Raw genomic sequence first — 144,179 nt, 5'->3', positions numbered from 1 at the left:
TTGAAGCTAACGTCGTTAGTTATATTTAAAGCAAATCCCTCAAATACCATCAAAATCTATACCGATCCCTTCAATGTCACTAGAAATTGGTTCAATCTATTTAGGTTTTAAAATTTTTAGAATAAAAAAATTTTTGAACCCAAAAATTTCATTGACTCAGCCATTAATGGTTTGGACCCACGCTCCGGGACCGGATAATGGCTGAGTCAATGACCAAATCTCACTTTATTGGAAGGAGGAGCACTGCCAAAACAAAACCCGGCTTGAGTTCCGTTCCGCTCCTCCCAAACACGCCATTTATCCCCTTGTTGCATTCCGTTCAAACTTCACCGACCTGTTGCATTCCGATAAACTGAGATTTGGACCGGGCAAATGGTTTGGACCCACTCCGGGTCATGTCACGCTTACGGATGGCATTAGGTAACCGAAATCCAATAACCGATGGATAAAAACCCAATTAGAGCACGCGTATATACAGCGAATTTTAATATTCATGGGTATATATTTTGCTGGGTCATTTCTTATACCCATCAGATAATTATAGTGGATGTGGGTATGTTCTCTCTCGTCATATAACCGCTACCCGATGAGAAACACGCTAACATATGACCTTTGGATCCAGATTAAAGGACTTATTCTCTCTCATGCATGTGCTCGTATGATATTGCCATTTAATATTGAATGTTGCTGACCTTACGATAAAAATATGTTGGGTTCGATGGATTTCTCATCATCTCATGCTGGCACAAAAGACAATATCTTATTTTACCATCTCTCAACATTGATGAGGTATGGTGTTTCAATCTATATTTGGTGCTTACTTTTACAATTCAAATGATTATGTCTGACGTAATGTTTGTGGGTATGGGTACCCGTTAACCGTGATGAGTATGGGTATGACGTAACAACGCATGGGTAATTGTATGGAGCATTTTTCACTCTAACGGCTATGGGTATGTCTTTGTGTGTACCCACTGTCATCCCTGGTCACCCTATTCACGAAAGGATGGGAAGATCATCTAGGCATGATTCTACATTTATAAATGATCAAAAGAGAAACGTCTTGTAAAATAGTATAGTTTAGATTCCAATGACATGCATGTGATCTTCTATATATAGACGTGATTAATTGTACTTTCTAAAGATAATATATGTAGGAGTACCTGATTTAGGGTCCGACTCGATCGAGGGGACTAAATTTTAGCGAGGATATAAAGAGATCGACAGGCTCCGAGTTCCGACAAATGGGCTAGGTTGCTTTTACTTATGATCAGCGACAAGCCTTTAATCTAGGAACCGGGTCCCCTGAATTTCCTTTCTCAACTACAGGGAAGTATCTCCTGAATTTCAGCTAATCTCAAGCGTTCATTCAAATAGACTCAATCTCAGCCACACATGTTGCTCCCAGGCCCAAAAAGAATCCATCGAGAGACTTCCCCATCGGAACACCAACACAGAACATCGCTCATACCCGACCTCCCAGCTCCGGCGACGCCCGACCTTCGAACCCGGCGGCGCCCTGGCTTGGATCCCGACGGCGGCACCCTCCCTCGCGTCCCGGCGGCCCTCCCACGCGTCCCGACGGTGGCGTCCTCCCACGTGTCCCGACGGCAGCGTCCTCCCTCGTGTCCCGACGATGGCGACCTTCCACGCGTCCTGACGGCGGCGCCCTCCCCCGACCCCAAACAGCAGCGCCCTGCCTCCGACACCGACGACGCTCTCCATTGGCAACCTGGTAATGCTTCCTAAATAACTAGTTTTATTTAGACTAATAAGTGCATTACATGTCTGATTCAAAATGAATTACATGTCTGATTCAAGTCTTAACAAAAGATCTCAGAAGCTAATTAGATTGACAAATCAACTAGTTCCTCCATTATGGCTTGATTCTTGTGAGTTCAGACCACCCTACACCATAAGATAAACCAAATGATAAGTAATAATAAAGTGTGTTCAATCTTATTAATCATAGGTGGATATTTACCAGTAATAGCTCAGTAAAGCTAGTAAAAGATCCAAAGCCCTCAAACATGCTAGGATTGTCTTCGGGCATGTTTTGGCTTCTTTGTCTTTGTCTTTGTGATGCTCTATGCAACTTGTCATACCATGTTCTTTGCCGCCTTGAAGTCCTCTTCTTAACAACCTTTTTCTTTAAACCAGTTATGTGATAGTACTCTTCAGGTATTGCAATTGTTGTTTGTTCCTTAGGCTGGTTAGCCAACTCATTTGGAGTGTTTTTTATCTTTTCATCAACATCTCTATGTAGAGTATCGAGTACATTATCAATATATGAATAGATTTCTTCATAGTCAGCTGCACGAGAAGCAAGTGATAGGAACTTGCGGGCAAGATTTTGGTAGCGTCTTGTTGCATCAATTTTTGGGTTTTCTATAACATTGTCTCCACGAATATCTTGTATAGAACCACATCTTGTTTCACGAGTCCATCTCTTTAGAATGTAGTTCAACTTTGTATTCCCTTTCCATTATGGTTTTTCCATCCACAACCTTAACAATCCCCACAGTGAACTCATTAGGTTTTTCCATTGGTCTAGCATATGCTGCCAATGATCTTTCATACTCAACTTGAAAGGCTTCAAAAATACATGGAGTGTACATGTTGCTTGCTTGTATCAACATAGGTGTTCTCACATGTATTCTTGGCAATTTCTTTCTTGAGTTGTATTCAGCATCCAACTCTTTATCTCGCTTGCTTGCAACCACCCTTTCAAAATGAGTGAAAAACCTAACAATGTCCAAATCACATTTTAAAACATCTTTCATATCTTTGTTTAGGCTTTCACTTAATTGTGTGCTTCTGAAAGGGAATTAGGCTTACACCTAGTTCCTATATAATTTTGGTGGTTGAATTGCCCAACACAAATCTTTGGACTAACTAGTTTGCCCAAGTTTATAGATTATACAGGTGTAAAAGGTTCACACTCAGCCAATAAAATGACCAAGTTTTGGATTCTACAAAGGAGCAAAGTGGCAACCGAAGGCCCTCTGGTCTGGGAGCACCGGACTGTCCGGTGTACACCGGACAGTGTCCGGTGCACCAGAGGACTCCAACGCGAACTCGCCACCTTCGGGAATTTTCCAGGCCGGCGCGCTATAATTCACCGGACTGTCCGGTGTACACCGGACAGTGTCCGGTGCTCCAAGGAAGCCGACCTCAGGAACTCGCCAGCCTCGGGATTTCACTTCAGCCGCTCCGCTATAATTCACCGGACTGTCCGGTGTACCAGCGGAGCAACGACTATCTCCGCGCCAACGGCTACCTGCAGCGCATTTAATGCGCGCTCTGCGCGCGCAGATGGCAGGCGCGCCCATACTGGCGCACCGGACAAGGAACAGTAGATGTCCGGTGTGCACCGGACACCCAGGCGGGCCCACAAGTCAGAAGCTCCAACGGCTAGAATCCAACGGCAGTGATGACGTGGCAGGGGGCACCGGACTGTCCGGTGTGCACCGGACTGTCCGGTGCGCCATCGAACAGACAGCCTCCCAACGACCACATTTGGTGGTTGGGGCTATAAATACCCCAAGCACCCCACCATTCATTGTATCCAAGTTTTCCACTTCCCAACTACTACAAGAGCTATAGCATTCAATTCTAGACACACCAAAGAGATCAAATCCTCTCCAAATTCCACACAACGCCATAGTGATTAGTGAGAGAGATTTGCTTGTGTTCTTTCGAGCTCTTGCGCTTGGATTGCTTTCTTCTTTCTTGATCCTTCTTTGCAATCAAACTCACTTGTAATTGAGGCAAGAGACACCAAACTTGTGGTGGTCCTTGTGGGAACTTTGTGTTCCAAGTGATTGAGAAGAGAAAGCTCACTCGATCCGTGGATCGTTTGAGAGAGGGAAGGGTTGAAAGAGACCCGGCCTTTGTGGCCTCCTCAACGGGGAGTAGGTTTGCAAGAACCGAACCTCGGTAAAACAAATCTCCGTGTCTTACTTGCTCATTCGCTTGGGATTTGTTTTGCGCCCTCTCTCGCGGACTCGTTTCTTTATTACTAACGCTAACCCCGGCTTGTAGTTGTGTTTATATTTGTAAATTTCAGTTTCGCCCTATTCACCCCCCCCCTCTAGGCGACTTTCAATTGGTATCAGAGCCCGGTGCTTCATTAGAGCCTAACCGCTCGAAGTGATGTCGGGAGATCACGCCAAAAAGGAGATAGAGACCGGCGAAAAGCCCACTACAAGCCACGGGAGCACTTCATCGGAAGAGTCCCGCACCAAGAGGAGGGAGAAGAAGAAGAGCTCCTCCAACAAAGGGAAGGAGAAGAAATCGTCTTCTCACCACAAAGAGAAGAAAGAAAAATCTTCTTCCCACAAGCCGCATCGAAGCGGAGATAAGCAAAAGAGGATGAGGAAAGTGCCCTACTACGAGACCGACACTTCATCGACATCAACCTCCGGCTCCGATGCGCCCTCCGTAACTTCTAAACGCCAAGAGCGTAAGAAGTTTAGTAAGATTCCTCTACACTACTCTCGCATTTCTAAACATGCACCTCTACTTTCTGTCCCATTAGGCAAACCACCAACCTTTGATGGTGAAGATTATGCTAGGTGGAGTGATTTAATGCGTTTTCATCTAACCTCACTCCACAAAAGTATATGGGATGTTGTTGAGTTTGGTGCACAGGTACCATCCATAGGGGATAAGGATTATGATGAGGATGAGGTGACCCAAATCGAGCACTTCAACTCTCAAGCGACAACGATACTCCTCGCCTCTTTAAGTAGAGAGGAGTATAACAAAGTGCAAGGGTTGAAGAGCGCCAAGGAGGTTTGGGATGTGCTCAAAACCGCGCACGAGGGTGACGAGCTCACCAAAATCACCAAGCGGGAAACGATCGAGGGGGAGCTCGGTCGGTTCCGGCTTCGCAAAGGGGAGGAGCCACAACACATGTACAACCGGCTCAAGACCTTGGTGAACCAAGTGCGCAACCTCGGGAGCGTTAAGTGGGATGACCATGAGGTGGTTAAGGTTATTCTAAGATCTCTTATTTTCCTTAATCCCACTCAAGTTCAATTAATTCGTGGTAATCCTAGATATACTAAAATGACCCCCGAGGAAGTGATCGGGCATTTTGTAAGTTTTGAGTGCATGATCGAAGGCTCGAGGAAAATCAACGAGCTTGATGAACCCACCACATCCAAAGCTCAACCCGTCGCATTCAAGGCGACGGAAGAAAAGAAGGAGGAGTCTACACCAAGTAGACAACCAATAGACGCCTCCAAGCTCGACAATGAGGAAATGGCGCTCGTCATCAAGAGCTTCCGCCAAATCCTCAAGCAAAGGAGGGGAAAAGACTACAAGTCCCGCTCCAAGAAGGTTTGCTACAAATGTGGTAAGCCCGGTCATTTTATTGCTAAATGTCCTATATCAAGTGACAGTGACCGAGGCGACGACAAGAAGGGGAAAAGAAAGGAGAAGAAGAGGTACTACAAGAAGAAGGGCGGCGATGCCCATGTTTGTCGGGAATGGGATTCCGACGAAAGCTCAAGCGACTCCTCCGACGACGAGGACGCCGCCAACATCGCCGTCACCAAGGGACTTCTCTTCCCCAACGTCGGCCACAAGTGCCTCATGGCAAAGGACGGCAAAAGGAAGAAGGTAAAATCAAGATCCTCCACTAAATATGAAACCTCTAGTGATGAGGAGGATAACTTACATACTCTTTTTGCCAATCTTAACATGGAACAAAAGGAAAAATTAAATGAATTAATTAGTGCTATTCATGAAAAGGATGACCTTTTGGATTCCCAAGAGGATTGTCTTATTAAGGAAAACAAGAAACATGTTAAGGTTAAAAATGCTTACGCTCTAGAAGTAGAAAAATGTCAAAAACTATCTAGTGAGCTAAGCACTTGCCATGAGATGATTGACAACCTTAGACATGAAAATGCTAGTTTAAATGCTAAGGTTGATTCACATGTTTGTAATGTTTCAATTCCCAATCCTAGTGATAATAATAATGATTTGCTTGCTAGGATTGAAGAATTAAACATTTCTCTTGCTAGCCTTAGAAATGAAAATGAAAACTTGCTTGCTAAGGCTAAAGATTTTGATGTTTGCAAAGTTACAATTTCCGACCTTAGAAGTAAAAATGAAATATTGCATGCTAAGGTTGTAGAACTAAAATCCTGCAAACCCTCTACATCTACCATTGAGCACACTTCTATTTGCACTAGATGTAGAAATGTTAACATTGATGCTATAAATGATCACATGGCTTTAATTAAACAACAAAATGATCATATAGCAAAACTAGATGCTAAAATTGCCGAGCATAACTTAGAAAATGAGAAATTTAAATTTGCTCGTAGCATGCTTTATAATGGGAGACGCCCGGGCATCAAGGATGACATTGGCTTCCAAAGGGGAGACAATGTCAAAATTAGTGCCCCTCCTAAAAGATTGTCCAACTTTGTTAAGGGCAAGGCTCCCATGCCTCAGGATAACGAGGGTTACATTTTATACCCTGCCGGTTATCCTGAGAGCAAAATTAGGAGAATTCATTCTAGGAAGTCTCACTCTGGCCCTAATCATGCATTTATGTATAAGGGTGAGACATCTAGCTCTAGGCAACCAACCCATGCTAAGTTGCCTAGAAAGAAAACTCCTAGTGCATCAAATGATCATAACATTTCATTTAAAACTTTTGATGCATCTTATGTTTTGACTAACAAATCCGGCAAGATAGTTGCCAAATATTTTGGGGGCAAGCACAAGGGCTCCAAGACTTGTGTTTGGGTACCCAAAGTTCTTGTGTCTAATGCCAAAGGACCCAAAACCATTTGGGTACCTAAAGTCAAGAACTAAACTTGTTTTGTAGGTTTATGCATCCGGGGGCTCAAGTTGGATACTCGACAGCGGGTGCACAAACCACATGACTGGGGAGAAAAAGATGTTCTCCTCATATGAGAAAAACCAAGATCCCCAAAGAGCGATCACATTCGGGGATGGAAATCAAGGTTTGGTCAAAGGTCTTGGTAAAATTGCTATATCTCCTGACCATTCTATTTCCAATGTTTTTCTTGTTGATTCCTTAGATTACAACTTGCTTTCTGTTTCCCAATTATGTCAAATGGGCTACAACTGTCTATTCACTGATATAGGTGTCACTGTCTTTAGAAGAAGTGATGATTCAATAGCATTTAAGGGAGTGTTAAAGGGTCAGCTATACTTGGTAGATTTTGATAGAGCTGAACTCGACACTTGCTTAATTGCTAAGACTAATATGGGTTGGCTCTGGCACCGTCGACTAGCCCATGTTGGGATGAAGAATCTTCACAAGCTTCTAAAGGGAGAACACATTTTAGGATTAACAAATGTTCATTTTGAGAAAGACAGGATTTGTAGTGCATGCCAAGCAGGGAAGCAAGTTGGCACTCATCATCCGCATAAGAACATAATGACGACTGACAGGCCACTGGAGCTCCTGCACATGGATCTATTCGGCCCGATTGCTTATATAAGCATCGGCGGGAGTAAGTACTGTCTAGTTATTGTGGATGATCATTCTCGCTTCACTTGGGTATTCTTTTTACAGGAAAAATCTCAAACCCAAGAGACCTTAAAGGGATTCTTGAGACGGGCTCAAAATGAGTTTGGCTTAAGGATCAAGAAAATAAGAAGCGACAACGGGACGGAGTTCAAGAACTCTCAAATTGAAGGCTTTCTTGAGGAGGAGGGCATCAAGCATGAGTTCTCTTCTCCCTACACACCTCAACAAAATGGTGTAGTGGAGAGGAAGAACAGAACTCTATTGGACATGGCAAGAACCATGCTTGATGAGTACAAGACTTCGGATCGGTTTTGGGCCGAGGCGGTCAACACCGCTTGCTACGCCATCAACCGGTTGTATCTACACCGAATCCTCAAGAAGACATCATATGAACTCCTAACCGGTAAAAAGCCCAACATTTCATATTTTAGAGTCTTTGGTAGTAAATGCTTTATCCTTGTTAAAAGAGGTAGAAAATCTAAATTTGCTCCTAAGACTGTAGAAGGCTTTTTACTTGGTTATGACTCAAACACAAGGGCATATAGGGTCTTTAACAAGTCCTCTGGACTAGTTGAAGTCTCATGTGACGTTGTGTTTGATGAGACTAACGGCTCTCAAGTAGAGCAAGTTGATCTTGATGAGATAGGTGAAGAAGAGACTCCATGCATCGCGCTAAGGAACATGTCCATTGGGGATGTGTGTCCTAAGGAATCCGAAGAGCCTCCAAATGCACAAGATCAACCATCCTCCTCAATACAAGCATCTCCACCAACCCAAAATGAGGATGAAGCTCAAGTTGATGAAGTAGAAGATCATGCAAATGAGCCACCTCAAGATGATGGCATTGATCAAGGGGGAGATGCAAATGAGGAAGACAAGGAGGATGAGGAACAAAGGCCGCCACACCCAAGAGTCCACCAAGCAATCCAACGAGATCACCCCGTCGACACCATCCTCGGCGACATTCATAAGGGGGTAACTACTCGATCTCGTGTTGCACATTTTTGTGAACATTACTCGTTTGTCTCCTCTATTGAGCCACACAGGGTAGAGGAAGCACTCCTAGATTCGGATTGGGTGGTGGCGATGCAAGAGGAGCTCAACAACTTCACTAGAAATGAGGTATGGCATTTAGTTCCACGTCCTAACCAAAATGTTGTAGGAACCAAATGGGTCTTCCGCAACAAGCAAGATGAGCATGGTGTGGTGACAAGGAACAAAGCTCGACTTGTGGCCAAGGGATACTCCCAAGTCGAAGGTTTGGATTTCGGTGAAACCTATGCACCTGTAGCTAGGCTTGAGTCAATTCGCATATTATTAGCCTATGCTACTTACCATGGCTTTAAGCTTTATCAAATGGACGTGAAAAGTGCCTTCCTCAATGGACCAATCAAGGAAGAGGTCTATGTTGAGCAACCTCCCGGCTTTGAAGACAGTGAGTACCCTAACCATGTCTATAAGCTCTCTAAGGCGCTTTATGGGCTCAAGCAAGCCCCAAGAGCATGGTATGAATGCCTTAGAGATTTCCTTATTGCTAATGGCCTCAAAGTCGGTAAAGCCGATCCTACTCTATTCACTAAAACTCTTGAAAATGATTTGTTTGTATGCCAAATTTATGTTGATGATATCATATTTGGGTCTACTAACGAATCTACTTGTGAGGAATTTAGTAGGATCATGACACAGAAATTCGAGATGTCTATGATGGGGGAGTTAAAGTACTTCTTAGGATTTCAAGTGAAGCAACTCCAAGAGGGCACCTTCATTAGCCAAACGAAGTATACTCAAGACATTCTAACCAAGTTTGGGATGAAGGATGCCAAGCCCATCAAGACACCCATGGGAACCAATGGGCATCTCGACCTCGACACGGGAGGTAAATCCGTAGATCAAAAGGTATACCGATCGATGATAGGTTCATTACTTTATCTTTGTGCATCTCGACCAGATATTATGCTTTCCGTATGCATGTGTGCAAGATTCCAAGCCGACCCTAAGGAAGCTCACCTTACGGCCGTGAAACGAATCTTGAGATATTTGGCTTATACTCCTAAGTTTGGGCTTTGGTATCCTAGGGGATCCACATTTGATTTAATTGGTTATTCGGATGCCGATTGGGCGGGGTGTAAAATCAATAGGAAGAGCACATCAGGGACTTGCCAGTTCTTGGGAAGATCCTTGGTGTCTTGGGCCTCAAAGAAGCAAAATTCGGTCGCTCTTTCTACCGCCGAGGCCGAGTACATTGCCGCAGGCCATTGTTGCGCGCAATTGCTTTGGATGAGGCAAACCCTGCGGGACTACGGTTACAAACTAACCAAAGTCCCTTTGCTATGTGACAATGAGAGTGCAATCAAAATGGCCGACAATCCCGTCGAGCATAGCCGCACTAAGCACATAGCCATTCGGTATCATTTTCTTAGGGATCACCAACAAAAGGGAGATATCGAGATTTCATACATTAATACTAAAGATCAATTAGCCGATATCTTTACCAAGCCTCTTGATGAACAATCTTTTAACAAACTTAGGCATGAGCTCAATATTCTTGATTCGCGCAATTTCTTTTGCTAGATTGCACACATAGCTCATTTATATACCTTTGATCATGTCTCTTTCATATGCTATGACTCATGTGTTTTCAAGTCTATTTTAAACCAAGTCATAGGTATATTGAAAGGGAATTGGAGTCTTCGGCGAAGACAAAGGCTTCCACTACGTAACTCATCCTTCGCCGTCGCTCCAAGCAACTCTCCGTTCTAGGGGGAGAAAGCATGAGCATCAAAGAAAAGGACTTTGGGGAGAAAGTAAGAGCCCAAAGCTAAAAGATCGGACTTCGTCTTTGGTATAATCTCAACTCATTTATTTTTGACCAAAGGGAAAGATAGCACTTCGAGGGCTCTAATGATTCCGTTTTTGGCGATTCATGCCAAAAAGGGGGAGAAATGAGCCCAAAGCAAAAGGACCGCACCACCACCTATTTCAAAAACTTAGTGTTGAATATTTTCAATTAGTATCCTATTGTGTTCAAAAGGGGGAGAAAGTAGTATTTCAAAAATGGTATATCAAAACCCTCGTGAACACTAAGAGGAGGATCTCTTTTAGGGGGAGTTTTGTTTAGTCAAAGGAAAAGCATTTGAAACAGGGGGAGAAAATTTCAAAAAAAAAATTGAAAATGCTTTGCAAATCTTATTCATTTACCTTTGACTATTTGCAAAAGAGCTTTAAAAAGGATTTACAAAAGAGTTTGCAAAAACAAAACTCGTGGTGCAAGCGTGGTCCAAAATGTTATAAGTAAGAAACAATCCATGCATATCTTGTAAGTATTTATATTGGCTTAATTCCAAGCAACCTTTACACTTACATTATGCAAACTAGTTCAATTATGCACTTCTATATTTGCTTTGGTTTGTGTTGGCATCAATCACCAAAAAGGGGGAGATTGAAAGGGAATTAGGCTTACACCTAGTTCCTATATAATTTTGGTGGTTGAATTGCCCAACACAAATCTTTGGACTAACTAGTTTGCCCAAGTTTATAGATTATACAGGTGTAAAAGGTTCACACTCAGCCAATAAAATGACCAAGTTTTGGATTCAACAAAGGAGCAAAGTGGCAACCGAAGGCCCTCTGGTCTGGGAGCACCGGACTGTCCGGTGCACCAGAGGACTCCAACGCGAACTCGCCACCTTCGGGAATTTTCCAGGCCGGCGCGCTATAATTCACCGGACTGTCCGGTGTACACCGGACAGTGTCCGGTGCTCCAAGGAAGTGCGACCTCAGGAACTCGCCAGCCTCGGGATTTCACTTCAGCCGCTCCGCTATAATTCACCGGACTGTCCGGTGTGCACCGGACTGTCCGGTGTACCAGCGGAGCAACGGCTATCTCCGCGCCAACGGCTACCTGCAGCGCATTTAATGCGCGCTCTGCGCGCGCAGATGGCAGGCGCGCCCATACTGGCGCACCGGACAAGGAACAGTAGATGTCCGGTGTGCACCGGACACCCAGGCGGGCCCACAAGTTAGAAGCTCCAACGGCTAGAATCCAACGGCAGTGATGACGTGGCAGGGGGCACCGGACTGTCCGGTGTGCACCGGACTGTCGGTGCGCCATCGAACAGACAACCTCCCAACGACCATATTTGGTGGTTGGGGCTATAAATACCCCAACCACCCCACCATTCATTGTATCCAAGTTTTCCACTTCCCAACTACTACAAGAGCTATAGCATTCAATTCTAGACACACCAAAGAGATCAAATCCTCTCCAAATTCCACACAACGCCATAGTGATTAGTGAGAGAGATTTGCTTGTGTTCTTTCGAGCTCTTGCGCTTGGATTGCTTTCTTCTTTCTTGATCCTTCTTTGCAATCAAACTCACTTGTAATTGAGGCAAGAGACACCAAACTTGTGGTGGTCCTTGTGGGAACTTTGTGTTCCAAGTGATTGAGAAGAGAAAGCTCACTCGATCCGTGGTTCGTTTGAGAGAGGGAAGGGTTGAAAGAGACCCGGCCTTTGTGGCCTCCTCAACGGGGAGTAGGTTTGCAAGAACCGAACCTCGGTAAAACAAATCTTCGTGTCTTACTTGCTCATTCGCTTGGGATTTGTTTTGCGCCCTCTCTCGCGGACTCGTTTCTTTATTACTAACGCTAACCCCGGCTTGTAGTTGTGTTTATATTTGTAAATTTCAGTTTCGCCCTATTCACCCCCCCTCTAGGCGACTTTCAGCTTCGCATTCCAAGAGTGAATATGTTCTTCATGTAACATTCAGCCCATTTCTCCTTTTGTTGGTAGAGACCACCAACCAAGTATCATTTTTCACTTTACTTCTCAAGGTGCTGAAACTTTTCTCAAATGTGTTCACATCCTCATATTCATACATACATGCACTTAACTCAGCCAAGGCACTAGATTCATCTCGTCCTGTGCGAGCTAGGTGTTTTACAGCATTTGTTAGATGATCTCTTGGATCTTTTTCTCTAAAACCAATCTTTGCACACACAAATCTGCTTGAAGTGGATACTCCATCCGTTTTTCTTTTGTTGTTATATTGTTTTCTTGCATCAAATCCTACCATACCACCATAGGAAACCCAGAAATTCCATGCCTGTTCTACACTATTAAATTTCATACCAATACTTGGCACCCAAGAAGGTTGATTCTCCATTCTACAAGAAAAACACAATGCAGTTCTAAGTTTGGTGTTTACTTGCTCATAAAAGAACTTGCACCAAAATTTAGTTGCCAAATAAAACCAGATGATTTGATGGAAAAAGATTGATTTTGACTTACTTTTGTGGTTCCATTCAGGTGGCAGTAGCTGTTTGCCTTTCACAAAAGCAAAAACAAGAGAGTGGGGACCAACAAGAGAATAAGATGGAGGGGACCAAGAGAAGAAAAGGAGGATAGGAACCAGGGACCTTGGAGTGTTGCGAGTAAGAAGAAAAGGAACAAGAAATAGAGGGGACCGAGAGAACAAAAGGAGAGGGGGGACCAGGAGTTGCCTGAAGTGTTGGCGCCTTTTTTAGTTGCCTGGAGTGTTGGCGTCTTTTTTAGTTGCCTGGATTGTTGACGCCTTTTTTAAGTTCTCTGTAGTGTTGGCATCTTTTTTTTATTGGCTAGAGTGTTGGCGCCACTTTATACTGTACTTTATTGAGTCCAACGGCTGAGATGAAGCTAAATTCAGTGAAGTTGTGTTTGTCAAATCGAGAGGACCCGGTTCCTTTAATCCAAGCTTACTGCCACCTCGAAACGTCGGCCTTGCAGTTCTTTGTGTTGGATGGCTGGTTATGTCGCAGTCGCAGTCAGATTGGTCCTGTTTATTCTTAGACTTTGTTTTCTGTGTGTGCGTGTTTTTTTTTTTGGTCGCTTGGCTCGTTTAAAGACCTCGATGCTACTCTACTTTCTGTACGTGTGAGTTTAAACTCTGTAATAATTAGCCTAATTATTCTACTTTGTGTAGATGAAGCCGGATATTTGTTACGTACCCATCATCTAAAGAGGATCTGCTACTGCCTGGGTTCATCGCGGACGTGGGTTTTCTTGCCAAATTCTCCGACCCTTTCGTAGTCTGCCGATCTTACCTGCACCTCCGATCCCCGGTCCCGGTGAGGTGGGGGTCCAGATAGCCGGTGTGGTTTTTTTTGTCAAAAAGGGTGGTTGTTAATTGCGTAGGCTTGGCACAGGATCTATTGTGGCTTTGTTTGGCAAGATAACCACATGTATTCGGATGTAAAATTTAGCATTCACCCCAGCTAGCTATCTTATATCGAGAGACTGGACCCAGCCAAAATATTCGATAAATTATACTCCTTTCGATCCAATTTATAATTTGTTTCACTTTTAAATCCTAAGTTTGATCGACTTGTCTTATTCAAAAAAATTCAAATTATTATTAAATTTTGCTGTGATATTGTTTAGCATATAATATATTTTAAATGTGGCTACAAAATTTTCAAATTTTTTTGCAAACATATTTAATAGGATCAGCCAGTCAAACGTAGCACAAAAAGTCAAACGAATTACAATTTAGGACGGAAGGGGTACATGTTAAGAAAATATGGCATACACATTATTGTAGTAGGCAAATTGTGTGTCTTAGACAATCTAATAGCAACAGGAGTCCCTTCAACAGAGGCAGGTGAGACTAGTGGATGGTCTATATGGGCCATGGCTCATCCTAAAGGACATAAAAAGTAGTTAGCTTATTGATCTAAGTGTTATGTTTAAAACTAGTTAGTCACAGTTTAAATCCTATTATTTCTAATTTTTTTGCCTGGCACATCCTAAACATAAGGGCTAGTTTTGCTGCTGCGCTTTACATATCTTTTTAATCGATAGTAATATATTTTTTTGCAAAAAAACTCTATTTTAATAGCTTCTTTTAACTCCAAATACAATCATCATCTATTTTAGACCTAACTCTCTAGAGTACACAGAGAATATGGAGAGGTTGTTGGAGAGTGAAAAGATATATAAATTGATTTTAAAATGGCTCAATAAACAATGATTTAAACGATAAGCCTAAGAAAAACTCTTAGAGCTAATAAGGGCGAGAATTCCATTTTGTTATTTTCAAGCGTGTGTCGTGCCATATAGGTTTTTCCAAAAGTGCATTGAGCTGTTGAATAATGAGATAACACCGTCAGATGCATACCATCGTCTTCTTTCTTTCGTATGCTGGTCGATCGAAAGACAAGGTTGGAGCAACTTAACCTCAATGTTGGTGTGCTCATCATGTGCAACCCCAGCTTCATTCATCTGTACATGTCACCTTGCTCCTAGCTAGCTAACCGTTCGATGATGAGAATATATAAAGAGTAGTAGGTTGGTGAGAAGAACGCAGCTCATTTGGGCTACCGAGAAATGGTCACATTGGATGGACTAGCCACGTGCCACTCTTTCTCCATTGCACTGTTGCCCTCCTTCTATTTTTCCTCACGGTTGACCAGAGAGCCACACAGTGCCAAGAGCTCCAGGACGCCGTCCTTCGCTACATATATTCCCCATGCATCCCCGTACAAAGCCTTGCCTGCCTCTTTGCTGTCCGTCAGCCTGTCCCCCTCACATCTTCCGTGTCCACTTCTACTTGCTTCCGTAATCCAGTATTTTACTACGTACCGATCCGTCCATCGTTCGCCGCCGTCTCCTTTGCACCGATCGATCCCATGGCCGCCGCGAGCTTCGACGCTGCCGCCGATGTCACGCGGCGCGGCGGGACCGGCCGGGCCCTCGGCGTGCACGCCGCGTCGCACAAGATCGGCAAGCCGCCGCCGGGCGCCGGGCACGGGCAACAGGAGCGGAAGCCGGTCATCATCTACATGGTGTCCCCCAAGGTCATCCACGTCGACGCCCACGAGTTCATGCCGCTCGTGCAGCGGCTCACTGGCCCCGAAGCCGGCCGCGGCGACAGGAAGAGCAGGCCGTCGACCTCCGGAGTAGGAGGCGCTGGCGAGGCGGAGCCTTCGGAAGGCGCGCGCAACAAGACCAGGGCGGCGCCGCCGGTGCGCGTGAAGGCGCGCGCCCTGAACCGGCCGGCCGTGTCCGTGACGACCACGCGGCGGCAGCAGGCGGCGGCCGACGCGTCGCCGCCGTCGGGGCTGATGTTGTTCCAGGACCTCAGCCCGCTCCGCGGCGCCGCGCTCAAGGGCGAGCACCTCCCTCTGGTCTCCCCCGCCTGGCTGCACCACGTTGGCGACCATTTCCTCAGCCCTGCTGGCGCTGCGGCCGCGCTCGGCTCGCCGTCCCCCAGCTTCGTCGACGACATCTTCGGGACGCTGTCCTCGCAGCAGCAGTGATCAGATCAAACCGGTGAGCGGTGCCATGGCATGGCATATGCATGCTGCTCACACTTGGCCACTCAGCATGCGCTAAGGTTTCTTGCACGCATGCAGCGCCGTACGTGTTTGCGGCATGCTAGCTTGATGCATGGCATTGACAGGAGGACAGATCATCTTGCTTGAGTTTGGTTAGGCCGCAGTTCAGGAGCTGTATATAGTAGTGTAGGTTTTTCACCAGTTTCCCCAAGCTGGCTTTCATCAGATGCAATCACTTCACAGCATCGATCAGGTGAAACAATGATTCAACACGCCTTGCACACTCACCTAGAGATGAAGAGATGGGATTGGAAACGAGGGGACGGACGAAGGGGATAAGGTCATGGAGTTCTCTGATCTCTTGCACAGTTCGTGTTTATTTTCAGATCAACTCCATTAGTAGTTGGTGTGATGTGTGTTTCTTATGCAAAGGATTTGTTTTGATTTTTGTGCAGTGATAGTTGTACAATAATAATGTATATCTAGATACAATACCATTTGGTACACCACTCATTGTATTGATCTATTTATTGATTCGTTTTTAGTGGCGTGCAAGTTAATCAACTCATCCTACTACACTGCAGCTGGTGTGTCTACCGTGATATATACAACATTTGTTTACTTTATATTCTACCTGCATCTGTGTCATGGACGCCACTTCTGAGTTCCGATCAAAGCATAGAGCACATTGACATGGGATTGTATTGCAGATTTGCAGGAGCCTTCATATCCTAACTCTCTCCATCACTATCTTTGAGCTGGATTGATATAAATTGTTGATTGTGTCCTCTAAAAAGAACTAGTAGGATCGTGCCGCGCACGCATATATTTTGTATGAGTTCATGAGCAGCAAACTGTGTTATGGGTATATGTTGGGTCCTAAATCCTAATTGCCTAAGGATGGAGTCACCAGATAATTATATTTCAAAGAGAAGCGTTAATATAAACCGAGAGCGTTAAATCGCCCGTACGTGCAATGGAAATTAACTAGGCAGATACACCCTTTAATGTTACAGGCCTTATTGCATGTTGGAGGCCAATGGCATTTGATTTTGTTAGCTCTTGTTTTCCCTGCTTTGAATAATCATAAAATTTTACTAATTGGAAAACGAATTGAAAGCAATGGTCTAGTGACTCTATCAATTACGTAACGTAGATTATGCTCCATTGATTAGTTAAGCTCAAAAGGAAGAGGGGACTATTAGCCGATCCACCATCACCCTCACCACGCCTTGCCCCCTGCACACGTACTAATTAACCCCGTCTACCACCAAAGCCAACCTTTCTTGTGAACGCATAGGTGATATGTGTCCACAGTTTTTCAAGTATGTGAAGTATTCTCAAAGATTCGATCGGTTTTGGTTTAGTATTGATTAACTTTAGCATAGATTGTGGTACGTGCAACATGTCTCTTCACTTATGGTGCACATGTATGGAGCACAAAGACAGTGGTAAACCACGAAGGTACAAATCAAGCCATTTTGTGCTGATGAACTAACTGTGAAAGACGAATGCCGAGACTTAGACTGAGGGACTTAAGAATAGAGGACTGATTGTACTGCTTGACATCTAGAGACATCACCAAGTGCAAGAGTGCGTGAAGGAGTAGATCGCGTTGACCAAGTCGAGTCAAGGTTGAACAAGTCAAGCCAAGACACTAGAGGGCTTGGTGATTGAGTAGTTGAAGACTAGTGGTGACATGCATTGAGATCATGGAGCGAGCGTAACAGATACACTACTCACGATGGATTTGGTGATCTAGGCCTCAAAACAACCAGTGTCGGTCCTGATATTTTAGAGGCCCGGAACAAGGCTTATATCGGAGGCCCTTTATAATAATAATTATTACACTTAGATATAGTGTGTGTATATTGTCAATAAATATTTATGTATATCTGAAAAATGTATTCATATTAAATAAAAAGTAATTAAAATATAGCCTAACATCTTGCAGAAAAATGCTGCATAATGTCCAGATAACTCAAAAGAAGCTTACCTAGAACAATGATTAAATGGATGCACGTTGTTAGATTAGTCGATCAGGTCATGTTAGTTTCGTTTTCACTGTGTAGGGCAGGACGAAAGCGCCGCCATACCCGATGCTCGTGCACTGGCTACCAAGAGGATAGGGCACGACCGTCTGTCTGCGACTGTGCGAGAGATAGAGATGAAACGGCAAACATCGCTGTCTTGCTACACATTGATAGCCTAGGTGGCTAGGCCTGAAACTACGAAGTCAAAATTAATAGGCTACAATTAATTCTCCTTGCTTGTTGTTGTTGTATTGTTGACTTATGATTAGGTCTTTAAAAATTCTATAGAGCCAACATATAGATCTATACAAAATATGCTATATACTTATATATATGTATATATATGTATGTACTGGTTTTTAGTACCTAGGGTGAGGCCCTGTTAATATGGGGGCCCTGGTAGGGGGGCACTGCTCGACCCCACCAGGGCCGGCGCTGAAAACATCTAGGAGATGGTTTCTCTGGTTTGGGTCTCAAAATATTGGTGGATTTCTAGCGGGGACAGGAGGCACCATATGGCATTATCGTAAAGTTTGCTTCGATGCGAGTTGGACGATAACACCACTAGGTTTATGTGGTTTGGTTCTAATTACCTAGGGGCAAGTTGAAAATGTGTAATAGGCCTATAAATAAGGAGAGGTTGATCCATCTAGCCTTGTCTCTCTAGTATTTAATTTTCCTTTTTTTCTTTTAAGTTTTCTCTTCTACTGAATGAAATCTATAGATGGAATCTTAATCTAGTGTAATCATATCATTTGTGTAACTCTGGCAAAGTGACTGGCCTCTATGGAAGTTGAATCAAAGAAATCTTTCCTCTAAAGCATGTCGCTCATATGCTTGCCATGATTTTGGATTTGGTTTTTCACTTCCCTCTTCCCCTTCTCTTTTCCATTTTGATAGATTTTATGATACAAGTTTGAGGTGGTTTTCACTAGATGGATATATGCTAGGACCTCTAAGGATCATCCCTGCTAAATAGTTTTATTAGATTCCTCATGAGCGCACACATTCATATTTTGTAGCAAAATTAAGAAAATATCATTTTGTTTGGTGGATTCTTAGATCTGTGAAGTTGTGTGTTGTTTCTAGGTGTTGGTGTGAAAGCATCTAGGTCCTTAGTTCGGTGATTAATGGTGACACAATATAATTGGCATATGGTTTACACTTTACAGAAGCAATTTGAGTTAGGTTACAGTAATGGTGATTGTTTGGGTAATCCATAGTTTCATGCCCCTAAGTATGAAATTTATTTTGTTTTTATAGAATGGATGGCAAGGTTAAGAATAGACAAGTTCTAAGTGTCGATTGAAGTTGAGATATACTTAGAGTAGTTTAGGATTTTGTTTCCTTTAGCCATAATATAAAGGTGATATGAACTACTAGCTTGATCTATGTAAGTCTAAGAGTTAAATGTGATGCACACTAGTTGTCTTCAACACTAGGTAGCTTAGATGAGGCACAAACGTTATTTGGAACAAACCCCATTCATAAAGTTTGAGTTGGAAGTGGTTTGGGAGAGTTTGGAGGTGCCATGTCCTAAGAATTACAGTCAGTGAACCATTGAGTATGCTTAGGGGTGGTAATGGATCACGATCCAAATGCTTCTTCACAATTTGCTAGGGCCCTAAATTATTTCTAGTTCAAAAATGAATAGAAATAAAGTCTGATCCTAATTTGATCTGATCCTTAAATTTTATAGTGTAAAATTTAGTGCCCATTGTCACCCCTAAGTATGCTATAACACCTACACATGGAATACCAGAGAAAGCATGATCGTCGGACCCTAGTAACATGATCATGGAACCATAGCATCTGAGTCTGATGGTGCTAAGAAACAGACCAGTGAGGTTCTGCTTGCGTCGGACTGGACATTGCAATTATAGCAGCTAGGGTTCTTCCTACATGGGTGTCAGACCCTATGAACAGGGTGACCATCAACTATTCGGTCCTAGTTCGACGTTTTTTGATGAGTGAGACCCATATATGGGAATCCTTACCTAGTGTAATCCTATCATCTATGTAACTATGGCAAAGTACCCTGACCACTATGAGGGTTGAATCAAAGCAACCTTTCCTATGAAATTCATGGCCTATGTGCTTGCTTTGATTTTTGGATTTGGTGTTTTCCTTTCCCTTCTCTTCTCCATTCTGATAATTTTTGTGTTCCAGCGATTTTATGTGGTTTTGATTGGATGGATATGTGTTAGGACCTCTGAGGATCATATCTGTTAAACAGTTTGAAAGGATTCCTCGTGATGACACAAATTCATCGTTTGGAGCAAAAGTGAGAAATCCCATTTCGTTTGATGCATTCTTAGATATTCGGAGTTGCGAGTTATCCTAGCTAGGTGTTTGTATTTTGAGGGTACTAGGCCCCAGCCGGCGAAATCTAAGGCCCTACACAAAACACTAAAATAGGTATATAACAATACTTCTCAGAACATATAATCTTTACTTGAATCCTTGACATGTTACATGATCTACTTGAATAACATCATTCTTTTAGTATTTTTGAAAGTAAAACATTCTATTATATGCTCATAGTCAATCTTCTCTAGAACTTTACTTGTGATATAGTGGCCAAATCAGATCTACTTGAATAACATCATTCTTTTAGTATTTTTTGAAAGTAAAACATTCTATTATATGCTCATAGTCAATCTTCTCTAGAACTTTACTAAAAGTAAAACATTATTTTAGTATTTGTGTTTTAAGATGAATCTAATTTGATTTGAGTCAGTTTTAATCTTTTGATCAATTCTTCCAATGTACAATTTTAATCCAGCCACTACTTGATGTGTATGTATTCTCCTTCACAGGATTTTTGGTGTATGTGATCGCTCTTTTGGTCAAATCAGGAAGTAAATCCATATCATTTTGAGTGGAATTTTATTAGCTCATATTCACCCGCTTTTAGTCATGTGCTCCTTCATTTGTATCCTGATTTCCCCTACGAAGTCTAAAATACAGACTCCTACCCAAAATCCTGATCTAACACAAAAAAATTCCAAATCTCTATCCCTGGAAGATAAATTCGGGTTTAGAAGAGGAGAGAAATGGCCGAGTAAAACACCTCTCGTTTCGAATTGACAAAAAGCTTCAATGTTATTTGGCTCCTGGAAGCGTCAATATACGCCTATTTTCTGTACAAGCTACTAAACGAGGGGCAGGACGGTACAACTACATACACGTTAACAACGGTAATAATACTGTTATATAATTATTTATCAACATAGGGCATTTGGTCTAGTGGTATGATTCTCGCTTAGGGTGCGAGAGGTCCCGAGTTCAATTCTCGGAATGCCCCATTTTTTTTGTTTTCTACGTTTTATTTTATTTTTCCTGCCCTGTGCCTTCTCTCAGCCTTTCCTTGACAGCTAACAGCGCCACTGCTCCTTTTTTTATATACAGGCGTACAGCAACCACCCATTTCCTATATATAAATAATTTCGGTGCTTATTGACAACTAACAGAACCACTGCTCTTTTCTTTAAGTACAGCAACCACTCATTCCGCAGATATAAATTATTCCGGTTCGAGAACACACGGATTATATTTGCGCTGACCCGCTGATCATTTACGTGAGACGGCACAGATCGGATATATAGAATATGCACTTGAAGCTCTCAATTTTTGGCAGGTCAACTGCCTTTTGCTCAGGCGGACAGAAGAGCTCGTATCGGTTTTATGCTCAACTTTTGGCAGGTTAGCTGCCTTTTGCTTATGCTTTCAAATTTTTGGAAGGTCAGCTGCCGTTTCCTTAAGCGGAAAAGAGCTCGTATTGGAAAAACGGACATAATAAAAAGTTTAAACATACACGATTGACGATCCAGTATTTATGCACGTCAATAATTCAACATACTCTCTGGTGTCCTATTAGTTGTCGTTTAAGATAAGATTCAAGTCAAAGTTATAAAATTTTGATTACAAACTATTTTGTTATTTAGTTTTGAAACCTAATATTTATATGCACCGATTTATATTAAAAAATACTTTTATAAAAATATAAATATATTAAAAGATTATTTGTATTTTAAGAAAAAATAATAATCACCAATGTTATATTTTTTAGACCGTGTTGTTGTCGATAACTAATAGGACACTGGATGGAGTACATTGTAAAACTTTATTGTCAAACCTACTGCTGTAATAACCTTATCCGTATCGGTTTCTAACTTTCTGTCATTTTGCCATTCCAACCGGCAACATGCGAAAGATAAAAAATACAAATTTTGCTAGTTCATGCCGACTTACTGCAGTGTTGATACCACAACATACTCTCTACCGGCACTAGTTATGTACAATCCATGACACAATCTACAGTGCGTTTAAAAGCGTGTATGAATTTATGAGGTAGTAGAATGCAATCACAATGTAATTGTAGAACACAAACTGATATTGCGATTCTAAAACTTTTCTAATCGTGTAACCATTAGTTTTGAAGATAAATAATCAACAAAGTCAAGACGCACTTGCCTAGGCAAGCTCCTAGTGAGCCTCAAGCTAGGTGACTGGCATATAGGTTATTTGCTCGTGATCGTGTCCAAGGTTGTACCTCACATCCCCACAGTAACCCAGCTGATGGGTGGCCATTGGCCCCTCTTTGGTCGGCCAAGGGCTGATACATTGTCGAATAAGGAAGGAATTAATGAGATGTCCCCAGCGGGTCGAGCCCCCAGCGGGACCACTCACTAGGACCAGACCGTACCATAAGGTGGTCGGATCTCACTTGGATAACCCTATAGCAACTCAATGGCCTCCTTCGCTGCACCGACTAGGTCGGTGGAGATGGCACTCCCCTCAAAAGGACCCAAAATTCCTTCCGAGGGGGATGCGCACAAAACGAAACTCGCGACCAACGCGACCTAATCAGGATTTCGGTCCAGGCCTACAGTAAGCTCCGGCAAGAACTGAGCATATACTCGGCACAAGCAAGGAACTATGCCAACCATCGCAAAAAGGGTTCGTCCCAAAACTGCGAATAGACTAGATGAACCCTAAGCAATCCTCGCGAATTACTTAGGGGCTCGGGGGCTACATTGAGTAGATGCGCTTGCACGCACCCAAGACTCTAGTTCCCAACAAAGAATCCTTCGAACAACTCCAAGGAGTTGCACGAAGGCTCGGAGGCTGCTGACGGGTACCCGAGAATGGGGTACCCAAAGGAAGCCCATAACTCGTGGTAGCCTATCTTGGCCGATCAGGTCCCGCCGAGCAACTCTGCAAGGCGAACGAACCGACTAAGTCCCGTCGAGCAACTCTGCGAGGCGAACGAGCCAGCTAGGTCCTATCGAGCTACTATGTGAGGCAGACAAGATGACCAAGTCCTACCAAGCAACTCTGCGAGGCAGGCGTGTCGTCCAGGTCCTGCCAAGCAACTCTACGAGGTGGACCAGCCGACCAGGTCCTACAGAGAAACTCTACGAGGTGGAGAGGCAAAAGGCCCGTGACGGGAGCTAGTACACCTATGGGCTCTAGCGCCATGCCCTCTTATCACGAGCATGATAGGAGCATATTTATACCCCGGTTGACATGAGGGTGAAAGTCGCCTAGAGGGGGGGTGAATAGGCAAATCTAAAATTTATAACTTAAAAGACAAGCTACAAGCCGGGGTTAGCTTTAGAGTTAAAACCGAGTCCAAAAGAGAGGGGAAAATAAATCAACCAAGAAATAAAGTGGATGACACGGTGATTTGTTTTACCGAGGTTGGGTTCCAATGAACCTAGTCCCCGTTGAGGTGGTCACAAAGACCGGGTCTCTTTCAACTCTTTCCCTTTCTCAAACGGTCACCTAGACCGAGTGAGCTTTCTCCTTTAATCAAACCGGGTCACTTAGACCTCTACAAGGACCACCACAACTTGGTGTCTCTTGCTTTGATTACAAGTGTCTTGAGAACAAGAAAGAGGAAGAAGAAAGCGATCCAAGAACAAGAGCTCAAAGAATACTAGCAAAACACTCTCTCTAGTCACTATTTGTTTGGAGTGGACTTGGGACTTGGAGAGGCTTTGATTCTATTGAATTGTGTCTTGTATTGATTGCACTAGCTCTTGTATTGAACGAGATGTCTGAAAAACTTGGATGCTTGAAGTGGTGGTGGTTGGGGGTATTTATAGCCCAAACCACCAAACCAACCGTTGGGGAGGGCTACTGTCGATGGGCGCACCGGACAGTCCGGTGCGCCAGCCATGTCACCCAACCGTTAGGGTTCTGTCAGTTTTAACCTTTGGAGCTCTGATAGCTTGGGGCACTAGACACTGTCCGGTGCGCCAACCACGTCACTGTCTGGTGCGCCTTCTGGCGCTGCTCTGACTCTGCGCGAGCTGTCCGCGCACTGTAGCGTTTTTGCAGGTCTCCGTTGGAGTCGACCGTTGCGCTGGAGCCGTTGCTCCATTGGCATACCGGACAGTCCGGTGAATTATAGCGGAGCGGCTCTCCAGAAACCCGAAGGTGAAGAGTTCAGCCTGTACGGTCCCTGGGGCACCAGACACTGTCCGGTGGCACACCGAACAGTCCGGTGTGCCAAACCAGGGTTCTCTTAGGTTTCTTTTGCTCCTTTCTTTTGAACCCTAACTTTGATCTTTTTATTGGTTTGTGTTGAACCTTTAGCACCTGTAGAATATATAATCTAGAGCAAACCAATTAGTCCAATTATTTGTGTTGGGCATTTCAACCACCAAAATCATTTAGGAAAAGGTTTGACCCTATTTCCCTTTCAATCTCCCCATTTTTGGTGATTGATGCCAACACAAACCAAAGCAAATATATAAGTGCAGAATTTGAACTAGTTTGCATAAGGCAAGGGCAAAGGTTGCTTGGAATTAAACCAATTTATACTTTCACTAGATATGCATGGATTGCTTTCTTTCTTTTAACATTTGGACCACATTTGCACCACTTGTTTTGTTTTTGCAAATTCTTTTGGAAAATATTTTCAAAGTCTTTTTGCAAATAGTCAAAGGTATATGAATTGAATTGCAAGAAGCATTTGCAAGTTTTGAATTTTATCCCCCTTTTTGAAATGCTTTTTCCTTTGACTTAAACAAAACTCTCCCTCAATGAAATTATCCTCTTAGTGTTCAAGAGGGTTTTAGATACTAGTTTTGAAAGTGGTCATACCAATTTGAAATATATCAAAAGTAAGATACCAATTGAAAACTTCTTTTTAAAAACTTTGAAATTGGTGGTGGTGCGGTCCTTTTGCTTTGGGCTAGTACTTTCTCCCCCTTTAGCATGAATCGCCAAAAACGGATACTTTGTGAGTGAAATATGAGCCCTTCTACTTTTCTCCCCTAATGGTACACATAAATATGAGTGAAGATTATACCATAGTGGAGAGCGGTGCGGAGTGACGGCGAAGGGTAAATAATACCGATAGAGTGGAGTGGAAGCCTTGTCTTCGCCGAAGACTCCATTTCCCTTTCAATCTGTGACTTAGTAGAGGAATACACTTGAAAACAAATTAGTTGTAGACATCAAAGGGATATGATCAAAGGTATATAAATGATCTATGTGTGCAAAGTGTCAATCAAAATTCCGAGAATCAAGAATGTTTAGCTCATTCCTAAGTTTGGTAAAGGTTTTCTCATCTAATGGTTTGGTAAAGATATCGGCTAGTTGTTCTTTGGTGCTAACATAAGCAATCTCGATATCCCCCTTTGTTGGTGATCCCTCAAAAAGTGATACTGAATGGCTATGTGCTTAGTGCGGCTGTGTTCAACGGGATTATCCACCATGCAGATTGCAATCTCATTGTCACATAGGAGAGGGACTTTGCTCAATTTGTAGCCATAGTCCCTAAGGGTTTGCCTCATCCAAAGTAATTGCGCACAACAATAGCCTGCGGCAATATACTCGGCTTCGGCGGTAGAAAGAGCTAATGAGTTTTGTTTCTTTGAAGCCCAAGACACCAGTGATCTTCCCAGAAACTGACAAGTCCCTGATGTGCTCTTCCTATCAATTTTACACCCTGCTTAATCAGCATTGGAATATTCTATCAAATCAAAAGTGGATCCCTTGGGGTACCAAAGACCAAACTTAGGTGTATAAACTCAATATCTCTTGATTCTTTTCACGACCCTAAGGTGAACTTCCTTATGATCGGCTTGGAATCTTGCACACATGCATACTGAAAGCATAATATCCGGTCGAGATGCACATAAATAGAGTAGAGATCCTATCATCGACCGGTATACCTTTTGATCTACGGATTTACCTCCCATATCAAGGTCGAGATGCCCATTTGTTCCCATGGGTGTCTTGATGGGCTTGGCATCCTTCATTCCAAACTTGGTAAGTGTGTCTTGAATGTACTTGGTTTGGCTGATGAAGGTGCCCTCTTGGAGTTGCTTCACTTGAAATCTTAGGAAATACTTCAACTCCCCCATCATAGACATCTCGAATTTTTGAATCATTATCCTACTAAACTCTTCACAAGTAGATTTGTTAGTAGACCCAAATATGATATCATCAACGTAAATTTGGCATACAAATAAATCATTTGCAATGGTTTTAGTAAAGAGTGTAGGATCGGCTTTGCCGACTTTGAAGCCATTAGTGATAAGAAAATCTCTTAGGCATTCATACCATGCTCTTGGGGCTTGCTTGAGCCCATAAAGCGCCTTTGAGAGTTTATACACATGGTTAGGGTACTCACTATCTTCAAAGCTGGGAGGTTGCTCAACATAGACCTCTTCCTTGATTGGTCCATTGAGGAAGGCACTCTTCACGTCCATTTGATAAAGCTTGAAGCCATGGTAAGTAGCATAGGCAAGTAATATGTGAATTGATTCAAGCCTAGCTACAGGTGCATAGGTTTCACCGAAATCCAAACCTTCGACTTGTGAATATCCTTTGGCTACAAGTCGGGCTTTGTTCCTTGTCACCACACCATGCTCATCTTGCTTGTTGCGGAATACCCACTTGGTTCCTACAACATTTTGATTAGGACGTGGAACTAAATGCCATACCTCATTTCTTGTGAAGTTGTTGAGTTCCTCTTGCATTGCCAACACCTAATTCGAATCTCTTAATGCATCTTCCACCATGTATGGCTCAATAGAAGACACAAAAGAGTAATGTTCACAAAAATGGGCGACACGAGATCGAGTGGTTACCCCCTTATGAATATCGTCGAGGATGGAGTTCATGGGGTGATCTCTTTGAATCGTTTGGTAGACTCTTGGGTGAGGCGGTCTTTGACCCTGTACTTCTTGATCATCTTCCTTGTCTTGATCATTGTCATCTCCCCCTTGATCATTGTCCTCCTCTTGAGGTGGCTCATCCTCTTGATCTTCTTCTTCATTGTCTTGAGCCTGATCCTCATTTTGAGTTGGTGGAGATGCTTGATTTGAAGATGATGGTTGATCTTGTGCTTGTGGAGGCTCTTCGGATTCCTTAGGGCACACATCCCCAATGGACATGTTCCTTAGCGCGACGCACGGTGCCTCTTCATCATCTAGCTCATCAAGATCAACTTGCTCTACTTGAGAGCCATTAGTCTCATCAAACACAATGTAACAAGAAACCTCAACTAATCCAGTGGATTTGTTGAACACTCTATATGCCCTTGTGTTTGAGCCATAACCAAGTAAAAAGCCTTCTACAGCCTTAGGTGCAAATTTAGATTTTCTACCTCTTTTAACAAGAATAAAACATTTGCTACCAAAGACTCTAAAATATGAAACATTGGGCTTTTTACCGGTTAGGAGTTCATATGATGTCTTCTTGAGGATTCGATGAAGGTATAACCGGTTGATAGAGTAGCAGGTGGTGTTAATTGCCTCAGCCCAAAACCGGTCCGGAGTCTTGTACTCATCAAGCATGGTCCTCGCCATGTCAAGTAGAGTTCTATTCTTCCTCTCCACTACACCATTTTGTTGTGGTGTGTAGGGAGAAGAGAACTCATGCTTGATGCCCTCATCCTCAAGAAAGCCTTCTATTTGAGAATTCTTGAACTCCATCCTGTTGTCGCTTCTTATCTTCTTGATCCTTAATCCGAACTCGTTTTGAGCCCGTCTCAAGAATCCCTTTAAAGTTTCTTGGGTTTGAGATTTTTCCTGCAAAAAGAATACCCAAGTGAAGCGAGAATAATCATCCACAATTACAAGACAATACTTACTTCTGCCGATGCTTATGTAAGCGATCGGGCCAAATAAATCCATGTGGAGCAGCTCAAGCGGCCTGTCGGTCATCATGATGTTCTTGTGTGGATGATGTGTACCAACTTGCTTCCGTGCTTGACATGCGCTACAAATCCTGTCTTTCTCAAAATGAACATTGGTTAGTCCCAAAATGTGTTCTCCCTTTAAAAGTTTGTGAAGATTCTTCATCCCAACATGGCTAGTCGGCGATGCCAGAGCCAACCCATATTAGTCTTAGCAATTAAGCAAGTATCAAGTTTAGCTCTATTAAAATCAACTAAGTATAGTTGACCCTCTAATACTCCCTTAAATGCTACTGAATCATCACTTCTTCTAAAGACAGTAACACCTAGATCCGTAAAAAGACAGTTGTAACCCATTTTGCATAATTGAGAAACTGAAAGCAAGTTATAATCTAAAGAATCTACAAGAAGAACATTGAAAATGGAATGGCCAGGTGATATAGCAATTTTACCAAGTCCTTTGACCAAACCTTGATTTCCATCCCCGAATGTGATAGCTCTTTGGGGATCTTCATTTTTCTCGTAGGAGGAGAACATCCTTTTCTCCCCGGTCATGTAGTTTGTGCATCCGCTATCAATAATCCAACTTGAGCCCTCGGATGCATAAACCTACAAAATAGTTTTAGGCCTTGTTCTTAGGTACCCAAACGGTCTTGGGTCCTTTCACATTATAAACAAGCACCTTGGGTACCCAAACACAAGTCTTGGAGCCCTTGTGTTTGCCCCCAACATATTTGACAACTACTTTGCCTGATTTGTTAGTAAGCATATATGAAGCATCAAAACTCTTAAATGAAATACTAGTTATATGCCCGTGCGTTGCAACGGAATCAATATATTAAAATACATTGATATGCAAATATACTAAATGTTATCCTATACTTTTTAGCATCATAAAAGTGGATGTTTATATATCTTAAAAGATGTAGGACTACTCTAAAGTTCTAGAGACAACTTAATTTTGATTGACAGCACAACATATGGTCATACATATGTTATTGTTGCATTATTTTTTCTCGTTGCAACATACAGGTATTTACCTAGCATGAATATAAAATGACATTGCTCTATAACTATAAGTGCTAATGTAAATTTCATCCCAAAAATGAAAAAAGCAAATAAGCAGCAAGCTAGCAACAAAGTTGTATAAGAAAAGAGTTACCTCATTAGAAAGTTTATATGCAAGTTGTGCTCTCCTTATATCAAAGGGTGTGTCTATATCAAGACCTAAACCGAGAGCATTTTGTGACTTCAGAGTGTTCTTGAGATTCAATAAGAGATATATGGAACAATAAATATAACAAAAAAATAATATTGATGGTATGCCTTCAGAATTGAACTAACACCTAAACAAAACTGAGAAGGTATGCAGAAAATTAACGAGTATTTTTATAATCAATTACCTGGGAATGAGTTGCCTGCAAAGAATTTGACATGGTTATAACATGGGCCAATTGAAAGCTCCAAGTATCTCATTCATATATCAAAGCATAGACACTTGCCCACCTTTGTTCCATGTCAACATCACGATCACTTGTTTCCAACCTCTCTCCGTATATGCGTCTACCAATCTAGTAAAACAAGTAAAGAGGAAAAAGGTATCTTATTGGCATAAAACATAGCGAATGTGGGATATAGAGACGAAAACAATAAGAACATAGGAGATAGATCGGGAGCTAATACCTCCATGTGCATGTTAGCAGCATCTACATCATCAAACCTAGGGTTTTCAGCATCACTTGAGTCCACACTCCTAAATAAATTATACGAATATCAAATACTCAGATTACAAGCAACATAGATGTTTCATGTCTTGAATTTAAATATACGACATTGGCAGAAACACGTTAACTGGCCCAAGGATAAAGAGCATACCAAGAGCGACTTTTGTACCTTGTGCTTGAGTAAGGAGAGCGAGATCCATACCTTTCACTTCAAAATGTGCTTTTTTAGAATCAAAGCATCTGGCTTCAAAAACATAGATAAATGTGCTAAAGGTAAATGGTTGCTTTGGATTTGACATGGCACTAAAAAGGAAATGTTTTAGGTGTACCCAACACCAAATAATATATATGAGATAACCACAACTGAAACTATAAGAAAGAAAAATGCCACTAATTAAATCATTCTATGTTGTATCATTTTAGACATTAAGGCTAGTACAACATTACAGAAAACAGTGGAATTTAGCACAAAGTTTATACACGGGGAGAAAAGATATTTTACATAATATGGTTCTGTCATGAAAAAACTTACTTGATTGTCTGTCCCAGCAAACCCAGAAAATTGAGATATGTTTCCCTTTAGAAAATAATTCTGCAGAGAATCAACATAAATCTTTACTCTGAATTATCATAGCTGCAAAGGCGTTGTGGGCGACCGCGGGGAGGGGCACGACCTGTCTTGGGTGAAAATACAACTTTCATCATCAGCCAAAGCAAGGTCCCCGGTGCAAAAACTATTTACAAAAATGTCTGTCGTCCTCTGTCGGACAAGAGCGTCTCTCAGTGTAGTACTGAATTTTCCTCTACCGGGAAAAAGGCGAAGAAAGTATCTAACAGACAGTCATTAAAAGCTCTGGCGACTATGCTCTCGCCTCCATCGGCGGTGAGCAGTTCAGGTCGAGATCGAACACGGTGGGCTTCCTCGCCGACACAGCGGCCGGTGGCGACGGCGATAGATCCACTACTGACGAACAGTCCGAGTCGCTCTGCGCCACGATGACCGCCGACGCCAGCTTGAGCACATGGCACCCTGCTTCCGCGGCGGCTGTGGCTACGGCCTGTCCGAAGAAATAGTACGGGTGCGTAACGGGGATGCTGCCGAAAGGGAAGTGTACAGCGGCAGCGCCCGTGCCCGCGGCCGCCGCGCGGTGGAACAGGTCTAGCTCGAGCGACGGCGGGAGCAGCATGAGTGCCTACGCGTCGCCGTCGCCGCTGACGGGGAGGGGCAGAGATGCCGTCCGGTAGTGGCATGCATCGTCCCATCGGTGCCTGGCCCTGGCTTGCGCCCGCCTCGGCTTCGGTGCCACGGTTTGCCACTGCGACCCTCCTCCATGCAAAGTGGAGGCATTGCCCCCGTCGCCGAGGTCGGTATCGTCGTCCTCCATGGTGAGGGGAGCGGTGGCGGCGGTCGATTCGGCCATTGTCTTGTGAGCGAGAGAGGAGGCGAAGGAAATGGGGAGGAGGGAGAACATGCTGTAAATGAATAGTGGGAGAGGAGGCAAAGGAAACTGGGAGGGGGTGCAGACTGCCAACATGCGGCCCACTCGTCGGAGACTGTATGGATGGGAGAGGTAGAACCATGGTGCACATGGTCTACACTAAGGTCTTATAGAGTAGTAGAAATTGGGTTCATTTGATGCAATAGGAGATTTCTTTTTAGGCATTTTAACATGGGTAGAATGCCTAGAACTAGATGTCTCATTCTTATACATAAAAGCATGATGAGAACCAGAATGAGACTTCCTAGAATGAATTATCCTAATTTTATGCTCAGGATAACTAGCAGGATATAAAATGTAACCCTCGTTATCCTGTGCCATGGGAGCCTTGCCCTTAACAAAATTAGACAATTTCTTGGGGCATTAAGCTTGACATTGTCTCCCCTGTTGGAAGCCAATGACATCCTTAATGCCAGGGCGTCTCCCATTATAGAGCATAGTCCTAGCAAATTTAAATTTTTTATTTTCTATCTCATGCTCATTAATTTTAGCAGTTAGTTGAGCTATGTGATCATTTTGTTCTTTAATTAAAGCTAGGTGATCATGGATAGCATCAACATTAATGTCTCTACATCTTATGCAAATAGAAACATGATCAACAGTGGATGTAGAGGATTTGCAAGATTTTAATTCATCTATCTTAGATTTTAGCATGGCATTTTCATCTCTAAGACAGGAAATAGAAATATTGCAAACATTTAAATCCTTAGCCTTAGAAATTAATTTATCATTTTTAATTTTAAGGCTAGAAAGTGATTCATTCAATTTATCAATCTTAGCAATTAAACTAGCATTATCATTTTTAAGATTGACAAAAGAATCATCAGAACCATTTAACTTCTCAATCTTAGCAATTAATTTGGCATTTTCAATTCTAAGGTTGGAGATAGTGTCATGACAAATGCTAAGCTCACTAGTCACTTTTCACATTTCTCTATTTCCTGAGCATAAGCATTTTTCACCTTAACATGCTTTTTGTTTTCCTTAATAAGGAATTCCTCTTGTCTATCCAAGAGTTCATCCTTCTCATGAATGGCACATATCAATTCATTTAATTTTTCTTTTTGTTGCATGTTTAGGTTGGCAAAAAGAGCAAGCAAATCATCTTCATCATCACTAGAGCTACCCTCATCACTAGATCTAGTATATTTAGTGGAAGCTCTAGATTTTACCTTCTTCTTTTTGCCGTCCTTTGCCATGAGGCACTTGTGGCCGACGTTGGGGAAGAGAAGTCCCTTGTTGACAGCGATGTTGGCGGCATCCTCGTCGGAGGAGAAGTCGGTGGAGCTCTCGTCTGAGTCCCATTCCTGACACACGTGGGCATCGCCACCCTTCTTCTTATAGTACTTGTTTTCCTTCTTCTTCCCTTTCTTATCGTCTCCCCTATCACTGTCACTAGAAACAGGACATTTTGCTATAAAGTGACCGGGCTTACCACACTTGTAGCACACCTTCTTGGAACGGGGTTTGTAGTCTCTCCCCTTCCTTTGCTTGAGGATTTGGTGAAAGCTCTTGATGATGAGTGCCATTTCCTCGTTGTCGAGCTTGGAGGCGTCGATGGTGAGCCTACTTGATGTAGACTCTTCTTTCTTTTCTTCCGTCGCCTTGAATGCGACGGGTTGCACCTCGGGTGTGGAGGCGCCGCCTTGCTCGATGATTTGTTTAGAGCCTTTGATCATCAATTCAAAGCTCACAAACTTTCCTATAACCTCCTCAGGAGACATTAGCTTATATCTAGGATCACCACGAATTAATTGAACTTGTGTAGGATTACGAAAAACAAGTGATCTTAGAATAACCTTGACCATTTCATGGTCATCCCATTTGGTGCTCCCGAGGTTGCGCACTTGGTTGACCAAGGTCTTGAGCTGGTTGTACATTGCTTGTGGCTCCTCTCCTTAGTTGAGGATGAATCGACCGAGCTCCCCCTCGATCGTCTCCCACTTGGTGATCTTGGTCACCTCATCCCCTTCATGCGTGGTCTTTAGCACGTCCCAAATCTCCTTGGCACTTTTTAGCCCTTGCACCTTATTATACTCCTCTCGACATAGAGAGGCGAGGAGTATAGTGGTGGCTTGGGAGTCAAAGTGTCGGATTTGGGCGACTTCGTCCGAATCATATCCTTCATCCCCCACGAATGGTACCTGCGCTCCAAACTCAACAATGTACCAAATGCTAGCGTGGAGTGAGGTTAGATGATGCCTCATTTTATCACTCCACATACAATAATCTTCACCGTCAAAAACTGGTGGTTTGCCTAATGGGACAGAAAGTAAAGGAGTGCGTTTAGAAATGTGGGGATAGCGTAGGGGGATCTTACTAAACTTCTTGCGCTCATGGCGCTAAGAAGTGACAGATGGAGCGTCGGAGCTGGAGGTGGAGGGCGACGAAGAGTCGGTCTCGTAGTAGACCACTTTCTTCATCTTTTTCTTCTTGTCGCCACTCCGATGCGACTTGACACGAGGAGGTGATTCCTCCCTTCCTTTAGTGCCAGACTCTCTTGATGGAGCCTTCCCGTGGCTTGTGGCCGTTTCCATCTCCCTCTTGGCGGATCCTCCCGACATCACTTCGAGTTGTTAGACTCTAATGAAGTACCGAGCTCCGATACCAATTGAAAGTCGCCTAGAGGGGGGTGAATAGGCAAATCTGAAATTTATAACTTAAAATACAAGCTACAAGCCGGGGTTAGCTTTAGAGTTAAAACCGAGTCCGAAAGAGAGGGGAAAATAAATGAACCAAAAATTAAAGTGGATGACACAGTGATTTGTTTTACCGAGGTTCGGTTCCAATGAACCTAGTCCCCATTGAGGTGGTCACAAAGACCGGGTCTCTTTCAACCCTTTCCCTCTCTCAAAAGGTCACCTAGACCGAGTGATCTTTCTCCTTTAATCAAATCGGGTCACTTAGTCCCCTACAAGGACCACCATAACTTGGTGTCTCTTGCTTTGATTACAAGTGTCTTGAGAACAAGAAAGAGGAAGAAGAAAACGATCCAAGAACAAGAGCTCAAAGAACACTAGCAAAACACTCTCTTTAGTCACTATTTGTTTGGAGTGGACGTGTGAAAGGGAAATGTGCCTTTGGGCCATTTCTAAGTATTTTGGTGATTTAGTGTCCAACACAAGTGCCTAAGTGTAAAGTGGTGGACAAAGTACAAATCAAGGATAAAGGTATGTTTCTCAGACTTAGTACATTGTTTTAGAGACTAATGTATTGTGTCTAAGTGCTGGAAACGGGAAAAATCGAATTGGAAATGAGATGGCTTTGCTCAGCCAAAGTCTGCTCAGTCTGGGAGCACCGGACTGTCCGGTGGTGCACCGGACAGTGTCCGGTGCGCCAGGCTGGTTCGAGCGAAGTGGTCGCTCTCGGGAATTCACCGGCGACGTACGGCTATAATTCACCGGACTGTCTGGTGTGCACCGGACTGTCCGGTGAGCCAACGGTCGGCCGGGCCAACGGTCGGCCGCGCAATCTGCGCGGGACACGTGGCCGAGCCAACGGTTAGAAGGGGGCACCGGACTGTCCGGTGTGCACCGGACATGTCCAATGCGCCAACGGCTCTCTGGCTTCCAACGGTCGACTGCGCCATTTTTGGAAGGAAATCGGGCACCGGACAGTGTCCGGTGTGCACCGGACTGTCCGGTGCGCCAGTCGACAGAAGGCAAGATCAGCCTTCCTAGATTGCTCTCAACGGCTCCTAGCTGCCTTGGGGCTATAAAAGGGACCCCTAGGCGCATGGAGGAGAACACAAGCATTCCTACAACATTCCTAAGCACCAAGACATCGATTCCGCGCATTTGATTCTTTGTGATAGCAATTAGAGCTCTAGTTGAGTAGTGAACTCTTTGAGTTGTGTTGTGAGCTCTCGTTGCGACTTGTGTGCGTGGTGTTGCTGTGATTTCTTGTCTTGAGTGCGTTGCTAATCCCTCCCTTGCTCTGTGCTTCTTTGTGAATTTTAAGTGTAAGGGCGAGAGGCTCCAAGTTGTGGAGATTCCTCGCAAACGGGATTGAGAAAAAGCAAGCAAAACACCGTGGTATTCAAGTGGGTCTTTGGACCGCTTGAGAGGGGTTGATTGCAACCCTCGTCCGTTGGGACGCCACAACGTGGAGTAGGCAAGCGTTGGTCTTGGCCGAACCACGGGATAACCACCGTGCCATCTCTGTGATTGATTTATTGTGGTTATTGTGTTTTGACTTCTCTCTGGCCACTTGGCAATTATTGTGCTAACGATTAACCAAGTTTTGTGGCTTAAGTTTTCAAGTTTCACAGGATCACCTATTCACCCCCCCCTCTAGGTGCTCTCAATTGGTATCGGAGTCGTTCTCTTCATAAAGGGACTAACCGCCCGAAGAGATGGATCCTAAGGGGAAGGGTATCGTGATCAACGATAAAGAGAAGGAATCCTTCGTCAACGAGCCGAAGGACGACAAGCCTACCGACTCTGGCTCGGGCCATAGACGGAAAGAAGGGAAGAAGAAGAAGACGATGCGCATCAAGGAGATCGTCTACTACGACGACAGCGATGAGTCTACTTCCTCCCAAAAGGACGACGACCACAACGACTACGAGAGAAGGAAACCGGTCAATTCGAACTTTTCTTTTGACTACTCTCGTATTCCTCAAAGTGCAAATGCTCATTTATTATCTATTCCACTTGGTAAACCTCCTCATTTTGATGGAGAGGACTACGGATTTTGGAGTCACAAAATGCGTAGTCACTTGTTCTCTCTCCATCCTAGTATATGGGAAATTGTAGAGAGTGGAATGCACTTTGATAGTAGTGATAGTCCCATGTTCATTAATGAGCAAATTCATAAAAATGCACAAGCTACTACTGTTCTTCTAGCTTCATTGTGTAGGGATGAATACCACAAAGTGAGCGGCTTGGATAACGCCAAGCAAATCTGGGACACCCTCAAGATCTCTCATGAGGGGAATGACGTCACAATGCTCACCAAGATGGAGTTGGTGGAGGGCGAACTCGGGAGGTTCGCTATGATAAGGGGAGAAGAGCCAACCCAAACGTACAACCGGCTCAAGACCCTTGTCAACAAGATAAGAAGCTATGGAAGCACGCGATGGACGGACCACGACGTCGTCCGCCTAATGCTAAGGTATTTTACTGTCCTTGATCCTCATCTTGTAAACAATATTCGTGAGAATCCTAGGTACACCAAGATGACGCCCGAGGAGATACTTGGAAAGTTCGTAAGCGGGCGAATGATGATCAAGGAAGCAAGATACGTGGACGACGCATTGAATGGTCCAATCAATGAGCCTCAACCCATTGCTCTCAAGGCAACAAGGAGCAAGGAGGCGTTACCCAGCAAGGTAGCACAAATTGAGGCCGCCGGACTTAATGATGAAGAAATGGCCCTCATCATCAAGAGATTCAAGACAGCGCTTAAGGGTCGCAAGGGACAGCCAAGCAAGACCAAAGCCAAGGGGAAGCGCTCATGCTTCAAATGCGGTAAGATTGGTCATTTTATTGCTAACTGTCCCGATAATGAGAGTGACCAGGAACACGGGAGCAAGAGGGAAAAGAAGAAAAATTACAAGAAGGCCAAGGGCGAGGCACATCTAGGAAAGGAGTGGGACTCGGATTGCTCCTCCTCCGACTCCGACAATGAAGGACTCGCCGCCACCGCCTTCAACAAGTCATCCCTCTTCCCCAACGAACGTCACACATGCCTTATGGCAAGGGAGAAGAAGGTATGTAGTCGAAACTCTACTTATGCTTCTTCAAGTGAGGACGAATCTAGTGATGAGGATGAAATAGATTTTATTCATGTTTATTTAAGGGCCTAGATAGAACCAAGGTAGATAAAATTAATGAGTTAATTGATGCCTTGAATGATAAGAATAGGCTTTTAGAAAAACAAGAAGATTTGTTGTATGAAGAACATGACAAATTTGTAGAAGCACAAAAATCTCATGCTTTAGAAGTTAAAAGAAATGAAATGCTTTCTTGTGAATTATCTTCTTGCCATGAGACAATTTCTAACTTAAAGAGCATTAATGATGATTTGAATGCTAAGTTAGAAATAGCTAGTAAATCAACAACTTGTGTAGAAAATGTTGTTGTTTGCAATAGATGTAAAGACTTTGATATTGATGCTTGTAGTGAACACATAGCTTCTATTGCAAAGTTAAATGATGAAATGGCTAGTCTTAATGCCCAACTTAAGGCTAGCAAAAGTGATTTTGATAAACTAAAATTTGCTAGGGATGCCTACACGATTGGTAGACACCCCTCAATTAAGGATGGGCTTGGCTTCAAGAGGGAAGCCAAGAACTTAACAAGCCATAAGGCTCCCATCTTCGCCAAGGAGAAAGGGAAGGCCCCTATGGCAAGTAGTACAAAAAAGAACCATGCTTTTATGTACAATGATAGAAGACAATCTCATAGGAGTTGTAATACTTTTGATTCACATGCCTATGACTCTTATGCTATGTATGCTTCCAGTTCTTCCTATATGCATGGTAGAGATATGCCTAGGAAAAATATTCATCATGTGCCTAGGAAGAATATTGTTCATGTTCCTAGAAAAGTTATGAATGGTCCCTCTACAATTTATCATGCTCTAAATGCTTCCTTTGCTATTTGTAGAAAGGATAGGAAGATAGTTGCTAGGAAATTAGGGGCAAAATGCAAGGGTGATAAAACTTGCATTTGGGTCCCTAAGGAAATTGTGACTAACCTTGTAGGACCCAACAAGAGTTGGGTACCTAAGACCCAAGCCTAAATTTGCCTTGCAGGTTTATGCATCCGGGGGCTCAAGCTGGATTATCGACAGCGGATGCACAAACCATATGACGGGGGAGAAGAAGATGTTCACCTCCTACGTCAAGAATAAGGATTCCCAAGATTCAATCATATTCGGTGATGGGAACCAAGGCAAGGTGAAAGGTTTAGGCAAGATTGCAATATCCAATGAGCACTCTATCTCTAATGTGTTTTTAGTTGAGTCTCTTGGATATAACTTACTATCTGTCAGTCAATTATGTAATATGGGATATAATTGTCTATTTACAAATGTAGATGTGTCTATCTTTAGAAGAAGTGATGGTTCACTAGCATTTAAGGGTGTACTAGACGACAAACTTTATTTAGTTGATTTTGCAAAAGAGGAGGCCGGTCTAGATGCATGCTTAATCGCTAAGACTAGCATGGGCTGGCTGTGGCATCGCCGCTTAGCACATGTGGGGATGAAGAACCTTCACAAGCTTCTAAAGGGAGAACACGTGATAGGTTTAACTAACGTGCAATTCGAAAAAGATAGACCTTGTGCAGCTTGTCAAGCAGGTAAACAAGTGGGAGGAGCACATCACAGCAAGAATGTGATGACCACTTCAAGACCTCTGGAGCTGCTGCATATGGATCTCTTCGGACCCGTCGCCTATCTGAGCATAGGAGGAAGTAAGTATGGTCTAGTTATTGTTGATGACTTTTCCCGCTTCACTTGGGTGTTCTTTTTACAGGATAAGTCTGAAACCCAAGGGACCCTCAAGCGCTTCCTCAGGAGAGCTCAAAATGAGTTTGAGCTCAAGGTGAAGAAGATAAGGAGCGACAACGGGTCCGAATTCAAGAATCTTCAAGTGGAGGAGTTTCTTGAGGAGGAAGGGATCAAGCACGAGTTCTCCGCTCCCTACACACCTCAGCAAAATGGTGTGGTAGAGAGGAAGAACAGGACGCTCATTGATATGGCAAGGACTATGCTTGGAGAGTTCAAGACCCCCGAGTGTTTTTGGTCGGAAGCCGTAAACACGGCTTGCCACGCCATCAACAGGGTCTATCTTCACCGCCTCCTCAAGAAGACCTCATACGAGCTGCTAACTGGTAACAAACCCAATGTATCGTACTTTCGTGTATTTGGGAGTAAATGCTACATTCTAGTGAAGAAGGGTAGGAATTCCAAATTTGCTCCCAAAGCTGTAGAAGGGTTGTTGTTAGGTTATGACTCAAATACAAAGGTGTATAGGGTCTTCAACAAATCATCGGGTTTGGTTGAAGTATCTAGCGACGTTGTATTTGATGAGACTAATGGCTCTCCAAGAGAGCAAGTTGTTGATCTTGATGATGTAGATGAAGAAGATGTTCCGACGGCCGCTATACGAACCATTGCGATTGGTGATGTACGACCACAGGAACAAAAGGAGCAAGATCAACTTTCTTCCTCAACTATGGTGCATCCCCCAACTCAAGATGATGAACAGGTTCATCAACAGGAGGCGTGTGATCAAGGGGGAGCACAAGATGATCATGTGATAGAGGAAGAAGCGCAACCGGCACCTCCAACCCAAGTTCGAGCGATGATCCAAAGGGATCATCCCGTCGACCAAATTCTGGGTGATATTAGCAAGGGAGTAACTACTCGATCTCGGTTAGTTAATTTTTGTGAGCATTACTCCTTTGTCTCTTCTATTGAGCCTTTCAGGGTAGAAGAGGCCTTGCTAGATCCGGACTGGGTGTTAGCCATGCAAGAGGAGCTCAACAACTTCAAGAGGAATGAAGTTTGGACGCTGGTGCCTCGTCCTAAGCAAAATGTTGTGGGAACCAAGTGGGTGTTCCGCAACAAACAGGACGAGCACGGGGTGGTGACAAGGAACAAGGCTCGACTTGTGGCAAAAGGTTATGCCCAAGTCGCAGGTTTGGACTTTGAGGAGACTTTTGCTCCTGTGGCAAGGCTAGAGTCCATTCGTATTTTGCTAGCATATGCCGCTCACCATTCTTTCAGGTTGTTCCAAATGGATGTGAAGAGCGCTTTTCTCAACGGGCCAATCAAGGAGGAGGTGTACGTGGAGCAACCCCCTGGTTTCGAGGATGAACGGTACCCCGACCACGTGTGTAAGCTCTCTAAGGCGCTCTATGGACTTAAGCAAGCCCCAAGAGCATGGTATGAATGCCTTAGAGATTTCTTAATTGCTAATGCTTTCAAGGTTGGGAAAGCCGATCCAACTCTTTTCACTAAGACTTGTGACGGTGATCTATTTGTGTGCCAAATTTATGTCGATGACATAATATTTGGTTCTACTAATAAAAAGTCTTGTGAAGAGTTTAGCAGGGTGATGACGCAGAAATTCGAGATGTCGATGATGGGCGAGTTGAACTACTTCCTTGGGTTCCAAGTGAAGCAACTCAAGGACGGCACCTTCATCTCTCAAACGAAGTACACGCAAGACTTGCTGAAGCGGTTTGGGATGAAGGATGCCAAGCCCGCAAAGACTCCGATGGGGACCGACGGACACACCGACCTCAACAAAAGAGGTAAGTCCATTGATCAAAAAGCATACCGGTCAATGATAGGATCGTTACTTTACTTATGTGCTAGTAGACCGGATATTATGCTTAGCGTGTGCATGTGTGCTAGATTTCAATCCGATCCTAAGGAGTGTCACTTAGTGGCTGTGAAGCGAATTCTTAGATATTTAGTTGCTACGCCTTGCTTCGGGATCTGGTATCCAAAGGGGTCTACCTTTGACTTAATCGGATATTCAGATTCCGACTATGCTGGATGTAAGGTCGATAGGAAGAGTACATCGAGGACGTGCCAATTCTTAGGAAGGTCCCTGGTGTCATGGAACTCTAAGAAACAAACTTCCGTTGCCCTATCCACCGCTGAGGCCGAGTATGTTGCCGCAGGACAGTGTTGCACGCAACTACTTTGGATGAGGCAAACCCTCAGGGACTTTGGCTACAATCTGAGCAAAGTCCCACTCCTATGTGACAATGAGAGTGCTATCCGCATGGCGGAAAATCCTGTTGAGCACAGCCGCACAAAGCACATAGACATCCGGCATCACTTTTTGAGAGACCACCAGCAAAAGGGAGATATCGAAGTGTTTCATGTTAGCACCGAGAACCAGCTAGCCGATATCTTTACCAAACCTCTAGATGAGAAGACCTTTTGCAGGTTGCGTAGTGAGCTAAATGTCTTAGATTCGCGGAACTTGGATTGATTTATAGCATACATGTGTTTATGCCCTTGATCATGTTCCTTATGCATTTTGTTGCTTAATAATGGTGCTCAAGTTGTACAAACACTCCCTGGACCTCACAAGTCTGTTGCAAAGTGATGCACATGTTTAGGGGGAGATGTGTTACAACTTGACCCTTTGAGACTAACCATGTGCTTGAGTTTGTTTGTTTTAGTCTCAAAGGAGGGTTGAAAGGGAAAAGGTGGACTTGGACCATGAAAGACTTCCACTGCACTCCGATGAGAGGGTAACTTATTCCAAGTTCATCTCATGTACTCTTATTGCCTTTATATTCTTATTGAAGATTTTGGTGAGGCAATGGGGTTCTGGGGCCAAAATTGATCTCGTTTTGGTGCTTGATGCCAAAGGGGGAGAAAATAAAGGCCAAAGCAATAAAGGGATCAGCTACCACTTGAGAATTTTGAAAATAGTAGAATAGAGTTTTTGGTTTGTCAAAACTCTTTTATTGTCTCTTTTCCCAAAAGTTGGCTTCTTGTGGGGAGAAATGTTGATTATTGGTAAAAGGGGAGTTTTTGAAATCTTGAATCAATTTCTCTTGGAATGACTCTCTTTATGTCTAAACATGTGTGTTTGACTTAGAGATAGAAATTTGAGTTTGATTTGCAAAAACAAACCAAGTGGTGGCAAAGAGTGATCCATATATGTCAAATTTGAATCAAAACAATTTGAGTTCTTATTTGGATTGATTTTGTAGTTGTTCTACTTGCTTTATATTGTGTTGGCATAAATCACCAAAAAGGGGGAGATTGAAAGGGAAATGTGCCTTTGGGCCATTTCTAAGTATTTTGGTGATTTAGTGTCCAACACAAGTGCCTAAGTGTAAAGTGGTGGACAAAGTACAAATCAAGGATAAAGGTATGTTTCTCAGACTTAGTACATTGTTTTAGAGACTAATGTATTGTGTCTAAGTGCTGGAAACAGGAAAAATCGAATTGGAAATGAGATGGCTTTGCTCAGCCAAAGTCTGCTCAGTCTGGGAGCACCGGACTGTCCGGTGGTGCACCGGACAGTGTCCGGTGCGCCAGGCTGGTTCGAGCGAAGTGGCCGCTCTCGGGAATTCACCGGCGACGTACGGCTATAATTCACCGGACTGTCCGGTGTGCACCGGACTGTCCGGTGAACCAACGGTCGGCCGGGCCAACGGTCGGTCGCGCAATCTGCGCGGGACACGTGGCCGAGCCAATGGTTAGAAGGGGGCACCGGACTGTCCGGTGTGCACCGGACATGTCCGGTGCGCCAACGGCTCTCTGGCTGCCAACGGTCGACTGCGCCATTTTTGGAAGGAAATCGGGCACCGGACAGTGTCCGGTGTGCACCGGACTGTCCGGTGCGCCAGTCGACAGAAGGCAAGATCAGCCTTCCTAGATTGCTCTCAACGGCTCCTAGCTGCCTTGGGGCTATAAAAGGGACCCATAGGCGCATGGAGGAGAACACCAAGCATTCCTACAACATTCCTAAGCACCAAGACATCGATTCCGCGCCTTTGATTCTTTGTGATAGCAATTAGAGCTCTAGTTGAGTAGTGAACTCTTTGAGTTGTGTTGTGAGCTCTCGTTGCGACTTGTGTGCGTGGTGTTGCTGTGATTTCTTGTCTTGAGTGCGTTGCTAATCCCTCCCTTGCTCCGTGCTTCTTTGTGAATTTTAAGTGTAAGGGCGAGAGGCTCCAAGTTGTGGAGATTCCTCGCAAACGGGATTGAGAAAAAGCAAGCAAAACACCGTGATATTCAAGTGGGTCTTTGGACCGCTTGAGAGGGGTTGATTGCAACCCTCGTCTGTTGGGACGCCACAACGTGGAGTAGGCAAGCATTGGTCTTGGCCGAACCACGGGATAACCACCGTGCCATCTCTGTGATTGATTTATTGTGGTTATTGTGTTTTGACTTCTCTCTGGCCACTTGGCAATTATTGTGCTAACGATTAACCAAGTTTTGTGGCTTAAGTTTTCAAGTTTCATAGGATCACCTATTCACCCCCCCTCTAGGTGCTCTCAACGTGGGACTTGGAGAGGCTTTGATTCTATTGAATTGTGTCTTGTATTGATTGCACTAGCTCTTGTATTGCATGAGATGTCTGAAAAACTTGGATGCTTGAAGTGGCGGTGGTTGGGGGTATTTATAGCCCCAACCACCAAACCAACCGTTGGGGAGGGCCGCTGTCGATGGGCGCACCGGACAGTCCGGTGCCGCACTGGACAGGCACTGTTCACTGTCCGGTGCGCCTTCTGGCGCTGCTCTGACTCTGCGCGAGCTATCCGCGCACTGTAGCGCTTTTGCAGGTGTCCATTGGAGTTGACCGTTGCGCAGGAACCGTTGCTCCGCTGGCACACCGGACAGTCTAGTGGCCCACCGGACAGTAGTGAATTATAGCAGAGTGGCTCTCCAAAACCCCGAAGGTGAAGAGTTCAGCCTGTACGGTCCCTGGGGCACCAGACACTGTCTGGTGGCACACCGGACAGTCCGGTGCGCCAAACCAGGGTTCTCTTAGGTTTCTTTTGCTCCTTTCTTTTGAACCCTAACTTTGATCTTTTTATTGGTTTGTGTTGAACCTTTAGCACCTGTAGAATATATAATCTAGAGCAAACCAGTTAGTCCAATTATTTGTGTTGGGCATTTCAACCACCAAAATCATTTAGGAAAAGGTTTGACCCTATTTCCCTTTTAGAGGGCAAGGAAGGCAATGTTACCCCACGGCAGCCATGGTAAGGCACATCGTCACACACACACACTGTCTCAGATGATGCCACAATACGACAGTGGGATGACGTGGAGTCTCTAACAACGAGATGTCGCCACGTATGACCCTCAGTTTCCTCCGACTTCGACCCATGGGTCCCACCAGGCGTCACTACAGGGAAACATAGCACCAAAATCGCTACAGTGACCTGCATACCGGGTAGATGGAGCGATCCTCCATACCAGACATAGGACCACGCACGAACCAGAAGACAACGTCAGGAGAGCTACGTCAGCAAGACCACCGTAGACAAATAGGTCGCGCCCTCCTTCGGACGACAAATCCCTATGTAAGAACCCCATTTTGAACTATAAGAGAGGAGGGTCAAACAACTAATGGGAGGGGCTTTCAGCCTGAGTTCTCCACTTCCTCATACTCACACTTGCACCCATTGTATCATGTTCCTAGAGAATACTAAGTTCAACACTACACTGGACTAAAGCGAAAGCCTGAACCTGTATAAACCCCTTGTCCAAATCGCCTCAAACACAAAATCTATTACGTCTCCTATTTCCGAAACCACAACAATATGGGAAGACCAAACCTAGAAGACATACTAGATTCAAATGATTTACCTAGATTGAAATGTAGATTATGCTGGATCGACAGAAAAAGAATCTTCCCGAGCATCTCCTAGACATGGATCACGAATCACCAAGGAGAAAAGACAAAAGCACAATCGACTGGAAGAGGGATCACCACAAGGAGCCCTAGCACCAACCACGGGCACCTCTCGCATTCTCCTCGTGTATGTCCCTTGAGTTAGATTGTTGACATGACTTGTTACAAGAGAAGTGCCACTTTTTATTTATATAGTCTAGAGGGCAGTTGTACGATTCTAGTCATAGCCCGACTAGGTTGGCTTGCTCGCCATGGAAGCCACGCCACCTTGTTTCGTGTCTAGTTGGTTTGATCGTCGTGGAAGCCATGCCATCTTATTTCATGTCTTCCTAACAATCTGTGTATTGTCCCATCTTTTTGTTGGGTACTTGATTATATTGGAACCTCTTAGAACCCAACTTTGTATCAACCATTGCTAACACGAGTTGTGTTAGGCGACAGAAAGATAAAAATGTAGAAAAAATATGTGCTTTCATGTTTTAAACTTGAGACCTCAACTTTCATGTTCTTGCGAGTGCACATACCAACTGAGCTACACCACATGTCCACGCATGTGACTATGTAACTGATGTTGTTCTTTTAACTACATACTTTTAAATATTATATTATCTATTTTACTCTCAAAACAATCTTAAATGAAATAGTTGTTAACCACAAAGTTTTACATCTCATCGAGTACTACAGCTTTAGTATTGACTTTATCTCCGTTCAGCATTATTGCTAACCATGTCAAATCTGATCCGAAAACTTATATTAGATATTTGAACTTGTAAACCATCTTAATTTTAAGTTTGCTGACTACAAAGTTTTAGATCTCTTTAAACTCTACATTTTTGTATGAAGTCTGTCTTAATCCGATCTCATATGGAAAGATATGTTTTTTTTTAAAAAAACAACTATCGTTCCCGGTTGAAGCCATGATCCGATAGTAGTAGGTTATGCTTCAACGAACATTGATACTGCATAGTTTATCACTATCGATTGAATCCAAAATCAATAATTGTAGTCCAGCTATTACTGCAGGCTTGTCCTATCACTTGCTTAAAAAACCTGAAAACTCTGTGACCACAACATGAAGAAGGATGATTGATGGAGACCTGTCTGTGTCTCACATCTCCCATGGTCCCACTCCTACCCGAGGCCTGATCGTCGACTCGTCGTTGAGAGACAACCTGTCAGAGAAAGCACTCCCGTCCCCTGCATGCGAATCCTCCTGTGATCCTGTGATCACTCGATTCCCGCCTCGATTCCCATGCTACGCGTCTTCTCGTTTCCGCGTCTTCGGTCCCTCCTCCCTCCCGCGCACGCCGCACGCCACTCCGCACTGTCGGCGCTCAAACACAGCGCTCCAATGGCTGCCACCGATGCCTTTCCCCCGCTGGCTATAAGAGCGGGCCACAGCTCTCACCGCCACATGCCACCCGCATTGCTCTCAACCTCGGTCAACGATCGTGCCTCGTGAATTTGCTCTCCGATCTGAAGCAGTAGTACACTACTAACCTGGCCTGTCCCTGCCCGTGTGGTGTTGTTGATCGTGTTCCATCCATCCAGCACTTTGGCACCATGGCGCCCGCATGGCTCTCCGTTCCCAGCGCCGCCCTCTCCCTCCTCGACGGCCAGCGTCCCCGCGAGTGGGAGTGGCTTCCGCTCCGAACCGCCTGCCCGAGCGGTGGCCGTCGTGTGCGTGTGCCGTGCCGCCGGCCCAGGACGACCGGGTTTTCTGTCGCGGCGCAGAGGAGGCTGGTCGTGGCGGCGGCGGCGATGGAGATGACCCCTGCCGCGGGAGAAAAGGAGGCGGACGCCCCGTTCACCGAGGAGATGCGGGCGGCGGCCATGCGGCTGCACTCCAGGGACCAGGCCAGGGACGGCAAGAAGGAGGCGCCCCTGGAGCCGCCCGTCGCCAAGTGGCAGACCACCGTCGAGGGGTACCTCCGCTTCCTCGTCGACAGCAAGCTCGTCTTCCAGACGCTCGAGGCCATCGTCGACCGCGCCGTCGTTCCCTGGTGTGAGTGCAGTGCGGTGCTACTCTTTTCGTCGGTGTCTTTTCGTACAGTACAACGATGCTGCGTGCGTGCTTGCTGATACCTACATTTGATACGTGTTTCCAGATGCCGAGTTCAGGGATACTGGTTTAGTGGTTTGGAGAGATCGGAGCCGCTCGGCAGGGATCTGGAATGGTTCAGGCAGCAAGGTCACGCAGTTCCGGAACCATCTGCTCCTGGCATTGCGTACGCTTCCTTTCTGGTAGAGCTGTCTGAGAAGAACCCCCCGGCGTTTGTTTGCCATTTCTACAACGTGTACTTCGCTCATGCTGCCGGAGGCCGAATCATCGGCAAAAAGGTGATGAACTGACGATGAGTGTAATGTCTGAAAACCATATGAAACGAAGAACCATCATTGTGCTTTCATCTTTTCTAATAATCAGTACTGCAGATTGTAAGTACTATGTTCTTTGGTCGTCAAACAAAACAGGTTGCTGAGAAGCTCAGTCTGCAGAAAGAGCTAGAGTTCTACGAATGGGAGGGCGATCTGTCGCAGCTGCAGCGGAATGTCCGGTCGAGGCTTAACCGAGTCGCTTCCGTAAGGCCTCCCCTGACTGAAGCTACGATTTGCCTTTTCGTTCTTGTGATTTGCGCCTTTCTCCTTCCGTTCGCCGGTTTGCTGAAACGAATATATGCATGCACCTGCTCTGTTCTGTTGCCAGGGTTGGTCTCGAGTAGAGAAGGACCGCTGCCTGGGCGAGATGGAGAAGGCGTTTACCTGTTCAGTTGACCTCCGCCGCCATATGTTTCCCTGCTGATCTAAAGTTCGTTCGTTGCCTGATGCGATGCGACCATAAACGTTGTCTGTCAGTTTCTGTTTACGTGTCCACTAGATCCACTGGATCCATGTTTAGTTACTATTGTCCAAGATATTTACTCCCTCCGTTTCGTTTTAGTTGTCGCTGGATAGTGCAAAATTGCACTGTCCAGCGACAACTAAAACGAAACGGAGGGAATAGTATTCAGCCACCCAAATCACCACCATTCGGCTTATTTAGAGCTAGTTTGGAAATCACATTTTTTGTGAGAGATTTTCATTTCCCAAGGGAAAATAAACTAATTTTCTTTCGAAAAATGGAAATCTCTTAGAAAAATGGATTTTCCAAACTAGTCTTAAGTAGTAGTACAAAAATTTACAACGTCTTCTTTTATCTAGGTCAAGGAACGGATTGACATGATTACATGTACGGTTAAAAGTGCAGACTGCAGAGGACTCACTACAGTAAAATAACAAACATCCGACGGTCAATTTATCTCCGACGGCTGCCTAAGAGGCCGTCGGACGTAAGCTTATGTCCGACGGCCACCTCTGGCTCTCGGAAATAGTGCCTTATGTCCGACGGCTGTCAGCGTAGCCGTCGGATATAAGCTTACGTCTGACGGCCGAGTCAATATCCGTCGGAGATAAGGTGTTTTAACGCGGACCCGGTCCCGCGCGCCGTTTCATTTTCACGCGCGCTCCATTTTCTCTCTGCCCGTCGCCGCCGTCGCCGCCCCGCCGCCCACTGCCCCGCCGCCCACAGCCCCGTCGCCGCCCCGCCCGCCGTCGACGCCCGCTGCCGGCCGCGGCCCCGCTCGTGCCGGTCGCCCCATCGCCCACACCGCCGGTGCTGCCCCGTCGCCGCCGGCCACATCTCCGCCCGCGCTGGAATTGCCCCGCCCCGCATTCTCTAAGTAAGTATTTTTAGTTTTATTTTGTATATATTAATATTGTTTTGTAGTTTCTATTTTTGTTATTAAATAATTAGTATGTTAAATAATGTTTATCTTATTATGTCTGATGGCCGAAATTTGATTATATGGCGAAATTTGATTTTGTAATTAATTTAGTTTGTTTTCGTTTAGTTAGTGGTGCTTAGATAATTTAAATTTTTAATTTCCGAGGGTAATTATTATGCCCTAGGAAATAAGGTCATTTTATATGATTTGTCACCCGTGATAATGTTATGTAGTGGTGTCTATATAATTTAAACTATTAATTTCCGAGGGTAATTATTATGCCCTCGGAAATAAGGTTATTTTATATGATTTAGGGTCCCGTGAAATTATTTTCCTTGTATTAGTGTGGTTTATTAGATTAGAGGCGTGATTAACTTAACTAATCAAGTTAACATCTCGTATCTAGTATGGAGGAGGATCGTCGATGGATGTATGAAGGTTGGAAGAAAAGAGGTGCTCTATCAAGTGAGTGGGTTGCCAAGACTGACGCGTTTCTCGACCGTGCTTTTGCTCGGTCAGAGACTAGAACCGATGTTAGGTGCCCTTGTAGCAAGTGTTGGAACATTTATTTTCTTGACAGGAGGACTATGTCGATAGATCTTTGCAAGAACGGTTATATGCTAGGCTATGAGGTGTGGGTGCACCACGGTGAGGACCCACCTCCTCGTATTGTATCAGAAGTTCAGTCACATGAAGAGGGGGACTACGATAGGATGGAAGAGATTCTTGACGATGTACGCCATGAGCTTCTAACCGTCGATTCGGAGAACCCCGATCAACCCACCGAGTATGAGGATCCAGCTACACCTGAGGTTCAGAAGTTCTTCGAGCTCCTTAAAGCTGCCGAAGAGCCATTGCATGAGCACACAAAAGTGACCGTCCTTGTATTTGTGACTTGACTTATGGCTATTAAGTCTAAGTTTGCATTCTCAAACAATTGTTACAAGGAGCTTTTGAACTTGATCAGTGATGTACTTCCGGAGAATCACAAGATACCAAAGGACATGTATCAGTCCAAAAAGTTGTTATCTGGGCTCGGTATGGACTACGAAAAAATCGATGTTTGTGACAATAATTGTATGCTTTTCTGGAAGGAGACCGCGGGTGAGAAGAAGTGTACTGTATGTGGTGAGCGTAGATTCGTTGAGGTTGAAAACGACGATGGTTTGACCGTGACTACGAAGATTGCACGTAAGCAGCTTCGTTACATGCCTCTTATACCTCGGTTGAAACATTTGTTCATCTCCAAAAATACAACCAGACACATGAGGTGGCACAAAGAAGGGGTACGTGAGAATCCAAATGTCATGGTGCACCCAGCTGATACAGATGCATGGAAGGCACTAGATGCTTTTGATTCTAGCTTTGCTGATGAAGTGCGGAATGTCCGCTTCGGTTTGGCAACAGATGGTTTCTCGCCATTCAATCTAACTGCAACGTCCTACTCATGTTGGCCTATCTTTGCTGTTCCATACAACCTTCCACCAGCTCTTTGCATGAAATATGAATTTATTTTCTTGTGTCTTGTAATACCTGGTCCGGATCATCCTGGAACAAAGATCGATGTGATGATGAGACCCCTGATTGAAGAATTGAAAATTTTGTGGGAAGGAGTTGAGGCGTACGATTGTTACAAGAAACATAAGTTCAACCTGAGAGCCGCGTTTTTGTGGTCTATTCATGATTTTATGGCTTATGGTATCTTTGCTGGATAGAGTTGTCATGGGATTTTGATATGTCCGATATGCGTTGAAGACACTTTATGCTTTCGACTAAAGTTTGGTGGAAAGATATGTTGCTTCGATTGCCATAAATGTTTTTTGCCAGAGGATCACCCGTTCAGGTTCGATAGGAACGCTTTTAAAAAGGACACGATTGTGACGAGGGGACCACCCAAGCGTCTAAGTGGTCCAGAGATTCTCGCGATACTTAATGATTTGAAACTAAACGAACATGGAAATCGTTTTGAAGGTTATGGAACCGAGCATAATTGGACTTACAAATGTGGTCTATGGGAACTCCCTTATATGAAAGCCTTGATTCTAATGCATAACATTGATGTCATGCACCAGGAACGAAATATGGGTGAAAGCATTATCACCACTTGCATGAATATCACTGACAAAACAAAAGACAACCCTAAGGCTAGAAAAGACTTGGCCTTAATCTGTAGAAGACCAACTATGGAGATAGGAGAGAATCAGAAGAAGCCACGTGCTCCTTTCAGTATTAAACCTAAAAGGAAGAAACAATTGATGAAATGGTTGAAAAACTTAAAGTTCCCAGATGGTTACGCCGCGGGCTTTAGAAGGTCTGTGAATTTGAAGACGGGCAAGTTTTCTGGGTTGAAGAGTCATGACTACCACATAATAATGGAAAGACTCCTTCCTGTTATGTTTCGTGGTTTTGTAAAAAATGATGTCTGGAAAGCATTAGCGGAGCTAAGCTACTTTTATAGACATCTTTGTGCTAAAGAAATAAAGAAAGAGACGATGGAGAAGCTTGAGCAACAAATACTGATTTTGGTATGCAAACATGAAAAAATATTTCCACCAGGTTTCTTCAATCCGATGCAACATCTACTTGTTCACCTACCATACGAAGCTAAGGTAGGAGGTCCTATGCAATATAGATGATGTATCACATCGAAAGGACACTAAAGAAGCTACGTGCAATGGTTGGTAATAAGAGACGAGTTGAAGGGTGCATCGCTGAAGAATTCAAATACAAAGAGATAGCATCGTTCATGGGCCTGTACTTTGCAGAGGAACATAATGTCAGTGCCCCTACGTTGCGGTATCATGTCGACGAGCCCCCTATCAGTGATATTGAAATTTTTCAATGGAGAGGCAAAACTGTAGGACCCAGCACAACATATTGTTTCACCAACGACGAATGGAAGACTGCTTTACTCTATATGTATAACAACATGGAAGAGATGAGTCAGTTTCTCCTGTAAGTGTAAACTTTATTTTAGTCATTGCCGCTAGAATTTTTGTTGTGATACTAAAAGGTTTGTTTCCTTGTACTAACAGGGAATTTGATTCTCAAAATTGCATCTCTGGCTGTGAACGTGACCAGATTCGTCGAGAGGGAAAATATGGGGGACTTAATTTCTTGTGTTGGTTTCGAGATTATGTAGATAAAAATGACAATATTGAGAGCACGTAGAGGGGGGGTGAATAGGTGATCCTGTAACACTTAAAAACTTAAGCCACAAAACTTGGTTAAGTGTTAGCACAATAACCGCCAAGTGGCTAGAGAGGAATCTTCAACAAAACACAATAACCAACAAGATCAATCACAGAGATGGCACGGTGGTTATCCCGTGGTTCGGCCAAGACCAACGCTTGCCTACTCCATGTTGTGGCGTCCCAACGGACGAGGGTTGCACTCAACCCCTCTCAAGCGGTCCAAAGACCCACTTGAATACCACGGTGTTTTGCTTGCTTTACTCAATCCCGTTTGCGAGGAATCTCTACAACTTGGAGCCTCTCGCCCTTACACTTGAAGTTCACAAAGAAGCACAGAGCAAGGGGGGATTAGCAACGCACACAAGACACAAGAATCAAAGTGTCAACACGCACACAAGTCGCAACAAGAGCTCGCAACACAACTCAATGAGTTCACAACTCCACTAGAGCTCTATATGCTGTCACAATGAAACAAATGCGCGGAATCGAGGTCTTGGTGCTTAGGAATGTTGTAGGAATGCTTGGTGTTCTCCTCCATGCGTTTAGGGGTCCCTTTTATAGCCCCAAGGCAGCTAGGAGCCGTTGAGAGCAATCTAGGAAGGCTGATCTTGCCTTCTGTCGACTGGCTCACCGGACAGTCCGGTGCACACCGGACACTGTCCGGTGCCCGATTTCCTTCCAAAAATGGCGCAGTCGACCGTTGGCAGCCTGAGAGCCGTTGGCGCACCGGACATGTCCGGTGCACACCGGACAGTCCGGTGCCCCCTTCTAGCCGTTGGCTCGGCCACGTGTCCCGCGCAGATTGCGCGGCCGACCGTTGGCCCGGCCGACCGTTGGCTCATCGGACAGTCCGGTGCACACCGGACAGGCCGGTGAATTATAGCCGTACGTCGCCGGTGAATTCCCGAGAGCGGCCACTTCGCTCGAGCCAGCCTGACGCACCGGACACTGTCCGGTGCACCACCAGACAGTCCGGTGCTCCCAGACTCAGCAAAGTCTTGGCTGCTCGAGCCAAGACATTTCCAATTGGATTTTTCCTGTTTCCAGCACTTAGACACAATACATTAGTCCATAAAACAATGTACTAAGTCTGAGAAACATACCTTTATTCTTGATTTGTACTTTGTCCACCTTTTTACACTTAGGAACTTATGTTGGACACTAAATCACCAAAATACTTAGAAATGGCCCAAGGGCACATTTCCCTTTCAAATATACACCCGGACCTTCGATAGTTATCCCTAGGAGCAGTAACTGGCAGACGTTATGGTCGGTATGATGTCAATGGTTTTAGATTCCGTTCCACAAGGTTCGAAGATGATCATCCTCTAGCAGCCACGACAAATTCCGGAGTTGTAACTAGAGCTGTCGATGATGAAGGGAAGGTGACTAATTATTATGGAGTCATTAATGATATAATCGAGTACAAGTTTTTTGGAGATAAACAACTCAAAGTGGTGTTCTTCTATTGTGATTGGTTTTCTCCAAATACAACGCGAGAAAATCAATATGGCATGGTGGAAGTCAAACACAACAATAGATTAAAAGGCCACGACACTATAATCCTTGCCCACCAATGCGAGCAGGTGTATTATATGACATATCCATCTAAGAAAAAGGGTTTGGTTGATTGGAGGGTAGTGTACAAAGTTAATCCTCGTGAACGACTATATGCTCCTGGTGATGCTGATTATGTTGAAAGTCAAATCGAGCAGGAAGTGGGGGCTGCTGAGATTTTCCAAGACAAAGAACTTACCAGCACGTTTAATGTACAAACTGAAATGTTGGAAGAATCTTTATTAGGCGATCAAAATGATGTAGAGGTTCCTCCAAAAAGAAAACGAGTGACGAGAAAGAAGAAAGCTACTTGGCGTCCATTAAATCGACGAAAGCAACTAGATACTAATTTTGATTACGATTACGATTGACGAGTATGGATCATGATTTTATTGCATATTTTATTATTTTATTGTCGATTTATGTACTAACTTGTTTTTGTTAAAATAGGATGTCAAAGGAAATGAAGTCTTTTGCTCGTAGTTTGCTTGGGACGAGGAGTAGCTCGAGGAGCAGCTCGAGGGGTGAGGATTCAGTTTTTCAGGGCACAGGTTCTACCATGAGCAGACGGAGAGCGCTGGCAGAACATTTGCCTCCACAAGATGTAAGTTAGTTGTTAAATTACATTATTTGAGTTACTTAATATTGTATGATGTAAGTTATTTGTTTCATAGGATGCTGAAATTGAGGAACCAGTGGTAGAGGATCATGCAAGAGATGATGTTGAAGATGATGGTGGAGATAATGTGGGAGATGATGCTGGAGACGATGCTGGTGGGGATTTTGGGGCTGGGGATTTTGGGGCTGGTGGAGATTCCGCAGCTGGGTCTGGAACTTTTCGAGTTAGGAGAACGAGAAAGCTGCATTTTGTTGGACCACCTCCAGAGCTTCCACCCGAATCTCGGGTTTTGATAAAGCCTAGTGGAAAGTGAGTGACATATCTTTGCTTAAATGTTATTGAAAGTTATTTTTTAATTTCTACATTGTTTTCTGTTTGCAGGACTTGGATCGACGACTCGTTCACAGGCACAGGACACTACAGGCAGGTGAACATGGTCCTTGGTAATCTTGTTCGTCTGCACTGGCCTGGTCTTGTGACTTTGCCTACTGGCGAGTCTGTCCTCGCCACCACTTGGGAGCATTATTGCTATGGTGTCTGTAGAACGTTTGGCAACACACAGGCACTAGTTTGGGATGCATTCTGGGTATGAATTGTTTATACTAATTTAGTTATTCCATATATGGTTGCTTTTATGATAACACTAATTTTTTTGCAGAAACGGTACAAGTTGTCGGACGATGGATCATATGATATGAACGCTCGTTACGTGTTTGAGTATAACGCGAACGATGTCGTTGCAGATGAAATATACTATGCACGAATTCAGGCTATAAAGGCATGGTACAGAGCAAATGCTGATGATCGACCGATGCCAAATACCAAGGCCGAGTGGTCATCAATTTACTTGACGGAGGAGCAATACCTAGAGGTAAACAGGTTGTCGCATCTCATATCGCACGAAGCCATGTATTTGCTTGCTTTATTTAAAAAATTTCATGTAGGTGTCGGTGCCATGGATGGCCACCTGATCAGACGGTTATCGGGCCTTGTGCAGATGGTGGGCTTCTGTAACACCCCTGGTGTTACATGAACTAAAACTCTGACATGTCATCATAAGCATTTGCATTAACTTGCTTGTTACACCTAGAATGCATTCACTAGATCAATAATTTTACAATAAGGTGATGCTATGTGCAGAGCAGAGGACCTAGTTAAGGACCTAAGCTAAACAGGAGTAGGTCATCCCTTGAGCAAGTAACAAATTGACTTGGAGTCTTGAAGTGCTAAAGGAAATTCCTAGAGTCTATAGAAAATTTGTTTTCAAAGATAGATCAAGTGGAAGAAATACTTGGACCGAAGGATTAACTTCAAAATCCTAAGGCTTGAAAACCTTGATTGGAATTGAGTGTATGCAAACAACTCCTAAATCAAGGATACTTTGGACCTGAGTTCTATAAGCCAAAGTTGGATTTGAGATTAAGGAGCAACTTTGCTTTAGGAGGATGGATAAGTTTGCTTTTGATATGTGGATTAGGAGTATCTCTAACCCCTAAACTGGAGCCCAAAAGTGGATTTGGAGATCTAGCCACATTTTGCAAGAGGTAAAAATACCAAGTTGGTAGGATTTCCAAAGCTACACAATTTTATTATTTGGAGATTCCCATGTTTTGTGAAGAAAATTGGAGTAAATCACAGAAGTTCAGTTTTGAGCTCAAATTGGAATTGCTGAAAATAGTAGCAACTAGGCAATTTTGGTCCTTTATAACTTCTGATCTATAAACATTTGGAAGGTGGTCATTGTAACAAAGTTATACAGCTATGTGAGGAGTGTGACTTTGATGAAGTAACCTATCCTTAAATCTATATGGAATTTGGAGAAGAACTGGTTTAAAGAAGAGCTGTTAGAAAATATGGATTTCAGACTTAGTGAAATTCAGATTCTGAATTTCAGCAATTGGAGCAAACTTTGGGCTATTGTAGTTTGAAATCCAAGAGGTTTTGGTTAATGGTCACTGTAACAAACGTGTTGAGTAATTGTAGGAGAACAACTTGTATTAAGTGTACTAGCCCTAAATCCGCATGGAACTAGGAGAAAAAGTGGTTCAAAGTGGAACTGACAGGTTTTATTTCAGACTTAGTCTATGGCTGATTGAGACCTGAATTTCAGATAAAAGTGTCAAGTTTGGAGCTCCTTGGTGGTCAATCCCTTTGTTTTTAGGCTGTAGTTTCTGTAGCAAACTTGGAGACCAATGTTGGGGGAGTAATCTCTAGTAAGGGACATACCCTTGAAACTCCTTAGAAATGAGAGAAAACACTGCACAAAGTTGTGCTGTCAGATAAAAGAGTATTGACTGTTGTGCAGTAGCCTAAGTCTGAAATATGTGTCTGATTAAACTTTTGGAGCTTTGTGGTGCTTGATTTATATGGTTTTGGACTGAAGTTATTGTGGAAAGTTTGAAGACCATATGTTAGTGAATAAATTCCTTAAAGTGTGTTGGGCGTGACCTGTCGGGGACCATAATTAGGGGTACCCTCAAGGCTCCTAATTCTGAGCTGGTAACCCCCATCAGCATAAAGCTGCAAAGGCCTGATGGGTGCGATTAGGTCAGGGATCAGTCCATTCGAGGGACTCGATCACGCCTCGCCCGAGCCTAGCCTCGGACAAGGGCAGCCGACCCCGGAGGATTTCCGTCTCGCCCGAGGCCCCCCTCCAGCGGCGAACATATTTCCGGCTCGCCCGAGGCCCTGTCTTCGCCAAGAAGCAACCCTGACCAAATCGCCGCACCGACCGACCAAATCGCAGAAGCATTTAATGCAAAGGCGGCCTGACACCTTTATCCTGACGCGCGCCCCCCAGCCGACAGAGCCGAAGTGACCGCCGTCACTTCGCCGCTCCACTGACCGGCCTGACAGAAAGACAGCGCCATCTGCGCCGCTCCGACTGCAATGCCACTTGACAGAGTGAGGCTGACAGGCAGTCAGGCCCGGCCGCAGGCACCATAGGAAGCTCCGCTCCGCCCGACCCAGGGCTCGGACTCGGGCTAAGCCCCGGAAGACGGCGAACTCTGCTCCGCCCGACCCACGGCTCGGACTCGGGCTAAGCCCCGGAAGACGGCGAACTCTGCTCCGCCCGACCCAGGGCTCGGACTCGGGCTAAGCCCCGGAAGACGACGAACTCCGCTCCGCCCGACCCAGGGCTCGGACTCGGGCTAAGCCCCGGAAGACGACGAACTTCGCTCCGCCCGACCCAGGGCTCGGACTCGGGCTAAGCCCCGGAAGACGACGAACTCCGCTCCGCTCGACCCAGGGCTCGGACTCGGGCTAAGCCCCGGAAGACGACGAACTCCGCTCCGCCCGACCCAGGGCTCGGACTCGGGCTAAGTCCCGGAAGACGACGAACTCCGCTCCGACCGACCCAGGGCTCAGACTCGGGCTCAGCCCCAGAAGACGACGAACTCCGCTTCGCCCGACCCTAGGGCTCGGACTCCGCCCTGGCCTCAGCCGACGGTCTCCGCCTCGCCCGAACCAGGGGCTCGGACTCGACCTTGGCCACGGAAGACAGACTCGACCTCGGCTTCGGAGGAGCTTCCACATCGCCCAACCTAGGGCGCAGACCAGCCACATCAACAGGAGGCGCCATCATCACCCTACCCCGAGCTGACTCGGGCCATGGGGAACAAGACCGGCGTCCCATCTGGCTCGCTCCGCCAGATAGGCAATGATGGCGCCTCGCATACTCTGTGACGACGGCTGCTCTCAGCCTCCTTACGGAAGCAAGAGGACGTCAACAAGGACTCAACAACTCCGACAGTTGTCCCTCCGCCAGGCTCCAGCACTCCTCCGACGGCCACGACATCACACCAGCTGGGTGCCAAAATCTCTTTGGCTGCCACGACGGCATGTACTTAGGGCGCTAGCTCTCCTCCGCTAGACACGTAGCACTCTGCTATACCCCCCATTGTACACCTGGATCCTCTCCTTACGCCTATAAAAGGAAGGACCAGGGCCCTCTTAGAGGGAGTTGGCCGCGCGGGGACGAGGACGAGACAGGCGCTCGCTTGAAGCCGCTCGCTCCCTCTCCCGCGTGGACGCTTGTAACCCCCTACTGCAAGCGCACCCGACCTGGGCGCGGGACGAACATGAAGGCCGCAGGATTTCCACCTCTCTCACACCCATCTCCGGCCACCTCGCTTCCCCCCTTCGCGCTCGGCCTCGCGTCGACCCATCTAGGCTGGGGCACGCGGCGACATTCACTCGTCAGCTTAGGGACCCCCCCGGTCTCGAAACGCCGACAGTTGGCGCGCCAGGTAGGGGCCTGCTGCGTGTTGACGAATAGCTTCCCGTCAAGCTCCAGATGGGCAGTCTCCAGCAACCTCTCCAACCCGGGACGGTGCTCCGTTTCGGGAGTCTTGAGTTCATGTCCCTCGACGGCAGCTATGACATGATACTCATTCCACCGCCGAGCGACAGCGGCAATGGCGGCCGACAGCCCGCCCGCCGGCGGCGGAATCGACGACGTCTTCCCCGCGTGGTGGAAGAACAACCTTCGAGCTCATCCCGCCCTCTTCCCCGTCGATGGAGGGGAAGGCGGGGCAACCAAGGCCAAGCAGGAGGCAGCGCCTCGTCGGCTGTCGAGCGAGCCGATAGTGCCAGCACCCCAACGGGGGGCGCACCGGGCATCGACCTCGCGCTTGAGACGAAGACGAGCGCCATCTCCCCGCAACACGCCAATCTCGAGCAAGCGGACGACGCCAGCACGCTCGCGAAAAGCTTGCTGGACGTCACCCTCGTACCTAAGACGACGGTGCAGTCAGTCCCCGACGTGACTTCATCACCGCCCGTCGACCAAGAGGTACCGACCGATTCCCATCCCACGTCATTTGGATTCAGCCTCAACCCGCCTAGCGGCTTCGCTTTGGCGGGCGCTCTCGTAGAGGCGAGCCCAAACCCTCTGGGGTTTCGTATGCGGTCACCTTGGGACCGGCTGACGGACGTCTCGACCTACGGGCCCTCTGGGTCCGAGGAAGACGACGAGCCCAGCTTCTGTTGGGATTTCTCTGGACTTGGCAACCCCAGTGCCATGCGGGACTTCATGACCGCATGTGACTACTGCCTTTCCGACTGTTCCGATGGTAGCCGTAGCCTCGGCGACGAGGGCTGCGACCCAAGCCGCGAATGTTTCCACGTCGATCTAGGGGGTCACTCCGAAGGCAACCATCTCGGCATGCCGGAGGACGGTGATCTCCCTAGGCCGGTGCCTCGCGTTGACATCCCATGGGAGCTAGCTGTGGTCCCCGTTTAGGCAGGGGACCATGACCCACAGCTCGAGCAAATCCGCGGGGTGCAGGTCAGGCTCGACGAGGGAGCAGGAGCGCTTGAGCCGGTCCGCCGGGACGTCGGGCAGGCATGGGCGGGCCAACCTCCGGCCGGAGAAATACGTCATCTACCCCAGGGCTTCTAGCACCGCATCGCCGACGACGTCAGGTTCAGGCCACCACCCGCATCCAGTGGGGTCGGCCAGAACCTGGCTGCAGCAGCAATGTTCCTCCGCGCGATGCCGGAGCCATCAACCACCGAGGGGCGGCGAATCCAGGGAGAGCTCAAGGATCTCCTAGAAGGCACCACGGTCCGACGGGCCAAGAGCTCCGCCTCCCGAAGGCAGGGGTACCCCTTGGAACCTCATGTCGCGACTTCCCGATTCATGCGGGAAGCCTCGATCTACACCGGGCGCACGCGCAACACAGCGCCTGTGGCCCCGGGTCGCCTCGGCAACGAGCACCATCACCACGACCGTCAAGCCCACCTCGACGAGAGGGTGCGCCGAGGCTACCACCCCAGGCGTGGGGGATGCTACGACAGCGGGGAGGATCGGAGTCCTTCGCCCGAACCACCCGGTCCGCAGGCCTTCAGCCGGGCCATACGACGGGCGCCGTTCCCGACCCGGTTTCGACCCCCGACTACTATCACAAAGTACTCGGGGGAGACGAGACCGGAACTGTGGCTCGCGGACTACAGTCTGGCCTGCCAACTAGGTGGAACGGACGATGACAACCTCATCATCCGTAACCTCCCCCTGTTTCTCTCCGACACCGCCCGCGCCTGGTTGGAGCACCTGCCTCCGGGGCAGATCTCCAACTAGGACGACCTAGTCCAAGCTTTCGCCGGCAATTTCCAGGGCACGTACGTGCGCCCCGGGAATTCCTGGGACCTCCGAAGCTGCCGACAGCAGCCGCGAGAGTCTCTCTGGGACTACATCCGGCGATTCTCGAAGCAGCGCACCGAGCTGCCCAACATCACCGACTCGGATGTCATCGGCGCGTTCCTCGCTAGCACCACCTGCCGCGACCTGGTGAGCAAGCTGGGTCGCAAGACCCCCACCAGGGCGAGCGAGCTGATGGACATCGCCACCAAGTTCGCCTCCGGCCAGGAGGCGGTCGAGGCTATCTTCCGGAAGGACAAGCAGCCCCAGGGTCGCCCATCGGAAGATGCCCCCGAGGCGTCAACTCAGCGCGGCGCCAAGAAGAAGGGCAAGAAGAAGTCGCAAGCGAAACGCGACGCCGCCGACGCGGACCTTGTCGCCGCCGCCGAGTACAAGAACCCTCAGAAACCCCCCGGAGGTGCCAACCTCTTCGACAAGATGCTCAAGGAGCCGTGCCCCTATCACCAGGGGCCTGTCAAGCACACCCTTGAGGAGTGCGTCATGCTTCGGCGCCACTTCCACAGGGCCGGGCCACCCACGGAGGGTGGCAAGGCCCGCGACGACGACAAGAAGGAAGATCACCAAGCAGGAGAGTTCCCCAAGGTCCGCGACTGCTTCATGATCTACGGTGGGCAAGCGGCGGATGCCTCGGCTCGGCACCGCAAGCAAGAGCGCCGGGAGGTCTATTCGGTGAAGGTGGCGGCGCCAGTCTACCTAGACTGGTCCGACAAGCCCATCACTTTCGACCAAGCCGACCACCCCGACCATGTGCCGAGCCCGGGGAAATACCCGCTCGTCGTCGACCCCGTCATCGGCAACGTCAGGCTCACCAAGGTCCTCATGGACGGAGGCAGCAGCCTCAACATCATCTACGCCGAGACCCTCGGGCTCCTGCGTGTCGATCTGTCCTCTGTCCGGGCAGGCGCTGCGCCCTTCCATGGGATCATTCTCGGGAAGCGCGTCCAGCCCCTCAGACAACTCGACCTTCCCGTCTGCTTCGGAACACCCTCCAACTTCCGAAGGGAGACCCTGACGTTTGAGGTGGTCGGGTTCCAAGGAACCTACCACGCGGTACTGGGGAGGCCATGCTACGCGAAGTTCATGGCCGTCCCCAACTACACCTACCTGAAGCTCAAGATGCCGGGCCCCAACGGGGTCATCACCGTCGGCCCCACGTACAAACGCGCGTTCGAATGCGACGTGGAGTGCGTGGAGTACGCCGAGGCCCTCGCCGAGTCCGAGGCCCTCATCGCCGACCTGGAGAGCCTCTCTAAGGAGGTGCCAGATGTGAAGCGTCATTCCGGCAACTTTGAGCCAGCGGAGACGATTAAGGCCGTCCCCCTCGACCCCAGCAGCGACGCCTCCAAGCAGATCCGGATCGGCTCCGGGCTCGATCCCAAATAGGAAGCAGTGCTCGTCGACTTTCTCCGCGCGAACGCCGACGTCTTCGCGCGGAGTCCCTTGGACATTCCCGGCATACCGAGGGATGCCGCCGAGCACTCGCTGGACATCCGAGCCGGAGCCCGACCCGTCAAGCAGCCTCTGCGCCGATTCGACGAGGAGAAGCGCAGAGCCATAGGCGAGGAGATCCGCAAGCTAATGGCGGCAGGGTTCATCAAAGAGGCGAAAGGCGTCAAGCTCAATCCCGAAAAGTGTGTCTTCGGGGTGCCCCGAGGCATGCTCTTGGGGTTCATCGTCTCCAAGCGAGGCATCGAAGCCGATCCGGAGAAGATCGCGGCCATCGCGCAGCACCCCGAGCCCTTGTTGAAGACACCCGGGAGCTACACGCACCCCTGGGAAGGGCCGCTTGTTATCGCCAAAGTTCTGAAGCCCGGAACAAACGAACTGGCCGACAGTCAAGGCGAGGTTTTAGTCATCAAGGAAGGGTCGGCCTTGCCTCGGCAGAACCCGACCCTCCCTCGGGGGCTAAAAAGGGGGGAACCCCTCTGCGTCAAAATTTTCAATCGAAAGGGCTTTTGTGTTCCCCCGGCTATGTCGGAAGCAAGACCCCAAGGAGCGAACGCGGGTGCATGTAAGTGGCAAGGCCGACTGAGCCGAGGGACTCCTACACCTCCGGGTTATGGACACCTCACTCGTCACCCGCCACGAAAAGTGACCCCTACTTGGGGAAACCACCCTGCTACTGACAGGCGGGGCCGGACACGCAAAATAAAAGGGAAAAGAGCACGACTTCATGCAACGGTAATAAAGTGTTCAGGCCTCAGCGGCCGCAGAAAGACACACGTGCATCCAACAGAAACTGCTCCGACGGAGTTAGGCGTCGCCCCGGGAAGGACCCGCGCCTTCGGCTTCGTCCCCGGCCTCGGCAAAGTCCATCCCGGCTTCGGATGACGGCGCAGGCGGGAGGATCTCTGCCTCGAAGGTGGTCGCCAGCACTGCGCTCGGATCCGCGGCGGCCGCATCGAGCCTCTGGACTTCTGCCAGGGTGGCTTCATCTTCGTCAGGAAGGCAGTACCCCTCGCTGACCCGCTCCAGGTCCACAACATAGTGGGAAGCGAGCACGGCGAAGGCCCGCCTGACGTCGTGTTGTAGCGCCTCGCGAAGTCTACTGCGCACATGATCGCCCAAGACCTGCAGGCGATTTTGAGGGGAGCTTCCTGAGGGGACGTCGCCAGAGCCAAGGACCCGGCAGAAGTCCGAGACGGCCTCGGACATGGCCGCGTGGTCGGCCACCCTCTGCTCGGCCGCCTCGGCAAGCGCCTCGGCAAGCGCCTTGGCGGACTCATCAAGGGCGGACTCGAGCTCTGCGAACAGCCAGAGGAAAGATCTCAAACACAAGCGGAGGAAACAAGCAGAAACGAAAACCGAAGATGGCCAAGGCGTACCTCCGGCTCGGGCACGCTGCTCCGAAGCTGCAACCTGGGCTACGGCTAGGTCGGCTGCAAGGGCTCCAGCCCGGCTTTCGGCCTCGGCAGCCCGGCCCCGAGATTGGTCCCGCTCATTGACGATCCGGTCGAACTCCGACTGCAGTCGTTGCACTTCTGCGCGCGCCGCGGCCGCCTCCGCGCGTGCCGCTGCCGCCTCGGCTCTCAGATCGGTGCAGAGCAACCGAAGGTCCACCGCCTCGGCGCCCTGCTGAGAGAGGCGCGCAGCTGCCCCGGCGAGCGAGGTCCTCAGGGATCGCAGCGAGCCCCAGACGTCGACCTCGCGGCGGATGAACGACGACTTGGCGGCGCTCAGATCCGTCAGATCCTGAGGGAAGAAAGCGGGACGTCACGAGAAGACGCCCTGGTCACAAAGGAGAAAAGGTATGCCTGAAACCGCTACCTGGAGGATTTTGGGGACGTCCCTGCAGAAAACCTCCAGCGACGACCGGAGCGACCCCACCGTTGCTTCGGCACACTCGCGAAGCTCGTCCCAGGACTGTTCCTCCCGTTCATCGTCGAGAACGAAGACGGGATCCGAGGCCTCACGGGTCCGGAACCGGAGCAACTGGCGCTGACCCTCGGAGCCCCGCCACACAGCGACAAGGCTGCCGCCCGGCGGGACGGATCGCGTCTCCACGCCCCCTCCTCCGAGGCACCAAGCGCCGACGCCTCGGACGTCTCAGCGTCGGCAGCGACCGGTCGCTCCCCGACCGGGACGGCGGCGGCTTCGGTAGCCACAGGTGCCAGCACCGCCGGCACGTCCGGTGGGGCCGGGGCCACATCCGCGTCAGCCGCCTCCCCTAGCACGATGGCCACCTCGGCAGAAGAGCCAGCCTCGAGAACTCGCTCCACGGCGACTGGTGCCGCCTGAGCCCCCTGCTGTGGAGCGCCTTGCGAGAAGGTCAGCTGAACAGCAAGACCCGGAGCGGCGCCGGCTGCGCAAGCCGACGCCGTCTTAAGGGCCTTTCGGGGAGCCAGGTCGGTCAGGCCATGGCTTCGCTTGCTAAGGGGGAAAGAAAAATCACGGTTGGGACATACGAATGAAAAGCCAGGACGAAGACGTTCCAAGATACTTACCCGCTCCGGGCCATGATCAACCGTGCCTGAGGGGAGATCTCTCGGGTCTCGACCCCCAAAGCCGCCGCCGAGGTCCGCTTCACCGGCAGCTTCGACACCGCCCTTGCTTTGGGCGCTTTGGATGCCCGGGGGACGGACTGCTCAGGCACTGCCACGGCGACCTGAGGGTCGCTCTCCTGCGCTGCCGGCGTGGGCGACGACTCTCGGGGAACAGACGCCTCGGCCTGGCTCCCCGGGGTCGCCTCAACTCCCCTAGCCGAGGGGTCAGGTACCCTCTCAGACTGCCCCCGCTCTTCGGGCCGGGACCCCGGCATCCCGGCTCCGAGGACTGACGGCATCAGCCCGCTCGGGGGCTGGCTTGACAGCTCCCGGCCTAACCCCAAGCCAGGGCTGAGACCAAGGCGAGCAGCCATGTCGTCTTCCTCGTCGTCATCTTCATCATCGTCGTCGTCGTCAGGCGTTTCCGGCGACGGCTCCCTCGGGAGCCCCTCCCTCTCCTGCCGACGACGGAGCTTTTCCAAGCCGTCTCGAGCCCGCATCCGCTCGCGGGCCCGGGCCTTCTCCGCGTCCTTCTTTTTCTTCTTCTCCTCCGTGGCAACCCGCCGCGCTGCTCGGTCCACCGCATCCTGCGGGACCCGTGGCAGGGAAGGCTTGTGCCACCCTACCTCCTGAAGACGGATGGAAATCCCAACCGTAAAAACTAGGGGCAATCCGACGCAAGAGGAAAGAAGGAGTGGGCACTCACCAGAGTCACGCACCCTTGGTCAGGGCGCATCAAAGGCTGGGAGAAGGCGCTGGGGTCCGGCTTCCCCAACGCAACGGCCACCCGCCTGTGGAGGACATCGAAGGGAAGAGGATCCGAGGACATCCGCGAGCCCTCCAAGTCAGCCTCCGGTGTCATCTCCCAAAGCGGCAACCGTCGCTCCGCCAAGGGAAGCACCCTCCGGTGGTGGATGGCGGCAATCACTCCCGCGGCGGTGAGTCCCCCCTTCCGCAACGCCTCCAAGGCCTTGAGAAGGGGTTCGAGGTTCTTCTGTCTTTCGTGCGGGGTCCCATGGCGCCAAGCATCGGCGGCGATGGTGAATACTCGCTGGGAGAACGGCGGGAGCAACTTGCCATCATTCCAGAGGTAGAACCACCGGCGCTGCCACCCCTTGTTCGAGGACGCGAGGATGGCGAGAATATACAGCGACGCCCGCGACTGCCTCAGCAGGAGGGTGCAGCCGCCGGCCCGCACTGCCGCGCGAACCTTTCTCTCCCCCGTCGGCGAAGCGAAAAGCTCCGCGAAAAAGAGATGGGTCCACAAATCCCAATGGGGGGCGATCCCCAAGTACCCCTCGCACACCGCTACGAAGATGGCGGCCTGCGAGATGGAGTTGGGGCTAAGGTTGTGCAACTCCACCCCGTAATGGTGTAGGATCGCCCGCATAAAGCGGCTCGCCGGCACACCAAATCCCCGCTCGTGGAAGGAGACGAAGCTCACGACGTACCCCGGCGGTGGGGACGGAGCGGCTCCACTCACGGGAGGAATCCATTCCGGCCGCCTCTCATCGGAGAGAGGGCGAAGTAAACCCTCAGCAACAAGATCCTCTAGATCGCCCGCCGTCACTGTGGAGAAAGGCCATGGGTCGCGCGGCGGGATGATGGTCACCCGGTCGGCCATCACCTAGCAGAAGGGGTGGCGGCGCGAAGGACAGGGTGGGCAGTTTCTTTTTCTGGCTAAATCTCTCAGGTTACGAAAACCTAAGAGGGAGGCAGGAAGCGGAGCAAAGAACCACCGCCAGGCCCTCCCTCGAGTATATAAAGGCCAAAGCGAGACCCGTTCAACGTTCCGCCCGGACCGGCCGCGGGATTCAAAAACACGAAGCAAAACAGTCGTTCCTCAAACGGCTCGCGCACGCGCAACAGCCGCCCCGCGAAACGTGCGCCCCGTCACATTAACTCCGCGGCGGGACACGCGGCGCCTCTGGCAGGAGAAGCGGGCGACGCTTCGCCTTCGCCATAATGACAGCGTCAAAAAAGGTACGCCGCGTCGTTCGATTTCGTATCCTTTTCCTTTTTTTCTCTTTCTCTCTCTTGCAACAGGGATCGGGAAAGGGGGATACCCCGAAAAGGATCCTTCCCCGTGAAGGAACCAGGCTCCGAGCCTCCCTACTGATCAGAGGTTCGAAGGCTGGCCCCTCGGAAGGGTTCGACAGCCGCCTCAGATCGCGTGGGCTCTACACCCACTACTGGTCAGAGGTTCGAAGGCCGGCCCCTCGGAAGGGTTCCATGGCCGCCTCAGGCTACTCGGGCTCCGCGCCCACTACTGATCAGGGGTTCGAAGGCTGGCCCCCAAAGGGTTCACAGCCGCCTCAGACACGGAGCGAGGGATGACCATGGGTACATTCGATACATAACCAAGGCTCGGGCTGCGCTCCCGAGGTACCCTAGGACATTTCCGAGACCAGCGGGAACGATCTTGTAACGGAATCCCATCAGAGGGAGGCATCGAGCCCTCGGACCCCGTCGCTAGGGGACCAGGTCCGGCAGATCACCCGCAGGTACTTTTGGGCGCGCCTCTGGGCCCCTAGCCGACCCCTAACGAACGGGGCACGGACGTCCACTCGGATTACCCGCCTGCAGCTCACCGGAGACACCATGTTCGGCGCCCATCGAGGGCAACATGGCGCTCTCCCCCCCCTCCTCCTTGCGGAAAGGCGACGCAGGGGCGTATGTAAAAAAGTCGAGTCTGTCCCTGATCGCCCTCTCGCCCTATGCAGAGGCTCGGGGGCTGCTCTCGCAAACCCGGCTCCGGCCGAACCGTTGACAGCGTCAACATACCAGCCCGAGAACTTGGGACCCGACCGTACACCCGGGCTACGGCCAGCTCGCATGAGGGAACGACCAGACCAGCCGAAGCATTATGCGAGGCATTAAGACCTCGGAGGAGTCAAACCACTCCTCCGAGGCCTCGGGGGCTACCCCCTCCAGCGGCGAACATATTTCCGGCTCGCCCGAGGCCCTGTCTTCGCCAAGAAGCAACCCTGACCAAATCGCCGCACCGACCGACCAAATCGTAGGAGCATTTAATGCAAAGGCGGTCTGACACCTTTATCCTGACGCGCGCCCCCCAGCCGACAGAGCCAAAGTGACCGCCGTCACTTCGCCGCTCCACTGACCGGCCTGACAGAAAGACAGCGCCACCTGCGCCGCTCCGACTGCGGTGCCACTTGACAGAGTGAGGCTGACAGGCAGTCAGGCCCGGCCGCAGGCACCATAGGAAGCTCCGCTCCGCCCGACCCAGGGCTCGGACTCGGGCTAAGCCTCGGAAGACGGCGAACTCCGCTCCGCCCGACCCAGGGCTCAGACTCGGGCTAAGCCCCGGAAGACGACGAACTCCGCTCCGCCCGACCCAGGGCTCGGACTCGGGCTAAGCCCCGGAAGACGACGAACTCCGCTCCGCCCGACCCAGGGCTCGGACTCGGGCTAAGCCCCGGAAGACGACGAACTCCGCTCCGCCCGACCCAGGGCTCGGACTCGGGCTAAGTCCCGGAAGACGACGAACTCCGCTCCGCCCGACCCAGGGCTCGGACTCGGGCTCAGCCCCAGAAGACGACGAACTCTGCTTCGCCCGACCCCAGGGCTCGGACTCCGCCCTGGCCTCAGCCGACGGTCTCCGCCTCGCCCGAACCAGGGGCTCGGACTCGACCTCGGCCACGGAAGACAGACTCGACCTCGGCTTCGGAGGAGCTTCCACATCGCCCAACCTAGGGCGCAGACCAGCCACGTCAACAGGAGACGCCATCATCACCCTACCCCGAGCTGACTCGGGCCATGGGGAACAAGACCGGCGTCCCATCTGGCTCGCTCCGCCAGATAGGCAATGATGGCGCCCCGCATACTCTGTGACGACGGCTGCTCTCAGCCCCCTTACGGAAGCAAGAGGACGTCAGCAAGGACTCAACAGCTCCGACAGCTGTCCCTCCGCCAGGCTCCAGCACTCCTCCGATGGCCACGACATCACACCAGCTGGGTGCCAAAATCTCTCCGGCTGCCACGACGGCATGTACTTAGGGCGCTAGCTCTCCTCCGCTAGACACGTAGCACTCTGTTATACCCCCCATTGTACACCTGGATCCTCTCCTTACGCCTATAAAAGGAAGGACCAGGGCCCTCTTAGAAAGGGTTGGCCGCGCGGGGACGAGGACGAGACAGGCGCTCGCTTGAAGCCGCTCGCTCCCTCTCCCGCGTGGACGCTTGTAATCCCCTACTGCAAGCGCACCCGACCTGGGCGCGGGACGAACACGAAGGCCGCGGGATTTCCACCTCTCTCACGCCCATCTCCGGCCACCTCGCTTTCCCCCTTCGCGCTCGGCCTCGCGTCGACCCATCTGGGCTGGGGCACGCGGCGACATTCACTCGTCGGCTTAGGGACCCCCCAGTCTCGAAACGCCGATAGTTGACCCTACACAAAAAGTGGTGTAAATACTGCCCAAAGTGGGACTGTCAGTCACACAAACTGGATTTCACTCAGTCCAATGAAAACTGAATTTCAGTGCAATTTGCTGAACTTCAGAGCTCTTTTGTGGCTAATCCATAAAGTGTTGGACCATGGTGTCTATAGTGAATTGGTAAACCATAGAAAGGTGAACAACTCTCTTGAGAAGGTTTGGGTCTGGTACTGTATAGAAACCTAAGTTAAATGCCTCGAACATTGGCTGCCAATCGGTGCTGTGAATTGAATGTGATTCAAAAGCTAAAAACAAATTTCAGTAAATTATGACCAACTCCGGAGTATCATAACTTGTGATTCTTGTGTGATTGGACCAAGAAGTTTGTAGTAACGTTGGAGACCGTATATCAATGAACAAATTTTATTATGAAGGTTTGGCTTGACACCATATTGGCTTGGGAGAAAAGGGAGGCTCAAACTGCCTCGAGCAGAAAAGGAGGAGGGGGTGATCTGAACTCGAAATTCAGACCAGCAGAAAGGCGCTAATAAAATTTGGTTGATTTCTGGGCACCGTAACTTTGGAACTGTGAAGGTTGAGTCCCAGAACCCTATAGTGACTTTGAAGATCTTTGATTAGTGCTGCACTAACCTTGGAGAAAATTGGGTCAAAATTCGTGCTGTCAGATGGGGAGGTTAGTTTGTTATTCAGTTAGCTGAATTGGAGTTCTGTGTTTTCACCCATTTTTTTGGGTTGTTTGGTGTTGAATCCAGGAAGTATAAGGCTATGGTTTCTATAGCAATTTGATAGAGGGTTGATTGGAGAACATATATATTCAGCATAACCTCTCTGTTATTACTGCAAATTGAGAGATCAAGGGGGGAGAAGGGTGGAGCGTTCAGTCGGCATCGAAGTTGATGGCAGATATTTCTGGAAAAAAAATCTGCGCTCTGCTGTGCTCCATTTGCACGGTTGTGGATGAGATCAAATGTGTGGGGGTCCGCAGGGTGGGTTCACTCGGCTGCTGCTGCATTTTTGTCTCAAGTGGTTGAAGCGTGGTTCAGATTTTGGGTAGAATAAAACAGAGTTCCATTTTTTTATCTCCACCGCCCTCTCCTTTCTACCTGATCCGTAAGCTGTCCTTGCTTCTAGTCATTTCCGTCATTCTTATCCCGTCACGCGCTCAGTTTGCTCGTTCGTTTCCAGCCCCTCGTCTTCCTCCCTCTCGTCGTGCTCCTCAACCGAGGTTGCGAGGACTCTCCCTGTAATCGTCTCCTCCATGTCGGCATCTTCCCCCATCTCTCCAACGCCGTCTAGCCACTAAGCAGCTCGCCGGAGCAGCAACGCTCAACACCGGCTCCTAGCATCTGTGCTTCGCCCCACCGTGGAGCCACCTCGTCGGCGTCCCCTCACTCCTCGTCCATTCATCGAGCTCGCCGAGCCCCTTCTCAGCCGTGCCGAGTCTCCAAGCTGGCTATCGACGCTCGCCTTTGTTTTCGTGTTGCCGGCACCTAGTCCTTTTCTCCACGTCAGAGTTCTTGCCTCACCGTGACCGGCACTCCCCGAGGTAATCGCAGCCAAGACTTGGTATGTTCTGAATTCCCTGACATACGTTGATGCTTACCATCCTGCTCGATTGAACTCTACCGTAATAAATCCTTGGGAACATCATGTCACCGTCAGTGAACGCCGCTTCGAACCCATCGCCTTGTGGACCAGCCAATCCGAGTGTTCTTTGATTGAGTTTGCGTGAGTACCGTAGCGGTGGTGAGTTACCGATCCTTCCCAAACTAATTAGTCGGGTGCTACCATGCTATGTTGTTAGGAACAGGCTCACCGGAGTCCCGATTTTCACCAGCACCGTGGTCATGATGATCCCTATGGTGTAATGGTCAAATTAGTGCATGGGTTCAGGGATCTCGGTGTATTGTCAGAGAGACGGAGAAATAGTGGCCCTGGGTCTTGATTGAGTTCTCCATAAGCCAAGGGCCTCCGTGCAAAGTTGGGTGTGTGGACGCGCGGGCTCCTAGCCACAGGCCGTCTTTGGCCTGGTAGTGGGCTGTGTGGGCCGGAGTCAGCCTAGGCTTAAATCGTTTCCCTTTATTATTTATCTGAGAGCTTTGAAAGGGTGCCAAAAATTGTAGAAAAATCCAAAAATAGCAAGACAAATTTTGTTGGATGTCTAGATTCATGAGCTCTCTGGTAAAGTTAGATATAGGATTTTAAGGCAGTTATAAAATATTAAGTGAATTAAAGGTGCTCTTGGAAGGACTATTGGAATTTTAGAAATAAGAGTTCAGCACCAAAAAACATGAAATTGTTTGGAGAAGCTTGTTATCAGAAGATGAACCCTTGGGCAAAGTTTGGAACTATTTGGGTATGATTTAGTTTGCAAACTAATTATTGCCCAAAAAGAAAAGGATTTCACCTATGAAATGAGGACACCTAGTAGTTTAGTGAAGTGAGGGACATGCTTAAGAAGTTTTAAGCTTTGGATGAGATATAAGTTGGATTAGTTCCCTAGTTTACCTAAGTGAATTCAATTGGTCACTTTTATTGAATGCTAGGTTATGTAGAAGTATGTGTATACTTGTCATGTACTTATTTAGGAGTGTTTATGTTCCCCACCTCTCCTTATGAGAGTTTGCATTTCATATCATAACATAAGCATACATGTATTTGTAATTGACTTGTAGAACACCTAGAAGAAGTGGTGTTTGAAGGAGTCTACTCCAATGCCTGCTCATCAAGTGGATGGAGCTATCTAACTAAAGGTTGGGTAGAAGGATTTTGGGATCTTCTCCTGCACTAAGGCAAGCCCCGGTGCATTTGCCCCTTCCTTGTGTTTTAAATGCTTTATCACCTAAAATGATGCATTAGGTGATAGGAGTTGTGTGATGAACAATTGATGCATTACCATTTCTTGGAAGTTGAATACTTTACCTTGATCCCTGATTTATAAAAAGAACTGATAATGCTTAACCCTACTTAGAAACAGAAAAATCATTTGTTTTCAAAAAGAATGATTATGGAACATTGGTTATGGGCTTTTTGATTCAAAAATCAAAGCAAACTAAGGTGATGATTCCTCTACGGCCGGAGTGGACTCGTCACTCGAAAAGAGTACCCCTGCCGGGTACCAAAAATGGGGAAATGGTTAATAAATCTAGACCAGGCGCTGAGCAGACAGAGTCGCCCGTCTGTGTCGATTAAGTACCGTACCGTTGACTGGCCTGTTGTGGTTGAGACTTTGCAACTAGCCACATACCCTGGTATGGGACAGGGTAAGCTTGAACCCGGCTATTCCATACGTGAAGAGACAATCGCGCACTGGGAGTGGAGAGATGGCGGGAGTAGCATGTACCCTCCTGGCATAGTAGCACGCCTGGTAGGGTAATGTGCTCTCGGGTGGCGCGGACCTGTTCATGTAGTGGTGGACTCCGTGGGAACGGTCGACATATGCAAGGGTTAAGTGCTACATATGTCGTGTGGTTAGAGATCCCCAGCTGGGTATAATCGGTTCGAATCGTCGTTGCTCCTCGGTTATGGAGACTCATCCCGGTGACCATCATCGTAGTTAGCAAGTGAAATATGAGAATGAATAAAATGGAGCTAGTATAGGCCAAGTGCTTGAACTAGATCATGCAAATATAGATTCAGGTAATAACCTAACTAGTGAAATAAAACTTGGCTTAAGGATCAACTGGTAGCAAGCTTTTCTGCAAAAAAAGAGTCTTTGATCATTGATAAACTTTACCTTGACTCCCAATCAGCTAGCATACCCTTGAGAGTCTTTTCTTTAGTCGGGTAAGTCTTGCTGAGTAATTGCATACTCAGGGTTTTATCCCCTGTTGTTTTTGCAGGAGAAGTTTTATTCCCTTATCTTATGGTTAGTTACTTCATGTGGAGGCCTTGAAGCTTAGAATGTTTATGTGTATCTCTTATGGAAAGGCTTCACCCTTCCAATTATTTTAATAAGTTATGCACTTTGGGTATTATCAGGACTTGTAATAATTACCATTCTTCTTATGTTGTAAAACTTGAGCTTTGGAAACGTAAAATATGTTTTGTAAAGTCTTCCGCTCTATCTCTGAAGTGTGTGTGTATCGAGTGTGATTACTGTAATATGCATGAATGTGGGAGATCCTTGGCATGATGAGTTCGAGTTGGTGAACTCGATAGCCTTGTTAAGTTACCCGGTACACGTGCGCAGCCATCTGAGGCCGTTAATGGCAAGGGTTGGTGCATGTGGGCCTGATAACTTGGGAGGGCTGTCACAGCGTGGTATCGGAGCGATCCCCCATTATCATGGATATTAAAGCAATCCTTTGATAAACTTCAAAAGGATTTTGAGTCCAAACTATTTTGGAAAAACTTAAGAATATGATCAAATCCTGATAGTCGAAGTGCAAATAGTATATAGTTAAGTTAAGAACTATAAGGTGGCTTAGTTTAGGATGCTAACCACTAACCCACAACTATAATGCAATTTTTTTGCAGGTACACTAACTAAACCCTATGAAAGTGCGACTAGTGATAAATAATGAGTGAGTAGGTATGCCACCGCCATAGAACGTGAAAGCCACCATATGTTGGCAAGAATTGTGAGGACGAATAGGACGAGCATGCATCATGACATACAATTTTAAATTAAGCCCCCTATGTAGCAGTATTAGTACATGTTTCGTCCACCCTATTCCTGCTATCTGTCTTTGCCTTTCTATGCTATCTTTTCCTGTTCACGAAGACTACCAAGCTTCGAAACAAAGGTTTTGGTGAACCTGTGGCTTATAAGGAACAATTGTTAGAAGATCTTCCAATAGTGCACAACATGTTCCACGTGTCTCCGTTAAAGAAATGTCTTCGAGTCCCTGAGCATGTTATTGAGATTTCAGATGTTAACCGTGGACCAGATTTAACCTACTTGGAATATTCCATAAAGGTTTTGGATCAAAAGGATCGGTCACTTGAAGAAAAGTTATCAAATTTTACAAGCTACAGTGGAACTAACCCAATGAAGATAAAACCACATAGGAATTGGAGGAGTATCTAGAAGAGCGTGTTCCTGAGTTTCTAGTGCCCTGTAAACCTAAGGTTTGTGTAGTTCATTTCTGATATAAACTAATAAGGACACACCCTTGCCTTATAGGAGTAATGGGGAAAGAAACTGGTGAAGCGTTTCCTTTTCCATTATCTAGCCTAGAGTTTTAATCTCGGGACGAGATTTCTTTTTAGGGGGGAAGACTGTAACACCCCTGGTGTTACATGAACTAAAACTCTGACATGTCATCATAAGCATTTGCATTAACTTGCTTGTTACACCTAGAATGCATTCACTAGATCAATAATTTTACAATAAGGTGATGCTATGTGCAGAGCAGAGGACCTAGTTAAGGACCTAAGCTAAACAGGAGTAGGTCATCCCTTGAGCAAGTAACAAATTGACTTGGAGTCTTGAAGTGCTAAAGAAAATTCCTAGAGTCTATAGAAAATTTGTTTTCAAAGATAGATCAAGTGGAAGAAATACTTGGACCGAAGGATTAACTTCAAAATCCTAAGGCTTGAAAACCTTGATTGGAATTGAGTGTAAGCAAACAACTCCTAAATCAAGGATACTTTGGACCTGAGTTCTATAAGCCAAAGTTGGATTTGAGATTAAGGAGCAACTTTGCTTTAGGAGGATGGATAAGTTTGCTTTTGATATGTGGATTAAGAGTATATCTAACCCCTAAACTGGAGCCCAAAAGTGGATTTGGAGATCTAGCCACATTTTGCAAGAGGTAAAAATACCAAGTTGGTAGGATTTCCAAAGCTACACAATTTTATTATTTGGAGATTCCCATGTTTTGTGAAGAAAATTGGAGTAAATCACAGAAGTTCAGTTTTGAGCTCAAATTGGAATTGCTGAAAATAGTAGCAACTAGGCAATTTTGGTCCTTTATAACTTCTGATCTATAAACATTTGGAAGGTGGTCATTGTAACAAAGTTATACAGCTATGTGAGGAGTGTGACTTTGATGAAGTAACCTATCCTTAAATCTATATGGAATTTGGAGAAGAACTGGTTTAAAGAAGAGCTGTTAGAAAATATGGATTTCAGACTTAGTGAAATTCAGATTCTGAATTTCAGCAATTGGAGCAAACTTTGGGCTATTGTAGTTTGAAATCCAAGAGGTTTTGGTTAATGGTCACTGTAACAAACTTGTTGAGTAATTGTACGAGAACAACTTGTATTAAGTGTACTAGCCCTAAATCCGCATGGAACTAGGAGAAAAAGTGGTTCAAAGTGGAACTGACAGGTTTTATTTCAGACTTAGTCTATGGCTGATTGAGACCTGAATTTCAGATAAAAGTGTCAAGTTTGGAGCTCCTTGGTGGTCAATCCCTTTGTTTTAGGCTGTAGTTTCTGTAGCAAACTTGGCGACCAATGTTGGGGGAGTAATCTCTAGTAAGGGACATACCCTTAAAACTCCTTAGAAATGAGAGAAAACACTGCACAAAGTTGTGCTGTCAGATAAAAGAGTATTGACTGTTGTGCAGTAGCCTAAGTCTGAAATATGTGTCTGATTAAACTTTGGAGCTTTGTGGTGCTTGATCTATATGCTTTTGGACTGAAGTTATTGTGGAAAGTTTGAAAACCATATGTTAGTGAATAAGTTCCTTAAAGTGTGTTGGGCGTGACCCTACACAAAAAGTGGTGTAAATACTGCCCAAAGTGGGACTGTCAGTCACACAAACTGGATTTCACTCAGTCCAATGAAAACTGAATTTCAGTGCAATTTGCTGAACTTCAGAGCTCTTTTGTGGCTAATCCATAAAGTGTTGGACCATGGTGTCTATAGTGAATTGGTAAACCATAGAAAGGTGAACAACTCTCTTGAGAAGGTTTGGGTCTGGTACTGTATAGAAACCTAAGTTAAATGCCTCGAACATTGACTGCCAATCGGTGCTGTGAATTGAATGTGATTCAAAAGCTAAAAACGAATTTCAATAAATTATGACCAACTCCGGAGTATCATAACTTGTGATTCTTGTGTGATTGGACCAAGAAGTTTGTAGTAACGTTGGAGACTGTATATCAATGAACAAATTTTATTATGAAAGTTTGGCTTGACACCATATTGGTTTGGGAGAAAAGGGAGGCTCAAACTGCCTCGAGCAGAAAAGAAGGAGGAGGGGGTGATCTGAACTCGAAATTCAGACCAGCAGAAAGGCGCTAATAAAATTTGGTTGATTTCTGGGCACCGTAACTTTGGAACTGTGAAGTTTGAGTCCCAGAACCCTATAGTGACTTTGAAGATCTTTGATTAGTGCTGCACTAACCTTGGAGAAAATTGGGTCAAAATATGTGCTGTCAGATGGGGAGGTTAGTTTGTTATTCAGTTAGCTGAATTGGAGTTCTGTGTTTTCACCCATTTTTTTGGGTTGTTTGGTGTTGAATCCAGGAAGTATAAGGCTATGGTTTCTATAGCAATTTGATAGAGGGTTGATTGGAGAACATATATATTCAGCATAATCTCTCTGTTATTACTGCAAATTGAGAGATCAAGGGGGGAGAAGGGTGGAGTGTTTAGTCGGCATCGAAGTTGATGGCAGATATTTCTGGAAAAAAAAATCTGCGCTCTGCTGTGCTCCATTTGCACGGTTGTGGATGAGATCAAATGCGTGGGGGTCCGCAGGGTGGGTTCACTCGGCTGCTGCTGCATTTTTGTCTCAAGTGGTTGAAGCGTGGTTCAGATTTTGGGTAGAATAAAACAGAGTTCCATTTTTTTTATCTCCACCGCCCTCTCCTTTCTACCTAATCCGTAAGCTGTCCTTGCTTCTAGTCATTTACGTCATTCTTATCCCGTCACGCGCTCAGTTTGCTCGTTCGTTTCCAGCCCCTCGTCTTCCTCCCTGTCGTCGTGCTCCTCAACCGAGGTTGCGAGGACTCTCCCTGTAATCGTCTCCTCCATGTCGGCATCTTCTCCCATCTCTCCAACGCCGTCCAGCCACTAAGCAGCTCGTCGAAGCAGCAACGCTCAACACCGGCTCCTAGCATCTGTGCTTCGCCCCACCGTGGAGCCACCTCGTCGGCGTCCCCTCACTCCTCGTCCATTCATCGAGCTCGCCGAGCCCCTTCTCAGCCGTGCCGAGTCTCCAAGCCGGCTATCGACGCTCGCCTTTGTTTTCGTGTTGCCGGCACCCAGTCCTTTTCTCCACGTCAGAGTCCTTGCCTCACCGTGACCGGCACTCCCCGAGGTAATCGCAACCAAGACTTGGTATGTTCTGAATTCCCTGACATACGTTGATGCTTACCATCCTGCTCGATTGAACTCTACCGTAATAGATCCTTGGGAACATCATGTTGCCGTCAGTGAACGCCGCTTCGAACCCATCGCCTTGTGGACCAGCCAATCCGAGTGTTCTTTGATTGAGTTTGCGTGAGCGCCGTAGCGGTGGTGAGTTACCGATCCTTCCCAAACTAATTAATCGGGCGCTACCATGCTATGTTGTTAGGAACAGGCTCACCGGAGTCCCGATTTCCACCAGCACCGTGGTCATGATGATCCCTATGGTGTAATGGTCAAATTAGTGCATGGGTTTATGTCGCATTAGCTCAGGGGTGACTATGTGAAGGAGGATAAAGTTAGGGATCTCGGTGTATTGTCAGAGAGACGGAGAAATAGGGGCCCTGGGTCTTGATTGAGTTCTCCATAAGCCAAGGGCCTCCGTGCAAAGTCGGGTGTGTGGACGCGCGGGCTCCCGGCCACAGGCCGTCTTTGGCCTGGTAGTGGGCCGTGTGGGTCGGAGTCAGCCTAGGCTTAAATCGTTTCCCTTTATTATTTATCTAAGAGCTTTGAAAGGGTGCCAAAAATTGTAGAAAAATCCAAAAATAGCAAGACAAATTTTGTTGGATGTCTAGATTCATGAGCTCTCTGGTAAAGTTAGATTTAGGATTTTAAGGCAGTTATAAAATATTAAGTGAATTAAAGGTGCTCTTGGAAGGACTATTGGAATTTTAGAAATAAGAGTTGAGCACCAAAAATCATGAAATTGTTTGGAGAAGCTTGTAATCAGAAGATGAACCCTTGGGCAAAGTTTGGAACTATTTGGATATGATTTAGTTTGCAAACTAATTATTGCCCAAAAAGAAAAGGATTTCACCTATGAAATGAGGACACCTAGTAGTTTAGTGAAGTGAGGGACATGCTTAAGAAGTTTTAAGCTTTGGATGAGATATAGGTTGGATTAGTTCCCTAGTTTACCTAAGTGAATTCAATTGGTCACTTTTATTGAATGCTAGGTTATGTAGAAGTATGTGTATACTTGTCATGTACTTATTTAGGAGTGTTTATGTTCCCCACCTCTCCTTATGAGAGTTTGCATTTCATATCATAACATAAGCATACATGTATTTGTAATTGACTTGTAGAACACCTAGAAGAAGTGGTGTTTGAAGGAGTCTACTCCAATGCCTGCTCATCAAGTGGATGGAGCTATCTAACTAAAGGTTGGGTAGAAGGATTTTGGGATCTTCTCCTGCACTAAGGCAAGCCCCGGTGCATTTGCCCCTTCCTTGTGTTTTAAATGCTTTATCACCTAAAATGATGCATTAGGTGATAGGAGTTGTGTGATGAACAATTGATGCATTACCATTCCTTGGAAGTTGAATACTTTACCTTGATCCCTGATTTATAAAAAGAACTGATAATGCTTAACCCTGCTTAGAAACAGAAAAATCATTTGTTTTCAAAAAGAATGATTGTGGAACATTGGTTATGGGCTTTTTGATTCAAAAATCAAAGCAAACTAAGGTGATGATTCCTCTACGGCCGGAGTGGACTCGTCACTCGAAAAGAGTACCCCTGTCGGGTACCAAAAATGGGGAAATGGTTAATAAATCTAGACCAGGCGCTGAGCAGACAGAGTCGCCCGTCTGTGTCGATTAAGGACCGTACCGTTGACTAGCCTGTTGTGGTTGAGACTTTGCAACTAGCCACATACCCTGGTATGGGACAGGGTAAGCTTGAACCCGGCTATTCCATACGTGAAGAGACAATCGCGCACTGGGAGTGGAGAGATGGCGGGAGTAGCATGTACCCTCCTGGCATAGTAGCACGCCTGGTAGGGTAATGTGCTCTCGGGTGGCGCGGACCTGTTCATGTAATGGAGGACTCCGTGGGAACGGTTGACATATGCAAGAGTTAAGTGCTACATATGTCGTGTGGTTAGAGATCCCCAGCTAGGTATAATCGGTTCGAATCGTCGTTGCTCCTCGGTTATGGAGACTCATCCCAGTGACCATCATCGTAGTTAGCAAGTGAAATATGAGAATGAATAAAATGGAGCTAGTATAGGCCAAGCGCTTGAACTAGATCATGCAAATATAGATTCAGGTAATAACCTAACTAGTGAAATAAAACTTGGCTTAAGGATCAACTGGTAGCAAGCTTTTCTGCAAAAAAAGAGTCTTTGATCATTGATAAACTTTACCTTGACTCCCAATCAGCTAGCATACCCTTGAGAGTCTTTTCTTTAGTCGGGTAAGTCTTGCTGAGTAATTGCATACTCAGGGTTTTATCCCCTGTTGTTTTTGCAGGAGAAGTTTTATTCCCTTATCTTATGGTTAGTTACTTCATGTGGAGGCCTTGAAGCTTAGAATGTTTATGTGTATCTCTTATGGAGAGGCTTCACCCTTCCAATTATTTTAATAAGTTATGCACTTTGGGTATTATCAGGACTTGTAATAATTACCATTCTTCTTATGTTGTAAAACTTGAGCTTTGGAAATGTAAAATATGTTTTGTAAAGTCTTCCGCTCTATCTCTGAAGTGTGTGTGTATCGAGTGTGATTACTGTAATATGCATGAATGTGGGAGATCCTTGGGATGATGAGTTCGAGTTGGTGAACTCGATAGCCTTGTTAAGTTACCCGGTACACGTGCACAGCCATCTGAGGCCGTTAATGGCAAGGGTTGGTGCATGTGGGCCTGATAACTTGGGAGGGCTGTCACAGCTTCTGCTGAGTTTCGTGCCATTTCCGAAAGGAACAGGGGAAACCATGGGACTGAGTCGTTCCACAACTACGGCGGTGATGGTCATGTGCGCTTGGCTAAGCGAATGGTAAGTCACAGTATGTTGTAACTTTGAATTACATAGAAATGTGTCATTGTAACTTTTATGTACAGGAAGTCAAATCCGGCCATACTCCCACGGATGTGGAGGTGTATATGCAAGGGCATAGGGGTTCTGATCCTCAGAATCCTGATGTGTTATGCACTCAGACGGCCACCGACCGTCTAGTGAGTTTTTGGTACTCTATTATGTGTTTGATATTGTTTTCAAGGGCATAGGGGTTATGCACTTATATTTGATATTGTTTGCCTCCAGGCTTCGTATGGGCAGGAGATGGTTCAACGCCATGGGCAGGAGTACGATTGGAGGAGCCAGCCAATCGACCCTCAGGCAGCATATGCTAGCGCAGGAGGACAAGCCCATGGACGGTGGGATTATTTGATTTGGATTTCAAAATTGTCATCATATGCTTGCGATTCAACTGAGCCATGAGTTACTATACTAAGCGCATGGTTCACTCTTGTAGGTTGGGTATTTTTGATTCTACGATTGATTCCAGAGAGCTGAGACGCCGTGGACGACAGTCCACATCGTCGTCTTCACAGTCGTCCCATACACGATCATCCGCCCAGGAGATAGAGCTTGCAGTGTTGCGTCAACAGGCAGAGTACCATCAATCAGTCTTGAGGGAACAATTGGAGTACCAGAGGCAACAATATGAGTACTATGAGATAACAAGCCGAGTACCAGAAGAAGAGGGACGAGTATTATGCAAACCTCCAGGCCCAAAATCAAGCTCTTCTCTCAGTAAGTTGAAGTAACATTTTGTAGCTTATTTTGCAAAACACATGATGTGTATCTTATTTGCTCAACAATGACTTGTATATAATTTATAGCAACTAGCCCAACAAGCGGGCGTCCCGATGGCCACCTATGGGATGCTGCCTCCGGACTTTGCACTGCCGATGCCAATGCTTGTGCCTCCGCCTCCATCACAATTCCCTACAGTATGTACACATATGCGTGTGTGACATGTTCATAGATGTCTTATGTGTTTAAATGAAAAACTGAGTAGTTACAATTTCATGTGCGTGTGTTATAGGGATTTTAGACACCCCCGCTTCAGTTGCAGCACCAGGAGATGGGTCTGGTCAAGACGACGCATCGCATTCTTGGGTGAATAACCTTTTCAACATGCATAGTCCAGCAGGAGGTGGTGGCTACTCGAACCATCCAGGCGATGGATATGATTGATGTGTCGTTATGTTAATTTGTGAAACACTTTGCAACACTTGTTTGCAACCGTGATTACATCACTTGTTTGTGAGACACAATGTCAGTTTGCAACAACCGTCGGAGCTATATGTTGATGTTAAATTTGTGAATGTTAATATTTTTGTGAGAATATTTGTGATTGTGAATGTGAATACTTATGTGAATGTGTATATTTGTGATTGTGAATGTGTATATGTGCATGAAATCTGTTTTTGTTTTGTAAATGTCAGATTTTTAAAAAAACAGAATTTTGTGTAATTTCTGTAATTTATTATGTCCGACAGCCTAGCGTTAGCCGTCGGACATAAGGGCTGGTTATGTCCGACGGCTTTATAAACCGTCGGAGATAAAAACCCCGTATGTCAGACGACCTAGCGCCCGGCCGTCGGACATAAGTCTGTGGGCCCCACCGGCTGACCAGTAAAACGGTTGGTCTTTATTACTTCCGACGGGCAGTGACGACCGTCGGAGATAGCTTATGTCCGACGGCGGACGTCGGACATAATGCTATTTTCGACGCCTTACCTCCGACGGCTTTAAGCCGTCGGAGATAGGTTAATACCGTCGGACATAACCTATCTCCGACGGTGTGAAGCTTATGTTCGACGGCTTTGGCCGTCGGAAGTTGTTCCGTTTACTGTAGTGACTATAGGACATAAAATAAAGAAGCTTCTTCTAGTTAATTAAGCATTTATATTTTCACTACTTTTATACTCGATGAACTTTGATTAAGTTTTGTTTGCTACCAAGTATTGGAGTAATACTATTTATTATTTATTAATTGTTGATTGCTTAAGGATGGGCCTGGTGCAGCGATAGAGCCTACCGTCTGTAACCGGAAGGTCCCGGGTTCGAGCCCTAGCCTCTGTATATTATGCGGGTAAGGCTTGGCGCTTAAAGATACCCTTTCCCAGGTAAGGCTTGGCGCTTAAAGATACCCTTCCCCAGACCCCGCACAGTGCAGGAAGCCTACGACACTGGGTACGCCCTTAATTGTTGATTGCTATAAAAATAGACACAGAATAGACATGTATTATCCGATCTTTAAAATATGCTTCTGTTGCGACGCCGGTCCAATTCCATACCATTTCTGTCATCCTAAAAAATTCATATCCATATTCGCAATCGCATAATATCCTATCAGATCTGATCCAAATCCGATGAAAAAATAGGATTCGAATATGGAAAATGCATTATTCGCTTCGATTCGATCCGTTTGCACCTCTAAAGTTTTTAATCAAATTATCATGGACCTCAAACTCACTCCAGAAGAGTTACGGTCTTCCCAATAAAGTATTGTCAAACTACCGATAAACTAAATGTTCAACTCTGATGGACTTGCATTTTGAGTTTGGTCTTGGTCATAGAATATGTATTGTCTATTATTGTTGTTGTTCCTAAATACATTTGAAATACCAATATTAGATAGACTTACCGTAATACTAGTATTGGAACGAGCTCACCTTATACTCAATGGTCATACATGTAGGTGTCATGTTCTCATCACCCTCCTCTTCTTTATAGCAATAAAGCATATATTCTTGATTTGATCTTCGTTAGAGCATATGTTATATAGGGGCAGGCCTATAATTTAGAGGCCATGTACTAAACTTCAAAAGAAGTCCTATTTTATAGAAAAAGTATAATCGAAATTACATTGTAATAGATATCATGTATTCTGAACTGCAAAAGGTTTACTATATAACACTTATAACTCTTTATATTAAACCTATCCGTTTTTACGAAAATATATTGTAATAGAATACATAAATAAACAAACGTACTAATATATATGTTTGAAGAGCAGCAATCTAGCTGCTAACTGAGTTCAGCTTAGATGGTGTAATGTTAGTCTGCTCACTGATGCATATTGTTTAGGCTTACTACTGAGCTAAGAAGTTTTTTAGGCCCCTCAGAATTTTGGACCCTGTGTAATCGCACTTGTCGCACATGCTTAAGGCCCAACCCTGATGTTATAGATATTAACCCATAGTGTCCCCTTGCTAAAATTTAACTTGTTTCTTTTAAATAAAACTAGAGAAATTCGATGTGACATAATTATAGCTATTGTATTCCTCTAATTGATCATACTATTATACTATAAAAGAAGATTTTATATATAAAAGAAGATTTTATATTTGAAAAAATATAATATCTATTTACCATATATTCTTTTTTACAATTATAGTTTACCAGTAATTATATGTATGACTAAACAACCATGACAATTCAGTACATGGAAATTTTTATTCCAAACTAGTTAGAGCATATAGAATATTAATATAAATATAACTTAAAGTATTTAAAGAAGACAATAACTTTTCACATCTTTTCAAAGCAAAAGTTTATTTCGTTCTAAAATGAAAGCATCGTTATTATTCATCGTTTATGGCACATGTATGATGAAAACACTATCAGTCAACATTTCTTTACCACAAGCAATGCCAAAACGATTATTTTCTGACAAACGTAATTCAAATTTAGTACCTAAAAATGTTGCTCTGATGTATCATGAGTGGTGAACAAAATTAGCATATCATCACCAATTTTAGTAGCACCAGAGTTTGTAGCAAGCATAAAATAATCTTTTTCTTTTGAATACTTGCTATTCTTCCTTTCTATTAGAATGCTGCTATCTCTATTAGTTTATATATTTTCAACATAGATTAAAGTTTTATCACTCCTGAGTGGATGTGGGTGGTAGTGATGAAGATGTTTTTGTAGTGGCTGAAAGCATCGGTGCTAAGAGGAGGTAAATTGAGGTTCTCTAAATTTGCTTGCTATAATTAAATTCTAATTACAACCCTAACTTTACTTGAGTGCCTAACATATATACAAAAAAATTGCACCCTCATTCCAATCCAGTGTAATTATGGCAATTCTAAGAAATTAAATTACACAAATGTAATTGTGGTAAGTAATGCAATGATTTAAAAGACTCTCCAAGTTTTTCCAAGGTCTTCGAGAGTGGACGCTTCCCACAAATGCTTGTTAGAGCACCTGTGCAAGCTAATGACACTCATGTGACCTCAATGGATGGATACATGGGTGTACTTGGAGGCATCTGCGATAGATGAGATGACGCCACGAAGACTGTAGGAAGACCAAAGCTGGGTAATTCTATTGCTTGCCCTGCTTGTAGGCAACTGCCTAAGATTGGACAAGGGTCGAGCACGGTTTATAAAACCATTTAGGGCATGTTCGGTTACACCAATCCAGAAGGGGATTGGAGGGGATTAAATCCCCTCCTAGTCAAAAATGAATAGGAGGGGATTTAATCCCCTCCAATCCCCTTTTGTATTAGTGTAACCAAACAAACCCTTAGGTGGGAAAATCGTACCCACCGGTAACGGTTTACCGCCGGTAAATCGGTGAAAATCAGTAAAAGCCGACTGGTTTGGACAATTCAAATCAATTTGAATTTGTACCGGTTTACCGGCGAAAAACCGCTCTAAACCGCCGGTTTTTTCGCGAAACCAATCGGTTTTCACTGTTTTTTACAGAAAAATGGAAAATTTTGACAGGATTTATTTGTAATTTGCTCAATTCACATTGCACAGTAAATATTAATTGATCCACACGATATATGTTCACCAAAACAACATACAACATACATATGCAACCACAAACTCTAGTTTTCATGCAACAAACAACCAGCGAACTTCGTAATACTCAAATGCAAGTTCTTTTACAGCTCTCCAACGAGACAATAACACATATGTTGACTTATTTCACAATACTCACATGTTCAGGTCGAGCCATAGTGATAATACTCAGGCATGTTGGAAAGATCGTGATATTGTTCCAATCGGTCATAGTGATAGTGATAGGTCTATACAAAAGATATGGGATACATTAGCGAGAAAACAAGAACTGTGGTCCTGGTAGATATATATTTGAATATGGTAGTGGAGGGGTCCATAGTTTCCATACTCATACATGATCGATGGTGGTACTTCGCTTGGTGGTCCCTGTCCCGGTTGCCATTGCCATGCATAAGGGTTCTAGATTGGGTCTTGTCCAGACGGATAGTTAGAAAAACTGGAGCTACTTGAGCTACGAATTCCATCTTGGATAGGAAATAAAACCGAAATTGACCACTAAATGCCTAAACTGGACTTGAGCTACGGATTTCATCTTCACATGTAGCATATAACAGTAAACAAGACTGAAAGGGAATTAGGCTTACACCTATTTCCTAAATGATTTTGGTGGTTGAATTGCCCAACACAAATAATTGGACTAACTAAGTTTGCTCTAGTCTATAAGTTATACAGGTGCCAAAGGTTCACTCTTAGCCAATAAAAAGACCAAGAATTGGGTTCAACAAAGAGAGCAAGCGACAACCAAAGGCTGCCCTGGTCTGACGCACCGGACTGTCCGGTGCACCACCGGACAGTGTCCGGTGCACCAGGGGACTTCAAGCCAAACTCCTCACCTTCGGGAAAACTCAGAGGCGCTCCGCTATAATTCACCGGACTGTCCGGTGCTCTAGGAATAAAGCGACTCTGAACTCGCCAGCTTCGGGAATTCGCTCCGCTATATTTCACCTGACATGTCCGGTGTGCACCGAACTGTCCGGTGAGCCAGCGGAGCAACGACTACCTCGCTCCAGCGGTCACCTGCAGAAGCAATAAATGCGCGCCAGAGCGCGCAGAAGTCAGGCACGCGCGAAGTGGCGCACCGGACACTCTACAGTACATGTCCGGTGTGCCACCGGACATTCAGGCGGGCCCAGAAGTCAGAGCTCCAACGGTCAGAACCCAATGGCCTGGTGACGTGGCTGGCGCACCGGACAGTGTCCGGTGGCGCACCAGACTGTCCGGTGCGCCATGCGACAGCAGCCTCCACCAAACGGCTAGTTTGGTGGTTGGGGTTATAATTACCCCCAACCACCTCACATTCAAGTCATCCAAGTTTTCACACTTCCAACCACTTACAAGAGCTAGGCATTCAATTCTAGACACACTCAAGAGATCAAATCCTCTCCCAAATTCCACACAAAGCTTTAGTGACTAGTGAGAGAGATTTGTTGTGTTCTTTTGAGCTCTTGCGCTTGGATTGCTTCTTTTCTTTCTCAATCTTTCTTGAGATCAAACTCACTTGTAATTGAGGCAAGAGACACCAATTGTGTGGTGGTCCTTGCAGGAACTTTGTGTTCCAAGTGTTTGAGAAGAAGAAGCTCACTCGGTCCGAGGGACCGTTTGAGAGAGGGAAAGGGTTGAAAGAGACCTGGTCTTTGTGACCACCTCAACGGGGAGTAGGTTTGCGAGAACCGAACCTCGGTAAAACAAATCCGCGTGTCACACTCTTTATTTGCTTGCGATTTGTTTTGCACCCTCTCTCACGGACTTGATTATATTTCTAACGCTAACCCGGCTTGTAGTTGTGATTAACTTTGTAAATTTCAGTTTCGCCCTATTCACCCCCCTCTAGGCGACATTCAATTGGTATCAGAGCTCGGTGCTTCATTAGAGCCTAACCGCTCGAAGTGATGTCGGGAGAACACGCCAAGAAGGAGATGGAGACCGGCGACAAGCCCACTACAAGCCACAGGAAAGCTTCATCGGAAGAATCCCGCAAAAAGGGAAAGGGGAAGGAGAAGAAAGCCTCTTCCCACAAGTCGCATCAGAGTGGGGACAAGAAAAAGAAGATGAGAAAGGTGGTCTACTACGAGACCGACACCTCATCGCTATCTACCTCCGGCTCCGACGCGCCCTCCGTAACTTCTAAGCGCCATGAGCGCAAGAAGTTTAGTAAGATTCCCTTACACTACCCTCGCACCTCTAGACACACTCCATTACTTTCCGTTCCATTAGGCAAACCGCCAACCTTTAACGGCGAAGATTATGCTAGGTGGAGTGATTTAATGAAATTTCATCTAACCTCACTCCACAAAAGTATATGGAATGTTGTTGAGTTTGGAGCACAGGTACCATCCGTAGGGGATGAGGATTATGATGAGGACGAGGTGGCCCAAATCGAGCACTTCAACTCCCAAGCCACAACCATACTCCTCGCTTCTCTAAGTAGGGAGGAGTACAACAAGGTGCAAGGATTAAAGAGCGCCAAGGAAGTTTGGGATGTGCTCAAGACCGCGCACGAGGGTGATGAACTAACCAAGATCACCAAGCGGGAAACGATCGAGGGGGAGCTCGGTCGCTTCTGTCTTCGCCAAGGGGAGGAGCCACAAGACATGTACAACCGGCTCAAAACCTTGGTGAATCAAGTGCGCAACCTCGGGAGCAAGAAGTGGGATGACCACGAGGTGGTTAAGGTTATTTTAAGATCACTTATTTTCCTTAACCCTACTCAAGTACAATTAATTCGTGGTAATTCTAGATATACACTAATGACTCCCGAGGAAGTAATCGGGAATTTTGTGAGCTTTGAATTCATGATCAAGGGATCAAGGAAGATCAACGAGCTTGACGGCCCCTCCACGTCCGAAGCTCAACCGGTCGCATTCAAGGCGACAGAGGAAAAGAAGGAGGAGTCTACACCGAGTAGAACACCCATCGACGCCTCCAAACTCGACAACGAGGAAATGGCGCTCGTCATCAAGAGCTTCCGCCAAATCCTCAAGCAAAGGAGGGGGAAAGATTACAAGCCCTGCTCCAAGAAGGTTTGCTACAAGTGTGGTAAGCCCAGTCACTTTATAGCAAAATGTCCTATTTCTAGTGACAGTGACAAGGGCGACGACAAGAGGGGAAGAAGAAAGGAGAAGAAGAGGTCCTACAAGAAGAAGGGCGGCGATGCCCATGTTTGTCGCGAGTGGGACTCCGACGAAAGCTCTAGCGACTCCTCCGACGACGAGGATGTCGCCAACATCGTCGTCACCAAGGGACTTCTCTTCCCCAACGTCGGCCACAAGTGCCTCATGGCAAAGGACGGCAAAAAGAAAAAGGTTAAATCTAAATCCTCCACTAGATATGAATCCTCTAGCGATGATAATGCTAGTGATGAGGAAGATAATTTGCGTATTCTTTTTGCCAACTTAAACATGCAACAAAAAGAAAAATTAAATGAATTAATTAGTGCCATCCATGAGAAGGATGATCTCTTGGACTCCCAAGAGGACTTCCTAATCAAGGAAAACAAAAGGCATGTTAAAGTTAAAAATTCTTATGCTCTAGAAGTTGAAAAATGTGAAAAATTATCTAGTGAAATAAGCACTTGACATGAGACCATAAACAACCTTAGAAATGATAATGCTAATTTGTTAGCTAAGGTTGATTCTATTGCTTGTAATGTTTCAATTCCCAATCTTAGAAATGATAATGATGATTTGCTTGCTAAGATTGAAGAATTGAACATATCTCTTGCTAGTCTTAGGAATGAAAATGAAAAATTGCTTGCTAAGGCTAAAGAATTAGATGTATGCAATGCTTCCATTTCCGACCTTAGAAGTAAAAATGACATATTGCATGCTAAGGTTGTAGAATTAAAATCTTGCAAACCATCTACATCTACCATTGAGCACACTACTATTTGCACTAGATGTAGAGATGTTGATATTAATGCTATACACGATCACATGGCTTTAATTAAATAACAAAATGATCATATAGCTAAACTAGATGCTAAAATTACCGAGCATGACTTAGAAAACGAAAAATTTAAATTTGCTCGTAGTATGCTTTATAGTGGGAGACGCCCTGGCATTAAGGATGACATTGGCTTCCAAAAGGGGGACAATGTCAAACTTAATGCCCCTCCTAAGAAATTGTCTAATTTTGTTAAGGGCAAGGCTCCCATGCCTCAGGATAACGAGGGTTACATTTTGTACCCTGCCGGTTATCCTGAGAGCAAAATCAGGAGAATTCATTCTAGGAAGTCTCACTCTGGCCCTAACCATGCATTTATGTATAAGGGTGAGACATCTAGCTCTAGGCAACCAACCCATGCTAAGTTGCCTAAGAAGAAAACCCCTAGTGCATCAAATGATGATGACATTTCATTTAAAACTTTTGATGCATCCTATGTTTTAACTAACAAATCCGGCAAAGTAGTTGCCAAATATGTTGGGGGCAAACACAAGGGGTCAAAGACTTGTGTTTGGGTACCCAAAGTACTTGTATCTAATACCAAAGGACTCAAAACCATTTGGGTACCTAAAGTCAAGAACTAAACATGTTTTGTAGGTTTATGCATCTGGGGGCTCAAGTTGGATCATCGATAGCGGGTGCACAAACCACATGACAGGGAAGAAGAAGATGTTCTCCTCCTACGAGAAAAACCACGATCCCCAACGAGCTATCACATTCGGGGATGGAAACCAAGGTTTGGTCAAAGGTTTGGGTAAAATAGCTATATCTCCTGACCATTCCATTTCCAATGTTTTTCTTGTTGATTCATTAGATTACAATTTGCTTTCCGTATCTCAATTATGTCAAATGGGCTACAACTGTCTATTCACTGACGTAGGTGTCACTGTCTTTAGAAGAAGTGATGATTCAATAACATTTAAGGGAGTGTTAGAGGGTCAGCTATACTTGGTAGATTTTGATAGAGCTGAACTCGACACTTGCTTAATTGCTAAGACTAACATGGGTTGGCTCTGGCACCGCCGACTAGCCCATGTTGGGATGAAGAATCTTCATAAGGTTCTAAAGGGAGAGCACATTTTAGGATTAACAAATGTTCATTTTGAGAAAGACAGGATTTGTAGCGCATGCCAAGCAGGGAAGCAAGTTGGTGCTCAGCATCCACATAAGAACATCATGACGACTGACAGGCCACTGGAGCTCCTACACATGGATCTATTCGGCCCGATTGCTTACATAAGCATCGGCGGGAGTAAGTACTGTCTAGTTATTGTGGATGATTATTCTCGCTTCACTTGGGTATTCTTTTTACAGGAAAAATCTCATACCCAAGAGACCTTAAAGGGATTCTTGAGACGAGCTCAAAATGAGTTCGGCTTGAGGATCAAGAAAATAAGAAGCGACAACAGGACGGAGTTCAAGAACTCTCAAATTGAAGGCTTCCTTGAGGAAGAGGGCATCAAGCATGAGTTCTCTTCTCCATACACGCCACAACAAAATGGTGTAGTGGATAGGAAGAATAGAACTCTATTGGACATGGCAAGAACCATGCTTGATGAGTACAAGACTTCAGATCGGTTTTGGGCCGAGGCGGTCAACACCGCTTGCTACGCCATCAACCAGTTATATCTACACCGAATCCTCAAGAAGACATCATATGAACTCCTAACCGGTAAAAAGCCCAATATTTCATATTTTAGAGTCTTTGGTAGCAAATGCTTTATACTTGTTAAAAGAGGTAGAAAATCTAAATTTGCTCCTAAGACTGTAGAAGGCTTTTTACTAGGATATGATTCAAACACAAGGGCATATAGAGTCTTTAACAAGTCCTCGGGACTAGTTGAAGTTTCTTGTGACGTTGTGTTTGATGAGACTAACGGCTCTCAAGTAGAGCAAGTTGATCTTGATGAGATAGGTGATGAAGAGGCTCCGTGCATCGCGCTAAGGAACATGTCCATTGGGGATGTGTGTCCTAAGGAATCCGAAGAGCCTCCAAATGCACAAGATCAACCATCCTCCTCCACGCAAGCATCTCCACCAAATCAAAATGAGGATGAGGCTCAAGTTGATGAAGGAGAAGATCAAAGGGTTGAGCCACCTCAAAATGACGACAATGATCAAGGGGGAGATGCAAATGATCAAGACAAGGAGGATGAAGAACAAAGACCGCCACACCCAAGAGTCCACCAAGCAATCCAACGAGATCACCCCGTCGACACCATCCTCGGCGACATTCATAAGGGGGTAACCACTAGATCTCGTGTTGCACATTTTTGTGAACATTACTCGTTTGTTTCCTCTATTGAGCCACACAGGGTAGAGGAAGCACTACAAGATTCGGATTGGGTGGTGGCGATGCAAGAGGAGCTCAACAACTTCACTAGGAACGAGGTATGGCATTTGGTTCCACGTCCTAATCAAAATGTTGTAGGAACCAAGTGGGTCTTCCGTAACAAGCAAGACGAGCATGGTGTGGTGACAAGGAACAAAGCTCGACTTGTGGCCAAAGGATACTCCCAAGTCGAAGGTTTGGATTTCGGTGAAACCTATGCACCCATAGCTAGGCTTGAGTCAATTCGTATATTATTGGCCTATGCTACTTACCATGGCTTCAAGCTTTATCAAATGGACGTGAAGAGTGCCTTCCTCAACGGACCAATCAAGGAAGAGGTCTATGTTGAGCAACCTCCCGGCTTTGAAGATAGTGAGTACCCTAACCATGTTTATAAACTCTCTAAGGCGCTTTATGGGCTCAAGCAAGCCCCAAGAGCATGGTATGAATGCCTTAGAGATTTCCTTATAGATAATGGCTTCAAAGTCGGAAAGGCTGATCCTACTTTATTTACTAAAACTCTTGACAATGATTTGTTCGTATGCCAAATTTATGTTGATGATATTATATTTGGGTCTACTAACGAATCTACTTGTGAGGAATTTAGTAGGATCATGACACAAAAATTCGAGATGTCTATGATGGGGGAGTTGAAGTATTTCTTAGGATTTCAAGTAAAGCAACTCCAAGAGGGCACCTTCCTAAGCCAAACGAAGTGTACTCAAGATATTCTAAACAAGTTTGGGATGAAGGATGCCAAACCCATCAAGACACCCATGGGAACCAATGGGCATCTCGACCTCGACACGGAAGGTAAGTCCGTGGATCAAAAGGTATACCGGTCAATGATAGGTTCTTTACTCTACTTATGTGCATCTCGACCGGATATTATGCTTTCCATTTGCATGTGTGCAAGATTCCAAGCCGACCCTAAGGAAGCTCACCTTACGGCCGTAAAATGAATCTTGAGATACTTAGCTTATACTCCTAAGTTTGGGCTTTGGTATCCTAGGGGATCCACTTTTGATTTAATTGGTTATTCCGATGTCGATTGGGCAGGGTGTAAGATTAATAGAAAGAGCACATCGGGGACTTGCCAGTTCTTGGGAAGATCCTTGGTGTCTTGGGCTTCAAAGAAGCAAAATTCCATAGCTCTTTCTACCGCTGAAGCCGAGTATATTGCCGCAGGCCATTGTTGCGCACAACTACTTTGGATGAGGCAAACCCTTAGGGACTATGGTTACAAATTAACCAAAGTTCCTCTTCTATGTGATAATGAGAGTGCAATCCGCATGGCGGATAATCCCGTTGAGCATAGCCGCACTAAGCACATAGCCATTCGGTATCACTTTTTAAGGGATCACCAACAAAAGGGAGATATCGAGATTTCATACATTAATACTAAAGATCAATTAGCCGATATCTTTACCAAGCCACTAGATGAACAAACTTTTAACAAACTTAGGCATGAGCTAAATATTCTTGATTCTAGGAACTTCTTTTGTTAATTTGCACACATAGCTCATTCATATACCTTTGATCATGTCTCTTTCATATGCTATGACTAATGTGTTTTCAAGTCTATTTCAAACCAAGTCATAGGTGTATTGAAAGGGAATTGGAGTCTTCGGCAAAGACAAAGGCTTCCACTCCGTAACTCATCCTTCGTCGTCGCTCCGGGCAACTCTCCATTTTTGGGGGAGAGAGCATAAGTCCCAAGCAAAAAGACTCCGTCTTTGGTATAATCTTCACTCATTTATTTATAACCAAAGGGGGAGAAAGTAATTCTAAGGGCTCTAATGATTCCGTTTTTGGCGATTTATGCCAAAGGGGGAGAGAGCATGAGCCCAAAGCAAAAGGACCGCACCACCACCAATTTCAAAATTTTGGTTTTTCAATTGGTACTAATTTTAGAAAGAGTTTTTTTAATTGGTATGATTTTCAAATTGGCATCTTCTTGTGTTCAAAAGGGAAAGAGTAGTAGTTTCAAAATCAATATCTTAAAACCCTCTTGAACACTAAGAGGAGGAATTTATCAAGGGGGAGTTTTGTTTAAGTCAAAGGAAAAGCATTTGAAACAGGGGAAGAAAATTTCAAATCTTAAAAATGCTTCGCAAAATCTTATTCATTTACCTTTGACTATTTGCAAAAGGACTTTGAAAGGAATTTACAAAAGAATTTGCAAAAACAAAACAAGTAGTGCAAGCGTGGTCCAAAATGTTGAAATTGAAGAAACAATCCATGCATATGTTATAAGCATTTATATTAGCTCAATTCCAAGCAACCTTTTCACTTACATTATGCAAATTAGTTCAATTATGCACTACTATATTTGCTTTGGTCTGTGTTGGCATCAATCACCAAAAAGGGGGAGATTGAAAGGGAATTAGGCTTACACCTATTTCCTAAATGATTTTGGTGGTTGAATTGCCCAATACAAATAATTGGACTAACTAAGTTTGCTCTAGTCTATAAGTTATACAGGTGCCAAAGGTTCACTCTTAGCCAATAAAAAGACCAAGAATTGGGTTCAACAAAGAGAGCAAGGGACAACCAAAGGCTGCCCTAGTCTGACGCCCGGACTGTCCGGTGTGCCACCGGACAGTGTCCGGCGCACCACCCGACAGTGTCCGGTGCACCAGGGGACTTCAAGCCAAACTCCTCACCTTCGGGAAAACTCAGAGGCGCTCCGCTATAATTCACCGGACTGTCCGGTGCTCCAGGAATGAAGCGACTCTGAACTCGCCAGCTTCGGGAATTCGCTCCGCTATATTTCACCGGACATGTCCGGTGTGCACCGGACTGTCCGGTGAGCCAGCGGAGCAACGGCTACCTCGCGCCAACGGTCACCTGCAGAAGCAATAAATGCGCGCTATAGCGCGCAGAAGTGAGGCACGCGCGAAGTGGCGCACCGAACACTCTACAGTACATGTCCGGTGTGCCACCGGACATTCAGGCGGGCCCAGAAGTCAGAGCTCCAACGGTCAGAACCCAATGACCTGGTGACGTGGCTGGCGCACCGGACAGTGTTTGGTGGCGCACCAGACTGTCCGGTGCACCATGCGACAGCAGCCTCCACCAAACGGCTAGTTTGGTGGTTGGGGTTATAAATACCCCCAACCACCTCACATTCAAGTCATCCAAGTTTTCACACTTCCAACCACTTACAAGAGCTAGGCATTCAATTCTAGACACACTCAAGAGATCAAATGCTCTCCCAAATTCCACACAAAGCTTTAGTGACTAGTGAGAGAGATTTGTTGTGTTCTTTTGAGCTCTTGCGCTTGGATTGCTTCTTTTCTTTCTCAATCTTTCTTGAGATCAAACTCACTTGTAATTGAGGCAAGAGACACCAATTGTTTGGTGGTCCTTGCAGGAACTTTGTGTTCCAAGTGTTTGAGAAGAAGAAGCTCACTCGGTCCGAGGGACCGTTTGAGAGAGGGAAAGGGTTGAAAGAGACCCGGTCTTTGTGACCACCTCAACGGGGAGTAGGTTTGCGAGAACCGAACCTCGGTAAAACAAATCCGCGTGTCACACTCTTTATTTGCTTGCGATTTGTTTTGCACCCTCTCTCACGGACTTGATTATATTTCTAACGCTAACCCGGCTTGTAGTTGTGATTAACTTTGTAAATTTCAGTTTCGCCCTATTCACCCCCCTAGACGACTTTCAAAGACTAATATTCTAAATTGACCACTAAATATCTAAATTGGAACTCAATCTTGGCATTAAATCCGGGTTCCCGCTAAAAATTGGCGGTTTACCGGTTTAAAATGACGGTTTACCGGTCAAAAATGGTTTACCGGGGGTTTTCAGTTTTATGATTTTTTTCAATTTTTTTGAATTTGGAACGAATTTTGAAAAAAAACCAGTGGTTAACCGAAACCGCACCCCGGTGGTTTCGGTAAACCGACTGATTTACCGTCAGTTTCCACCGGTTTTTGTAAACCATGGGTCGAGGAATCAAGGATTTAAAACGATGGATTTAGGATTTATTGAAGCCTCAGACCAAATTTAATGTGACAAAAGTACAATAAAAAATAACATAATTCAAAATATACAACATAATATTGAACACACTGTCGCCAAGCAATATCTCTTCCATCTTCATATCCATTCTTGATACCTTACTGTCTTCTTTAAAAAATTCTTCTCTATATCTCTTCCATCTCTAGTAATGTCCTCTATATGTAAATACATATATTAGAGATAAATTTTACTTTTAATTTTTGCACGTGTGTATGTCATATTCTCAAATGTATTGTATGTATTTTAGTTTTGCTAAATCTGTTGTTTAAAATATTAAAATGGATATATAAGAGAAAGATAAATTATATATATAGAGGATCTAGCGGCGTCTTAGGATCGTTTAAAGAACATTATTGAGTACCTAGAGAATGTGAACCTTATCTAAAATTTAGAGTACCGAGCGCTTTATCGTATCTGTTGTACAGAGTCTAGGAGGGTGAGAGTGAGGAAAGGGTTTCTCGAGGCGTGCAAGACAAGGGTTGGACCAGAATGAAATTCCAGAATTTTGAGTTTCCCATGAGATATTCGATTATATATCTTGCCGAGCCTGAGAAACTAATTTCGCGGTTGCAAATGTTTTAGTTAGGCTTTAGGTTTTTGGTTAAATTTGTTCAGATATACTCCTTATATAAGATCGCAACGCATCTGTCATAATCAACCCCCCTCTTTTTGATATTCTCTTCTACTACCTCGCATCGTTTTCTACGTGTATCCACACCCATCTTTTATGTCCCGTCATGAGATTGAGCGAATAGTTTGGCTCCTAAAGCACTGTTGGGACTGGTGTAACTATAATCTATAGAGATAAAATATTGTTGAAGTCACAGTCACAGCTGGATTAGAGTCACGGAACAATGCGTGTGTCTATTTCATCCACGCAACGTTTGCCACGGCTGCACGCAAAGACGGAATCTAGCAACTGGGCAACTAGACCTAGAACACCCCGCAAACGTAACACCAGGCGATTAACAAATCAGCACGCACGCCTACCGTAAAAGGAAATCTCCTTTATTTTTACGGCTTTGCATGCCGGTGCCTTGATTCCACTGCCAGCCATGTTTAACAAGCTATGAGAGATAAAAAAACTGCAAGCAGGTACCCCTGCACCCGCGGGAATAAAAACGGATATATTTCGCTGGATTCGACGAAATTTTGAGATCATCGAGCTGTGTGCTTGACTGCTTGTGTGTCAACGTCCCGTTGCGTAGTCAAGCCAAGCGGGAGGAGAGGAGCTAGCATAAAGTAGCGGCAACAGCAAAAGCTAGCATAATGGAGAAATTTAAGATTATCAAGCGAACGAACGAACGTATTACTTCTATATCCTAAAACGTATCTAGATTTAGAGAACTGTGCTAGACACGTTTTTTTATCGCGGAGAGAAACATTCTTCATCATCGGTCCCTGTTAACACTCACAGAGAGACTTTTTCTTCTATCCTCGTCCTTATCGAGGAATTTATCCTCACGATAAATCTGTCTCGTTAGTAAATATAATATTTAGAGGCAGTTTAAAACTAATTATATTAAATCAATACAAATTTAATAAGATTTAAAAATACAAGAAACATCTTCTTTATAGTATATTTTGCTATTTTATAATAGACTATGTATTTAATTTTTAGTATAATTTTAATATATAAATGGAATAATTTAGATTAAGAAAACTTCGTGCGGCGGGTATGAGTATGCGAGGAACGTGGAAGAAGGGTGGTTCCCCGTCCCGCGAACCTAGGGATGTTCCTAAAACATCCGAATTGTATCACAAATCTAATATTTTAGCATAGATATATATAAAATTTAAAGTTAATTTTCGGCAATGTTATTAAAAATATTATGAAGTATTTAAATAAATTTTTGTATAAATTTTTATGTACATTATTTTCTCGCTACAACAAAAAAGTGAAAAAACATCCGAATCCGTATTCGGATAGACATCCGAATTTTATATGAATTATTTAAAAAGATATAGAATGAATTTAATGTTTATTTTTTGTGAAGATTAATAGTCTCAATGCTAAAAACAAGAATATAAATTTACATAGCAAATTCTATATGTTAGTTGTTCACAATCGAAGAAAGAAGACTAAAAAAATGACATCCGAATAAATATCCGGATCCATCCGTACGCGAACCCAACGACGGGGACAAAGTTTTTCCCATTTCGATCTCCGTGGAACTTACTCACATCCCCGTCCCCTGATAGAGGAATTCCTCGCAGAGAATCGAGGATCGGAACCCCATTGCCATCTCTAGCCGCGACGATGGTTCACAGTCTACAATGATAGCGAGAATCGAGCTTAACCGCGAGCTATTTTGTGGGATTGTATGGTTTTGTGAGGCGCCACTGAAAAAACGTGGGTCCAAATGTGTGCTAAGACCGTCTTCAGCAGATTCTCTATCCCATTTCCTATCTCATATATTATTTTAAACTTCACTCTTCAAACAGTTTCAAACACTCGGTGTCACGTTCCCTATTTTACACGATTCATTAAAGACAACCTAAAGACATTTCAACCAAGATATTATGTTGCGGTTCTTTAAACACTAGATACATCTAATTTTTTTTTCATACAACTTAATGTATCTGAGTCGTGTATCTTATTCAATAGAAACCCTCAAGATACATCTCATTTATGTGTTGAACTGTTGATAGGTAAAACCATATCTAGATTTAAAGAATCGTACTATAGTTATGTTTTATTTTGTTTTACCTTATAATTTTTTATTTGTTTTATTCTCTTGATACTTTTTAAGATACAAATACTTTATGTGGGTGGGTTGTACATGTCTAAAAACAGGAGGATATGGATATGGCTTTCTAAAAAGAGAACGAAAAAAAGAAACAAGAGGATATGGCCGAGACTGTGGCCCAGGTCGCGGTCACGTGAAGTCGTGAAGACCCATTGGCTCCCCATGGCCATGAGGCCCACAGCCAGTGACTTATACCAAAGCAACACCGGTAAAGCTTTGCTACTAGTCTACTACTACTACCAACATTCCGCCATCGTCTTCTCCAGCCGGCGAGGCCGTTCCAATCCATTCCCCCGGTTCTCATTCCCATCCCCGCCTCCTATTCTCCTCGCTCGCGCTGACGCGCTCCCACACGCACCCGGCACCCCCCGCTGTGCCGCCACACCAACACCAACACCGCACTCCACCGCCACAGTCCCCGCCCCCGCGTCGCTGTCGTCCGTCATCGGTGCCGTCGCTTCCCCAGCACGGTACCCCTAGCGCCAGCGCACGCTATAAGGCACCGCGGCCTAGCCATGGCGCCCGCACCGGCATCGCTCTCCGCGCCCAACGCCCTCTCCCTGCCCGCGCCCGCTAGAGTCACCTCCGGGAGGTGGAACAGGAGCCTGTCTGTTTCCGCCGCTGCGCGGTCCGTGACCCGGGTGGTGTCTGTCGCGTCCGCGGCAGCGGTTACGGCGCAGAGGAGGTTGGTCGCCGCGGCAGCGGCCACGGAGATGGCGCCCACGGCGAGCGGGGAGGATGGGAGCAAGCCCTTCGTGGAGGAGATGCGGGAGGTCGCGATGAAGCTGCACACCAAGGACCAGGCCCGCGAGGGGGAGAAGGAGCCTCAGGCGCCCCCCGTCGCCAAGTGGGAGCCCTCCGTCGAGGGCTACCTCCGATTCCTCGTCGACAGCAAGCTCGTCTTCCAGACGCTCGAGGCCATCGTCGAGCGCTCCGCTGTCCCGTGGTGTGAGTGTTCCGCTTTACTTTCCCTTCCCTGTTTGTCTTGGTCGGTGGAAAGGATGCGGCTCTTGCTTTCGCTTCACTGTTTGTTTCGATTGGTGGATGGCGCCCGTTCTGCTTCGTGCGCCTCTATTGAATCGATGAAATTTGATTGGTTCGGGGCCACAAAAAATACGGCTTCTCTATTTTTTTCATTTTTAATATAAAAAGATTGCAATAGCCTATCGATTCGTAATAAATCCATTTTCTATGCATTACAAGTAAACAATAATCACGGTGAAATTAAATTTCGTTACAACTTCTTTTATAAAACTGAAGGTGCAATTGGGTAGCAGTGGCTGCGTAGCTTCACTAAGGGATGGAGCTGTACTATTTTGGGTGGTTTCGCTTCTGTTCAGCTGTGAATTTGAGCGACGGATAAAAGTTAGGTCCAACCATACACATCATAGGTAGAGAATGACTTTTAAGCACATGGACATGGATGGTTGCGCATTCTTGCAAGGAAGAAGTTAGCCATGCTTCAACTCAACTATAATGAAGTGTTGCTTTCTCCCTTTTCTAAAGATTGTGTTGCTTTGTGGTAGATCAGCAAATGTTTGATAAGTGTAGAGAGCTTCACTTGGAAATTATTCCCTCCAAGCACAAACCATAGTCACAATGTTACCAGGTTGATTGGGTCAAGGAACGTGGTCACGGGTCGTGGGTCGACACTTGAAAAAATATGGTACACGGGGGTATATCTCTATGAGATGTGAGTCGTGAGTTTGGTATGTGAACCCATGTCTAATAGGTCGATGATCCCGAGTCGATTCCATGGGCCCTCGGCCGTGTTCCAAAATTCCAAGGACCCTATGTGTTATGCCAAGGTCCCAACCTAATACCAGCTTAACACAACCTACAGCACAATACCAACCCATTATAGTAATGAAACACTATACTTCAGTCCTAACCGCACATAGAAGCCATAGAGCTCACGACGCAGAAGCGGCTGTCACCCAACTAGGACCTCTGTAACCTGCAGGAGCGCCGATGCAGGAAGCCAGAGCGCCACCTCTTGCTGGCCATGATAGGATCCCCATCCTCACCACCATACACGTCCCCCTGCTATCATCTGCGCCCGCCTTACCCCAATTTGCGCTGCCCTACCCCAACTTGCATGATCCTCCTCCATCACGAATGAGCATCGGTCGTTGTTCCCATCTACACTATTAGAGCGACTCCCTAGCATTCGGGATGATGACCCATGGTGATCCCGATACACGATTTGGGACAACGACTTTGGGTCACGGAACGTGGCATCGTCTCCATTTCTTATGACTATGGCACAAACAAGTCCATCTAGGTTTGTTCCAAGTCAAACTTGTTTAACTTTGACCATTAGTATCTTAAATTATATATAGATTGACTATTCAAGATTCATATATCATGGAAATATTTCTCAAAATGAGTGTTATAATATAAATCTTGTGTTGTCAATCTATAAAATTTGGAAATTGATGGCTGAAGTTAAAGAAGATTGATTTAGGAGTTAGGACAAACCTAATGGATTTATATTGTTACAATGAGCTCTGTTGCATTTGAATTCCAGTATGGTATTTGTATGTGTAAACTGTACATAAAAATCACTTATTTTGTGGCATTGTTATTTATTGCTGAACTTGTTGCTCTTTCTGGGTCATCTAATTTGGTCAATGTATGGATCAACATGCTCAAAAGAAAAATAGTCTGATCTATCCTTTATTCCTGTTTTATGGTTTCCTGTATCGTTAGTTTGTCTCCAGCAGCTATCCTATCACATCCCCTATCTTATCCCCTATTTCAAACTTCACTCTGCAAACAGTGTAATCTACAGTGCAAATCCCCTATTTTACACAATCTGCTGCGGAATAACATTTATATCTACCTCCTCTATGTTGCATTAACATCACAACCGCAACTGTTAGGCATCAGTTTAGAAAGCCTTCTTACTTTTGTTATGATATAGGAAGTCAAAGTTCTAGTCTCCACTTGAATTTGGTATAGTTTGTGTTAGAAGGGTATAATCTGCAAAAACCATTGCCCCAAGGGCATGCAAAAAAATATTATTGTTTCAAAGTTTATGATATGGCTGCATACTGTTGTGTCATGGACAAACGTGATTAACACTCATGTAGGGAAAAATGGTTGTAGTCTGCTGACTCTATGGTGTATTTATAACTGCATCTGTCCTCTTAACATGGTTTATCTGTAAGTAAAGCATTATAGATAATGTAGTGTCATACAAGTATTCTATTCCAATTTCTCACTGCCCTGGCACCCTTCGTTTTGTTAGATCTAGATTTAGAAACTAGAATGGCTGATGTTTCTTTTTTTTCTATTGGTAGTTTGGTACACATATTACCATATGCTATTGTGTTTGCATGTGTTCCTGGGCTAGCTCTTTTTTATAGATTGGCTTTTAGACACATAATTTCTTTTTATTGATATGTGTGCTTTGTTAGAAAACAACAATGTTTACCAAAAAAGCACATGAAAAGGTGCAATCAAATGATATGAACCTTTAAATGCTGCTAATATTGCCTTACTCTGTGCCTCTGTGGACACGTCAATTGACTTAGACAAACAAAGTGGCTCACAAGCTTCTATACTTTTCATACAAATGCAAACTCATACTCCTTCCACTCTAGCTGAGTCAGGCCCTGTTTGAGAGAGCTTCATTTCAAAAATTTCAGATCTATTTCAGCTTCTTCTATCCAAACAGGTCTAGCTCTACGAGCTCTGGCTTAAAAAAAACTGAAACTAGAGGCCAGTTTTATGAAATTTTCGAAGCTCCTCAAAGGGTGCTTCAAAAACACCGTTTGCATACCTCCTCAAGAAGTTCCACAAAAATTGCCCACCATGTCATTGGTTACATGACCTACCGATTCATGTATCTTTCTCCATCTGCTAATCATCAAGGGTAATTAAGGAAAGTCGCACATATTTTTTCTGGAATACGCAGGAGAGCTGCACATCTTTGTATTAATAGAAGAATAAGAAAGGGGGAGAGAACCCCATTACAGCACGCACACCCCAACACTAGAGATTAACTAAGGATCACCGACTAACATGGAGAAAACACGACCCACAACGCTGTTTTAAGCCAACAACTCATCGACTTGGAGGAAAGACAGGGCCTTGGCTCCAGTCAAGGACCAGAGCACCGCCTCTTCCCTAGCCACTCTAAGGGCTGTGACCAAGCTAGGATTACATCCATCAAAGACACATCTATTCCTATGCTTCCATATGGTCCAAGCACCGAGGATTACTAAAGAATTGAAACCCTTTCTCATAAGATCAGATTACTAAAGAATTGAAACCCTTTCTCATAAGATCAGATGCCCGAGAGTTGCTAGACTTCCATCACGACTCAAAGGAATCCTCGTGAGCTGGACATAGCTCCTGCAGCCCCACTGAACTAAGGAAATCAAACCAGAACTGCTTGGCAAAAACACATTTGACCAGCAAATGATTTATGGTTTCAGCCTCTTGGTCGCACAAGGGGCACTGCTCTGGTCAGTCTAGTCCTCTTTTTCTGAGCCTGTCAGCAGTCCAGCACCTATTATGTTCCACAAGCCAGATAAAGAACTTGTACTTCCCAGGAGCCCAAGATTTCCACACACGCTCTACTGGTTCGAACTGAACTGAACCAAGGAAGAGAGCTTTATAAGCAGAACTAGTTGTATAATCCCCTGAAGCACTGAATTTCCATATATGTCGATCCCTTATTCCAGGCTGAAGCACAATTGCATCAAACACTTCACAAAGTTCCAGGAATTCAGCAATGACTCTGGCTGAAATTGCCCCATTCACATCGGAGATCCAATGGAAATTAGGGAGAGCATCTTTGACCAACCGTTTGTTGGCAAGACGCAAGGGCACCATATCAAACATTGCAGGAGCTATGTCCTTAATACATCTCCCATCCAACCATCTGTCCTTCCAAAAAAGGATATTGGCTCCATCACCGAGCTTAGTAATAACGGCTGCAACAATCAGATTTTGTACCACCTTACAAACATGAGTGGGGAAGTCCGTCCAAGGCCTACTGGGATCTGTTTTCTGTAGCCATGGCCAACGAGCTCTCAGAGCCCAACAGAGGCTCTTTAACTCACTAATCCCAAGACCACCCAGCTCCTTGGGACGGGTAACCTTAGGCCAAGCCAAGAGGCAATGACCACCACGGAACTCTTTCCTGCCCCTCCAGAGGAAGCCCTTCCTCAGTTTATCGATTGCTTTGATGGCCCATACAGGAAGGTCAAGTGCCAAAGCTGCATAAATCATCTTTGCCGTCATGACGAACTGCACATGAATAGCTCTACCAGCCATGGTCATAAGCTCAGCTTTCCATCCTGGCAGAAGGCTGGCCACTCTATCAACAATGGCCTGAACCTGGTCCCTTGTGAGTTTCTTGGGAGACAAAGGCAAACTGAGGTACTTACAGGGAAAATCTGAAATATTACATGGCAGCAAGTCCTGTAAACAATTCACCTCTTCTACCCCACAACAGATTGGGAACACACTACTCTTCTGGATATTAGTCCTTAGACCTGAAGCTGAGCCAAATAGATGAAGAATATCCATAACCACACTGATGTCCGGGGTAGTAGGACTTAGAAATAACACTGCGTCATCCGCGTACAACGAGATACGGTGCTGCATATTCCTTGAAGAGAGAGGTCGAAGGAACCCTTCCTCAGAGGCTCGCTGCACGAGCAGATTCAAGACATCCATTACAAGAATAAACAACATACGTGATAGAGGATCACCCTGCCTCAGCCCGCGTTGATGCCCAATACATTCCCCGGGCAGACCATTCAGTAAAATCTTGGTAGAAGAGGTAGCTAACAGCCCGCTTATTATATCACACCAGATCTGTCCAAAACCAAGTTTTTTCAAGACCTCGAGAAGGAAGGCTTACGATACCGAGTCAAAAGCCTTTGAAATGTCTAGCTTGAGAAGGATACGAGCCTGCTTCTGACAATGTAAGAATCTGGTCGTCTGCTGGACTAGCATAAAGTTGTCAAGAATAAACCGTTTCTTAATAAAAGCGGTTTGATTGGGGGAAACCATATTTTGCAGCCGGCCTGCTAACCTGTTAGCCAACAATTTAGTCACCAACTTCGCGAAACTATGAACCAGACTGATTGGGCGGAAATCTCTCACACTAGTGGCCCCCTCCACCTTGGGCAGAAGTGTAATAAGAGCTGAATTCAGTGGACCCAAGTTTCTGAAATTTCTAGCCCAAATGCAGTGAACTGCCGCCATGAAATCAGCCATGATTACCGACCAACAACTTTTGTAAAATCTACCAGTGAACCCGTCGGGACCCGGGGATTTGTCCGAAGGAAGGGCCTTAATTGTATCCCAGACTTCCTCCTCCGAGAAAGGCGCATCAAGGGCATCAAGGTCATAAGATGGCATCCCCAGAGCTTCCAGATCAACAGTAACATCCCTTACTTCTGCAGTTCCAAGTAGCCCTTGATAAAAATTAAAGAAGGCTGTTGCCTTTCCTTCATGGGTAGTCCAGATTTGCCCATCCTCTGAGTGTATTGGTGCAATGAAATTCTTTTTCTTCCTGAACCTTGTTTGTGCATGAAAAAGAGAGGTATTGGCATCACCATCTTTGAGCCACCCAATCCGCGATTTCAACCTTGCCATGGTACGAGAGATAGAGGACAGGGAAAGGGAGTGCTTCTTGAGCATGTTTCGGAGCCACAATTCACCAGGAGATAAGGAACGATTGTCCTGCGCCACCTCTAATTGATGTAGGAGCTCCCTAGCCATCTCAAGCTGCAGCTTAATCCTCCCAACTTTTTTGTCATTCCAGCTCTGCAGACTCCTAGCTGTTGTCTTTAATTTCTTGGCCAAAGTGATGAGTGGGCAAGCCCCTGCTGGAACAGACGCCCAAGATTGAGCTACCACATCATGAAATCCCTCCATCCTAGGCCAAAATGCTTGGAAGTGAAACCTCCCTTTTCCTCTGCTGAAATCATGAAGCCCAAGCAGCAAAGGGCAATGATCGGAGTCATCTGTGGCTGAGCTCTGGAGAAGAGAATCTGAGAATTGTTCCTCCCAATCTGTTGTGCAGAAAACCCTATCCAATTTGACCAGGGTAGGATTAGAGTGTCCATTCGACCATGTATGTTTCCGGCCAATCAACGGAATTTCATTAAGAGCCAAGTCATTTGCTCATTTCCTGAACCTGCCCATCATGGCACGGTCTAAGTTATTGTTATTCTTCTCTTTCTCCCTTAATATCAGATTGAAATCCCTGAGCACAAGCCACGGCCCAGTACAGAGAGCTCTAATTTCTCTAAGAGATTGCAAAAACTGAATCTTCTCATGGTTTCCTTGCGGACCATACACACATGTAAGCCACCATGGTGAGCTGGTGCTAGAATGAAAGTTCACAGAGATGCTATGTTCATCCACCCTACTGCCAGCACAAACACCAGTGCTATTTTTCCAAGCCACCAAGATGCCACCACTAGCACCAACAGAAGGTAGGAATACAAAATTGTCAAAAGCTGGTCCTAGCATCCGCAATAAAAGGAACCGAGAAACATCCACCATTTTAGTTTCTTGAAGACAAACCACATCAACTCGAGCAGAATCCACCAAAGTGCGTACAACATCCTATCTAGCAGACCCATTAAGGCCTCGCACATTCATATTAATTGTATTAAAGAAACCGGAGTCTATGTGGAAGCCAAACACTTGAACCCTACCTTACCAATCTAGTGAAGTTGTTTCATGGTGAAGCTGAAAATTGAAGTTGTAATTCTTGAAATGAAGCCCTCCCAAATAGGGCCTTAGTTAAGTGGTTTAAGTAGCACTTCTCAGGTCCTAGGTTCGATTTTTTGTGTGACCGAATTTCAGGCTATTGTTAAAAAAATCTCCTCGTTTTTTTCTTAATATAATACTGTGGGGGTGGTCTTACCCCGTAAGTCGAGGTTTTTTTTTTCAAATTATAAAATATTTTTTTTGTTTTCTAGATATGTAGTTCTTACTATGAACTTAGATGTATGGTATATCTTAGATATATAGTAAAAGCAATTTATGTAGAAAAGACAGAACATCTTATAATTTGAAACTATAATTTGGAACGGAGGAAGTAGTAGTTAATGGGCCCTTAAGATTTGCAAAAATGCTGCTTGTTGACATTCTAGTGGTGCGTGTTTCAGATGCAGAGTTCCGGAACACTGGGCTGGAGAGATCAGAGGCACTCAAAAAGGATCTGGAATGGTTCAGGCAACAGGGCCACACAATTCCAGAACCATCGCCCCCTGGCACCACATACGCTACTCTACTGGAAGAACTGTCTGAGAAGGACCCCCAGGCATTTATCTGCCATTTCTATAACGTCTACTTTGCTCATACTGCTGGAGGCCAAATGATTGGCAAAAAGGTGAACCGCCCCACCCCCACGCTTCTGAGAAAATGACAAAGTATATGGCATCATGTCAGAGCATTATTTTGGGGCATACATGATTTAGACAGCATCGACATATTTAGCATGTTCCCCGTTCCTGATGTCATCAAATCCCCAAGCATGCTTATGCGTTTTCTGTTGGATATGATTCCTTGTGCCTTTTTTCTTTGTCGATACTGCAGTGCGATTCTTGTTAGGAATATGATCCCCTGTGTGTATGTGTTTTTTATTGCTGATCTGGGCAGTTTAGAAGTCTGAAACTACATGTTCCTCCATTATCTTGTCTCATTTAACAGAGTATCATGTGCTCCTGGCATCTTAGGTTTCTGAGAAGATTCTGGACAAGAAAGAGCTGGAGTTCTACAAGTGGGAGGGCAATCTCTCCCAGCTGCTGCAGAACGTCCGCAACAAGCTTAACCAAGTCGCTTCAGTAAGTGCCTGGAACCAAACGGACCAAAGTTTTTTTAAAAACTAAATGGCAGATTCTTAAAAGAAAAAAAAAATCTAAGCTGCGAATTCTTTACCATGTGCTGGTTCATCAGAGCTGGTCTCGGGAGGAGAAGGATCACTGCCTGGAGGAGACGGAGAAGTCGTTCGCCTACTCAGGAGGCCTCCTCCGCCACATATTCACCTGACTTAACACTGTTGGCTGATCCAGTTTCAAATGCTGTACATACATAACCTTTGACTGTTAAAACTTTATTACTGGTGAGGGGGATCTCCCTCCCCCAGATACGTTTTACCTGCAACCAAGTTGCCAAGTGTTGAATAAACCTCCCTGCATTGCTGGTGTTGGGTAAATGCTGAGCGATGCCGCTGACTGTGAAGGTATATGTTTTCTGTAATGGAATCGGATGGCACAGCACCATGCCCCTAGACCTGGACACCGGTGGATGGCGCTGCCACAACACACGGCTGCCGTTGAGATGCGATGCAGTGGATAGCCGTAGGTCGTTTCATGACCACTAGAATCGGCCGTTCCAGTACTGCACTATTGCTAATGGCAAAGAGGAGCCCTTTTATTATAAAATTGTTCTCTTATTGGGAGAATTTATCTTATGAGAAAAAGAGAAAGTTTTTGGTATTTGATCAAAACAAGTATTTAAAATTGGTTTGAATAGCAAAATCCAAATGTTTTTGACTTAGAAGTTAGAAAAATGTATTTGATTGCAAATTCCAAAACAAGTGGCGGCTATGTGATCCAAATATACCAAATCCTTTGGGAACTCATTTAGTTTGAATCTAAACTTCAAATTGCTTCTTTTGACTCATTCGTTAAGTTAGTCAATATTGAGTTGCTCTAAGTGTGTTGGCATAAATTAGCAAAATGAAGAGATTGGAAGGGAAATGTGCTATAAGGGCATTTCTACCTATTTTGATGATTAAGTGTCCAACACATCATCATGAAATAACTAGTTTCATATGAGTATGAGCACAAGTCCACATGAAGGCAATTTGAAGGTTTCAAGTCCTAAAGAGTTGAAATAGGAGCCTGAAAATGCAATTTGGAGCAAAATGGTAAAATTATGAGGTTTGCACTCTTAGACATGTTGCATAGGTCCATTATAATGTTTCTAGCACTTACACTTGATCTCTAATCTCTTTTGTAGTAAAGAGTGCATTTTGGACTTGGTTTGGACCAATTCAGAACCCTGGTGAAAATCTATGAAAGAGGTGAGTTTCTCACACTTAATCAATTATATTATGTATTAACTATGTTTGTCTAAGTCGTAGGGAAGCTCCAAAGAACAACAAAAATGTTTGAAGAAGATGGGCTCAAAAGAGCCTCATTTGGGTTGTTCTAGGCTTCACCTGAACGATCCGATGGTGCACCAGACCGAGTTCGCAGGGGTCTGAACTTAGCTGTTTGGGCAGCCTGGCGCACCAGATGAGGTCCATGTGCACCTAACCTCCTATACGGCTAAACTCGGCGGTCTCAGGAATTTATTATAAAATTCATCGGACCATCACTGTTCATGGTCCAGAGGCGCACCGGATCGCCTCCAACAGATAGTCTCCAACGCGCATGGGCTAGCCAACGACTAACTGGCATGGCACCCGGTCTGGAGGTGCACCAACTTGTCTGGTGCCCATCAGTGAAGGAAAGTGCTAATCAGAATCCTGAACTCGGGGTACGTGGACCTAGTTTGGTGGTGCACCGGACTGGTCTGGTGCCCCTGCATGAAGCTCATTTTTGGGAAGGAGCAATGGATATGGAGCCTTTTGGGAATATAAAAGGACCCCTATGGCGACCTCCTTCAACACCTAAGCACTCCAAGAGCAACAGATAACCCTGACACTCCGCTGCAACGCATTCTAGTGATTTAGTGAAATCCAGGCGCTGTTTCTGAGCTGTTCCTGTGTCTGTGTGACTTTGCGCACTTGTGATCTTTTCCCATGCGTTGTGTTGCTGCTTTTGCTCTTGTATGTGTACTTTATCCCTCTCTTGTGCTATAAGTTGTAACTTCAGTTTTGTGTACGAATGCAAGAGACTCCAAATTGTGGAGATTCCTTGCGAGAGGGATTCATTGATATAAGGAAGAACCGTGACACTCAAGTTTGATCTCTGGATCACTTGAGAGGGGTTGAGTGCAACACTTATACATTGGGATACCACAACCTGGATGTAGGCAAGCATTTCAGGCTTGGCCAAACCATGGGATAAAATCGCCTGTATCTTGTGCATTTACCTTCTTGTGGTTTTATCTCTTCCTTAGTTCTCCTAATTCACTTGGAATATTGCTCTTATTTTATTTTACATATTTGAAGAGCAATCAAGTGAAGAGAACTTTTTCTCTTCTTCTCATTCGAACTTGCTTTATTTTGCGCTAACTCATAACTTTTAGACCAAGTTTGTGTTTTTAGTGATTATTTCATAGGATACCTATTCACCCCTCTAGGTGCTCTCAATAATACCCCTAAAAGTGTGCATACAAGTTTGGTATACTTGTAGAACATATGTGCTTAGACTTTTGATGTCAAGGGGGCAAATTATCTATTATCTAAATCTTGGCACAAGTATATGATAAAATGATCCAATTGAAAGTTAATGATCAAAGGCACATATAGTTTCATCATGATATGTAGTATTCCATTCCATGTTTCAAGAATCATTGATATTTAGCTCATTCATAAGCTCACAAAACCTTCTCTCATCTAGAGGTTTGGTAAAGATATCAGCTAGTTTTTTGCGACACTCACATGATCTAGAACTATATCCTCCTTTTGTGAATGATCTCTCAAAAAGTTGTATTGGATGTTTGTGTAAAGCTACTGTTCCCAAACTCACACTTACTAAACTTAGCGTAAAGCTACTTGGTCTATCCAAAACTCACACTTACTAAACTTAGCGTAAAGCTACTGTTCCCAAAGCTTTAGTAGTGCCAACCTTAGATGGTTCATGTGTTCCTCCCCACTCTTGGAGTATATCAGGATGTCGTCGATGAATATTATGAAAAACTCATCAAGGTACTACATGAACATGTTGTTCGTCAGGTACATAAAGAATGGCAGGGCATTGGTGAGTCTAAAGGACATGATGATATACTTGTAAATACCATAACTTGAGATGAAGGCATTCTTAGGTATATTTGATGGTTTAATCCTTAACTGATGGTACCCTGAATGGATATCTATCTTGGAGAAGACGTAGGTTCCCCTTAACTAATCAAATAGGATGGTGATGGGAGCAAAATATCATGTCTTAACTTGGATGGTGATCATAGCTTAGCGCTATAAGAAAGTGTGGACGCATCACGCTATATTAGCTGCAATATGGCAAGAGCTCAATGGAAGAGGAAAGGGCCAACAACAATAGCAGCAAAGTCCCCATCTATGCAGAAAGAAACATTAAAGAAGTTCTGTAAAGACAACGAAAGGATTGTTCAAACTAAATTATTTGAACATTTTAACAAATTATTACATTGTTCCACCGCCGACATCGAAAAAGATGCAAAAAGTACCTACTGTTGGGGGCCTTCGTCTTTTGAAGGTCCTCAAAAACACACTTAATTATCAGTTGTCAGCATGTTTTTAAGTATTGCAGGAGCTTCAGTGTCGAATACCCTCGAAATAAGACGAGGATAAAGACGAAGATGTTAAGCTTCATCACAATAGCATATGGAAACGAAGGTGAACAATGCCGGAAGAAGGTGTCTACGATTCTGTGCCCAAAATACTATAGGCAGAAGTCAATATTGCCCTCGCATTGCTTTGTAAATCATAAGTACAAGTCTTGTGGGTATATTTGTAATTTCATACAAAGTTGTACGATCCCCTATAAATAGATGAACAGTGCCCTACATAAAGCACTTTTTTTTGATTGGGCTGGACAATTGCTTCGTGTAATCTCTTCCTTAGAGCACCTTCATTCTAACTCACCTTGTAAAACCGAAGGTACGATTATAAATTTATCACGAGAAGGGAAAGAAATGAGATGTTGTAATATCTGAGATGAGTTAACATGTTTAACTTCTTTACATTCTTTGTACGTTCATTTATATACAAACGTATGTTTTATTTAAATCTTAACCTTCGTCTTCGAAGGAGTTATTCCGAAGGGACAACTGCTTGAATGCGAAGGTTTGTTACCTTTTTAACATTATGTTGCCTTGTTTCCAATCGTGTATAGCAATTGTGATGGAACCTCCCAAGTTATTAGGCCCACCTACAGTTGTCCTTATCCATCGGACCTCGAACAACCCTATAGATGCACCTGATCACTTGACAAGTTCGGTATTTGAATTCTTTACTTTTCCCAAGAGCGCTTCACCCGTCACGCAGATATTACAACACATCGGAGGAACGAATAAGCGAAAGCAATTACAGTAACTTAATTTACATTCAAATATAGGAAGAGTGTTGTTATTACAGACCAGTAATATATAGGAGTGCATGAGTAATATTATTACAAACCTGGGAGGCAAAAAACTCCTCCCCCTTAACAGTAAAATGTTTTTAAAAGGGAGGACAACATCCTCCGACGACTTCATTCTTGAGCTTTTTCCTTCGGCACCACCTTAGAGCAAAAGCAACAAAAGTTTGCTGCTTCCTCACCTACAACAACATGGGTTCGAAAACCCTGAGTACGAAGTGTACTTTCGCAAGTCTTACCTGTCAAAATAAAAGACTCTCAAGGATATGCTGGCTTGAGGGAGTCAAGGTAAGGCTTAGTCAAGAATCAAGACTCTGTTTGCAAAAATGCTTACTAATAGTGGATCCTTAAAAATCCAGTTTTATTAGCAAGTTAAGTCATTACCTGAATCTAGAGTTCTTTCTACCCTAGTTCAAGCACTTGGCCTAAACTAGCCATCTTTTTTATCAACCCTTCTTGTTCACTGGAATGCTACGTGTAAGTCAGTGACCAAGTCTTCATGTCCGAGAAGTAACGGCGATCCGAATCGATTAATACTCAGCTGAGGATCTCCAATCACACGACATATGTAGCACTTAACCCTTGCATATGTCAATTCGCCACTGGGGTTCTTAAGACAAGATCAGGTTCACACCAACCGAGAGCACAGATACACCACCGTCCAGCCTCTTGCCACGAAGGGTACACGCTACTCTCACCATCTCTCCACTCCCATTGCGTGTTATCTTATTCTGGTATTAGTCTGCCCGAGGCAAAGCTTACCCATGTTGAGGCATGTGACCAGTTAAAGGGTCCTCGGTCAGCAGGCCTACATCGACAAGGTCCTTAATCGACTCAGACGGAGACACTACACCGAGACTCTCTTCTCGTGTAAGTCACCCGCCCGGTCTCAGCTTTATCATTTCAAGCCCAAAGTTTGGTACCTGGCAGAGGTACATCTTTTCCGATGTTGAACCCATCACGGCCATGATGGATCCACCATCAAGTTTTATTTTTGAAAATCATCCCTTCCCACTTGAAGCATCATCTTTTGTTGAAAACAAAACATTTTGCTTTTCTAGAGCAAGACTAAGCATCAGAAAAACCTTTTCATAAAATAGGTGATCAAGGAAAGGAAATCAATCTTCCAAGGAAGGAAATGCATTAATTGTTTAGCACACAACTCCTATTACCTAATGCATCAAGCAAGTGAGGAAGATTTTAAAATAGCAAGGAGGTGGCAAATGCACCGGGGCTTGCCTTGTGTTATAGGAGAGTCAGGCTCTGCTCCACAAATATCGAAATAAAAGCAGTTCCCGGCAGGTGGGTCTTCAGGTGGTGGTGTAGCTCTTCCTTCTTCAACCTCTTCTTCTTCTTCGTTTTCTATATATATCATATATAACCATGAATGTTCATGTAATGCTTATGAAAATGCAAAGATAACAAAGGTACATTATATTAGGTCTTGAATACAATTTTCCTTCACGGTACTCCAGAAAACTAGGGTTTTCGGAGTTAGTATTATAGTTCATAGGGCAGTCACTACTTAGAAGTTTAGGGTTTTGGGGTTCTGGTATCACACATTGTCCAAACCAAGCCAAACTTTACTCAAGGTTTCTAAATATCATTTAAAGCTTATCCAAAAAGTTTGGTGATTTTTGGAGTTACTAAATAATTTCTGAAATTCCAGGAGTATAGGTTTTAGCTATTTTAAATACCTCACAATTCCTGGTTTGGACTAAAAATCTTAAAACTATTTCTATTAAATACTATACAAATTTAGAATTTTAACAAAATTGATCTTGTATTTTTAGCATTTTCTACAATTTTCTAGAAATTCTCTAATCCTGGCAAAGAAAGAAAAAGAGAAACTATGAATAGGGTTGGGCTGAATCTGGCCCGAGCCAGCCCAGCATAGGCAGAACGCGCCCGCATGCATGCGCCCGCGTGGTTAATTTTGCGGAGAGGACCTTGGCGATTTGAATAACTTGAAAAGGGGTGACGACACTATTCCTGCGTTTCATTGACAGCTTACAAAACCCCCCTGAATTTCTATTCCTTCACACGTCAGGTCCACGACGCAGCATGGCGGCAGACTGAGCTCCGACGAAGCTGTACCGGCCAGGACACGCAATGGCCGGTGCTCTAACTTGGCTGATACCTAATTCAACATCTAACAAACGTTTCCCCTCGATCAATTGCACGGTTTGAGCTCCCAACCTCTCTGCTCACGGCGACCGCACGATCAACGAATAGCACGAAGTGTTCCTGGCGATCTAAGGGGTTCTAGCCTAATTGGTCGGGTCGAGAAGCATCAGGGGCACATAAGGGTGCTGAAACAAGAGAGCAGAGGACATGATCGGACATGAAGCGCACTGGCCACGGTGAGAGCCTTTTCATGGCGGCGAGAAACCGATTTGGGGGAAGTGAGCAATTCGGGGGCTCTGGTGAACAATTGAAGGCACAAGTTGATGGATTGGGTGCTTGACTACCTTGCGGAACCGACGACATGCTCAATTTATAGGATCCCCGAGCGGTGGCCCGTGAATTTGAGATGGCGCGGTGGCGGTCGGACAAAGAAAAGAGCACTGTCGCAAGAGATTGGTGGCTTTCACCATGGCGGGCTTACCGGCGATCACCGGATATGTGTAATATGAGCTACCGCAACGTGGTAAGACACCAAGGCACGTGGCGCACGATCGTTGAGTGGCTAACTCCGGTGAGTTCATCCGAATCGGTTGTGAGCTAGGCGGACACGACGGCCGGAGTGAACAGTGGCTCAAGTTCATCCACACGACGATATTTACTACCCCGAGCAACAATCAGTACTTCGTTGAGCACGAATCGTAGCATCAGACGCGAATCCAAGCGCTTGGTCACCGGCGGCGAGATGAACTGAACCTGGCGATCTGATCCGAATACTGTACCATCAAAATCCTGATTCAGAGCGCCTGACAGACAGAATTGCAATGCCTAGATCTTGGATTTTTGTGCAAGAACTTGCCAATCCATCTGTAACAAACTTGTAGCCCTATACACCAGCTACAATTCTGCTATAGGGATCTTGCCCATTTGCTTATTCCTTTGAGCATGAATCGAGCCCAATGTTCCTCAGAACTCACTGGTAGTCAGTATTCAGTCTTAGAGTGGTCTGACAGCAAGACTTCTGGTCCTTTTAACTTCTAATTTTGTACAATACCAAGGCTTAAGCACTTAAGCAAAGTTGTTCTCCTTTCCTAGCTCTACAAGTTTGATGTGTTGACCCTAGGCAAATTCCTTGTATTTTTAGAACTACAGAGCTCCAAAGTCAGCCCTGTTCACTGGTTTTCAGACTTAGCCACACATGATTCTAGGGTACCTTTTTGCAAATAGGTCCAATTTCCGTGATTTGCTTTGCAAATCCACAAAGGTGTGAACCATATGATTTGAGGTACCCTAATACCTTGGTTTTTGCACTTGGGTCCAAAAGGGCACAAATTTTACACTTAGCCCCCTAGGGTTTTAATTTGGGGTTCTCCAGGGGTCTTTTCAGGGTTTTTGGCACTTTTAGGGTTTGGATGCCACTCAAGTCCATTAAATGTGATATCTTATGATTATTTCTCATGAGTTTTGAAGTTTTCTCATGCTTGGGCTTTATTGACACTCCTAAGCCTAGTTTAGGGTTAAGTACCCTACCCTAGGGTTTCACTCATAACAAGTCACATCAATACAACTTGTTTGAAATTTTTGCCTAGTGAATGCACTCTAAATGTAACAAACACATGATATGCTAATGCTCATGATGTTATGCTCAAGTTTTAGTGACAATAACACCAGGGGTGTTACATCCTTCCCCCCATAAAAGAATCTCGTCCTGAGATTTAAAAGTTCGAGGGCAAGTAATGGAAAAGGAAACACACCATATTTTTATTTCGTTATTTCTTGTACAAGGCAAGGGGTGGTATGGGGTCTATTCCTTTATTACAACAATTTTACATATCTCACAATTTACATGAATCTAAAAAGCCTGGGAAATTCTTTTCTAGAAAGTCTTGAGTTTCCCATGTAGCTTCATCTTCCGTGTGTTGGTTCCATTGTATCTTATAAAACTTGAGAGTTCTCCTTCGGGTAACCCTGTCCTTTTGATCCAGGACTCGAATAGGATGTTCTGAATATGTCAAGTCTGGTTCTAAGGCAACATCCGTCACTTCAATGGTTCGATCTAGAACCTGAAGACACTTCTTCAATTGGGACACATGGAACACATTGTACACTGCAGACAATGTTTCGGGTAGTTGGAGTCGGTATGCCACTGGTCGACACTGTTCAAGAATGGGGAACGAACCAATGTACCGGGGTGCAAGCTTTCCCTTTACCCCGAAACGAGTTACGCCCTTCATTGGTGATACTTTCAGATACACATGATCTCCGACTTGAAAGTACAAGGGTTTGCGTCGTTTGTCTGCATAACTCTTTTGTCGAGCTTGTGCTTCTTTCAAATTATATATAATTCGTTGAACTTTTTCCTCCATTTATTTAACCATATCAGGCCTGAAAAACCATCTTTCTCCTGTTTCAAACCAATTCAATGGAGTACGGCACCGCCGTCCATATAAAGCTTCAAAAGGTGCCATCTTGATACTTTTTTGATAACTATTGTTGTATGAGAATTCTGCCAACGGTAAACATTCATCCCATTTCTGTGGGTATTCCAGAACGCATGCTCGTAACATGTCTTCAAGTATTTGGTTTACTCTCTCAGTCTGCCCACTGATTTTAGGATGATAGGCCAAACTGTGAAGCAATTTGGTACCTAGGGACTTATGCAGTGCTTCCCAAAACTTGGCTACAAATTGCGACCCACGATCCGACACTATGGTCTTTGGAACTCCATGCAGACTAAGAATACGAGCAATATATAACTGAGCATAGACATCAACTAGATGATCTGTCTTGACGGACAAAAAATGGGCTATCTTGGTAAGTCGATCAACTATAACCCAAATAGAATTAAATCCTTTTTATGTCCTGGGTAACCCCACAATAAAGTCCATGCTTATGTCTTCCCATTTCCAAGTTGGGATAGGTAACGATTGCAATGGACCAGTAGTTTTCATATGTATGGCTTTGACACGTCTACAAGTGTCGCATCTCGCCACATAGCATGCAATTTCAATCTTCATCTTCGTCCACCAATAATGTTGCTTTAAATCTTGATACATCTTAGTGCTTCTAGGATGAATGGAATAGAGACTAAGATGAGCTTCATCCAAAATTTGCTGGCGGACTTCCTCATTCTTGGGCACAACTACGCGGTTGTTAAACCATACAATGCCTTGATCATCCTTTCTGAAACAGTTTGCTTTATCAGCCTTTATTTTCTCATGAATGTGTTTCATACCCTCATCACTTCTTTGTGCATCAATTATCTTTTGCAGAAGAACCGACTCAAGCTTCAATTGATCTAATGTTCCATGTTGAACCATTCCCAGGTTTAAGTTCTCCATTTCCTGGCATAATGTGATGTCAGAAGTTTTCACTGTAAGACAATGACAGGAAGCCTTGCGACTTAGTGCATCTGCCACCACGTTACCCTTGCCTGGGTGATAGTGAATTTCCAATTCATAATCCTTAATTAGCTCAAGCCATCTCCTCTGCCTCATATTTAGTTCTGACTGGGTAAAAATGTACTTAAAGCTTTTATGATCTGTATATATATGACAGATATTTCTCAGCAGATAATGACGCCATATTTTAAGGGCATGAACCACAACGGCTAATTCTAAGTCATGAGTTGGATAATGTTCCTCATGCCGGCGCAACTGTCTTGAAGCATAGGCTATAACTCGGCCTTCTTGCATTAAAACACAGCCTAGACCACTACCTGATGCATCATAATACACATCAAAAGGCTTTTCAATGTTCGGTTGAGCTAATACCAGAGCAGTGGTCAATAACACCTTCAGCTGCTCGAAGGCTTCGTTGCATCTTGAGGACCAGTTAAACTTTGTATCATTCTTTAATAAGCTTGTGATCGGCTTCACCAGCTTAGAGAAATCCAGGATAAATCAGCGGTAATAACCAACCAGTCCAAGGAAACTTCGAACTTGATGTATAGTGGTTGGTGGTTTCCACTCTAGAATATCCTTGACCTTGCTGGGATCAACCGCAATTCCCTTGGCAGACAATACGTGTCCCAGAAATTGGATTTCCTCCAGCCAAAACGTGCACTTGCTGAATTTAGCATATAGTTGATGTTCCCTTAAGCGCGTTAATACGATCCGTAAATGCTGAGCATGCTCCTCTTCATTCTTGGAATAAATTAAAATATCATCGATGAAGACCACCACAAATTTGTCCAACTCGGGCATAAATACCGAGTTCATCAGATATGTGAAGTGGGTAGGAGCATTCGTTAATCCGAAAGACATAACCAGATATTCGAATAATCTGTACCGCGTAGTAAATGCGGTCTTGGGTGTATCTTCGGGTCGGATACAAATCTGATGATAGCCCGACCTGAGGTCAATTTTGGAAAATACCCGAGCTCCGGTAAGCTGATCAAACAAAATATCAATCCGGGGAAGAGGGTACTTATTCTTGATGGTGACCTCATTAAGGGGTCTGTAGTCCATGCACATTCGAAGTATTTGATCCTTCTTCTTGACAAAGATTGCTGGACATCCCCAAGGTGACGAACTAGGCCGGATGAATCCCTTCACCAGTTGATCTTGTAATTGAGTCTTGAGCTTTGCCAACTCATTTGGAGGCATTCGGTACGACCTTCTAGAGACAGGAGCCGTACCGGGCTTCAGTTCAATCACAAACTCTACATCTCTTTCTAGAGGTGTCGGCGTTTCGACCCCGGGGGTCCCTGGACCGACGAGTAAATTGTCGCTGCGTGTCCCAACCTAGATGGGTCGGCGCGAGATGGAACACAAGGGGGGAAAACAGTAAGGGGAACCGCGGCCTCGTGTTGTCCTACGCCCAGGGCGGATGCGCTTGCAGTAGGGGGTTACAAGCGTTCACGAGGGAGAGAGAGAGAGAGCGAGAGCCTTGTGCGTCGGCCCGTTCTCCCGCGCGGCCGCCTTCTCGTATGAGGGCCCTGGACCTTCCTTTTATAGATGTAAGGAGAGGGTCCAGGTGTACAACGGGGAGCGTAGCAATGTGCTAACGTGTCTAGCGGGGAGGAGCCAGAGCCCTATGTACATGCCGACGTGGCTGTTGGAGAGGTGTTGCTGCCCTGTTCATGTGATGTCGTGGCCGTCGGAGGAGTGCTTGAGCCCTATGGAAGCACAGCTGTCGGGGCTGTCGGATCCTTGCTGATGTCTCCTTGCTTCCATAAGGGGCTGAGAACCGCCGTCATCATGGAGCACGCGGGGTGCCATCATTACTTGTTTTACCGAGGCGAGCCAGATGGGACGCCGGTCTTGTTCCCCGTAGCCTGAGCTAGCTAGGGGTAGGGTAATGATGGCCCCCCCTGTGACGTGGTCGGTCCGAGCCCGAGGTTGGGCGAGGCGGTGACTCCTCCGAGGTCGAGGCTGAGTCCGAGCCCTGGGGTCGGGCGAGGTGGAGACCGTCTTTCGAAGTTGAGGTTGAGTCCGAGCCCTGGGGTCGGGCGAGGCGGAGACCATCTTCTGAAGTCGAGGTTGAGTCCGAGCTCTGGGGTCGGGCGAGGCAGAGACCGTCTTCCGAGGTCGAGGTTGAGTCCGAGCCCTGGGGTCGGGCGAGGCGGAGACCGTCTTTCGGAGTCGAGGTTGAGTCCGAGCCCTGGGGTCGGGCGAGGCGGAGACCGTCTTCCGGAGTCGAGGTTGAGTCCGAGCCCTAGGGTCGGGCGAGGTGGAGCTTCCTATGGCTCCCGAGGCTGGACTTGGCTGCTGTCAGTCTCACCCTGGCGGGTGGCACAGCAGTCGGAGCAGGGCAGGCGGCGCTGTTTTCCTGTCATGTCGGTTAGTGGAGCGGCGAAGTGACTGCGGTCACTTTGGCTCTGCCGACTGAGGAGCGCGTGTCAGGATAAGGTGTCAGACGATCCTTGCATTGAATGCTCCTGCGATACGGTCGGTTGGCGTGGCGATCTGGCCAAGGCTGCTTCTCCGTGAAGCCTGCCCGAGCTGGGCCTCGGGCGAGTCGAAGGTGCGCCCGTTGCTTGAGGAGACCCTCGGGCGAGACGTGAATCCTCCTGGGTCGGCTATCTTTGCCCGAGGCTGGGCTCGGGCGAGGCGAGATTGTGTCCCTTGAGTGGACGGAGCCTTGACCTGAATTGCGCCCATCAGGCCTTTGCAGCTTTGTGCTGATGGGGGTTACCAGCTGAGATTAGGAGTCTTGGGGGTACCCCTAATTATGGTCCTTGACAGTAGCGCCCGAGCCTCGAAGGGAGTGTTGGTACTCGCTTGGAGGCTTTTGTCGCACTTTTTTGCAAGGGGACCGACCTCTCTCGGTTGCATTTCATTCCGGTGGGTGCGCGCGAGCGCACCCGCCGGGTGTAGCCCCCGAGGCCTCGGAGGAGTGGTTTGACTCCTTCGAGGTCTTAATGCCTTTCGTGATGCCTCGTCCAGTCTGGTTGTTCCCTCATGCGAACTGGTCGTTGCCCAGGTGCATAGTCAGGTTCCGAGTTCTCGGGCTGGTATGTTGACGCTATCAACGTTTTGGCTGGAGCCGGGTTTGCGAGAGCAGCCCCCGAGCCTTCGCACAAAGCGAGAGGACGGTCAAGGACTGACTCGGCTTTTTTCATACGCCCCTTTGTCGCCTTTCCACAACGAGGAGGGGGGGGGGGGGGGAAAGCGCCATGCTGCCCTCGGAGGGCGTCGAACATGGTGTCTCCAGTGAGTTGCTAACGGGTGATCCGAGTGGACGCCCGTGCCCCGTTCGATAAGGGTCGGCTAGTGGCCCAGAGGCGCGCTCCAAAAGTACCTGCAGGTGATTTGCCGGACCCGGTCCCGTTTGATAGGGTCCGAGGGCTCGATGCCTCCCTCTGATAGGATTCCATTACAGAATCGCTCCTGCTGGTCTCGGAAATGTCCTAGGGTACCTCGGGAGCGTAGCCCGAGCCTCGGCCATGTATCGGACGTACCCAGAGTCATCCCTCGCTGTCACACCCGGTTTTGGAAGGCAAACCGAATGCAAACCATGTACGTGCCAGGATCAGTTATTCACGTACACACCAGTTACATAACATGGACATCATCACACAGTGCTCAAATAGTATTAAAAAGGGAAATAATAGTCGATTACATCATACGTCTGAGACGTCCATATAGTCCTTACAATAAATCAAAGTGCGGAAAAGAAACGTAGATAAACGCGGCCTTCACAGGCAGCCGACTGGGGGTTGCCGCTAACCCACGCCTAGAACTCGTCGTAGTCTTGGAACTCCTGAAGGTCTCCTTCCACAGCTTCATCTTCTCCTGAGCAGTGGTTGCAATGCTGACAACCTGGGGATGGGGGGGTTTGGTGTGTAGAGCAAGGGTGAGTACACATCAACATACTCATCAAGTATCCTGTTTGGTTGTAGTGGACTAGCTTTATGTGGGGATAAGTCAAGCAGTTGCTTTTAGTTGTTCAGATTATTATTTACTAATAGAAAGCCAGGTTTTAGCATTAACCCAAGTTATTAGCCCGATGTACCCTTTCCAAACGGAAAGAATACCACTTACCAGCACCATAGTCATAACTAGAACCATCAGTCTCATTGCCACCTGTAAACCAAAATGTCTCTGATCAAGTACCACTAATAACTAGAGCTCCCTTGGCCGCTCATAACCGCGAGCACGACTGATATATTAGTTTTCAAACACTCTGTAGAGGTTGTGCACTTTACCCACAAGCCGTGATTCCCTTTCTGCCCGGAGAGAGCTACTCCCCATTGACCACTACCTAGGTGGCCTAGCAGGGCATCACTACGTAGCCTTTACAAAGATTCCCCGGGGCTGTAGCCACCCGTTAGGTTTCCTAAATGCACCGCACTCCTCCCCAAGGGGCGAACCCAAACTTGGCAGAGCGAGCCGCATACACCGAGCCCCATTGACGGCACAACGGCTAAGTGAACTACACCCTGGATCCTCTAATTATTCAGCTAAGGGCATCCCATTCCACCCTCATGGTTGCACTGTTTTCCTGGGCGGTTATCCATAGAACAGGTCCTTACGGAGAGGCACTCGAGAAACCGCTCGAGCCCCCTTGAAGACCACAAGTATAACATCATCATAAGAGAGGGGAAAACAGCGTATCATAGATAATCTCATCATGTTCATTGATTAGAGTTAAGCAATAGCATAAAGCTAAGCAATAATAATCCAACCCAAATAGGTAAACAAGGACATGGATAACAAAGCTAGTCAATCCTTAGGCACAAATGTGTAAAGCGGGAGGTGAATTAAAGAATGAATAGGACAGAGATAGGTCAAGGGACACTTGCCTCCACCAACCGACTGCTGCTCAGGGGCTTCTCCTGCGAGTTCCTCGGGCTCTTCAACCGGATCGTTCTCTATGCGATTGCAAGCATACATACATCCATTCATTCAAATTAGGGAACACACAGTACACCATACAAGAGAACAAATAAAGTAAATATGCATAGAATATCACATACGATAATGAACTTACCATGGTTAGAAAGAAATGGGAAAAGGTCTTGCGAGAGTTAAAGCTTATGCTCGAGATGCACTACGGGTAAACAAATGACTAAACGTCACGTGCTCTAGTTCCAATTGGTTCTAACAAAAGAATTAGCTACATGCACTAATGTAAATGTGACCACTTTTAGTAGATTATCATTGAATGAGATAGATGATTAGCTAAACAAATTAACTAACGTAACCAATTTCCAAATTGAGACTCCTATCTTATTAATATAAACACGTGATTAGTGCACATAGGACACACGGGGGGGGGGGGGGGGGGGGGGGGGGGGGGGTAGACGGGGCGTCTGGGGGTAGACAGGGCACAACGGGTCGTGCCAAGGCACGCGCACTACGCGAGCATGCGCGCGAGGCCGCACGCACACGCCACGAACTAGTCGTGCGCACGTCGGGGCCGAGCGCTAGCCGAGCTCAAAGCCACGCGCTAAAGGCACGCTGGGCCGAGCTCGAGGCCACGCCGGGGTCGTCACGACGCGAGCAAGGCACGGCGGGGCGAGCGGGCAAGCGCGCCGGGGCAAGCGAGCGAGGACGCGGCCGGGCGAGGACACGGCCGGGCGAGGCCGGGCACGGGGGCGGGCGGAGCTCATCGGAGCGAGGACAGGCGCGAGCCCGGGGCGGCACGCCGGCCGAGCGGGGCCGAGCGAGCGCGGGGAGGGTGGCCGGGCACGGGGTGGCGTGGGTCGCCGGGGCGGCCAAGGGCGGGGCGGACGGGGGCGGGGCTCGCCGGAGCGGCCGAGGGCGGGGCGGACGGGCCCGCAGGGGGGCGGCCGAGCCGGGGCCGAGCGGCGCGGGGAGGGCGGGCGCGACCGGGCATGGGGCGGGACGAGGCCGGGCGCGGCGGGGCGCGGCCGCGGCGGGGTGGGGCGGGCTCGCTGTAGCGAGGCCGGGCGAGGGCGGGGAAGGGGCGGGCTCGCCGGAGCGGCCGAGGGCGGGGCGGACGGGGGCGGGGCTCGCCGGAGCGGCCGAGGGCGGGGCGGACGGGGGCGGGGCTAGCCAGAGCTGCCGAGGGCGGGGCGGATGGGCCCGCCGGGGGGCGGCCGAGCCGGGGCCGAGCGGCGCGGGGAGGGCGGGCGCGGCCGGGCGCAGGGCCGGCCAAGGTCGGGGGCGGGGGACGCCGGCGCGGGACGGGGGCGCCGGGGCGGCCGAGCCGAGCGACCGGGCGGGCGAGGTCGGGGCCAGGGCCGAGCTCGCCGGGGCCGGGGCTGGGCGCGACGGGGCGTGGGGAGGGCGCCGGAGGGAGGGGAGGGAGGAGGGAGGGGGAGGGAGGAGGGAGGAGGGAGGGCCTCACCGGAGGGGAGGACTGCGGCGTCGGCGCCGGGGAGGGGCGGCGGCGGCGTGGGGGAGGGGCGGCGGCGGCTAGGGTTAGGGTTAGAGTGAGGGAGAGAGAGAGGGGGATGACGGGCGGGGCCCGCGGGAGGATTTTTGGAAAAAAGAAAAGGGGAGGGGGGCGGTTGGGCCGGCTGGGCCCAAAGGGGGGGGAGGGGGCGCGCGGCTGGGCCGCCAGGCCGGCCCACGGCGGGGGAGGGGCGGCTAGGCCGCTTGGGCCAAGGGGAAGGGGGCGGCTGGGCCAAAAGGGGAGAAGGGGGGGAGAGAGAAAAAGAAAAGGCTTTTCTTGTTCTAATTTCCTCATTTTCTTATATGCCTAATTCTCCACTTCACTCAACCACAAACAAAAGAGTGCATAATCCGGCATGATGCAACAAACAAAAATAGTTCTAGGTTTTGCTTACACAAGATGTCGAGCTAATTCTCGCTATAACTTTTGAAAAAAAACAAGGCTTAGCGAGAAGAAAAGGGAAAAAAGGAAAGAGTAACGCCTGAATTTGGTGAGAGAAAAGAAGAAAAAATTCTACCCCCAAATTCAGGGAGTTACAAACCTATCCCCCTTAAAAGAATCTCGCCCTCGAGATTCAGGGTTGGCTAACAAAGAGCTCAGGGTATTTAGCCATCAGATCGTCTTCACGCTCCCAGGTTGCTTCTTCCTCAGAATGGTGATTCCATCTGACCTTGCACATTCGGATGGTCTTCCTTCGGGTGACTGTATCTGCAACCTCAAGGATCTGCATTGGCTTCTCAACGTAGGTCAAGTCCTCCTGGACTTCGAGACCTTCCACTGGCAACTGCTCTTCTGGCACACGCAAGCACTTCTTCAACTGAGACACATGAAAAACATCATGCACTGCGGACAGATTCTCTGGCAGGCTGAGCTGATAGGCCACTTCTCCACGCCTTGAGAGAATTTGGTACGGACCAATGTAGCAGGGTGCTAGCTTGCCTTTGACTCCGAACCTTCTGACTCCTCTGATCGGTGACACTTTCAGATAGACAAAGTCTCCGACCTCAAAACTCAGCTCTCTTCTTCTTGTGTTTGCATAGCTTCGCTGCCTCGATTGCGCTATCTTCAGATTCTCTCGAACCATCCTGATGTTCTCTTCGGTTTCAAGCAAAATGTCTGGCCCAAACACCTGCTTTTCTCCAGGCTGATCCCATTGCAACGGAGTTCTACAACTCCTTCCATAGAGCGCCTGAAATGGTGACATCTTCAAACTGGCCTGGTAACTATTGTTATAGGAAAACTCTGCATAAGGCAATCTCTTGTCCCATCCGGACTGATCTTGCAACGCACAGGCTCTCAGCATATCTTCAAGAATTTGATTGGTCCTTTCGGTCTGGCCATCTGTCTGCGGATGATAAGCTGAACTGAAATTCAGATGTGTGCCCAAGGCTTCATGCAACTGTTGCCAGAAATGAGAGGTGAACTGCGTTCCTCGGTCTGACACTATCTTCTTTGGCACACCATGAAGACAAACGATCCGAGACATATACAACTCTGCCAATACTGCACTGCTATAGTTGGTCTTGACAGGTATGAAGTGGGCTGACTTGGTTAAGCGATCCACTACTACCCAGATGGAATCGTAGCCGGCTCGAGTGCGAGGCAATTCGACTATGAAATCCATACCGATTTCATCCCATTTCCACTGAGGGATCTGCAACGGTTGCAACAATCCAGCAGGTCTCTGGTGCTCTTCCTTAATTCTTCGGCAACTATCGCACATAGCCACATGCTCTGCGATTTCCCTCTTCATTCCGTACCACCAGAATTTCTTCTTCAGATCCTGATACATCTTCTCACTACCAGGGTGAATCGAATAAGCTGTCTCATGAGCTTCCTTAAGGATCAACTCCCGAATAGACTGGACATTGGGAACACACAAGCGGTCTTTGAACCATATCACACCCTCTGCATCTTCTTGAAAATCTTTGCCTTTGCCATCTAGAATCAGTCACCGGATCTCACTGATCTTCTCATCATTCTTCTGTGCTTCTTTGATTTCCCGCTCCAAGGTAGGTTCCAACTCGACTGTGACTCCTCGCGAATTGTTCAGAAATCCGAGACTCAACCTGTCAAACTCCTTGGCCAACTCATAAGGCATCGGACGAGCGACCATCAGATTGACTTGACTCTTCCTGCTCAAAGCATCTGCCACTACATTCGCTTTGCCCGGATGGTAATGAATCTCCAACTCGTAATCTTTGATCAACTCTAACCATCTTCGCTGCCTCATATTCAACTCTGACGGAGTGAATATGTACTTCAGACTCTTGTGGTCTGTGTAAACATCGCATTTCTGTCCATACAGGTAGTGCCTCCATGTCTTCAGTGCGTGAACCACTGCTGCCAACTCTAAGTCATGGATTGGGTAATTCTTCTCATGAACCTTCAACTGTCGGGATGAGTAAGCCACAACTCTTCCCTCTTGCATCAACACGCATCCCAAACCTGTGTAACAAGCATCACAGTACACCGAGAAGGGCTTGTGCACATCAGGCAAGACTAGGACAGGCGCTGTTGTCAACTTCTCTTTCAGCGCTTCGAAGGCCTCCTAGCATTTCTGGGTCCACTTGAACTCAACTTTGTTGCCTAGCAACGCTGTCATTGGTTTCGCAATCTTCGAAAACCCTTCAATGAATCGCTGATAATATCTGGCCATTCCAATGAAACTCTTGATTCCTCGAGCATCTGTTGGCGCTTTCCAGTTTAGAATGTCTGCCACTTTCTTCGGATCCACAGCCAATCCTTCTTTGTTGATTATGTGACCCAAGAACAGGACTTCATTGATCCAGAATTCACATTTGCTCAACTTTGCATACAACTGGTGCTCCCGCAATCTCCGCAATACCATCCTCAAATGATCTGCATGCTCTTCTTCGCTTTGAGAATAAATCAGAATGTCATCAATGAATACCACCACAAACTTATCAAGATAATCCATGAATACACTATTCATCAAGTTCATGAAGAACGCTGGCGCATTGGTCAAACCAAAAGACATCACTGTGAACTCATACAAACCATACTTGGAAATGAATGCCGTCTTCGGAATGTCCGAAGGTCGGATCCTGAGCTGATGATAACCTGACCTCAGATCAATCTTGGAGAACACACTGGCTCCTCTCAACTGGTCGAACAGATCTTCTATTCTGGGCAAAGGGTACTTGTTCTTGATCGTGACTTCATTCAAAGCTCGGTAATCGATGCACATCCTTTTGGTGCCATCTTTCTTTTCCACAAACAAGACAGGAGCGGCCCAAGGCGAGGTGCTTGGCCGAATGTAACCTTTCTCTGACAGCTCATCAATCTGCTCCTTAAGTTCAACCAACTCTGGTCCAGATATTCTGTAAGCCCTCTTAAAGATAGGGGCGGTTCCAGGAAGAAGCTCTATGGCAAACTCAACTTTCCGCTCTGGTGGCATACCTGGTAAGTCTTTTGGAAACACATCTGGGAACTCAGACACAATCTTGATACTCTCAATTGGGTCTGCTTCACTGCTATCGACAGCTATCTGATAACAACTTCCTTTCTTTGGCTCAGGCGGGACTAACTCGGTCACCACTTCCTCTCCTAGTGGGGACACCAACTTGATTGTCCTTTTATCACAATTGATAACTACCTGATACTTATCTAGCCAATTCATCCCTAGGATGACATCTATTCCCTGAGTACCCATTACTATAAGGTTAGCGGGAAACGCTACCCCCCTTATTTCCACACTTACATTCAAACAAATGCTATCGGCTCGAATTCTACCATCGGCTGAGTCAATTTGAATGGGGGTTGACATGGTAGTAATTGGAAGATTATGTGCTTCTACCCATGATGCAGTAATGAAAGAATGCGTTGCTCCAGTATCAAAAAACACTTCTTCAATATGGGAGTCGACTGGGAACATACCTACTATCATGCCGGGGGTCTCCTGAACTGCTTCAGCCTCCAAGTGGTTCAGTCTTCCATGATTATAACGCGGCTGAGAGCGGTTGCCTGCTCCAGGCTGAGACACGTTCTGCTTTGCTGGGGCATTAGGGCCTGATTGCTGCTGGGCTGCCTTCTTCGGACATTGCATCACCCAGTGGCCTTGCTCTCCACAGTGGAAACATGCTCTGTTTCCAACCTGAGCTGGTGCTGCCTGACTGTTCTGCTGGGTTGCTGGGGCAGGAAGGCGGGGTGCCTGCTGATTCTGCCTCTGAAACTGACCTCCTGACTGATTGCTCTGATGGTTCTGATACTGGTGCTGAGGATACTGCCTTTGGAACTGCTGATGCTGCTGAGGTGGACGCTGGTTCTGCCTGAACTACTGAGGTTGATTGCCTGAGAAACGAGGACGATTGCTGCTTCCAGGCTGGGGTCCACTGATCTTGCGCTTACGATCCTCCATCTCCTTACGCTTCCTCTCTGTCATGATTGCTCTGTCAATCAGGTGCTGGAATGTCGGGAAGGTGTGATTCATCAGTTGGTACTGCAGAGGGTCAACCAAACCTCTCAGGAAACGGTATTGTCGCTTGGCGTCGATGTTGACATCTTCAGGAGCATAGCGAGACAACTGCAGAAACCTGTCCCGGTACTCACTGGCAGACAATGGCCCTTGCTTGAGGGCTAGGAACTCCTATTTCTTCACTGTCATCAGACCTGCAGGAACATGGTACTGACGAAAGCTACATCTGAACTCTTCCCAGGTGATGGCGTCAGGGTGGGCATGGGTGGCGAGGTAAGACTCCCACCATGACTGAGCTGCTCCTCTCAACAGACGGGGACCATACAGGACTTTCTCCCTGTCATCGCACTGAGCGGTGTGCAACTCCCGCTCCATAGTGTGCAGCCAGTCTTCAGCATCCATGGGGTCAGAAGAATGAGCGAACGTTGGTGGATGACCTCTCATGAATTCAGCACGCTTGTCTCTGGGCATCTGAGGCTGAGGTGGGCCTGCTGCTGTTGCTGCTGAATGGCGGCCAGAGTCTGACCGATGGCTTGAACTGCCTGAGTCTACATCAGAAACATCTGCTCGATCGACATCGGGGGCGGGGGCGGCAGGTGCTGTTGCTGGGGCACCTCATCCTGCTGAGCGGCTCGCTCTTGCTGAGCACGCCTTCCTCCTCTGCGCCTGTTCTCTGACATCTGCAAAATGCAACCACACATCAGAACTGATCTGGCAAATCTTGCAGCGTAAGAAAAGAGTATAGAATTCTTCAACAGCACTGAACAGATGAGCATCTTCACTGATCTCCAACACAGACCACACAGCTTCTCAGATAAAGAGGAAAGTGGAATAAAAGGTTTCCCAACTATATAACTAACTCCATTAACATAATAGGTAAACCAAAATGCAGGGGATACCCACACTCTGGTGACAGCCATTACAAAGATCCAAACCAAACATGGTTCATCATGACAAACATAAATGCACAGGATATAGCAAACTACCCTGTCTAACTAAGACTTAACTAAGAGCGAGACTAACGCTAAGACTGTAGCTTCTACGTATATATTTCGTATTAATTACAAGATCCAACTCTAACGATCTATGGTTCTAGATTTATCTTGGTCTTGCAGTCGGGATTGCCATAAGGCTGGCGTCCACGCCGAGGTGAGCGGTACGGGTGCTGAGTCCCGACGGGAGCAGGGGAACCATCATCCAGGTGACGACGTTCCGCGCGCTCAGCCCGCAGCAGGGCGATATCAGCACGAGCCCTACTCAGCTCGTCTAATGCATGGTCCAGCTCCATGTTTAGCACGGCGGCTAGGTTGACTGTGCTGCTCAACCTAGGATTGTCCTCACCGACAGGTGAAACAATCACGCCTCCTGTGCTGCCAGATGGACGGCGGGGGTAATACTTCAGGTCAAGACCGTCAGCTACCCCACCGAGAACCGAGAAGTAGTGCGAAAGCGCACGCCGTGCAGCATCTTGCATGGCCGCCTCAGCTGAGTCCCGCTCAGAGATAGAATAGTGCTCTGAGTAGGCCTCTGCACCCTGGAGACTGTTCTCCGGGCGACGCACCAAGCAGGTCGCCTCCCAGCGGTCCGGGTAGACCCCGCGACTATGCTGGTAGACCACACAGCGATACTCGATGGACCAAGTACGCCGGTTAAGTGCCCGACGTAGCAGGGTGTCGAGCGCATCATGGAAGTGACACCCGTGAGCAGCGTCACGAGTGATGTGTCGAGCAACCCATCCTTTCGGCTCCTGGTCGGCAGAGAAGTCGGTGTCGTGGCTCGAGCTGTCGTCGCCACCTCCGTCATCTAGGTCTCCTCCAGCAGCCACTCCAGAAGCTGGGGCGCCCAGTGGTGGTGCAGGGGGCGCCTCCAGGGGAAGCACAGGGGAGCAGCTCCTCACAGACTCTATCTCCTGCTGGAGCGAGAAGGAAGAGCCCTGCTGCTCCTGTCGTCGACGTTCCTGCTCCTCATGCAGGCGGTGGTGCAGTCTCTCCAAGTGGCTGGACTGTCCGGCCACGGGACGGCGAAGCGGACGCTCAGCAAGACGGGAGGGTAAGAAGGGGATGACAGACTTTCGTGCAGTGTGTCTAAGACGAGCCATCTACAAAAGACACCGCAAGAAAAAGAGTGAGAACAGAATTAATATGACCAGCAAGTAATGTACCATAAATAAATGAAGGATTAGAATAAAACACAATTTTCAGCAAGGTATAATATATAGTAGAACATAGGTTTTGGTCGATATGAACAACTTTTGAAGGGATATCAAAGTCAAGGCAGGGACAGAGGTCTATAGTCCTTAGAACGACCATTCTACTCTAGGTTAGCGGTCCTATAGTCAGCACGGCTTTGATACCACTTATGTCACACCCGGTTTTAGAAGGAAAACCGAATGCGAACCATGTATGTGCCAGGATCAGTTATTCACGTACACAGCAGTTACATAACATGGACATCATCACACAGTGCTCAAATAGTATTAAAAAGGAAAATAATAGTCGATTACATCATACGTCTGAGACGTCCATATAGTCCTTACAATAAATCAAAGTGCGGAAAAGAAACGTAGATAAACGCGGCCTTCACAGGCAGCCGACTGGGGGTTGCCGCTAACCCACGCCTAGAACTCGTCGTAGTCTTGGAACTCCTGAAGGTCTCCTTCCACAGCTTCATCTTCTCCTGAGCAGTGGTTGCAATGCTGACAACCTGGGGATGGGGGGGTTTGGTGTGTAGAGCAAGGGTGAGTACACATCAACATACTCAGCAAGTATCCTGTTTGGCTGTAGTGGACTAGCTTTATGTGGGGATAAGTCAATCAGTTGCTTTTAGTTGTTCAGATTATTATTTACTAATAGAAAGCCAGGTTTTAGCATTAACCCAAGTTATTAGCCCGATGTACCCTTTCCAAATGGAAAGAGTACCACTTACCAGCACCATAGTCATAACTAGAACCATCAGTCTCATTGCCACCTGTAAACCAAAATGTCTCTGATCAAGTACCACTAATCACTGGAGCTCCCTTGGCCGCTCATAACCGCGAGCACAGCTGATATATCAGTTTTCAAACACTCTGCAGAGGTTGTGCACTTTACCCACAAGCCGTGATTCCCTTTCTGCCCGGAGAGAGCTACTCCCCATTGACCACTACCTAGGTGGCCTAGCAGGGCATCACTATGTAGCCTTTACAAAGATTCCCCGGGGCTGTAGCCACCCGTTAGGTTTCCTGAATGCATCGCACTCCTCCCCAAGGGGCGAACCCAAACTTGGCAGAGCGAGCCGCATACACCGAGCCCCATTGACGGCACGACGGCTAAGTGAACTACACCCCGGATCCTCTAATTATTCAGCTAAGGGCATCCCATTCCACCCTCATGGTTGCACTGTTTTCCCGGGCGGTTATCCATAGAACAGGTCCTTACGGAGAGGCACTCGAGAAACCGCTCGAGCTCCCTTGAAGACCACAAGTATAACATCATCATAAGAGAGGGGAAAACAACGTATCATAGATAATCTCATCATGTTCATTGATTAGAGTTAAGCAATAGCATAAAGCTAAGTAATAATAATCCAACCCAAATAGGTAAACAAGGACATGGATAACAAAGCTAGTCAATCCTTAGGCATAAATGTGTAAAGCGGGAGGTGAATTAAAGAATGAATAGGACAGAGATAGGTCAAGGGACACTTGCCTCCACCAACCGACTGCTGCTTAGGGGCTTCTCCTGCGAGTTCCTCGGGCTCTTCAACCGGATCGTTCTCTATGCGATTGCAAGCATACATACATCCATCCATTCAAATTAGGGAACAAACAATACACCATACAAGAGAACAAATAAAGTAAATATGCATAGAATATCACATACGATAATGAACTTACCATGGTTAGAAAGAAATGGGAAAAGGTCTCGCGAGAGTTAAAGCTTATGCCCGAGACGCACTACGGGTAAACAAATGAATAAACGTCACGTGCTCTAGTTCCAATTGGTTCTAACAAAAGAATTAGCTACATGCACTAATGTAAACGTGACCACTTTTAGTAGATTATCATTGAATGAGATAGATGATTAGCTAAACAAATTAACTAACGTAACCAATTTCCAAATTGAGACTCCTATCTTATTAATATAAACACGTGATTAGCGCACATAGGACACGAGGGGGGGGGGGGGTAGACGGGCATCTGGGGGTAGACGGGGCACGACGGGTCGTGCCAAGGAACGCGCACTACGCGAGCACGCACGCACACGCCACGAACTAGCCGTGCGCACGTCGGGGCCGAGCGCTAGCCGAGCTCAAAGCCGCGCGCTAAAGGCACGCTGGGCCGAGCTCGAGGCCACGCCGGGGCCGTCACAACGCGAGCAAGGCACGGCGGGGCGAGCGGGCAAGCGCGCCGGGGCAAGCGAGCACGGGCGAGCAAGGACGCGGCCGGGCGAGGACACGGCCGTGCGAGGACACGGCCGGGCGAGGCCGGGCGCGGGGGCGGGCGGAGCTCGCCGGAGCGGGGACGGGCGCGAGCCCGGGGCGGCGCGCCGGCCGAGCGGGGCCGAGCGAGCGCGGGGAGGGCGGCCGGGGGCGGGGCCGAGCGCGGCTCGGTGGGGGCGGCCGGGCACGGGGCGGCGCGGGTCGCCGGGGCGGCCAAGGGCGGGGCGGACGGGGGCGGGGCTCGCTGGAGCGGCCAAGGGCGGGGCGGACGGGCCCGCCGGGGGGCGGCCGAGCCGGGGCCGAGCGGCGCGGGGAGGGCGCGCACGGCCGGGCGCGGGGCGGGACGAGGCCGGGCGCGGCCGTGGCGGGGCAGGGCGGGCTCGCCGGAGCGAGGCCGGGCGAGGGCGGGGAAGGGGCGGGGAAGGGGCGGGCTCGCCAGAGCGGCCGAGGGCGGGGCGGACGGGGGCGGGGCTCGCCGGAGCGGCCGAGGGCGGGGCGGACGGGCCCGCCGGGGGGCGGCCGAGCCGGGGCCGAGCGGCGCGGGGAGGGCGGGCGCGGCCTGGCGCGGGGCCGGCCGAGGTCGGGGGCGGGGGACGCCGGCGCGGGACGGGGGCGCCAGGGCGGCCGAGCCGAGCGGCCGGGCGGGCGAGGTCGGGGCCGGGGCCAAGCTCGCCGGGGTGGCCGAGCTCGCCGGGGTCGGGGCTGGGTGCGACGGGGCGCGGGGAGGGCGCCAGAGGGAGGGGATGGAGGAGGGAGGGGGAGGGAGGAGGGAGGAGGGAGGGCCTCACCGGAGGGGAGGACGGCGGCGGCGGCGCGGGGGAGGGGCAGCGGAGGCTAGGGTTAGGGTTAGGGTGAGGGAGAGAGAGAGGGGGATGACGGGCGAGGCCCGCAGGGAGGATTTTTGGAAAAAAGAAAAGGGGAGGGGGGCGGTTGGGCCGACTGGGCCCAAAGGGGGGGAGGGGGCGCGCGGCTGGGCCGCCAGGCCGGCCCACGGCGGGGGAGGGGCGGCTGGGCCGCATGGGCCAAGGGGAAGGGGGCGGCTGGGCCAAAAGGGGAGAAGGGGGGGAGAGAGAAAAAGAAAAGGCTTTTCTTTTTCTAATTTCCTCATTTTCTTATATGCCTAATTCTCCACTTCACTCAACCACAAACAAAAGAGTGCATAATCCGGCATGATGCAACAAACAAAAATAGTTCTAGGTTTTGCTTACACAAGATGTCGAGCTAATTCTCGCTATAACTTTTGAAAAAAAACAAGGCTTAGCGAGAAGAAAAGGGAAAAAGGAAAGAGTAACGCCTGAATTTGGTGAGAGAAAAGAAGAAAAAATTCTACCCCCAAATTCAGGGCGTTACACTCGCTCTGCATGCTCTGAGGCGGCTGTCGTACCCTTCGGGGGCCAGCCTACGAATCCCTGATCAGTAGTGGGCGCGGAGCCCGAGTGGCCTGAGGCGGCTGTCGAACCCTTCCGAGGGGCCAGCCTTCGAACCTCTGACCAGTAGTGGGCGCGGAGCCCGAGTGCTCTGAGGCGACTGTCGAACCCTTCCGAGGGGCCAGCCTTCGAACCTCTGATCAGTAGGGGGGCTCGGGGCCCGCTTCCTTCGCGGAGAAGGATCCCTTTCGGAGTATCTCCTTTCCCGGTCCCTGTAGCAAGAGAGAGAAAGGGGAAGAGAAAAAGGGATATGAAATTGAACGACGTGGCATACCTTTTTTTTGACGCGGTTATCATGGCGGAGGTGAAGCGTCGCCTGCTTCGCCTGCCAAAGGTGCCGCCTGCCCTGCCGCAGAGTTAATGCGACGGGACGAGTGTTTCGCGGGGCAGCCGTTGTGTGAGCCGTTCGAGGAACGGTCGTTTCACCATCGAGTTTTGGATTTCGCAGCGGGTTCGGGCAGAGTGTTGAACGGGTCTCGCCCGGGCCTTTATATATTCGGAAGAGGGACCGGTGGTGGTTCTTTACTCTGCTGCTCGCCTCCCGCTTAGGTTTCCGCAACCTGAGGGAATAGCCAGAGAAATAAAACCGCGCACCTTGTCCGCTCCACCGCCACCTCCTTCGCTTGGTGATGGCCGACCGGGTAACCGTCGTTTCGCCACGCGACCCGTGGCCTTTCTCCACCGTCACGGCGGACGATCTGGCGGCCCTTGTTGCCGATGGTTTGCTTCGTCCCCTCTCCGGTGACCCGCAGTCGGAGTGGATGGCCCCTCCGAGCGGAGCCGCCCCATCCCCGCCGTCGGGGTATGTGCTGAGTTTCATCTCTTTCCATGAGCGGGGGTTCGGAGTGCCAGCAAGTCGCTTCATGCGGGCGATTCTGCATTTCTACGGGGTGGAGCTGCACAATCTCAGCCCCAACTCCATCGCGCAAGCAGCCATCTTCGCGGCGGTTTGCGAAGGGTTTTTGGGGATTGACCCCCACTGGGATCTGTGGACCCATCTCTTCTCCGTGGAGCCTTTTGCCTTGACGACGGGGGAAAGGAGAGTTCGCATGGCGGTGCGGGCCGGCGGCTGCATCCTCCAGTTGAGGTAGGCGCGTGCGCAACAGTACATCCCCGCCATCCTTGTGTCTTCGAACAAGGGGTGGCAGGGCCGGTGGTTTTACCTTCGGAACGACGATGGGAGGCTCTCGTCGTTTTCTCAACGAGTGGTGACCGCCGCCGGCAGCAACTGGCGCTATGGGGCCCCGCGCGACAGACAGAAGAATCTCCAGCCTCTTCTGGAGGCCTTGCAGGAGTTGCGAGACGGAGGGCTTACCGCCGCGGGGGTGGTCGCCGCCATCCATCACCGGAGGGTGCTCCCCTTGACGGAGCGGCGGCTGCTGCTTTCGGAGATGACGCCGGGGGTCGGCTTGGAGGGTTCGCAGATGTCCTCGGTTTCCCTCCCCGCCGATGACCTCCACAGGCGGGTAGCCGACACGGTAGGAAAGCTGGACGTCGGTGCTCTTACCCAGCCCTCGATGCGTCCCGAGCGCGGGTGCATATCCCTAGTGAGTGTCCACTCCTTCTTCCTTCTTGTGTCAGATTGCCCTTGGTTCTCACAGCCGAGATTTCCGTCCGTCTCCAGGAGTTGGGGTTTCACAAACCTTTTCTGCCACCAGTCCCAGAGGACGCAGTGGACCGAGCCACGCGGAGGGTTGCTGCGGAGAAGAAGAAGGAGAAGAAGGACGCAAAAAAGGCTTGGGCCCACGAGCGGATGCGGGCTCGGGATGCCTTGGAGAGGCGTCGTCGGAAGCATGAGAGGGACGGGCTCCCGAGGGAGCCGTCGCCGGAGACGCCTGACGACGACTACGACGACGATGATGCCTGACGACGAGGACGACGACATGGCGGCCCGCCTCGGCCTCAGCCCAGATCTGCGGCTGGGCCCGGGGTCATCGAGCCAGCCCCCGAGTGGGCTGGCGTCGTCAGTATCCAGGGCCGGGGCATCAGGGTCCCGGTCCGAAGAACAGGGGCAGGCCGAGGGGGTACTTGACCCCTTGACCGAGGTGGTTGAGGTGACCTCGGGGAGTCAGGCCGACCCGCCTGTCCCTGAAGAGCCGTTGCCCGTGCCGGCAGCACAGGAGGCTGATCCTCAGGTCACCGTGTCTGCACCTGGGCGGACCGTCCCTTCGGCGCCCCGGGCGCCCGAGGCAGGGATGGTGCCGAAGCCGGCAGCGGGGCAAACCTTGGTGGTGCCCGTAGGGACCGAGGCTCGAGGGGCCTCCCCGCAGGCACGATTGGTCGTGGCCCGGAGTGGGTGAGTATCTGAGGATACCTCTGTCCCGGTTCCTTCTTCATATGTCCTGACCCTGCCTTTCCTTTTCCTCCCAGCAAACGGAGGCACGGCTCGACCGGTCTGGCTCCCTGGAAGGTCCTCAAGACGGCGTCGGCTTCTGCAGCCAGTGACGCACCAGGCCTCGCCGGCCAGCTAACCTCCTCACAAGATGCCCTAAAGCGGGGGGCTCAGGCGGCGCGAGTTGCCGTGGGGCGGGCTCCTCAGGCTGACCCCTCTGCTGAGGCGGCCGTCGTGCCGGGGGAGACTACTGGCGTGGCCGCGGCCTTCACACCACCTGACGTGTTGCCGACGCCGGCACTAGCCTCGGCTGAGGCTGTTGCCGTTCTGCCCGTGGGGCCATCCGTCGCCGCCGATGCTGAGATGGCTGAGGCGCTGCTACCCGAGGCCGGTGATCGGAGGCCTGCCCCCTTATTCGAGGAGGTACTTGATGCGCCGACCGCAGGGGGTGCCGACGCCTTGGAGGAGGGGGGCACAGAACCGCGACCCGTCCTGGGGAGCGGCGACCTCATCCTCGCGCGGCGAGGTCCCAATGAACGGCGTGGGGAGAGGCTCCGGTTCTGGACCCGTGGTGCCTCGAAACCCCTCTTTGTTCTTGACGATGAGCGAGAGGAGCAGGCTTGGGACGAGCTTCGTGAGTGTGCCGAGGCAACGGTGGGATCGCTTCGGTCGACCTTGGAGGTCCTTTCCAGGGACGTTCCCAGGATCCTCCAGGTTAGGATTCCAGGCATACCTTTCATGTGATCAAGGCATTCTTTGTGACGCCCTGCTTCCCTTCCTCAGGATCTGACGGATCTGAGCACCGCCAAGTCGTCGTTTATCCGCTGTGAGGCCGACGTCTGGGGTTCGCTGTGGTTCCTGAGGACCACGCTTGCCGAGGCCATCGAGCGCCTCTCCCAACGAGCGCCGAGGCGGCGGACCTTCGGTTGCTCTGTGACGAGCTGGGGGCAGATGCAGCGGCGGCGCGCGCAGAGGCGCAACGGCGACAGTTGGAGCTTGGCTAGGTCATTGGTGAGCGGGACCAATCTCGGTGCCGGGCCGCCGAGGCTGAAAGCCGGGCTGAGGCCAGCTAGACGAGGCGTCTGCTCGGGCCGGAGCCCTTGCGGCGGACCTGGCCGTGGCCGTCGGGTCTGCTCAGTCCGCCCAAGCCGCAGCCTCGGAGCAGCGTGCCCGGGCCGAAGGTATGTCTTGGCTGTTTTGAGATTTTGATTCAACTTCATTCTTCAACTCGTGTTTGAAGACTTCTGTTTTGGCTGTTTGCAGAGCTCGAGTCTGCCCTCAACGAGTCCGCCAAGGCACTTGCCCAGGCGGCTGAGCAGAAGGAGGCCGACCGCGTGGCCATGTCCGAGGTTGTCTCGGCCTTCTGCCAGATATTTGGCCTTGACAACGTCCCCTCGAAGAGCTCCCCCCAGAGTCGCCTGCAGGCCTTGGGTGACCACACGCGCGGCAGACTCCACGAGGCGCTGCGTCACGGCGTTAGGTGGGCCTTCACCGTGCTCGCTTCCCACTACAATGTGGATCTGGAGCGGGTCAGCGAGGGGTACTGCCTTCCCGACGAAGATGAAGCTGCCCTGGCCGAAGTTCAGAGGCTTGATGCGGCTGCCGCGGGCCCAAGCGTGGTGTTGGCGTCCACTTTCGAGGCGGAGATCCTTCCGCTTGCGCGGCCGTCCGAGGGCGGGGCGGATCTCGCCGAGGGTGGAAACGAAGCTGAGGGTGCAGCTCCTCCCCCGGGCGATGCCTGATTCTGCCGGAGCAGTTTATTTTGAATATGTATGTGTCTTTCGCGGCCGCCGAGGCCTGAACACTTTGTCGTCGTGATATAAAGCTGTGTCTCTTTTCCTCCTGTTTTGCGTATCCGGACTTGTTCGTCAGTAGCAGGATCGCTTACCCAAGTAAGAGTTATTTTTCGCGGTAGGTGACGAGTGAGGTATCCGTATCCCGGAGGCGTAGGAGTCCCTCGGCTCAGTCGGCCTTGCCACTTACATGCACTCTTATTCGTTTCTCGGGGTTCTGTTACTGATATAGCCGGGAAACACGAAAGTCGCTTTGGTGGAAGACTTTTTTCGAGGAAAATTTTGACGCAGAGGGGGTTCCCCCCTTCTAGCCCCCGAGGGAGGGTCGGGCTTTGCCGAGGCAAGGCTGACCCTTCCTTGATGGTTAGACTTTATTTGCATATGTAAACGAGGTATATGAACGACTTGAAAACATCTTAAGGGTAGAAGCGACGTAGCTGTTGGATGTTCCAAGCGTTGATTGTTCGCCTTGATTGTTCGCCAGCTTGTATGTTCCGGGCTTCAAAATCTTGGTGATGATGAACGGCCCTTCCCAGGGAGGCGTGAGCTTGTGGCGTCCTCGGGCGTCTTGTCGTAGCCGAAGCACCAAGTCCCCCACCTGGAGGTCTCGGGACCGAACCCCTCGGGCGTGGTAGCGTCGCAAGGACTGCTGATACCTTGTCGTAGTAAGGCCATGTCCTGAGCCTGTTCCAGCTGGTCTAGTGAGTCTTCTCGGTTGGTCCGGTTGCTTCGGTCGTCGTACGCCCTCGTCCTCGGGGATCCGTATTCTAAGTCTGTGGGCAAGATAGCCTCGGCCCCATAGACTAGAAAGAATGGCGTGAAGCCCGTGGCTCGGCTTGGCGTCGTTCTCAGACTCCAGACCACCGAGGGGAGTTCCTTCATCCATCGCCTGCTGAATTTGTTGAGGTCGTTGTAGATCCGTGGCTTGAGTCCATGCAGAATCATGTCGTTGGCACGCTCTACCTGCCCATTCGTCATGGGGTGAGCTACGGTGGCCCAGTCCACCCGAATGTGGTGGTCCTCGCAGAAGTCCAGGAACTTTCTGCTAGTGAACTGGGTGTCGTTGTCGGTGATGATGGAGTTCGGGACCCCAAAGCGATGGATGATGTTGGTGAAGAACGCCACCGCCTGTTCGGACCTGATGCTGTTTAGGGGTCTGACCTCGATCTACTTGGAGAATTTGTCGATGGCGACCAGCAGGTGCGTGTAGCCCCCGGGTGCCTTCTGCAAGGGACTGACGAGGTCCAGACCCCACACAGCAAACGACCAGGTGATGGGTATTGTTTGCAGGGCCTGAGCGGGCAGGTGCTTCTGCCTTGCATAGAATTGACACCCTTGGCAGGTGCGTACAATCCTAGTGGCGTCGGCCACCGCGGTTGGCCAATAGAAACCCTGTCGGAAGGCGTTTCCAACAAGGGCTCGGGGCGCTGCGTGATGACCGCAAACCCCCGAGTGTATTTCTTGCAATAGTTCATGACCTTCGGCGATGGATATGCATCGCTGGAGGATGCCTGAGGGGCTGCGGTGGTAGAGCTCCTTTCCGTCACCCAGCAAGACGAACGACTTGGCGCGCCGCGCCAGTCGCTGAGCTTCGGTTCTGTCGAGGGGTAGCTCTCCTCGATGGAGATAATGCAGGTACGGGGTCTGCCAGTTTCGATTAGGCGGGACCCCATTCCTCTCTTCCTCGACGCGCAGTGCCTCACCCTCGGGGGCCGAGGGTGCCTCGGGCTGAGCCGAGGGCGCCTCGGGCAGGGCCGAGACCTTCTCGGGCTCGGGTGTGTCGTCGGTCTTGACTGAGGGTTGATGTAGGTCTCGGGAGAAGACGTCCGGAGGAACCGTTGTCCGCCCCGAGGCTATCTTAGCCAGCTCGTCCGCAGTCTCGTTGTATCGTCGGGCGATGTGGTTGAGCTCGAGTCCGTAGAACTTGTCCTCCAGGCGCCGAACCTCGTCGCAGTAGGCTTCCATCATCGGGGTCATGGCAGTGGGAGTTCTTCATGACTTGGTCGATGACAAGCTGCGAGTCGCCCCGAGCGTCAAGGCGCCGGACCCCTAGCTCGATGGCAATGCGCAACCCATTAACCAGAGCCTCGTACTCGGCCACGTTATTGGACGCTGGGAAATGGAGGCGCAGCACGTAGCGGAGGTGCTTCCCGAGGGGTGAGATGAAGAGCAGGCCCGCGCCCGCTCCTGTTTTCATCAACGACCCGTCGAAAAACATGGTCCAGAGTTCTGGTTGGATCGAAGCTGCTGGAAGCTGTGTGTCGACCCATTCAGCCACAAAGTCCGCCAGGACTTGGGACTTGGTGGCCTTCCGAGGGGCGAACGAGATTGTCTCGCCCATGATCTCCACCGCCCACTTTGCAATCCTGTCTGAGGCCTCTCGGCACTGGATGATCTCCCCCAGGGGGAAGGATGACACCACAGTCACCGGATGAGACTCGAAGTAGTGTCGCAACTTTCGCCGCGCCAGAATTACCGCGTACAATAGCTTCTGGATTTGCGGGTAGCGGATTTTAGTCTCGGACAGTACTTCACTAATGAAGTAGACCGGCCTGTGGACGGGCAATGCGTGCCCTTCTTCTCGTCTCTCGACCACGATCGCGGCGCTGACCACCTGAGTGGTAGCGGCGACGTAGATCAAGAGGGCTTCTCCGGCAGCGGGGCACCAAGATGGGCGCGCTTGTGAGGAGTGCTTTTAGGTTCCCGAGGGCTTCCTCGGCCTCAGGGGTCCAAGTGAAGCGCTCGGTCTTCCTTAAGAGGCGGTATAGAGGTAGGCCTCTTTCACCGAGGCGCGAGATGAAACGGCTCAGAGCCGCAAGGCATCCCATGACCCTCTGTACTCCTTTCAAGTCCTTGATCGACCCCATGTTGGTGATGGCCGCGATTTTCTCCGGGTTGGCCTCGATGCCCCGCTCGGAGACGATGAACCCCAAGAGCATGCCTCGGGGGACTCCGAAGACACACTTCTCGGGATTGAGTTTTACGCCTTTCGCCTTGAGAAACTTGAATGTCGTTTCAAGGTCAGAGAGGAGGTCGGAGGCTTTCCTCGTCTTGACTACGATGTCATCGACGTAAGCCTTGACCGTTCGGCCAATGTGCTGTCCGAACACGTGGTTCATGCACCTTTGGTATGTCGCGCCTGCATTCCTCAAACCGAATGGCATAGTAATATAGCAGTACATGCCAAAGGGCATGATGAAAGAAGTCGCGAGCTGGTCGGACTCTTTCATCCTGATTTGGTGATACCCTGAGTAGGCATCAAGGAATGACAGGGTTTCGCACCCAGCAGTGGAATCCACGATTTGATCGATGCGAGGCAGAGGGTAGGGAACCTTCGGACATGCTTTGTTTAGACCACTGTAGTCTACACACATCCGCCATTTCCCACCTTTCTTTTTCACAAGCACAAGGTTGGCTAGCCATTCGGGATGGAATACCTCTTTGATGAACCCTACAGCCATCAGCTTGTGGATCTCCTCGCCTATGGCTCTGCACTTTTCTTCGTCGAATCGGCGCAGAGGCTGCTTCACGGGTCGGGCTCCAGCTCGAATATCCAGCGAGTGCTCGGCGACATCCCTCGATATGCCAGGCATGTCCGAGGGACTCCATGCAAAAACCTCGGCGTTTGTGCGGAGAAAGTCGACGAGCACTGCTTCCTATTTGGGGTCGAGCTCGGAGCCGATCCGGACTTGCTTGGAGGCGTCGTTGCTGGGGTCGAGATGGACGGACTTAACCGCCTCTGCTGGCTCGAAGTTACCGGCGTGGCGCTTCGCATCTGGCGCCTCCTTGGAAAGGCTCTCCAGGTCGGCGATGAGGGCCTCAGATTCGGCGAGGGCCTCGGCGTACTCCACGCGCTCCACGTCGCATTTGTACGCGTGTCGGTACGTGGAGCCGATGGTGATGACCCCGTTGGGGCCCGACATCTTGAGCTTCAGGTAGGTGTAGTTGGGGACGGCCATGAACTTGGCGTAGCATGGTCTCCCCAGCACTGCGTGGTAGGTTCCTCGGAACCCGACCACCTCGAACGTGAGGGTTTCCTTTCGGAAGTTGGAGGGAGTCCTCAAGCAGACGGGCAGATCGAGTTGCCCAAGGGGTTGGACGCGCTTCCCGGGGATGATCCCGTGAAAGGGCGTCGCGCCGGCCCGGATCGTGGATAGATTGATCTGTAGGAGCCCGAGCGTCTCGGCGTAAATGATGTTGAGGACCTTGATAAGCCTGACGTTGCCGATGACGGGATTGACAACGAGCGGGTACTTCTCCAGGCTCGGCACACGGTCGGGGTGGTCGCCTTGGTCGAAGGTGATGGGCTTGTCGAACCAGTCTAGGTAGACTGGTGCCGCCACCTTCACCAAGCAGACCTCCCGGCGCTCTTGCTTGCGGTGCTGAGCCGAGGCGTTCGCCACTTGTCCACCGTAGATCATGAAGCAATCATGGACCTCGGGGAACTCCTCTGCCTTGTGGCCCTCCTTCTTGTCGTTGTCGGGGGCTCTGCCTCCTTCCGCCGGTGGCCCGACCTTGTGGAAGTAGCTCCGAAGCATGACACACTCCTCAAGGGTGTGCTTGATGGGACCCTGATGATAGGGGCACGACTCCTTGAGCATCTTGTCGAACAGGTTCGTGCCTCCAGGAGGCTTCCGAGGTTTCCTGTGCTCGGCGGCGGCGACAAGGTCTGCGTCGGCGGCGTTGCGTTTCGCTTGCGACTTCTTCTTGCCCTTCTTCTTGGTGCCGCGCTGAGCGGACGCCTCGGGGACTTCTTCCGGCTGGCGCCCCTGAGGCTGCTTGTCCTTCCGGAAGATGGCCTCGACCGCCTCCTGGCCAGAGGCGAACTTGGTGGCGATGTCCATCAGCTCGCTTGCCCTGGTGGGGGTCTTGCGACCCAGCTTGCTCACCAGGTTGCGACAAGTGGTGCCGGCGAGGAACGCGCCGATGACATCTGAGTCGGTGATGTTGGGCAGCTCGGTGCGCTGCTTTGAAAATCGCCAGATGTAGTCCCGGAGGGATTCTCCCGGCTGCTGGCGGCAGCTTCGGAGATCCCAGGAGTTCCTAGGGCGCACATATGTGCCCTGGAAGTTGCCGGCAAAAGCTTTGACCAGGTCCTCCCAGTTGGAGATCTGCGCAGGGGGCAGATGCTCCAGCCAGGCTCGGGCGGCGTCGGAGAGGAACAGGGGGAGGTTGCGGATGATGAGGTTGTATCGTCCATTCCACCCAGCTGGCAGGCCAGCCGGTAGTCCGCGAGCCACAGTTTTGGTCTTGTCTCCCCCGAGTACTTGGTGATGGTAGTCGGGGTTCGAAACCGGGTCGGGAACGGCGCCCGTCGTATAGCCCAGCTAAAAGCTTGCGGACCGGGTGGTTCGGGCGAGGGGCTCCGATCCTCCTCGTTGTCGTAGCGTCCGCCACGCCTAGGGTGGTAGCCTCGGTGCACCTTCTCGTCGAGGTGGGCTCTACAGTCGCGGCGGTGGTGCTCGTTGCCGAGGCGACCCGGGGCCGCAGGTGTTGTGTCCCGCGTGCGCCTGGTGTGGACCGAGGCTTCCCGCATGAATTGGGAAGTCGCAGCGCGATGCTCCGAGGGTACCCTTGCCTTCGGGAGGCAGAGCTTTCGGCCCGTCGGACCGTGGCACCCTCCAGGAGATTCTTGAGCTCTCCCTGGATACGCCGCCCCTCGGTGGTGGATGGTTCCGGCATCGCTCGGAGTAGTATTGCTGCTGCAGCCAGGTTCTGGTCGACCCCACTGGAAGCTGGGGGCAGCCTTGCCCTGGCATCGTCGGCGATGCGGTGCTGGACGTCCTAGGCCAGATGACGCGCTTCTCCGGCCGGTGCTCAGCCTGCCCACTCCTGCCCGATATTTTGCCGAAGCTGCACAAGTTGTCCTGCTTCCTCGTCGAGCCTGGCCTGGATCTCGCGGATTTGCTCGAGCTGTGCGTCCTGACCCCTCGCAGGGACTGGGACCACAGCTAGCTCCTGAAGGATGTCAACACGAGGCGCAGGCCTAGGGGGATCGCCGTCCTCCGGCATACCAAGATGGTTGCCTTCGTCGAGACCCCCTAGATCGACGTGGAAACATTTGCGACTTGGGCCACAATCCTCGTCGCCGAGGCTGTGGCTACTATCGGAGCAATCGGAGAGGCAGTAGTCACATGCGGTCATGAAGTCCCGCATGGCACTGGGGTTATCGAGCCCGGAGAAATCCCAACCAGAGTCGGGCTTGTCATCTTTCTCGGAACCCGGGGGCCCGTAGGTCGAGACGGCCGTCAGCCGGTCCTAGGTTGACCACATATGATACCCCGGAAGGTTCGGATATGCCTTTATGAAAGCATCCACCGAAGCGGGGTCGCTTGGTGGGTCGAAGCTGAATCTAAAAGGCACAGGATGAAAAACAGACGGTACCACTTGATCGACGAATGGTGATGAAGCCGCGTCGGGGACGGACTGCACCGTCATCTCAGGTACGAGGCTAACGCCCAGCAAGTCCTTTGCGAGCGTGCTGGCATCATCCGTCTGCTTGGGGTTGGCGTGTCGCGGGGAAACGACGCTCGTCTTCGTCTCAGACGCGAGGTCAACGCCCGACGTGTCCCCCGTTGGGGCGCCGGCGCCGTCGACTCGCTCGACATCCGACGAGGTGCCGCCTCCTGCTTGGCCATGCCTGCCCCGCCTCCTCCTCCATCGGCGGGGAAGGTGACGGGACAGACCCGGATGTTGCTCTTCCGCCACGCGAGGAAGACGTTGTCGATTCCGCTGCCGGCAGGCAGGCTGACGGCCGCCATTGTTGTTGTCGCGCGACGGAGGAAGGAGTATCATGTCGTAGCTGCCGTCGAGGGACATGAACTCAAGACTCCCGAAACGGAGCATCGTCCCGGGCTGGAGAGGTCGTTGGAGACTACCCATCTGGAGCTTGACGGGAAGCTGTTCGTCAACACGCAGCAGGCCCCTACCTGGCACGCCAACTGTCGGCGTTTCGACACCAGGGGGTCCCTGGACCGACGAGTAAATTATCGCTGCGTGTCCCAGCCCAGATGGGTCGGCGTGAGACGAAACACAAGGGGGAAAATAGTAAGGGGAACCGCGGCCTCGTGTTGTCCTGCGCCCAGGGCGGATGCGCTTGTAGTAGGGGGTTACAAGCGTTCACGAGGGAGAGAGAGAGAGAGCGAGAGCCTTGTGCGTCGACCCATTCTCCCGCGCGGCCGCCTTCTCGTATGAGGGCCCTGGACCTTCCTTTTATAGATGTAAGGAGAGGGTCCAGGTGTACAACAGGGAGCGTAGCAATGTGCTAACGTGTCTAGCGGGGAGGAGCCAGAGCCCTGTGTA

General features: G+C 47.7%; 2 protein-coding genes, 1 long non-coding RNA gene, 1 other non-coding gene and 1 pseudogene across 5 annotated transcripts; all 5 read left to right on the top strand.

Annotated features, from left to right (window-relative positions):
* The first annotated feature begins 14,590 nt into the window (after positions 1-14,590).
* On the top strand, positions 14,591-16,461 carry LOC103640084 (protein MKS1). The gene has a single exon (XM_008662731.4). The coding sequence runs from the start codon at positions 15,188-15,190 to the stop codon at positions 15,815-15,817; it is 630 nt and encodes a 209-aa protein (XP_008660953.1). The 5' UTR covers positions 14,591-15,187; the 3' UTR covers positions 15,818-16,461.
* Positions 16,462-21,103: 4,642 nt separating this feature from the next.
* Positions 21,104-21,175, top strand: TRNAP-AGG (transfer RNA proline (anticodon AGG)). Its single transcript has one exon. It is a non-coding gene; the product is annotated as a tRNA-Pro (tRNA).
* A 24,690-nt stretch (positions 21,176-45,865) lies between these two features.
* Positions 45,866-47,629, top strand: LOC103638679 (heme oxygenase pseudogene; annotated as a pseudogene). Its single transcript, NR_163844.1, has 4 exons — positions 45,866-46,612; positions 46,716-46,947; positions 47,080-47,187; positions 47,312-47,629. The product of NR_163844.1 is annotated as a heme oxygenase pseudogene (transcript).
* A 6,937-nt stretch (positions 47,630-54,566) lies between these two features.
* Positions 54,567-79,043, top strand: LOC118473367 (uncharacterized). Its single transcript, XR_004852707.1, has 2 exons — positions 54,567-54,609; positions 70,975-79,043. It is a non-coding gene; the product is annotated as an uncharacterized lncRNA (long non-coding RNA).
* Positions 79,044-97,543: 18,500 nt separating this feature from the next.
* On the top strand, positions 97,544-106,462 carry LOC100193737 (uncharacterized). Its single transcript, NM_001138825.2, has 4 exons — positions 97,544-98,217; positions 105,417-105,640; positions 105,987-106,094; positions 106,207-106,462. The coding sequence occupies exons 1-4, from the start codon at positions 97,785-97,787 to the stop codon at positions 106,297-106,299; spliced, it is 858 nt and encodes a 285-aa protein (NP_001132297.2). The 5' UTR covers positions 97,544-97,784; the 3' UTR covers positions 106,300-106,462.
* Positions 106,463-144,179: the final 37,717 nt, after the last annotated feature.

The sequence above is a fragment of the Zea mays genome, chromosome 9 (assembly GCF_902167145.1).
Source record: "Zea mays cultivar B73 chromosome 9, Zm-B73-REFERENCE-NAM-5.0, whole genome shotgun sequence".
In the NCBI taxonomy this organism is placed as follows: Eukaryota; Viridiplantae; Streptophyta; class Magnoliopsida; order Poales; family Poaceae; genus Zea; species Zea mays.
The sequence above is the reverse complement of the archived record's forward strand: the minus strand, read 5'-3'. Positions and strand labels throughout refer to the sequence as shown.

What these genes read in the sequence shown, in the direction of transcription:
- LOC103640084 (XM_008662731.4), top strand. Translation starts at nt 15,188, where the DNA reads ATGGCCGCCGCGAGCTTCGACGCTGCCGCCGATGTCACGCGGCGCGGC.
- LOC100193737 (NM_001138825.2), top strand. Translation starts at nt 97,785, where the DNA reads ATGGCGCCCGCACCGGCATCGCTCTCCGCGCCCAACGCCCTCTCCCTG. An exon ending in GCCAAATGATTGGCAAAAAG is followed by an intron (nt 105,641 to 105,986) that starts GTGAACCGCCCC and finishes CTGGCATCTTAG; the next exon opens with GTTTCTGAGAAGATTCTGGA. An exon ending in AGCTTAACCAAGTCGCTTCA is followed by an intron (nt 106,095 to 106,206) that starts GTAAGTGCCTGG and finishes CTGGTTCATCAG; the next exon opens with AGCTGGTCTCGGGAGGAGAA.